The sequence below is a fragment of the Phascolarctos cinereus genome, unplaced genomic scaffold, assembly GCF_003287225.1.
Source record: "Phascolarctos cinereus isolate Bilbo 61053 unplaced genomic scaffold, phaCin_HiC Scaffold_1;HRSCAF=81, whole genome shotgun sequence".
NCBI classification, from domain to species: Eukaryota; Metazoa; Chordata; class Mammalia; order Diprotodontia; family Phascolarctidae; genus Phascolarctos; species Phascolarctos cinereus.
In genome coordinates, this window is record NW_027555514.1 from 257,516,261 (window position 1) to 257,660,439 (window position 144,179).

Here is a 144,179-nt window from a genome sequence, read left to right on the forward strand (position 1 = left end):
CACCCTGAATATCCCTGGTTCTTTTAACCAGCGCTCAAACGACATGGCCTCAGGTCCTGTCTCAGACAGGTAGGGTGTGCAGTGAATGGGGTGCAGTTATCCCTTCCACATTACAACTCTCCCTATCGCAGGTTTCCAGATATGGCAGGTCAGCATGAAAAATTAAATGAGAATTTGGGGGGAGTTTTATGGCAGCCTCAGATGATATGTGAAGGCCAGCAAAGAACATAGAGCCTATGATCAAAGACAACCCAAATTTTACAATAGGGTACTGTAAACACCCCACAAAAGAAAAAGAAAAAAATAAGACTTCTTCAATAGGATGAAGAGAGGGACAAAAAATTTTACACGGATTTTCCAGATCTGAAGGGTGCCGTATCTCTAACCCTGTGATGTGAAAGGAATAATTGTACTTTGTAAATGCTTCATGAATTGAAATCAAGTACAACTGGGCAGGTCAGAGGCTAGAGTGCCGGTTGATTAAACTCAACAAATATTTATTGACATAGTATATGTAAGGCACTGGAACAGGGGGAGTCAGGAAGAGCTGAGTTTAAATCCAGCCTCAGGCATGCATTAACTGTGTGACCCTAGGTAAGTCACTTAACTTCTGTTTCCTTTAGCTGCCTCAACTGTGAAATGGAAATAATAACAGCACCCTTGCAGAGTTGTTTGAGGAACAAATGAGATAATATTTGTCATGCACTTGGCAAACCTTAAAGAGCTGTGTAAATGCTAGCTGATATCACCATCATCCGCTTGGCTACTCTCTTCAGGACAAGTTCCAACTTTTCTTTATTTTCCCTAAAATGTGGTGCCAAAAACTGACCTGCCCAGGGCAGACAACAACACAATTATTGCCTCTTTCATTCCAGCCTGTTATTATTGAGTCCTTTCTGACTCTTTATGATTCCATTTGAGGTTTTCTTGGCAAAGATACCAGAGTAGTTTTCCATTTCCTTCTTCAGCTCATTTTACAGATGAGGAAAGCTGAGGCAAACAGGTTTAAATGATTTGCCCAGGGTCACACAACTAGGAAGTGTCCAAGGCCAGATTTGAATTCACAAAGAAGAATCTTCCTGATTCCAGTCCAGGCCTCTACCCAGTGCACCACCTAGCTTTCCCTTCTAATTCAACCAAGGACAACATTATTATTTGGGGCCGCTATGTCACACAGAGGATTCATGCTGAGCTTACAGCCCACTGAAGGCCCTAGAGTATATATGTGTGCATGTGTATATCTATCTATCTATATAGAGAGAGATATAGATATATAGATATAGATATACACATACACATACACACACACATATATAGACATACACACATATATATACACACATATATGTATGTATACACACATGTGTGTATGTATATATGTATACACACATACACATATATGAATGTGTATGTGTGTGTGTGTGTGTGTGTGTATACATATATATAAACTTTTATCTCTGCCCCATTCTGTACTGTTGGAGTTGATTTTTTTAAAAATCCAAATAGAGATCCTTGTTATCTCTGCTAAATTTCATATTAATAGAGGCAGTGTGGGGTAATGGATAGAGAGCTATTCTTACATATGGGCTGTGTGACCCTAGGCAAGTCACTTAACATCTGAGTGCACCCTAAGAGTATAAATTACAGAGCGAGTTCTCATCTACATGGATAGAAGAAACCCCTCACTAGGAGATTTCTATACCAGCGCAATCACAGGTTTGGTTTTGAAAATTTATTTTCAATTCAGTTTACTGGCCTGTTTATATCTTTCTAGATCCAGATTTTTCCAAAGTTTATCCAAAGCTGGCTCTTCCTCCAAGCTACTGTCATTGATAAATTTGACAAGAATGCCATCTAGGCCTCTCTCTTCTTTCATCCTCAATTTTCACACAAGTAAAATGGGCATAATAATAACATCTACCTCCCAGAGTTGTTGTGAGGATCCTAGGGCAATTTAAGGATATATTTTAGGCCTTTGATTGGATTCCCTCAGGGGTTTGACTGCTTCAAAGGTTAAGCTCCATTTAGGGAGCCATGAGGTTTACCCAGTATTAAGGCAGGGCACCAAGGTAAGCCATCTCAGTTTACATCTTGCCTCTGAGTTTTGAGTATTTCCCAGGGGCAAGTATTCATCTTCATGGAATGACTGACATCTAGGGATGGTGACTGATAATCAGCCAGCCCTGAAGATGAAAGATATCTGAATATTCCATTCTGATCCCCCAGGAGTCTCTCTCCAGGAGAAGAGAATTCTCTGGGGGCAACAGGAGTTGCCAGAGCCAGAGCATCAGAGTTAAAGGAGATGTGTTTTATCACCTCCCTCTCTTCCCCAAGTTCCCTTGGCCTATCAGAGCTTCCATCTTTAGATACTGATGTGGGTTTGCAAATCGAACACCTTTAAGTGAGGGATGTAGAGGTTATCAGGCACTCTTACTTCAGTGTATATTCATTTAGTGATATTGTTTCAAGAGAAGAAATTCATTAGGAGAGAATTTTGGAAATTGTGATATTATGGGGGAAGACATAAGGAGCAAGGACAAAGTAGGGTAACTTTGAGTAATAGCCAGGTAGCAAAATAGAGATTAGTTGACTTTTAGAAAGTGAGAGAGAGGGGCCATCATTTTTCTTACTTCACAGTTTTGCCTTAGGCTGAGTTCTTCTTTGTCCTTCCTCCCAGAGGTCAAGTATAGCTACCATATCAGTCATAATATCCTACCCAAGGGATTTCTAATGCATGGGTTGTGATAAAAGGATGTCTCCCCACTGCAAAAACTGGTAATCCAGATTCATCTGTGGTCCCATATGCCCTAGCTACATGGACCATTGCAAGCCACTGTGGTCTTCAGCATGTCCTCAATTTCTTCTAGCCTCAATTCCTCCATCTGTAAAATGGAGGCAATGATGCTTGCTCTGCCTGCCTCATAGAGATGTTGTGAGACCCAAATGAATTCATATGTGAAAAGTACCTTGCAAACTGTAACACTGGATACAGCCGTAGCTCTGATTATGTAAGCAATAACAGTATCTGCCTTGCCTGTCTCATAGGGTTGTTGTGAGAACCCAATGAGATCATAGATAGGAAGGATTTGAGATTTAGAGCTGGAAGAGTCTTTAGAAAATTCTTTATAAAATGCAAAGTCTAAGCCATTATTAAAGGAAGTATAAGTACATAAAATGTCAGCTAATATTAGAGGAAGGCTTTTTGGAGCCATAGACTCAGGTACAACACTTTATCTTTTTATTTATTTATTTTTTTTGGATTGAGTCAAACATCTGGTTATCTTGGAGGATTAAATAAAAAATGAATTAGGCCGTTCAAGAGTAAGTTCTGAATTCAATCATTTAAAACAAACAATAACAACAGCTTGTGTGTACAGACATGGAGGGCCATAATGACTGGGGAAAGATGGTGTCACTCAAGTGAGACTTTATTTCTGTGGTCATGCCTCAGTGCTCACCTTCAAAAGACCCACTGAGCCATATTGGGACTGCTTTTAAGAGCTCCCACACTTGAAAGAGTACTTTGGAATGTTTGTTTCTCTTATAATAACCTCCCTTGATTAACAGCCTTATTTCTGTGTTAATAGCATGGTGGCCAAGGCTGGGATATTGCTTGACTTGTCCACCACTCTTGCCAATGAAGAATTTCTTTTCACTTTTCACTGTGAAGCTCATCGTTGTAGGATCCATTTGGGAAGACTAAAACCTCGCGAGGAAGACCTAGGAACTTTATCTTTGTGGACTGTAATGCCTTGCCGTGGTGTCTATCAAGAGATTCAAGTAGAATTTGGGGTTAAATCTGATGCTTGGCAATCCTCTGCTTATTGCATATGCTGATAGAGTGGTAACCTCTTAGCCCTCTAGAAGGAAAGGAGTTTATTCTTGGAGGAGTTAATGTCAAATGTTACAGAGGTCAAGAAGGCTGTTCCCTAAAAACAAAGCTCTGGACTTGGGCAATCAGGAGGTCACTGATGACCTCTCAGAGGTCATCTCAGAGAGCAGTTTGGGGAACATGGGCAGCAGAGTAGAAAATAGATTGTGTGAGAGAGAGTGAGTAATGAGGATAATTTTATGGGAAGAGAGACCTTGGAGTTCTATAGGATGGAAATCTCAATGAAATGGACAAAAAAAAAAAGTCAATGTGATCTTAAGCTATGTACAGGGACAAAGAGTTTGCCTTAGCAGTAAGAATTCAGAACAAAGCCACTAGTTGCATTCTATTCCCCTCCAGTGTTGCTAAGTGACTCCTTAAGACTCTTGAAGCTTTCATATACAGCCCTGGCACCAGGTGCCAGAGACTTGAAAACAAGTTCATTCTTCCTAACCAGTTCCTAGGCACTACCTATGGGGAAGAGGAGAATGGGAAGGAAAAGAGCAAGTGAATTGTTGTTGTTTTTAAGCTGACAGTTACTCCCAAAGGTCCTTTTTATAGGGATAGGTGTAGCATTACCAAGGAAAGAGCAGAAAGAATGTTGACCAGCCCCCAGGCATGTTGGCAGGGAGTCTCTGTCTGTCTGTCTGTCTGTCTCTCTCTCTCTCTCTTTCTCTGTCTTTCTCTGTGTCTCTCCCTCTCTTTGTATCTCTCTCTGTCTCTCTGTCTCTGTATCTCTCTCCCTCTCGGTCTCTTTCTCTGTCTGCCTCTCTCTCTCTCTCTCTCTCTCTCTCTCTCTCTCTCTCTCTCACACACACACACACACACACACACACACACACCGCTAACACACACACACAGAGACATACACACACCTCTACTATAACTCTCTTTGAGAAAAAAAAAAAAGAAGCCCAAGAGGCAGATGACAATTCTAACATATAGCAGCAGCAGTGACTCAGCAGTTATGCCAGAACTTCCTATAGAAGAAAGGACAAACAGATTTGGTAATAGTATGGAGTAGCAGTGAGGTCATGTTAATCTCTTGGAGATGGAGTCCACAGAGATAGCCCAGCCATGACAATCAATCAATCATTCGATATCCCAGGCATTGTGCTAAGCCATGACAGAACTCTAGGAGGAGGAGCTACATAAGGAATGGCTCTTCCACCACACACAAGGGAATCTGTGGAGTTAGGGTCCTTCTATATATGGAGGGGAGTGGTGAGGGGTGTGGAGAATGCATTTATGACTTGATCTTTCCTCATTTATTTTGCTAGTCTGTCCTAACTAAGAGCTTTGATATTTGGTTCCTATCCAATTTTTTTTTTAGCAGAGAATGCACCAGACGGGGGTTTGAGCCTTATTTGTGTAGCTATAACCAGCCAAAACACCTCACACTGAACCTGTGGTTGCAAGGAGTTTCAAAGTCAAGGGGGACCTATGTTATAGCTGCATCAAAGGAAGCCCAGTGTCCAGAATGAGAGATTGATACATCTGCTATGGACTTCCCCAGTCAGAACACTAATAATGCTACTCTGGGCAAGAATTTCTGGCTACAAGTGAGACCCCCTTCCCAGCTAGCAACAACTCTTGAGATCATCATCAATGATTAATAGGATGCTGTAGTGGGCTGCATTCCACTTCATGGTGCAGCAGAAAGAGAGCTACATTTCGAAGGAGAAAATCTGGGTTCAGATGCTGAGTCTCACTACATGTAAATTCAATCCTGGTGACACTTTCACACTTATATCTTCAAGTCCAATCCTGGTCACACTTACTACCTTGATCAAGTCATTTGCCTCCCTCAGCCTGAGTTTCCTCATCTCTCTAAGATGGGAGGGTAGGAACTGATGAACTCTAGGGTCATTTCCAACTCTAAATTTGTGACCCTCTGAACTCAGTAAACAGCAGAGACCTGTTTACAAAGAAAAGGGAGAGAAAGATAAGTTCCTGTTTACTGCCTTGCAAGGGAAGAGAACCAAAACTTCTTCTTCTAATGGGGTCACCAGAAAAGAGAAGCAGCTGACTGTTCTTTTGCCCAGCAGAAATCAAAAGACCAAAGATTTCATGCTGGAAGAGATTTTCTAAGTCATTAAATTCAAGCCCCCTCATTTTACCACAGAAATTGAGGCCCAAGGTAGTTAAGTTGATTTATCCATATTTACACAACTATTAGATATTTGAGGCAAGATTTGAGCTCAGGTCTTCCTTACTCCAAATCTATTTTCACCATGCCACCCAGAGCTGTGCTCTCTTTCTCTCTCTCTCTCTCTCTCTCTCTCTCCCTCTCTCTCTCTCTCTCTCTCTCTCTCTCTCTGTCTCTGTGTCTTCTCTCTCTTCTCTCTTCTCCTCTCTCCCTCTCTCTCTCTCTCTCTCCTCTCCTCTCTCTCTTTCTCTCTCTCTCTCTCTCTCTCTCCCTCTCCCTCTCTCTCTTCTCTCTCTCTCTCTCTCTCCTCTCTTCTCTCTCTCTCTCTCTCTCTCTCTCTCTCTCTCTCCCTCTCTTTCTTCTCTTCTCTCTCTCTCTTCTCCCCTCTCCTCTCCTCTCCCTCTCCCTCTCCTTCTCCTCTCTCTCCTCTCCCTCTCCCTCTCCTCTCTCTCTCTCTCTCCTCCCTCCTCCTTCTCTGTCTCTTTTCCTTTCTCTCTTTCACAGCCATCAATAGAAGATGCAAAATAGATCTGAAGCCACTTGAGTGTCCACTTGATGTCCTTGCCCCTATTTTCATTCTAGATGACTCCTTCTAGCATCTCTATGGCCTGTTCCCTACCCACCCTTGAGGACTGGAGACAAAAATGTAACTTTTCCCTTTGGAGTTCGGTGTCACATTGGAGCATTGCTGTGGAGTGATATCCCCTTTTAAGGGACAAATGACTTCTGAGCCAAAGAAGACTGTTGCTATTAACAACAGAAAGCCACCCCACAGCCTTGATTCAGTCACCTGATCTATTGTTATCCCCTTTGCTGATAACAGAGACAGGAAGGATGAAGAGAATGAGGAACTCAACGTAGAGATGCTCAGATAGTCAGAACAGACTTCCTCCTCCCAAATACCCCAACTTCACCTCTAGAAATGAAAACAGAAAACAGGATTAAGTACCCTCCCCTGCAGAGACCTGGGGCTTCAACAAGCAAAAAGATACATACAATCTACTAGGGCTTTATTTCACGTAGTCCGAACAGCTGACTAGCAGTTGCTTTCCATTCCGCTTTCAAAAACTTTTTAACGCACTGCACTAAAAATTGGCCGTGAGGAAGGGGAAAGAAATTCCTTGAGAGGAAGTATCTGGCAGTTGGCAGCGTCAGCGACATGATTAAGATGTACAAACATTCTGTGGAGCCCAGGAGTAAACAGGCTGGGCTTGTCTGAGGCTGCAAGATTCATAAGCTCGCACCCAGAGGGAAGCTGGATCTTGAAACATGCCCCCTGGGTTGACTCTGTCTTTACTGATTCAGTCACTATTCAGAAAGCAAATAATATCCAAGCATTTTTGTTAAGAGCCTACTGTGTGCGAGGCTTTTTTTTCCCCTGTAGTTTAGTTGTTCATAGTAACATCTGACTCTTCATGACCCCATTTGGGGTTTTCTTGGCAAAGATACTAGAGTGGTTCACCATTTTCTTCGCTAGCTCATGTTGGAAATAATCTCTGGTGCCCAAATAGGCACAATAAGTTAGACAGACTCAGGACAGTGAAGCAGTTGAAACCTTTAATATGGGGGTATGGAACACACACCCTACAGAAGAGACAGCTACTATTCCCATTATTCCTATTCCCTTCTACATGTCCCTCCTAGCTGTCTTTCATTGGTAGAAGTCAGCACAGGTCACAGACTTCCCAAAATGCCCACCACATGTTTCCCTTGGTATGTTTTCCCCCTTCTTCATACATGGCCTGTTTAGAAAATGGCATCATAACTCCGGCCAGAGGTGGAGGAGCTAGTATTCATGAGCCCATTATGCCTGCGCACTCTAAGTAAAGCTTAGCCTTTGTCCTACTTCCAGTCTCTTTAATCAAAAAACCAGTTTCACCCAATTTTAGCTGGTTTGTGAAGCTCCTGACCCAGAACTACCTTCCTCTCAATTTCCTTATATGAAAATATAATGGTTTCTTACTTCTCACACTCATTTTACAGATGAGGCACTGAGGCAAACAGGTTTAAGTAACTTGTACAGGGTCACACAGCTCACGTGTCTGAGGCCAGATTTGAATTTGGATTTTCCTGACTCCAAGCCTGGCCCTCTACCCACTGTACCACTTAGCTGCCTTGTTATTGTATTAGATACTGGTTAAAAAAAAAAAAAGGAAACAGTCCCTCCCTACCCTCATGGACTTTAACATTAATATCATAAGATTTGAGCTTGGAGGGACCTTACAGGTCCTTGAAATAGCTATCTGACCTTGCACAAATCACTTAACCACCGTGGACCTCAATTTCCCCATCTATAAAATAAGGTTACTGAATCCGGCCCCTTCATTTTATAGATGGGGAAACTGAGACCCATAGTGGTCAAATGACTTTTCCAAGATCATACAGCTATTACATCTTAGGAGTGGGATTTGAATACAGGTTTTCCTAACTTCAAGTCTCATCACATTGTTCTGACTTTTTCTAGCTCCAATTCCTCCTAACACCTTGGGAGGCCACTGGTGGTTCTTGTGGCCTAGCTGCCAGTATCTTCCTTCCTCACAGCTAAAGGTATTCTAGACTTTTTCTTTTTTTTGGAACTTTTTCTGGAACATTCCCAGCTCCTAACTGGGTCAGAGATAAAGAGATGGATGGGACCTCAGGGGGCCATCTAGTCCACAGGTGGGAAAAAAAATACAACGACTTGTCCAAGATCACACTGGTCATAAATGGCAGCCAGGATTTGAAGCCTGACTTTATACTGTAAATGGTAGTAGTAGTTGTTATTGTTTCTGTTTCTTAGCATAATGGGGAATCAATCTGCATACAACTATGTAAAAGCCTAAAACTAAATTCAGATGCACTGTATACAGGATAAATATATAGGAGCCACAGAGGGAAGCCCCTAACACTAAGGGGGATAAGGGAAGGCTTCTTACAGAAAGTGAGATTTTTAACTGACACTTAAAAGAAGCCAGCGAAGGAGGCGGTGGGTATGAAGAGGAAGAGTAAGTTCCAGGAATCTGGGAAGACAATGAAAATGCCCTGAGTCAGAGCGTCATGGTGCGAGGAGCAACTTATTCCCAGCGATGATAATGACTTTGTTCATTCAAGCAAATTCTTTGAATGTCCTTCAAATCAGGAAAGCATCATCAAGTACCTCTTCTATCTCCCTAGATGCCCTGCTGGCTGTGTCTCATCAGCATAATCTTTCACAAGTGTGACTCGTGTGTCTGTAACTTCATCTCAGACTGCTAGCAAGACTGATGATGGGACAAGGCCACTGGCCAGGCAGAGGGAGGGAGAGAATGGGGCTGAACTGACCATCACCATTCTACTAGTGCATATCTAAGCACGGCCTACAGATGGCAGCCTGGTCTCAGTTGTTAGGAGAAAAGCGACTCATTTCTGTTCCTGAAAGCTTGGAAATGGCTCACTTACTCCCTTTCTCTCCTGAGAAAATGGATATTTTGGACAAACCTTGGACTCTAAAACTATAAATAAGAAAGTTAGTGATTTCCTCCCAGAAATCATTCTCTCCAAGTATGCCTTATCTGTATGTGTATATACAGATAGGTATATATAGATATATACACACATATGTATATATCTATACTTTGTATTCTCTTGATATTCTGAATATATTCTATATGTGTTGTGTGTGCGCATATGTATGTGTATCTATATCTACATGTTGTTGTTCAGTGATTTCACTCATGTCTGACTCTCAGTGACCCCATTTGAGGTTCTTTTGGCAAAGAGCCTGGAGTGGGTTGCTATTTCTTTCTCCAGCTCATTTTTACAGATGAGGAAACTGAGACTAACAGGGTTACAGCTAGTAAATGTCTGACGCCAGATCTGAACTCAGGAAAATGAGGCTTCTTGACTGGCACTCTATCCACTGCATCACCTATCTGTATATCTAGAGATAGAGATATACAGATATAGGTATTCGTATATATATATATATATATATAGAGAGAGAGAGAGAGAGAGAGAGACATGGATATATATACATATATACACACAAATACACATGTATGCATTGTGTATGTATGTGTATGCATATATGTATATGTATAAACAGGAGGTGTGTGTATATATATTTTTATTTATTTATATGTATATATTTATATATTATATTGTTATTTTATATTATATATTTTATATTTTGATTATATATTATTTATTATATATTATTTAATAATATGCATTATATATATATATATACACATACACACCTTGTGTTTATTCTCTTTATAGTCTGAATATTCTTACATATATACTTCATAGAATCATAGATTTAGGGATAGTTCTTCTTAGAGACCATCTAACCCAGTGGGGTCAAACTCAAATAGAACTGGATCCCTGTGGCCTTCATACTGACTTCGAAAATGACAAAATAACGTTATCTATGTTGTATTATATTTTTATTGATTTTGTTTAAAATCTCCCAATTTCATCTTAATCTGGGTCAGGCTTAATCTGAGTAGGTTTGGGGGCCCCAAGAAGCAATGAATTTGACACCTCTGATAGTCCAGTTTTCTTGTTTTACATATGAGGCAACTAGGCCCAGAGAGGTTAAGTCAGAGAGATTGTCGTGCATCTTTATCGCTTATTGTCTCCTCCACCAGACTGTGAACTCCTTGAGCTCAAAGATTATCTTTTACCTCTTTTTGTATCCTAAGTGGCACTTAGTAGGCACTTAATAAATATTTATTGACTAACTGAACTCAAAGTGCTTTTCACACACACACACATACACACACACACACACACATAAACATATACCAAAAAACTGACCTGTGTGTATGCATATTGACCCATGTGTACATATATACATGTATGTACACAATTGCATAAATATATTTACATTGTGTAAACATGCATGTGTGCATAAACACAAATACACACACACACAGGGTTTCCAAAAGTCTTAATGTAGTTCTGTTTTAATAGCTTAAAACTGCACTAAGACTTTTGGAACATCTTATGTGTGTATATATACCTGCATTTTATATGCACATAAATATATATACGTGTGTGCACGTGCATGTGAGTGTACATGCCTGTCTTACGTGCATGCATCTATATACATACATATGTGCCAGAGTATGTGTGTGTGTTTTTTGGAAGAATACTGGAGTAGATACTTCCATATATATAATCATGTTCAGAGAGGAGATTTTTAAAAAATTATTATTTCTTTGGTTAAAAACATAGAATTACTAGAAATTGGACATGCACACATGCATGCACACACATATGTGTCTATATATATAAAATGTGTGGCTTGTGTGTGTGTGTGTATAATCATATATTGTCCAATGTTCTCTTCCATTCACTTTTATTCCCCTGAATCAAATGCAGATCTTCATAAGCTTGGCCCAAAAGCAGAGCTCCCAGAAGACATTGCCCTTCCTTTGCAGAGGTGGGAGGCACTGCATAAACATCAGATTTTTTTTGATATGTTGCTTGGTTTTCCTGAATTTTTTTTCATTTCTTCCTCTTTGGTTTTTAAATTTGTTGTTACTATAATTCTCTGGTAAAGGAGAGGAAGAGCAATGTGGAGAAATGTAAGTAAGTGATAGAAAAGCAAAAGATATCAATAAAATTATTTTTTAAAACATGTATCATCTTCCTTAATTGATCAACTACAAACTTTCATTAAGTGCTTCCTACATGCCAGGCACTGTGCTAAGTACTGGAGATACAAAGAGAAAAAAAGACTCTCTCCATAAGGCACTTACATTCTAATGCAGGAGACAGCAAGCGTGTGAATCAGCACACACAAGACACATAGAGCCTAGCTGGAAGCCGTATGTTTGGAAGTCTTCCATATGAGTAGAACATCTCGACAGATCTTGCTATCCAAGGAATGTAGAAGTGAATTATCATCCGGAGAGTAAATTTCTAAAAATTATCGGAAAGTTCCCAGAGAAGATGACAGTTCAACCAGGACTTTGCCATTGGCTGGTCACTAGGGGGCACTCTCTTAACATACTATTAGATTAGCCCTCACTCTTCCGTATGGAAATCTACCTGCCTGCAGAGGTCACAGTGACTTGAGAACATGGAGGCTGCTTTGGAAATAACAAATTATGCAGCTTTGCCCCAAAGGTTAACTTGCCCTGAGATGTTTCTGCAGACAGATTTGAACTTCATGACACTAGGTTTAAATATGTGAACTCAGCATCTCCCTCCCCCTGTTGATTTTTACCAAGTTCAGGTTCATCCAACAGGCCTGGGAAATGAGAACACGTTCTTTTCAGTGAGGAAAAGTAAGGGCTCATTGCAAGTTTGACTTTGGGCTCTCAAGAAATAAATTCATTTTACCCAGATAATAGATTGGGTTCTGCTAGCTACATAAGGCCAGAAATAGTCATCAACTAAACTTAAAAAACAAGCCAAAAAAAAAAACCCACCTTCATCCAACCAGTAATTTGACAACTCATAATCACAGCTATAATTGGCTCATTTCCTTTCTTTCATTTCCTTTACCCCTCCTGTCATTGCACACAGAAGGAAGAGAAATAAAGACAGAGGGACAAAAAACAGTTTACATGAAGGGAAGCAGCTCCTCTTTCTGTAGCTTGTTCTATTATCAAGTGATAATAGCTAGCATTTGTACACCTTAAGTTTTATGAAACACTTTACAGATATTATTTCATCTGATGCTTGCCATAACCTTGTGAGGTGGGTGCTATTACTGTCTTCATTTTACATGTAACTGGAGAATCAAAACCCATTGGTATGGGACTCTCCATATTGGTGGAAACTAATGCCCCTTCCAATAGACTTTGGGGTTTCAGGTAACATACAGAAAAAGAAATGAGGGTGTAGTAACTTGCCCTGGTAATGTAGGTAAAACATTTAAAAATATTAAGTCATCATATAAAAGTGAGATTGTAACTATTGTTATCTCATTAAGTGGGAAACAGGATAGTACATTGAAAAGAGAAGTAATTCTGGATTTAAGGGACCGGCAATTCAAATCCTGCCTCTGCTACTTGTTACCTATATAACTATGGTCAATTCATCCTTAGTCTCCAAACTAGATGGACTCTGAGGTCCCTTCCAACTTCAGATCAATTTTCCCCTGTTTTTTTCAGATGAGTGGGTTTTACATAGAAATAGTTCTGAAACAAGTCATTTTCCTGCTATTATTCTTTTATACTTAATGTCCTATGGATTATTGTACAGGTACTGTTTTCTACAATTCAATAAAAATATTAGAATACAAATCCATCTTCTTGTAGTCTTATTGAAAACTCCTTGGTTCAGTTCTAGTAGTAGACAGGCCAACCTACCTACCTATCTCTTCCTTTTCCCACATGATTTTGATCTCCTCTGGCGGATCTCTGTATTTTGAAGCTTTTTCATTCTATGCAGCTTGGAGATTATGAGTATTTGGGATAGAGACGTTTATTAAAGTTTTTGTTCTTAAGTTCCTATTAATGTTATGTCAAGGCATTGTGACATGACATTGTGAGCAGCAATTTGGCCTGTGATAATGTTCCATGACGGTGTTCAAGTACAGATGTTGACTGAATTCTTTAGAATGTTTTTAGATCTGTATCCATGGTATAAGGATTTCTCAAGATAATGAGTTTCTGATGTATAATTCTAGCCACAAGTTCATATCTTGTTAAGTTTCAGTAGGTTCTAAATCTTAATAGATGACAATGAATTGTGACAAGGTTTCTACTATAGCACAGAGTGTGGTTACCTCTCCAGTGTAGCCCACAGGGCAGAGCTATTGATTTCCCCTCTCTTCAACTCTCTAGCTACACATCCCATTCATCTCACCTCTGCTCATCTTGGAAAGTCAGAGCTATTCCCCAGGGGGGCTGCCGTTAAGTTAAAACTCACTCTCATGTTCCTAGGAGTAGTTTTAGTGCTGGGGAAAGATAGAAGAACATTTTGCTTTCTCCAGTCAGCAACTACTATCAGAGTTATCCTCCATTCAGATCAGTTCCCTGCATCAACTGCTGGTATAATAATGATAATAACAGCAATGATATAATAATATATGGTATAATGATGATAATAACTAACACTTTAAGGATTGCAAAGTGCTTTATTTTTTCCTCACTACAATCCTCAGAGATAAGTGCCATTATTTTCCCCATTTTACAGATGAGGAAACTGGGGCCGATGGTAATTAAGTGTCGTGCCTGAGGTTACACACTCAGGTCTTCCTGACCCCAGGTCCAGCACTCTATCTAGTGCATCACCTAGCTGCTTTTCTCTAGTCAGCTGATCTCTGCTGACTTCTCATTTCCTTTGGCTTTTATGTTCTGGCTTCTCATGTCTTGATTTCTGCAAGCAGCTTCTCTTATCAGTTTGTACCTTCTAATTCCTCTGCTTCTCATGTCTCTCCTGCCTCAAACCAGGGCATCCTTGCGTACAGTGACCCAGCTCTACCTTAGGTTGAAAACGCCAAATCATATTTCTGTCAAGTATGACACAAACATTCAATATACACTTGTCCCATAGTTCCTAAATACTTCTTTGATTCAGAATGTATCAGCTAGAAACATCAAAGTCCTAAAAACAGATATAAGTTAGGTCCTTTCTCTTGGGTCCTGTATTTGTTTTTTTCCTTTTCAAACTTATTTCCTTGGTTTTTCTCATACAGATGTCCTTTTCCTGCCCCTTTCAGTAAACAGAGTGTCCACATGAGAAAGGATCAGGAACTTATACTACTATTTCTTTTTATACTCCACATCAATAACTGAGTCTATGTTTTGTCAGGAAAACCCTTCTAAAATTTCCGGCAGCAATGATCTAGCTCTGAATTACTATCATCAAGCCTGTTTCCACAAACAAATCTGTATGACTCAGGCATTTGTTCAATGCTTTGTCAACATATTATTGGCTGAGTTCACGTTGATGTTGTCCATGAAGGAGTCGCTGTTGTTTTCATCTTTTGATGGTAAATATGCGATGCCTTCTATTAAGAAAGGTGGGATCGGGATCAGGCTTATGTCTCGGAAGAAACTGGTGAAGTGCCAATAATTCATGCAGCCCTACCATTTTCCAGTTTCAGAGAGGACCTGGAAGGCTAGTCGCTTTCCTTGACATAATTATCTGTCATTGTTTATATTAATGGTGCATAAGCTTTCTGTTTCTCACTGGATCCTGCTTGTATTTTTGTGGTGCTGTATTTTTTGTGACTATAGAGGTGACCAGAAATTTTCCACCTTTAATGGCTCTCTGTTTTCTCTGAATCCATTGCTTCTCAAGCCCCTGTGATAAAATTTTTGATGGGCGGTGAGTTATTTATTTGTTTTTGTGTGTGTTGCTTTAATTCCTATCACTTTAACTTTTTAACTTTTGCTTCCTGTTGCAGGATGAAGCTCTTGCCTGTGATTGGTGAGGCGTCTATCCAATCTGATTACTTGACAGTATTCCTATCTTCTGTCTATTTCATGTATACTTGTGGTTTGCCCACTTTGGTGGTCACTGTCATCTGTACTGAGACAATTCTAACAAGCGAGGTATTGCGGTTTCCGATTTGTTCCCATGCATCTTGCCTTCTCACAGTACCAGAATATCACTGCTGTCACTGCTTTGCTGTCTTTTGCGTCTGGCTGATTATCATGGTTCTGAGTAGGATCAGCCAGCAATCCTGTCGATTTCGGAGACTCAGTGGCCAGGATACAAAAACAATCAGCAACACCACCAGTCTGCTAGCATTGTGGGGTTCCTGCCACCAGCCCTTCACAGTTGCCATAGCATCCTCCAGACACCCTAAGTCCCCAGTATACATTTCCTTGGCTGGAATTCCTTTACATTGCCATTGCACCCTCACTCTTGTTGACGTGGATGATGGATTGGGCTTTGAGGAGGGTTGCTGTTACTACTGCTGCTACTACAAGAGGTAAGTTTTATTCTCTCCATCAAAGTCCTATCACCTCATCAGGGTATGGAGATGATCCCACCCATGAACACAAATTTTTGCAATACCCCACCAAGCCAAAAAGGTTTTAAGTCCAAGCTGAGCAAGGGGCTTTTTGCATATAACAATCAAGTTATCTGTGTTCAGAAAGAGTCAGTAGCTTTCTGACTCTGTCTCTGTTTCTCTGCCTATGTCTCTCTCTATTTCTCTGTCTGTGTATGTCTTTCCCATTGCTCTGTCTCTCTCTTCATCATCCTCTGTCTCTGTGTTTCTGTCTCGGTCTACCTCTCCCTCTCTGCTTCTATCTCTGCCTCTATATATCTCTGCCTCTGTATCTATAGCTACCTCCATCTCTGCCTGTCTCTGTGTCTGTCTCTCCCCATTCTCCCCCCCCTTTTCCTCTCCCTCTCCTTCTCCCTCCCCACAGCAATTCCTAAAGTCTACCTACTAATGAGAGGAAGGATGATGTTTTCATCAGTAGAGGGAGTACCCACACTGGAAAAATCATTCTTCACTGAATTATTCATTCCTTAGAAAAGAAAGTTCTCTACAAAAACAAGGCAGCAAATGCTGGCTCCCCAGTTTACATGAATATTTTGAGTAACAGAACCTACTCTAAACTTCTGATACATCTATCAGTGGCCTATAAGAGTATATATAACGTGCTAAACACCTACTTTCCCCCCCAAAGCTAGATATTCTCCCTATTATGGCATGAAGTATGACAAAGGCTTAGATTAATGCATGGGAGGCAATGGTACTATCAAAGTCAAGTGTATTTCTTGCCAAACTGCAATGCTAGCAAGATTGCAATGTGGGAAGGGACCTACAAATGTAATAGTCTATCACCTTGTCTTCCAAAGAAAATCTGAACCATTCCATACAAGGAACAAACTTCTCTGAAATAGGTAGGCAGGGTTTTATTTTGGTTGGTTTATTTGCTTGCTTATTTGTTTTTACTGTTGGAGAAGGCCTCCTTTAGGAATCTTCCCAACACCGGATAAATTTACCTTTGTCTATCCTCCAGCCCCCATTCACCCAGTGTATCCTATTGTCCTTGATGTTGAAGGATTCTTCCATTGCCAAGACCACAGACAATCAACAAGAGGCTTCAGAACTGGAGAGCTTGCAGAAAATGTTTCAGGAGGAAAACCCAAATTCAAGACTACAGCAATGTTTAACAATGGGGACATCTTATAAATGCTCAATAATCCAGTATTTATTGACCACCTAGTCACCATAACATATTGATCCCTGAGTTAGAATGACATCATCAAGACCTGTGCTTTAGGATAGTCCTTTTGGCAATTGTGTAGAAAATAGATTGAATTGATCCAACCACTCTGGAGAGCAATTTGGAACTATGCCTAAAGGGCTATAAAATGTGCATGCCCTTTGACCCAGCAATAGCACTTCTAGAGCTGTATTCCAAAGAGATCATACAAATGGGAAAAGGACCCACATGCACAAAAATATTTGTAGCAGCTCTTTTTGTGGTGGCAAAGAATTGGAAACTGAGGGGATGCCCATCAGTTGGGGAATGGCTGAGCAAGTTGTGGTATATGAATGTAATGGAATACTATTGTGCTATAAGAAATGATGAGTAAGAAGACTTCAGAAAAACCTGGAAAGACTTGGATGAACTGATGCTGAGTGAAGTGAGCAGAACCAGGAGAAAATTGTACACAATAACAACCTAAATGTGCAATGACTAATTTTGATAGGCTTATCTCTTCTTAGCAATGCAAGGATCCAAGACAATGCCAAAGGACTCACGATGGAAAATGCTGTTCACATTCAGAAAAAGAACTACAGAGTCAATGCAGATCAAAGAATATTATTTGATCTCTCTCTTTTTTTTTCCTTTTTCTTGTTCATTTCTTCTTTCTCATGGTTTCTCCCATTGTTTCTAATTCTTCTTTACATGACTTAAATGTGAAAATAAGTTCAATATGAATGTATATGTACAGCCAATATCAAATTGCATGTCATCTTGGTGGTGGGGGAGACAGATGGGGAGAAAATTTGGAATTCAAAATCTTATGAAAGTGAATGTTGAAAACTAAAAATAAATTAAAAAAAAAAAGAAGATGGATTGACAAGGGCAAAGATATAAGACATGGAGACCAATTAAGAGACTATTGCACTAGTATAGGTAAAGATGATAAAGTACTAACCTAGTATGGTGATTGTGTGAGTAGAGAAAAGTTGATCAGTGCAAGAGATGTTGGGGGTAGGGGGGGAAATGACAACATTTAACATCTGATGTTGACTCCCTACTGGAAAAATCATTCCTCCTTGAAGTATTTATTCCTTAGAAAAGAAAGTTCTCTACAAAAATAAGGCAGCAAACGCCTACTCACCAGTTTATATGAATGTTTTGAATAATAGAACCTACTCTAAACCTCTCTTATATTAGTGGCCTACAAGAGTATATTTAACATGCTAAACACCTAATTTTCCCCAAGAGCTAGGTATTCTCAGTGGTATTTCATGAAAGATGAGTATGGAGGGGGTAGAGAGTTGGGGATGATTCAAAAGTTATGAACTTTGGTGACTGGGGATGGGGTGGGGAGGGTCTGTGGTACCTTTAATAGAAAAGGGAACTTAAGAAAAGAGTGAGTTTAAGTAGAAAGATGTGTTCTACTTTGGAGAAATTGAGTTTGAGATGCCTATGGCTATATAAGAAGAGATATCCAGCAGATATTTGGGACTGGAGCACAAAAGAAACTATGGCTAGATATATAGATTTGGGAGTCATCTGCATAGCAAAGATAACTGAACCCATAAATGCTGATGAGATCACTGAAAGAGAATGTAGAGAAAGAAGGAAAGAAAGAGGCCTCATGACAGAGTGCTGGCATGCCCCATATAGAGAATACAGAATGGGTGATACTATCATTGCTGTTGTTTGCCTTCATTTTTTAAGAGGATCAATGACATCATGGGGTGACATCTTGATCTGTGAGTGAATTGGATTTAATTGAGGCAGAGCCTCATTCTTGCTTCCAGAGTCACTGAAGTCCAGTGACAAGACAAAAGTCACGGATGAAGTGGATGACCTTGGCATCTTTGATGTCTGACCAAGCTCTAAGCATGCCACAGTGCCTGCTCCAGCTGCCTTCATGGCTGTTGGGACAAATTGCTCTTACCTGTCCATCCTGCCAAGGGAAGTCTTCACATGCTTAGGTAGACATCTCCCTAATTCACCTTTGGGTCTGAGGCCTGTAGTTACCCTCAACTTAATTTATCCTCTCTGCTGAGATGGTTTTACTTGGGTGCACATACTACAGCTTCTTGGAACCACAGGTGAGAGTTGGGTGAGAGATGCTGAGTTGGATAATGATATAGCAAAGGAGACTGAGAAGTAGAAATCACATATGTATCAAGGCATACTGTCCAGAAAGTGGAGGTGATACTCCCATGCTCCCCTGCCATTGTCAGAACACAATTGCATTTTGTTTAATTCAGGACACCACATTTAAGAAGTCAGTTGAGATACTAGCAAATATCCAAATGAGGATGTCTAGAATGGGAGAAAATCAGAAATGATGTGAGGATTATTTGAAAGAATTAGATATGTTTACCTTGGAGAAGATACTTAGTGAGGACAAGATAGCTCTCCTCAAGTATTTGAACAAATAACACGGAAAAGAAGAATTAGATTTGTTCTGCGTGACCCCTGAGGGCAGAACTGGGAGAAAAAGATAGACATTTCAGAAAGGCAAACTTCATAAAGTCACAAAATCTCCAAATTAGAAAAGTCCTTCAGAAGCCATCTTGTTCAACTTCCCGGTTACCAAGGTCCACAAATTTGTAATCAGTCTTGGCTCCTCTCTCCCCCTCACCCTACCCTCATATCTTCTCAGTTGCCAAATCTTGCCAATTCTCCATCCGCAATAGCTCGTGCATGTCTCCTTTCTTTATCAACACAATTACTATCCCATATCCAACCTTTATTGCCTCTCAAGTAGACCACTGCAGTCACCTCCTAAATGGCATCCCTACACGTCTTAATCTTTCCCCTTGCCAGTCCATCCTCTACACAACTACCAAAATGACATTCCCAAAGTACATGTCATTCCTCTGCCCAATTAGCTTCAGTATTCTTATTCTTATGAATAAGAAACCCTTTTACAAAATTCCTGACAAATAGTCACCCAAGCTCTCCATGAAGACCTCCATTAAGGAGAATTTACTAAGCAGAGGGGTGGCCTGTTCCATTTCTGAATAGCTCAAATGGTTAGGAAGTTTTTCATGGCACCAAGCTGAAAGCTGTCTCTGCAAGACTTCTAACAACCATTCCTTTTTCTACCCTCTGGAGCCAGATAGAACAAGTTTAATATCTCTTACACATGATAGCCTTTTATATACCAAAGACAACTAACACATTCCTACTGAGTCCTTTATTTTCCAGGCCAAACATTCCTAATTACCCAACTGATCTTCTAATGGCACATCCTCACGTCCCTTCCCAATCCCAGTCACCATTTTCCAAATGCACGTCAGATTGTGGATTTCCACTCTAAAAATTAAAATTTAAAAAAAAATCTAAGAATTGGAAAGCCCCCTAATCCAATTCCTACCTGAATGAGAATCTGCTCTACAACATCAAAGACAAGTAGTCATCCAGGTTCAAGGATGAACTAGTGTCACCATAGAAATTCCTACCAATTCAGGGCAGCTAGGTGGTAATGTGGAAAGAACACAGGACTGGGAATCAGGAAAATATGAGTTTGAATTTTACTTTGAACACTTACTACCTGTGTAACCCTGGGCAGGTCATTTAAGATTGTTTGTCTCAGTTTCCTTATCTGTAAAATGGAGATAATAATAGCACCTTCTTCCCTGGATTATCGTGAGAATCAAATGAGTTAACATGTAAAGCACTTTCAACTCTTAAAGTGCTATATAAATGCTAGTTATTGTTATTATTCTTTCTACTTTACTAATCAATTATTCCTTTTAGATCTAGAATCAGGTCCAGAATGAGTATTTCTTCTTATTACTTCCTCCATCTTTAGAGGAATGAAATGATTGTTAAGGCAGCTTGAGAATTCTTCAGCTGCTGTAGGCTGGGCAAAGAAAGCATGCCTTATGTCTTTTCCTCTCAGTTAACCGTCTTAGTTTAGGGACCTCATATATCAGGGACCAGAGAGCCAGAGCTGGAAAAGACCTTACAGACTGCATTGTTCATTCACCTCATTTTACATGTGAAGAAACTAAGTCCTAGAAAGGTTAGGGACTTGCCCAAAGTGACAGAGCTGAGACTCAAACCCAGGTACTCTAACTCAAAATCCAACACACTGTTCATTGCACCACAATACCCTCCACCCTATGTCCATAGCCACCTTCTCTGAATATGTTTCAATTTGTCAGTGTCCTTCCTAAAATATGATACCCAGAACCAAACACAACACTCCAAATGTGGACTGACCAGGGCCAAGCAGAAGACTAGTATCCTTGCCCTCCTTACTGGACACTCTTTAGAAACCCTGGTTGTACAGATAGGAGCTTAATCAGCATCAAGAGATATGATTTCTTCTCCTTCCTACCCCATACACATGGCAAATGGATAGACAACTAACAAATAAGCCTGTTTCCATATTTCGTAGAAGTTTTTAGTCATATGTTCTTATTTTGATCTCCTAGACTTCTCCCTGAGTTTCTGAGGATCTTGCTACAGGTAATGATGACAGGTAAATCTCCTGAAAGGCATGAAGAACAATTCTAATTTTGCAAGATGATAGGTTAATGAGTTGAGAGTCTAATGTAAAACAATTTCCATGTCACAGTCAATATGATCAGGTGATAGACGGTACCAGCTGAAACTTTGATCAGAAGCTGGGGGCTGGGTAATTTGGTAAATAAGACCTTCACGTTCCCAGGAACATTGTAATGAGCATTTCCACGGCACGAAGCACTCAGTTATCTCATATTGTGGTCTGTGTCACATTGGATTAGTTTCTCCCGCTCTATCTCTTGCTATCTGTCACTGAGTAAAGATTATGCCATCCCGTGGGACAAGCTTCATTGTTGACTATGGACCTCCTACTCCCAGTGGCTCTTCTAACTTTGGATTAAACTTTAGAAAAAAGTCATCCAGGGAACTCCAATACTCAATAAACTTCGGCGGCTCCCTCTTGCCACTACGATAAAATATAATTTTCTTTGTTTGGCTTTTAAAGACCTTTACAACTGGGTCCCAGCCAATCTTTCCAAATCCTATCTGTTCAAAGCCATTGTGATGGGGGTAGCAATACTAACAACACAATCATTATACATTGTACACTACTCTTCTTCCTGTACTTTATGGTAATGAAAAATTGGACTCTCTGGTCCATACATGGTACTACATGTTCCATCCAGGCCTGGAATCCTCACCTCTGCTTCATAGAAAAGATGTCCCATCTTCCACATGACGCCTTTTGTGATCCTACTCCATCCCTCCAACAGCCAGTGACCTCCTTTACCAACTACCTTATATTTATTCTGCATATGTTTGTTCTGTATATACTTATACATGCACGTATTATCTTCCCTGATAAAATATAAACTCCATGAGAGCAAGGATTGTTTCTTTTTTATTTTTTTGTCTTTGCATCTTCAGCACCCAGAACAGCACCTATCCAGGGGTGGAGAACCTGCAGCCTGGAGGCCACATATGGCCCTTCTATCCTCAAGTACAGCGCTTTGACTAAATCCAAACTTCACAGATCAAATCCCCTTAATAAAAAGATGTGTTCTATAAAACTTGGACTCACTCAAAAGGCCACACCCAAGGACCTATAAGGCCACAAGTGGCCTCGAGGCCGCAGGTTCCCCAACCCCAGTAAGCACCTAATGAATGTTTATTCTTCAGTAGCAGCAATACAGTATGATGATCAACTGCGAATGACTTAGCTCTTCTCAGCAGCGCAACAATCCAAGACAATTCCAAAGGACTCATGATAAAAAATGTTACCCACCTCCAAAGAAAGAACTGATGGAGTCTGAATGCAGATCGAAGCATACTATTTTTCACTTTATTTTTTCATGGGTTTTTTTTTGGTCTGTGCTTTCTTTCACAACATGACTAATATGGAAATGTTTTTGCATGATTGCACATGTATAACCTATATCAAATTGCTTAATATCTCAGGGAGGGGGAAGGGGAAGGAAGGAGAGAATTTGGAATTTAAAATTTTTAAAACGAATGTTAAAAAATTTTTTACATGTAGCTAGGAATAAATAAAATATCATACAAAAAAATTAATGAATGCTTGCGCTTGATTATATTTTTCAGTTCTTCCAATCTGTAAGCATCACTCTGGTCTCACTTTCCTCCTCGTCCAATTACGGGAGCTATGATCCCTGTATTCCTTTAACTCTTGACATTTCATGGTTTCTACCATACTAGCCCTCAACTCCAGGCAACCTCTACCATCTGCCTTCTCTACTTCTACTACCAAGCTTTTAAAATATTCTTGGAGGAAATCACAAAATTGTGCTAATGCCATTAAGACACCACCAAAGTGGGGTAACAAACCTGGGCATAGGAGAGCTAGTCTAACACCTCTATCCTCCTTCTGAGCTCTACGGTTCCTAATTCAAGAAATAAGAGCATAATCAGCCTCATCAATTGATTACTGGATCAACTGGATTGACCATTTGGATCAACCGATCTCCAAGCATTTATTATTCTTCTATTAAGTGGCAGGCACAAGGAGTACAGATACAGAAAATTAAGCCATCCCTCCTCTCAAAGAGCTTACATTCTGCCATGTTCCATCGGCATATCAAACTCAACATGTCAAAACAAAACCAACTATATTTTCCCCAAAACTCATCTTTCCCTTTTACTTCCCTATTTCTCTCTCTCCTATTTCTTCCTTGACATTTACTTTATGGTGCTGACATTTTGTCCCCTAATTCAATTTCTGTGTGATGTGGCAGAAGGATTGCTTTTAGGGAATTGTACAGCTCTTTAATAACCTCTGGCTTCCCATGGAAACAAAGACTCATTTTTTTTCTGATACCAGCATTTCACTGATGTTGGTACATGGGTATAAGACATGGGACATATCAGTCTTTGAAGAATTGAAAATGAGTATCATGCAGAGGGCAGTGTAGAATGGCATGGTGGGTGAGCAGCCCACAGCACATAACCAATGAAAAGCTTTAAAGAAGAACAAAAATCAAAGCTGTCATTGGGGAAAGATACTATGGGAAGAGAAGAAGTGTGATAAAGGCTCAAGAGGAGGATGCTGGGGGACAAGAGGGCTAGACAAACTTCTTGGCCTACTGGCATCCTTCTGACATCTGCAGAAAGCAGGTCTGCAATCTGTACCATGCTGGGGGTAAGGGGAGGGTGATGGATGGGGTGATCCATATTAACAAGACCACAGATCTATTTGAGTATTTAAGAAGAATGAACTTCTAGTCAGAAGACCAAGGTCTCAGTTCCAGCTCTGCCACTTTACCTTGCTTAACTTTTCAAAACCTCAGTTTCTTCATCTGTGACATGGAGTTAATAAAAGATATACTACATACATCTCAGGGCTTCTGTGAGGATCCAATAATATAGTGATTATAAAGTTCTATATAATCATAATCTTTTAAAAATCCCAGATTTTCCTTTCCTAAGCATTTTTTTGGTAGAGGGATTTCATATTTTTCTTTTTTTGGGGGGGAGGGGCGCAGTTTGCAAGGCAATTAGGGTTAAGTGACTGGCCCAGGGTTAGTAACTAGTGTCAAGTGTCTGAGGCTGGATTTGAACTCAGGTCCTCCTGATTCCAGGGCCAGTACTCCATCCACTGTGCCGCCTAGCTGTCCATGGGATTTCATGCTTTTCAAAGCATATCTACAAAATGACCTTTTTGGGGAGGAGGAAGCAGGAGAAAAGAGTAGTCTACATCTGAGATTTCATCAGTGTGGGGAACCTTCAGTATAGAGACTCCTTCTATGGATGGAAGAAGTCCATCCGTAGCAACTCACCAGCAACTCTATCCCAGAGAGCTGCCTGAGGCAGAGTTGTCAAACTCCTCTGCAGGCCAAAGGCAGCCTGAAAATTCCCAGAGCCCAAACCGGATTAAAATATAACTGGTGAATGTTTAGCAAAATAAATAAAAATGCAGTACAACACAGATAATTCTAGGTGGTACAGTAGAGAGAGCGCTGTCAGACACTTACTAGCTGTGTGACCCTAGGCAAGTCACGTAACTTCTGTTTGCGTCCATTTCCTCATCACAAAATAGGGATAATAAAGTTATTGCAAGGCCCAAATGATTGCAATAGTGTTTAGTTGTAAAGTGTTTAACACAGTACCTGACACATAGTATATGCTGTTGTTCAGTCGTGTCCAAGTCTTAATGACCCTGTGGGCCCTAACACACCAGTATTGTCAACAGGGCTTTCTTGGCAAAGATACTGGAATGATTTGCCATTTCCTTTTCCATCTCATTTTACAGATGAGGAAACTGAGGCACACAGGAAATCCTATAAAAGATGATGATGATGATGATGTTAATATGTGGCCCACAGGGATCTGTTTCTATTTGAGTTCAGTACTAGTAGCCTAAAGCACTAGAGACCAAGTGACTTACCCACGGTCTCACAGTTAGTATACCTCAGAGGCAGGCCTCCAACCCAGGTCATCTCACTCCAAGGCTAACCTTCCATCCATTCTTCCACACTGTCTCCCCACATAATTACCTTATTTGATACAAAATTCAACCCCACAAGGGTAAGAGTGGAATTATCATGATTCCTACTTTATAAGTAAAAAAAAAAATCAGGGGTTACATCATAGATTTTAAAATTAGAAGAGAGCTTAGAGGTAACAGAATCTAATACCCTCATTTTGCTGAGGAGCAAGCTAAGATCTGAGGTCACACAAGGAGAAGCTGTCAGAGGCAGGCTCAAAGTCTCAGTTGTTGTGGTTCAGAAGTTCCAATTGGTTCTGACTCTTCATGACCCCATTTGGGGCTTTCTTGGCAAAGATACTGGAGTGGTTTGCCATTTTCTTCTCCAGCTCATTTTATGGATGAGGAAGCTAAGGCAAACAGGGTTAAATGACTTGCCCAGGGTCACTCATCCAGTAAGTATCTGAGGCTGAATTTGAACTCAGGAAGATGAGTTGGGCACTCTATCCACTGTGCCATCTAGCTGCCCAGGAACCTTCTATAGTAGATGAAAAATACAACACACGTACAGAAATGACCACCTGACACTTAAATACCTGCCCCTTCTTATGAATATGCCTAACTAGCATCAACACTTTCAGTTGGCTTGCCAGAAGGGCCTCTCTCCAGGGGATGACTCCCCTCTCAAACAGGCATAAATCCAGGGTAGGCGAGGAGAGACGATGTGTCCCTCCACACCGATATCTCCCACCTTCTGGAGACGTCTTTTCTAGTGACTCCCTGTCTCTCCTGTACTCACAGTGCAGTAGGGGGCTGTGCGAAGTAGAAGTATTTGATTCTGGTTTTTGGTGCTTCTGCCTGTGGGAACAGGGCAAAGATAAACATAGACCTCCCTGAACTTTGACCAGAGAAGTGTCCCCTGTATCCAAATCGGTTTTATTTTGCAATGTTTCCATGTGACAGATCCCAAATTGCTACAGTGCCCACACTGGGTGATGGGCAAATTCATTTTCATCCCCATTTGAAAATACAGAAGTGCCTGACACTCTTGATTACAGATCTAATTATGAAAGTAGTTTCCGTGACGCAGCACGAACATCTATTTGGCATCTAATAAATCAGATTGCTTGGACAAAAATAACAAGATTGCCAGATACAGCAATGACTATAAAGTGTTTTACAAATGGAGGCTATTATCATTTAATTTTATTTTCATAATCCCTATTTACATATGGCTTTCATACTTTTCATAGGAGCAGCTTAGTGTTGGAGTAGATAGAGTGTCAGGCCTGAAGTCACAGCTGCATGAGTTCAAATCTGGACTCAGATACTTACTAGCTGTGTGATCCTGGGCAAGTCTCTTAACTCTGTTTGCCTCAGTTTCCTCATCTGTAAAATGAATTGGACAAGGAAATGGCAAACCACTCTAGTATCTTTGCAAAAAAACAAAACAAAACAAACCCAAATAGGGTCATAAAGAGTTGGACACAATTGAAAAATGACTTACTTTTCATATCACGTGATAGAGCCATAATGGATTATTAAATGGACATTAGGATTATCCAGGTTACACCAATGACCTTTGATGATGACATCATGGGATCCAATTATTCCACACTCCCTGAGACTTCAGAAATAGAATTCTGGCCTGGATGGATGAATGCTCTCATCTAGACTACTGTGACATTTGGCCTCCCTTGACTCTTGTCTCACCCTGTCTCCAACCTATCCACGATGTAGTTCCAAGGTGCTATTATGAAAGCAATCCCTTGCTCAAGAAACTCCCGTAGCTCCCTATTGCTTCTAAAAAAAGATACAAACTCTTCTGTTTAGCATTTAAAATCTTTCAAAACCTCACTCAATCCTATCTTTCCAAGCTTTTTATACTTACTCCCCTTCATGTACTCTATATCCTAGCCAAACTGCCATACTTTCTGTTTCTTATATACAATATTCCATCTCCTGCCTCTGCAACTTTGCCCAGGCTGTTCCCCATGCCAGGAATGCCCTCCCTTCTCACTTCCACATATTAGGATCCCTAACTCTGTTAGTTCTGCTCAAGTGTTACCTTCTACATGAGATATTTCCTGCATCCTTCCAAAGTGATTTCTATTTACCTCAAATAGACTTGTGCACACATGTGTTGTTTCCCTCTAGAACATAGGCTCCTCGAGGACAAGGCCTGATTTGTTTGGACTTCATATCCCTGGTGGCTGGCACACAACACTGACTAAAGAATGGTTGGTAGATGTATAAAGCAGCCCATATTCCTCCATTGCAGTCAAACTGACCTATTCACTGCTCCTTACATTCAGCAAGCTATTGCCTACAGCTTTACTTTATACAGGCTGTCTATGTGTATGAAGTGACTTCCTTCAAAGCATAGTTCAGATGTCACCTCCTCTTAGATAGCTTTCCTGTTCCACTTAGTTATTAGTTTCTCCCCTCTGTCTCTCTCTCTCCGTCTGTCTGTCTGTCTCCTCTCTCTGTCTCTTGTCTATGTGTGTGCCTCCGTCTGTCTGTCTCTCCCTCTCTCTCTTTCTTTCTCTCCTATCTGTGTGTCTCTTTCTGTCTCTCGTTCTCTCTCCTCTCTGTCTCTCTGTCCATACACACACACACACACACACACACACACACACACACACACATATACATAAATACATAAAATCTCTGATGGAATGTAGGTTCCTTGAGAACTGAGATCATTTAGTTTTTGGCTTTGTATCCCTGGCACCTAGCACAATGCCTGACAAATAGTAGGTCCTTAAAAAATGATTATTAATTGATTTTTGATTGTCTAAACTGAACCACATACGTTTTAACTGCCTCTATTATCTCCCTGGGTTTCTAAGTTCAGCTGTCCCCTAACTTGTCATCAGGAACCCATTTTAATTTTTTGGTCTTTTCATACCCTCTTGAATGAGATAAATCTGCCCAGGGCTCTTAAATAGAAAAGGGATTGAGAGACACTGAGGAAAAGAAACCATTCTAACCTCACCCTAGTAGATGGTCTGTCTGTTCTATATGTAATGATGGCTACGTAGGCTGGAGAATTCTGAAAGACTATTGATCTTTGTCTACTCCCTAAAGCAATATAATCTCTTTCTGTGACCACTCTGTGTTGTTGGGCATGGGATTAGACCTGTCTGCTATGTTGTTTCTTTTGCATTTCCCATCTTTCTTCTGCTTTTCTGTCCTTTCCCTCAATAATCCTTATATTCCTCTTTTATCAACCTGGCCCTTTTACATATGACAATAAAATACATATGGGGCTGTCTCCCCTCTCTCTCTTCAGCTCATCTAGTCTCCCTCACAATTCTGCTCTGTCCTAGTTAGACAACATCTGAAGTCTTCATTATATTCTGAGTCCATAGTTCATAGTTCCAGAGTTACAAGAGAGCTCAGAGACCAAGATAGTGTAACCCCCTTTATTTTATATATGGTGGAACCTAGAGAGGTTAAGTGATTTATCCAGTCACATAAGTAAAGGTTAGCTTGGGGATGAGAAGAGGAAGGTGGTGGAAACAGGGGGATATGAACAAACTTAGCCTTCTGACTATGAAGTGAAGGATCTACACAGTATGACACTTTAGAGGGGAAAAAGATGACAAGCTAGAGTTTGTCCAGAGGGGACTAACTCCTACCTTCCCCAGAACACACACACATACACATGCATACATATACAGTTACATGAAACAAGTGGCTTTTTGAATCACGAAAATAATAATAGATCAAAGAAGAGTTGATTATGGGATGCTTTCTGTTTTAGGATTAAGGATTTAAAAATGGATGAAACCTAAGCTGTCTCTGGTCTTCTCTCTTTGACTTAAAGATTAAGAAACTGAGACCCTGAAAAGTTCAATGATTTGCCTATGGTCACAAAGGTTGTAAATAGCAAAATCAAGATACAAACCTTATGGAAGCTGAATAGAAAGAATCCTAACTCGGGAATGAAGAACTAGAAAATCAAAAGAAGTGATATTTTTTAAAGGATGAGAAGAAATTTCAGAATAAATCAGATGACTGAAAAAAGAGTTATCATTCACATGGACTGAGAACCTTAGAATATAAAAAGCATTCTCTTTACAACCATACTTAGAAGGTAAATAACACAAATGTTATAATTCCCATTTTACAGTTGAGTAAATTGAGGCTCAGAATGTCAAAACCAGGACCTCAAAGGAGATTGCAAATCTAGCATGCTTTCTGCTATGGAAAGCTACCTTGTTAGTAAGAGCTCCACAAAGAAGAATTGTTTTGTTTTGTTTAGGGAAGAGGGAGAATAGAAGAAAAGAATCTGACCTGCGATGTCCCGGGTTCTGGGAACTTCCAGGAAAGAAATCCCTTCTCTCAAAGCAGGTCTACCTCTACTTTCTAATTGTTAGGCTTACAGCGTAGCCCAGAAGCACTCAAAGATGAAGTAACTCATCCAGAATTACACAACCAGAATATATCAGAAGGAAGATTCGAACACAGGTCTTTCTGACTCCAAGGTCAGTTCTTTAGCCACTGTATCATCCTGCCTCACAAAAGGAGGCATTGAGAGTTTGTGTTTACTTAGTGCCTCATTTACAAAGCTAATTTCTTACAGCAGTCTTTGCATATTGTTATATACGTTTCACAGAACAGGAAATTGAGGCAAAAAGAGGCTATGGTGGCTTACCCAGGCTTACACAGCTAGTAATTGTCTGAGACAGGATTCGAACTCAGGTCTTCCCGACCACCTAATAAAAACACATATGTGCTTCTGCCCCATAATGCAGCTCACCCCACTTTGGGGCAGCTCTACTTCTTAGGAAGCTTTTGCTAACATCAAGGAATCCTTCGTGAAGAGTTTCCCTCCCTGATTGAGTAGGTGGAAACGCCAGCTCCTTCTCCCACATGGAAGGACAAAAATATGTTCATTAAAAAGAAAATGAGCAGATGAGTCAAATCGCTGCATTGTGAGGCAGGAAAACCGTGACCCATCTGTTCATGGCACCACCCTCCTGGATGTCTGTTAGGCAGGGGGCTATGCTTGCAATGGATCCTGGATGAAATCGGGTTCCTTCTACCTTTAATCGCTTATTGAGATGGAAACATGAATATGCAACGAGATGCATGCCTCCCCCGTCACTTGGCACTGAGCTTTTCATCAGAACTCTAGTGGGCGGATGTCAGACAAGGTGAAAGCCCCAAGTGCTGAACTGAGCTGAACTCAGCTGAGCTGGGCTGAATGCCACGTGAGCTATGCCCTCGTCCCTGGGATCCTGTGACCTTCCCATCCTCTGGGGGTATTTCCCAACTGATGAGAGACATTTACTCAATAAGTTCGATACCTCTGCAGCACAGCTCTACCCAATGATCCATCACTGCCAGCGACTAAGCTGCTTAAATTGGACACAACAATTAGATGGGCTTTTCTGACATTTGTAATCTGTTTTCCCTCTAGTCCTGCAGTTCCTAAGCTTTTTAGTACGTCCTGGATCCCTCAGTAGTCTGGTGAAGACCACAGACTTATCTCAGAATCATGCTTTTAAATATTTGAAGCAAATGGTAAATTACAGCTAGAGGTTAGTGAAAAGAAAGATGCATGGTCTTTTTCCTCATCCAAGTTCACAGACCCTCAAATATCTACCTGTGGACCCCTTGGGGAACCCCAGGCTAAAACTTGTGCTCTAGATGAAGACTAACCACAGAATCTTCACTAGCAAAATTTTTTTTAAAACCCCAGAGCCCCAAACAGGCTGCCTTATGAGGCATTACGGTACAGTGGGTTAGAGCACTGATTTTGGAATCCATAGTTCAGTCATTTTTCAGTCATGTCCAAAAAGCTTAGGTTTTTCTTGGCAAAGATACTTGTTTGCCATTTCTTTCTCCAGCTCATTTTACAGATGAAGAAACTGAGGCCAACAGAGTTAAACAATTTGCCTAGGGTCACACAACTACTAAGTGTCTGAGGCCAGATTTGAATTCAGGAAGATCAGTCTTCCTGACTCCAAGCCCAATATTCTATCCACTGCACCACCTCACTGCCCCTTGGGATCAGAGGATATGGCTTTAAATTCCAGCTGTGCAGTTTGGAACTATGTCCAAAGGGCTATAAAACTGTGTATACCCTTTGACAAAGCAATACCACTTCTAGGTCTGTACCCCAAAGAGATCATAAAAATGAGAAAAGGACCCACATGTACAAAAACATTTATAGCAGCTCTTTTTGTGGTAGTCAAGAATTGGAAATTGAGGGGATGCCCGTCAACTGGGGAAAAGTTGAACAAGTTGTGGTATATGAATGTAATAGAATACTACTGTTCCATGAGAAATGATGAGCACACGGACTTCAGAAAAACCTTTTAGAAAGACTTACATGAACTGATGCTGAGTGAAGTGAGCCCAACATTGTACACAGTAATGGCAACTTTATGCAATGACCAACTTTGACATACTTAGCTCTTCTCAGCGATATAACAGTCTAAGATAACTCCAAAAGATTCATGATGGAAAATGCTGTCCACGTCCAGAGAAAGAGCCATGGAGTCTGAATGCAGATTGAAGCATACTATTTGCCCTGTCTCTTTGTTTTTGTTTGTTTCTTCTTTTTTGTGGTTCTTCTTCTTGATTCTAATTCTTTTTTACAACATGACTGATGCAAAAATATGTTTAATATGAATGTATATGCAAAGCCTACATCAGAGTGTATGCCATCTCAAAGAGTGGGGAGGGAATGTGGGAGAAAATTTAGAACTCAAAATCTTATGGAAGTGAATGTTGAAAACTAAAAATAAGTTAATTAATTTTCTATAACTAAATAAATAAATTAGTAAATTCCAGCTCTGTTTCCTTACTACTGGTGTCACTGCAGATAAGTCATTTCATCTCTCTAGATCTCCATTTCCTCATCTATAAAATAAGGGAGTGGGACTAGAGGCCTCTGAGTTCCTTTCCAGTTTTTAAATCTATGACCCTCTGATCTGAATGAAATAAAGAAATAAATATGCTTCTCAGAGATTTTCAACTGAGATACTCAGCCAGGAATCAATCAATCAATCTCTCTCTCTCTCTCTCTCTCTCTCTCTCTCTCTCTCTCTCTCTCTCTCTCTCTCTCTCTCTCTCTCTTTCTCTCTCTCTCATTTCATCCCTCCCATCTTCCTTCATTCTCTATCTGTCTCTGTCTTTATCTCTCTGTCCTCTGTGTCTCTGTTTCTCTCTGGGTATCTCTGTCTGTTTCTTTCTCTCTGTGTCTGTCTCTCTTTCTTCTTCTCCTCCTCCCTCCCTCCCTCTCTGTCTCTTTGTCTCTCTGTGTCTGTCTATATCTCTGTCCTCTGTATCTCTGTTTCTCTCTGTGTGTCTCTGTCTCTCTCTGTGTCTCTGTGTCTGTTTTTATCTGTCTCTCCTTCCTCTTTTTCTTTTTCTTCTTCTTCTTCTTTTTCTTCTTCTTCTTCTTCTTCTTCTTCTTCTTCTTCTTCTTCTTCTTCTTCTTCTTCTTCTTCTTCTTCTCCTTCTTCTTTTCCCACCCTCCACTCTTCCTTCTCTTTCTTTGTCTCTTTGTCTGTCTGTCTGTCTGTCTCTGTCTCTACTTCTGTCTGTTTCTCTCACATGAAGTTTCACAGACTCAGCAGGGTCAGCACTTCCAATCTTGTTTCCAATGGGAAGGAAGGAGGCAAGCTGTATCTTAAGGGCCCTATGGGGAAAACACCTGGTCCCTTGGTAGTCAGAATTTAAATCCAGGTACCATAAGCCAGTGTACCCCCATGCTCTGAACAATTCTTATTAGCAAGAATGTACCAGTGGGGAAAGAGGTAATTGTGCAAGCAGTTAGTATGGAATCAGCACTCTGTACTGCATGGCTCATGATTGCACTCAGCTACTTCCAAATGCCAGGCAGTGCACTCAGCAGTGAGCAGGTAGTCCGAGTCAGCTGAAGAGTAAAAGAAGCATATCAGGCTTTGGGTGGCCTATTTGAATTAGTTCATAGGCCTCCTTCACTGACACAAGTAACCAGGTCAGTCCAGGTAGCCTGATTTGACAAATATTTTTAAGAATTGTGTCTGGATTTGCCCAATGCTTAGATACTGTCTTAAAAAGCCATGTAAGAGAGGAAATTGTCTTTTGTCTCTGCTAACCTCAGGATGGTTTGCAATGCCTGAGATGAGACAACAGAACAGCATGGGATCCAGGACATTTCCAGAATGAAAAAGAGAGGAAAAAGAGAAGATGTGAAACTTCTACTGATCCAATAAACTGGTTAGTCAACGAGGATTTATTCAAGGCTTATCATGTGTCAGGTGATAGAGAGATTATAGGAAGGAGAAGGGGCGAGGAGAGACGCAGTTAGACCTCCACTTTAGAAAGTCCACCCGGCAGCTGGTTGAGGACAGTCTGAGACTAGAAGCAGCAAGATGAGTTAGAGATGAAGGCAAGAGGCTAGGTTCTAAAATGTGGTTGTGGTTATGAGACTGAAGAGAAGACATTCATGACAGATGTTGAGAAGGTAGAAATGACGAGATTTGGCAACAGACTGCCTTGGAAATACACATATGGAACATAGTAATGTGGGTGTAGAGCTAGAAAAGGTCATAGGGATCAAGTCCTCTCTCCTCATTTTTAAAAAAATATTTATTGATGTGTTTTTCTTTGTATGCCTATCATCCCCAAGGGCATGCTAGAGCCAGATCGAACCAGCTAGCAAGAGCCCATTGTTAAATTTTCAGCATGATTATTTACGCCTTGGAAACCAGCAAATTTTGAAAATCAGAGATTGATTTTATTGTTTTCTTGATTGTTTAGACATATGAAAATGATGGGGAAAATATTAATAATCCAGATTAAACTCAAAAGTGTCATGATGATGTTTTTTATTTGTGCTTTCAGAAAACCATTTGTGAAAACATTTAACAGCCCTTTTTACTGTTGTTATTGTCATTCAGTCTTGTCCAACCCTTGGTGAAACTATTTGGACTTTTCTTGGCCAAGATGCTGGAGTGATTTGCCATTTCCTTCTCCAACTCATTTTATACATGAGGAAACTGAGGCAAACAGAGTTAAGTTACTTAGCTAGGATCACATAGCTAGTAAGTACCTGAGGTGAGATTTGAACTCAGGAAGATGAGTCTTCGTGACTTCAGGCCTGGAGTTCTATCTACCACACCACTTAGCTGCCCCATTTACCAGCACACTCCTGGCCCCACCCAAAAGGAATCTTCCATTACAACAGATAAAAGCAATTAAGTAAAGCCACTCAATACTGAAATATTTTCTGACAAAGTTCTGTCCTAACATCCCCCCATTTTCTCTGCTTTGAGATAGGATGAGTTTTTCCAGCCCCTCCTCCATACAGTTGCAATAGTTTGGATTTGAGCATATCAGTCCCCTACTCACCAAATTCCAAGTAGTTACACCTGACCTATCTTTCCAGTCTTGTTACACAACACTTCCCTCCATTCAGTTTAGCATCCAGCCATACTGTCCTATTTTGTTATTTCTTAAACACTGCATTCCACAAACTCTTCCCATTTCTCTGCCCTTGTACTGGCTGACCCCATTTGCAGAATGATTTCCCTCTTCATGGGTTCCCTTTATGGGTCTCTGTAGCCTCCAACTCATTATCATTAGTTCTAAACAGAACTGTATATGGCTTCCACATTAAAGAGTTGCACCAAAACACATTATTAATCACTTGCCGTACATGGATGATAAGTTATCTTGTTCCACAGAAAAACACATTAAACAGCTTCACCTAATAGGATCTTTCTCCCTTGAAATCAAAATTTTGACCCAGTAAATATAAAATTATTAACCTATGCCAAGGAAAGATAGAGAATGAAGGCTTTCAAACTGGAATTTAGGGGCCAAATTGCCCCAATAGACAAAGGGGGTTCTTATGAATACCTTGGTGTCCTCTAGGCAATTCACACAAAGCATAAATACTTTAAGCAAGAGAAAGCTGACTGTGTTTGTTAAGAATCTTATTAATACTAAATTTCAATGGGAAGGACTTATTTAAGGCAATTAAAACTAACCCAATTCCAGTCTCAATGTACATTTGGTGAACTACAAAATCTATCATAACCAGACTGGGAAAGCCTTCCAACAAAAATCCACAGACCATTAATGAAATGCAGGGCTGATCACCCTAAGGCAGCTATAGGAAGATTAATATTTCCTTGTCAAAAAGGAAGAACGGGATTAATAAACATTCTCTGGAAACTTAGTTGAAAACTTACAGATCTGGTTCTGCAATTGCCTTTATCAAACAATCTTACATACTGGCAATAGATGCACACCATTCCATTTGTCTACTGTAAGTAAAAGCGATTTAACTCTGGATGGCGCCTATAGATAGGCTAAGATATAAGAGTAGAATCAAAGCATTCTAAGGGCAGCATTCATATGAAGTTGGCCAATGACAAGTTGAGAAAGAAGAGTTAAACAAATGATTTTACAATGTTGTCCATGGTGACTGACTCAGGGTGTAATCTCTTGAGTGATCTACCCCCCTTTGCCTCTCTCTAACTAGTAAAGAAAAAACCTAAAGGCCTGTGATGCAAAGCTGACCAGCCCTCATGTAGATAACTAAATTGGCTTGTGAGAGATTTATTCTAAGGCAAAGGTCCCATTTCCACATGGCTTGTTTCCTCAACAAAATTTAAAAAAAGAAAAAAAACAACTACACACACGAAATGCAAATAAAATTCTTACAACATATCCCGCCCCCAGTAGGTCAATCAATGAGTATTTTTTAAACACATACTATCTGCCAGGCATTGTACTAGGCATTGGGGATACAAAGAAAGGTGAAAGTCCCTGCTCTCAAAAGAGTCCCAGTCTAACAGAAGGGATAAGATAAAAACAGTAAAGTGGATACAAGATATAGTGAGGACACATTGGAAATAATCAGCAGAGGGAAGATACTAGCAGTAAGTGTGTTTAAGAAAGGCTTCTCATTGAAGTTTGGCTTTTAGCTGAGACCTGAAGGAAGGCAGGAGGCAGAGATGAGAAGGGAGAGCATTTCTGGCATGGCAGACAATGAAAATGCCGAGTTGAGTGATGGAGTATTTTGTGAGAGGAACAGCAAGGAGGCTATTGTCCTTGGATTGCATAATATGTGGGGAATATAAAGGAGTAAGACGTTAGATGGTTAGAAAGGTAGGAGGGGGCCAGACTAGGAAAGGCTTTGAAAGTCAGCTTTTGGATTTGTTAGTTTGTTTTGCTGTTTCTTTGTTTAGTTTGGTTTGGTGTGGGGTTTTGATCCTGGAATCAATAGGAAATCACTAGAGTTTATTTGAATGGGGGTGGAGTGGGGAAGGGAGGGTGACATGTTCAGATCAGATTTGTGGTGTATAAAGATCAATATGACAACTGAGTAGAAGGTGGACTGGTGTAGGGAGAGGATTGAGGCACAATCAAAAGGATATTGCAATAGTCCAGTTGTGAGTAATGAGGGTCCGGTAAATGCAGTGTCACAAGAGGGAAGCGGGTAAATAGGAAGAGATGTTACAAAAGTGGAATTGACAGAACTTGGCAACAGATTGGATAGCAGGGTGAGAAACAGTGAGGAGTCAAGGATAATGCCTATGTTGAGCCTTGGAGACTGGGTTTTGAGACCCCCGGGTAATCTGCTGGGATGGTGACTTCCCAACCAGTTGAATTTAGCCCAAATATCCACAGGATTCCTTTTCCTCTCTCAGACTCACTATAGCAAAAACTCAAATTAAGAATACACTTAAAATCACCTATTGTTTATTTATAAACCATTGCTAATATAATAATAATAACAACCAAATAACCAGTAGTCAAGCATTTAAATATTAAAATTATAGTGATTAACTTTGTAATTAACTTTGCAGCCCATTCCTCTAAGCACTGAAGCAAAAGGGAGGATGGAGAGTGGAAAAGATTCCCATTTTTACAGCAGTTTCTATGAGAAGCTAAAATTCAATCACTCTTTGCTGGATTGTCTTAATAAACTGAACTATGGACCAGGAAAAGGAAAAATCTCTATAAGTGGCCAGGCAACTTCCTCTGCCACTGCTGCCACAAGAGTCAGGGTCTTCTGACCAATATTTCTCCTTAACCAGATGACTTCCCCAACCCATCTGTCTTCACATAGGCTGCGATTCTGCTAAGTTTGAATTGGGCAAGTGGAAGTTAATGACTCTATAAGACATTAAGAATCAATCAAACAAATTCAAACCATACACCCAGGTATACTCCCCTTTCTCATCCCTTAATTATTTTTTTTTGGTCATTCCTTCAAATTCAGCTTATACTCGTACCTTCTGACTATGTATATTCCTTCTAGCTATTAGTGGTATAGTTTTTAAGAATTACAAGGATCATCTTCCCATGTAGGGATATAAACAGTTCAGCTCCATTGAATCCCTTATGTTTTCTTTTCTGTTTTTCCCTTTTTTGGCTTCCCTTGGGTCTTGATGTTGGAGACCAACTTTTTTTTTGTTCAATTCTGGTCTTCTTATGAAAGCTTGAAATCCTTCTATTTCATTGAATGACCATTTTTTTCCCTTGAAGTATTAAGTTTAATTTTGCCAGGTAGGTGATTCTTGGTTGTAGTGCTAGCTCCTTTACCTCCCAGAATATCATGTTCCATGATCTCCAATCCTTTGATGTTGTAGCTACTAAGTCCTGTGTAATCCTGATTGTGGCTCCCTGATATTTGGGTGGCTTCTTTCTGGTCACTTGCAGTATTTTTTCCTTGATCTGACAGTTCTATAATTTGACTATAATATTCCCTGGAGTTTTTATTTTGGGATCTCTTTCCTGAGGTGATTGGTAGATTTTTTTGGGGGGTCTATTTTGCCTTCTGCTTCCAGAATATCAGGGCAGTTTTTTCCACTTCCTTTTTTTTTTTATGCTTTTTTCTTTTGATCTGTTCCTTCTTTTACAACTGTGACTAATATGGAAATATGTTTTATATGATAGCACATGTATAACATATCAAATTACCATTTTAGGAAGAGTGGACATGGGAAGGGAAGAAGAAAAAAATTGGAACTCAAAATCTGGTAAAAATGCCAAAAACTGTCTTGAGATGTAATTGGGGGGGAAATAAAATACTATTTAAAAAATAAAATAAATAAAAATAAATGATCTTATGCCCATTTTCCACCTGTGGGATGATAAAATGGAACCAGAGATAAATTGGGAGGGAACATTCTCAGAACTCATGATCCACAGGCAAAAGGCAAAAGCACAAGGACATGAACTTAATATATTTGATACAGAAAAGCCAGACAAAAAGGAGATTCAACCAGAAAATCAGGCTTACATGAACTTTCAAATCCCTAAGGCTTAAAAAAAATTATTGTGAGACATGAGACAACACTGTATCCTGAGTGGTAAACTAGTTGGAGGATAGAAAATAAAGAATAATCTAATACAACAAGGAAAGAGATTAATAGCAAGGGTCTCAAGAAGCCTAGATCTAGCTTTGATTCATATTGATTAAAGGTTTGGCAGGACAGTCACGGAGACCTGTAACGCTGTTCCTTCCTAAGGGGAAAAGCACCTGAATTACAAGAACTGGAAAAAACCAAGGGAGGTTAGGAGGATGAGTGAAAGGATGAGATACAGAAGAAAATGAAGCCATTATTAAAAGAAATTATGGGAAGACATGGAAATGTGGTATGAAAATGAAACAAATTTGGAGAAAGGAATGGGTGAAAAAAAAAAGAAAAAAAGAGAAAGGAATAGGTCAAGGAGTCGGACATCTTCTAACATTTGTCCTCTCTCTTCTCCCATTCATAGGATCATAGATTTAGAAATGGAAGGGACCTATGAAGTCATCAAGTCCAATCTCTCACATTTTATAGGTGAGAAACTGAGGCCCAGAAAGAAGAATTGATAATGTGCAAAGTTATAAAGGGAATAAGGAGAATAAGTTACAGAGTTGGGATTTGGGTCCTGTTCCTCTGACTAACTCCATTGTTCTTTCCACAACACTCTGAGATTTCATCTTCCTTTAGGTGATATTTCTTGGCATAGTAAACCTTCTGATACCCCAGGAGGCAACACAAAATTTGTCCTGGGTAATCAGGGCCAAAGCCACCTGAAAACTCTTAAAAGGGGTGGGGAGATTTCAGTCTTCAGGGCTCAACGCCCCTGTTGGGAAGAGATCCCAGGACGTAGTCCACAACTGAGAAGGTGACCTACAGGAGAAGAAACAAGGCAGTCCTGGGAAGGGGAAGAACTTATCTGAGGTGCTTATTGAAGGCAGGAAGCTACAATCCGGTAATTCCGTCTTTCAATGAATTCTTCTTGCTAATTCCAAGGGTAACATTCATATTCATTCAACTTAGCCAGCAATCTGCTGAGAAAGAAGCACTAAACAAATAACGATTCATAAAGATTTCTTTGTGGTGTTGCCCATGGTGGCAACACTAAGTTCAATAAATCAATCAATCAACAAACATTTATTAAGTGCCTACTATGTGTATGGCATTGTGCTAAGTTCTAGGAATACACACAGGCGGAAGACAATCCCTGCCCTCAATAAGCTTACAATCTTTTTTTAAATTTAATATTTTATTTTTCTAAATTACATGGTAAAAACAATTTTAACATTCTTTTATTTTTTCAGGCTTTAACTTCCAAATTCTCTCCTTCCCTCTCCTCCCTCCTCATTGAGAAGGCAAGCAACTCAACATAGGTTATACATGTGAGTTCCATGTAAGTCATGCAGTGAAAGAAAATACAGCCAAAAAAGAAAGTAAAAAAAAGTATCTTTGATCTGCATTCCAGCTCTACCAGTTCTTTTCTCTGGAGATGAACAGCACCTTTCGTCATAAGTCCTTCAAAACTGTCTTGGATCATTGTATTGCTGAGAATAGCTAAGTTATTCATACTAGATCATCACACGATATTGCTGTTACTGTGTACAATTTTCTCCTGGTTCTGCTCATTTCAATTCGTATCAGTTCATGTAAGTCTTTTCATGTTGTTCTGAGAATATCCTGCTCTTCATTTCTTAAAGCACAATAGTATTCCATCAAAATCATATACAACTTGTTCAGCCATTCTTTGCCACCACTAAAAGAGCTACCATAAATAATTTTGTACACATAGGTCCTTTCCCTTTTTGTCTTTTTTATCTTTGGAGGCTACAGACTAGTAGAGATATTGCTTGGTAAAAGCGTATGCATGGTTTTATAATCCTTTGGACATAGTTCCAAATTACAATGCAATGGATCAGACAACATGCAAGCAAATATGAATAAATAAGCTATATACCGGATAAATAAGAAATGGTTAACGAAGGGAAGGCACTGGAATTATGTGAGACTATGGAAAGCCTCCTATAGAAGGCGAGATGTTAGTTGGGACATATAGGAAGCCAGGAAAGTCAGTAGTTGGAGTGGAGGATAGAGAGCATTTCATCATGGGAGACAGCTGGAAAGAATGCCAGGAGCTGACAGATGCAGTGTCTTGTTCATGGAACAGCCAGGAGGCCAGTGTCATTGGACTGAAGAGTGTCAGGGAGTAAAATGACAGGAAGATTGGCAAGTAGTAGAGAGCTAGGTAATGAAGGGTTTTGAATGCCTAATAGAGTATTTTGTATTTGATCTTAGAGGTGAAAGGGAGACCCACTGGGATTTATTGAGTGACAATAGGAGGCTGGTATGGTCAGATCTACATTTTAGAAAAATCATTTTAGTAGCTTAATGGAGGATAGACTGGAATGGGGAGACTTGAGTTAGGCAGATCCATCAGCAAGGGAGGGGATGAGGACCTGCACCAGGCTAATGGCAATATCAGAGGAAGTTCTCTTGTTCTCTTGCTTATTCTTGCTGAAGAAATACAAATGCTGTTTTCTCCTCCTAAATTTCAGTGTCCTGTGGGAAAGCCCTATCCTCATCAAACTCTGCTTCACGGTCCATCAATATATCCTCCAATGTTTATAAAAAGTAACGCTGCATTTTATTTTTTGTGATTACATGAAATCATGTAACTTAAGCATGATGATACCCCAAAGGTCACCCAATTCAATCTATGGGCCACATTTTTTAATCTCACTATCACCCACAAGTGTTTCATTTACATGATCAAGAATGTTTTCCTTTTTTTTTTTAAAGTATTTTCATGTATTTCTCATACAACCATCATCAACAAACTCAAACATTCTAATATATAAAGAAAGTTATATATGAAATTGTAAAGTTATATATAAAGTTATATACAGTTCGACCTTCTTATTTTACAGATAACCAAACTGAGTTCCGTAGAGATTAAATGATTTGTCAAAAGCCATATGAGTAGTAAGCAGCAAGGCAATAATCTAAATCCTGATCCTTTGACTCCAAACTCATTGCATCACATTGACTTTCAAGGGAAAGACTCTTGTAGAATCATAGGTCTTAGGGCTAGAATGAATTTCATGGAACCACCATAGTCCAAAGTTATCTCCAGGCCAGTGGGGGTATTACCCCCATTTCACAGATAAGGAAACAATCTCTGAGAGACTGAGTTGCCTGGGATCAAATAGAGGTTAAAAGGGGAGAGTTGCATATCACAAAGGGTGGACGAGAAGCAGTGATTCATTTGACACAAAAGTCAGGGTTCCTGAGAACATCTCTACCCAGTGAGAAGCTGTGAAAGAGGAAACATTCCGGTAAAAATTCAAACTCTTTTTTCACTTGCCACTTCCTCTCAGTGTCACCCATTCAAAGCAGTTTGACAAGGAGAAAAATATCAGGCAAACACAGGTCAAAAGACTATAGAGTTAGATTTAGAAAGAATCTTAGGGACCATCTAATCCAACCCCCTCATTTTGCAGATGAGGAAACTGAGGCTCAGAGCAAGTACATTGACTTACCCCAAGTCATATGTATGTATGTATGTATGTATATACATGTGTATATATATACACGTATGTATGTGTGTGTATATATGTGTGTGTGTGTGTGTGTATAGATAGATACACTAAGGCTAAAAGGAAGATTTTGAACTCTGACTCCAAATCCAATGCTCTGTCTAATTACTATTCTACATCCACTCCCACCCCCAAATACACACCCTCAATGCAAGGTCCTTCCCACAACTGGTTCTCAATAAATGTTTGTGGAATAGAAAGACAAAAACCAAGATCAGTTTTATATTTGAATATTCAGCAATGGAAAGCTAGGTGACATAGGAGAGAGCACAGGGCCTGGAGTCAGGAAGACCTGAGTTCAAATTTAACCTCAAACACTTACTAGGGCAAGTCACTTAACCCTGTTTGCCTCAGTTTCTTCATCTGTAAAATGAGCTGGAGAAGGATTTGGCAAATTATACAGTATCTTTGCCAATAACAAACAAACAAACAAAAAAAACAAATAGGGTCACAAGGAGTCAAACACAACTGAAACCACTAAATAACAACAGTCATCATCATCATCCAGACCCACCAGCTCAAATCCACCAGGGCTGTGTAGACTTGTTCTATGTAGAGTCTTATCTCTCCCCTGCCTAAATGCCAGAGTGAACAGGACCCTATCCTGACCTCTACGAAAACCTACCCAGATATCTAAGATTTTCTCAGAGCCCTCTTTGAATGTCCTGCTCTTGGCTATTACAATATTCCATGAAACCACTAGGGGGTATAGAAACGCTACCTGTCTAGAACCACTGGGTGGCAATTTTCAGTAAGCTACTTTAATACACGAATAGAAAACTTCACAGAAGTAGACATTCCCTCCACCCATGCCAACCTACCCTATGGACTGTTGCCTGTATCCTCCTAAAACTTTGCTATCCAAACTCTTCTAACAGCAAGTATAGAATTCATTGGACATTCATAGGTTACCTCTCATTTTCACAGTATGACTGTTCTGTCCTTCTTTCGTGGCCATACATTCCTTGGGTGCCATCTTTTATAGAACTTCCCCTATGCTGTTATTTGTAATGTATTGTAGAATGCTCATATCTGCCATGTTCTGATCAACCAACAAGTTGTTATTAAACGCCTACTGCAAATGTAAAATGGAGACCCTGGAGAAGGAAGTGGCAGACCACTCCAGTATTTTGCCAAGAAAATCCCAAATGGGGTCATGAAGAGTCAGACACCACTAAACGACTTAACAACAACAATATATTCCAGGTACGAGGCTAGGCGTCAGGGGTACAAAAACAAAGATGGAAACTGCCCCTGCTGTCAAAGATTATATTCTGAGGGGAGAAAGAACAAGTACATGGAAGTACATCTAGACCGAGTGTAGAAGAGCAATCACAAATAAAGAAGAGGTGGTTAGGTAGGGAGAGGACCCACTTTGGGTAGAGGGGAAGTCAGTAAGACATGCTTTAATGAAATACACAATTATTCATCTCTACGTGAGTGAAGATAGTTCAGATGTACATTTATTAAATCCGCATAAGAAGAGATAAATATGAATAATCTATTTGAATTAGCCATACTCAAAAATTCTAATGCAGCGATGCCTAGCAATACCTAAAATGACGTTATGTGCTGAATAGGTTTCCCAAACAGTTACCGATTTTGTTGTTGTTCCAGACCTGTGATTTCTTTTTCTTTGGTGTAGAGAAATCCCAAGGAGGGAGCTCCCTCTACCAATGCAGATGAGCAACTGTTCTATAACTCTTAGTCTTAAAGGCTTGTCTAGGGGCATGGGCATGTTAAGTGATTTGCCAAGGGTCACACAAACCAAAATGTTTCAAAGGTATGACTTGAACCCAGGGCCTCTTGATTCAGAGTCCAGTTCTCCATCCACCTTGCCAAGCTGTCTTTCTTGCTGATGACTATCCAATTTAATTAAACAAACATGTTTGAATGCCTGCTGTTTGAACGTGGCCATCTCCTACCTCTCCAGTCTTCTTACACCTTACTCTCAACCACACTAATTTCTTGCTATTCTTCAGACAAGACACTCTCCCAGCTCCAAGCATTTTCACTAGCTGTCCCTCCCCCATGCCTGGAATTCTCTCCCTCTTCAGTCCCATCTTTTTGCTTCCCTGGATTCCTTCAAGTCCCAGCTAAAATCCCACCTTCTAGAAGAAGCCTTTTCATGGCTCTTAATGCCGGTCCCTTTCTTCAGTTGATCACCAATAGTTGTTCTCAGAACCTAGTCTGGCCCAAATTGAAATTTCATTCACTTGTAGAGCCTGGTTATGAATAGGGGTTCCTCTGTATCATCATTAAGGACTTCAATAGGTACTTTGATGGCAAGTATGTGAAAAAAAATCCAATTTGGAAGATACATCCAAGAGAAACCTGAGGGAATCGAAATTATTTTGTTTGAAGAAGAAAAGACTAACAGACATGAGGGGTGAGAAATATATTCAGAAAGGAAGATGACATAAAAACAAAAAAAAATCAATGAATGTATATTTTTAATCCACCCAAGAAAAAAGGGTAGCAGAGTGCCCACATAGATAGGCATCACTATTCCATCACTCTAGAGGGAATTTTTGAATCATCCTACAAGTACCTTTAAGAGTTAGCACAACTTCAGGGCTGATTCATATACCATTTTCTTCCTGCCAAGTTAAAAAAAAAAAGACAAATGTTCATGCAATCTATTTCTAGGGCCTTACAGATCATTTGGGGAGGGAGCATGCCATAGTGGACATCCCACTATGTCCTGTACCTGGGTTCAAATCTCTCCTCAGCAATTGACAATTTGTATGAACCAAATTAGATATTTACTTCAAACACACAGACAGTAAGCATCAGGACTGAATTTAAATTCAGCGTCTCTGACTCTAAACCCAGGGGTCTTTCCACTGCAGTATAATAGAGGAAATATTGTCTGGTGAGGAAATTAAAAAAAAAATTCAAGGGATGAAGGAATACATTGCAGCAGGAAGTGAGCACCAAATGGGGGCATCTTTGCCCTTGAGTCCATTTCATTAGGTCAAGCCTATTACTGACTAACACCATGATGATAAGACCTCTGTGTCCAGAAGACTCAAGGGCTGCCACAAATTGAACTTCAACCAGTCTCATTTAAATCAGAAGGAAATCTTTATTTGGAGAGCTCAACCCTTGGGTGTGAAAGGTCAGCCTGTAAGAGGCTAAATACATAAAAATGTAATTCCATCAAGGAAGACCTCATTTTGAATCAAGGTATTCCTGCATAACCTATGACACATTTGTCCATCTATCACACAGCTTTCCCCTATGACATCAAAACCGAGTGGTGAAAATGCTAGTTAGAGGGATGTGCTAAATTAGAATTGGGCACAAAGGAATTCTACACCCCCCCCCAAGATTTCCTTCCCTGGAAATCTAAGGGTTTTTCCAAGCTGCTGTATCTATCTCAAGCTGGAAAATATCTTAAAATGTCTCTGCAAAAGCAAATCTTCCAATGAGTTAAAAATAATATATAGTAGGAGCTGTGGTTTTGACTCAGCTACTAGGTTGTTGGTTTTTTTTAAAATTTGATTCTTTTCAAAATAAAAATATTCCTAATTATCTAGACAGAAAGGATGTGTTTTTGTAACTTAACTGTATGTTCACCTCGACTCAACAAATAAAGAAAGCTTTCTTGGAGTAAGATCAGAATCCAAGCCTCACCTCAAATATATATTATGTGAGCCAAGGGCAAGTCACATTACATTTTAGTGTCCCAGTTGACTATTAAGACTAGACCCCATCAAATCCGGCCTCAGACATATAACACTTACTAGCTGTGTGACCCTAGGCAAGTCACTTAACCCCACTGCCTAGCCAAAAAAAAAAAAAAAGACTAGACCCCAGAGCATCCACTTGTATTGGTGGGGAAAAGTACCATAAACCAATGAAATTACTGGTCTGGTCTCTTTCTTATTATTCCTGCATGCAATGTTATAGAACAAATGGGTCTAAGCATGCAACCTGCTCCCTTCCAGCAGACTCCACACTCTGAGTCTTCAAGACTGTTCCACTTGGACAGATCCATGATCTCATTAGAGCATCCAGTGGTGCAAATGGCAACCATCCTGACCATCCTATTTGTGTTTGTATTTGTATTTGTATCTCATCTATGTCTTCCCATAAATCTATTACAGGGGTCCACCCAATGCTATCTAAGAGGAAGTGGCCTTCCTCTAGATCTTTTAATGCTACATAAATACCATAGTGCATGTAGGTTGTATATCAATTATCCCTTGGTCTTACTATGCGAGCTATTCATCTTTGTTTTTTGTCATATATTCTATTTTTGTTATTAATATTTAAGTCAATTTTGTTGTTTTTAGTTACCAAAAAAAATCTGTTTTCTCTCCTTCCCATATCTATCTCCCTGCCCCTTAGGGAGGAAAACCTTTTTCAAAAAGAAAAACAAAACCCCTGTAACAAACATGTATAGTCAAGCAAAGCAAATTCACACAGTGACTAGGTTCTATATCTGTATCTATATCCATATTTATAGTTACACATGTAGACAGAGATAGATAGATTGACATATCTATCAACATTAAAATAAATTGATGGAGAGATTGATCTCTGTATGTCTGTCTATCTACCTACCTACCTATCCCAATCTGCCCCCTGAGTACATCACCTCTCTTTTAGAAGGTGGGCACATATTTCATCATTATAATCACTATCATTCATTGCATTGATTGGAGTTTTGAAGTCTAAGTCATTTGTCTTTACAACGTTGTTTTTAGTATAAACATTATTCTCCTTGTTCTATTCATTTCTTTTTTGTATCAGTTCACACAAGTCTTTCTGGGTTTTTCTAGAACCATCCCCTTCATCTACAATAGCATTCCATTATATTCATGTACTACAGTTTGTTCGGCCGTTCCCAAATTAATAGACATCAGTTCTTTGCTGCCACAAGAAGACCAGCTATAAATATTTTTGTACATATTGACCCTTTTCCTCTTTCTTTAATCTTTTTGGGATATAGAACTATTCATAGTTTTGCTGGATCAAAGGTATGTATGGTTTACTAACTCTCATGCCTATTTTCCCACGGTCTCACCAACATTTGTCATTTTCCATTTTTATCTACTTTTCCAATCTGGTAGGTGTGAATTACTTTACCTTGCATTTCTCTTGTTATTAGTGATTTGGAGGATTTTCATGTCACTATTGATAACTCTAATTTCTTTCTTAGAAAACTGCCTATTCATATCTTTTCCTGGTCATATCTTTCCATGATTTAAGCAACTTCTGTGTCATTTATCTTTTGTAATATTTTATAGCATGCTCATACCCATCCAGTTCTCTCCTATTGCCCTTAGTATCATGATGAATTCTATTTCTTGGCTGATTCATGAAATTCCATGACTTACAGACCTACAAAATATAAAACAGTATAAGATAGCATGTTATATTATATGTTATTTGGGTGGGACTAGGCCTATGATTTAATCAGTGTAGGGAGCTCTAGACAAGGAACTTCTTTGACTAATAGAAGCTTACCACCTTCTCTGCAAATTATAGCCTTAGCTGCCTAGAGTACTGAGATGTTAAGTTACTTGTCTAGGGTCACACTCTCAGAATGTGTCAGAGAAGAGACCCAGGACTTCCTGATTCTCCAATCACTTCCTCTTTTATAGCATATACTATATTATACCATATTGTATTATATTAGAATGTATTATATTATAAAATATTAGTTTTATGTTGTTACATATCATATTATATTACACTATACTATACTATACTATACTACTATACTATACTATACTAATTAGACTAGACTAGACTAGACTAGACTAGACTAGACTAGACTAGACTAGACTATAATATACTATAACATAGTAGTGCTAAATGAGAAGTCAAACGAATAAACAGATAGTAAAGTATTCTGGAGAACTTTGTGTTGTCCTTTATTTTCTATTTACTGTAAAATGAGGCAAGCATCTTTCACCATGACCAATCGCAGTTCATGACAATTCTTAATGAATGAATGAGTGATGAGAAAAAGTACTTCCTGGCCAGCTAGCAGTCAGCTCCATTCATATTAATTGTGTGATTGGATTGGAAATTACTTAGCAACCACTTGAGTAAATGATGGGGAAGACACAACAGAGTGGCTTCATAATTATAATGAAGCAAACATCATTAGAGCCCGTCTCCTGACCATACTTCCTGAGCTCTGCTTATCTGTGAGTTATCGAATAAATAGGTCCAATTAAGGAGAACAGTACACTGACCCACTCTTGGGATCTGTAGATACCATGGGCTTTCTTAGTCCTTAGGAAATTGTGTGGAACTTGCAAAGAACCAAATTTAGTCTAGATATACGGAAAAATTTTCTAACAATTAGAAGTAATCCATAGTAGGAGTTACCTCAGATGATGTTGGGTTACCCATCTTTGGAGGAGTTTAAGTAAAGGTTGACTGACCACTTCTCTTTGGAGTAGAAAGGATGCAGGTAAAGATTAAGCCAGATGATCTCAGAAATCCCTTGTAAATCTGAAATTCTGGGGTGAATGGGTAGATGAAGTATATACTGGTCTTTGCTAAGATGTATGTAGTATTCATGACAGAATGGTATAAATTATAGAAGTTTACTAGGCTTAGTTACTAGCTAACATGTAGGTGGCCCAGTGGAAAGAGTGCCCAGCCTGGAATCAGGAAGACTCATCTTACTGAATTCAAATCTGGCCTCATATACACACCAGTTGTGTGTCCCTGGACAAGTCACTTAAGCCCCTTTGCTTCAGTTTCCTCATTTGTAAAATGATCTCTAGAAGGAAATGGCAGACCACTCCAGTCTCTTTGCCAAGAAAAATCCCATATGGGGTCAACAAAGAGACAGACACAGCTAAAAACCACTAAACAACAATGAAGTATCTACTACACGTCAGAAACTATGCTGAGCACTTTACAAATAGTTCTCATTTTATCTTCATGACAACTCTGGGAGGTAGGCTATTATTATCCCCATTTTACAGATGAAGACATTGATGCAGAGGTTAAGTGACTTGCTCCGGATCACGTAGCTTAAGTGGCTGAGGCTGGATTTAAACTCAGGTCTTCCTGACTCCAAGGCCCATCACTCTATCCATTATACTACCTAGCTACCCAGGTTTAAGATTTATATTCCTCTGCAGTATCTACAACCTAAGCTTGGCACCTTCCTGCCACTATGAAGCTGGGGTAAGGCCTGCCTCAGACAGAAAACCTTATGTAGAATAGAATGTAAGTTCCTTGAGGACAGGATGGTTTCATTTTGTTTTTGTATTCCCAACTCTTAGCATAGTGCCTGTGGCACACACTAAGCCCTCAGTAAACGATCAATGAGTTAAGTTGTAAGTTGGCCTTCAAAATCTCCCAGTCAGTTGCCATTAACCTGTTGGCCATGTCTGGTTTTTGTGAATAACAGACCTTGACTTGCCATTGAAAGAGCCTTGGATTCAGACTCTTGAGACTGGGGTTCAAATTCTAGCTCAGGTACTTAATAGCTGTCTGACCCATGGCAAACACGTCATCTCTCTGAGTCTCTATCTGCAAAATCAGGATAAGAAGTCTTTGTTCTGCCCATCCCCAGGGGGTTGCTCTGGAGAGATTATTTGTCAAGGTTAAGTCCCAGTCCAAGGGTTCACTTTTCAGTAATTTCAATCATATCCCCACTCTTCATGACCCCATTTTGGGTTTTCTTGGCAAAGACACTGGAGTGGTTTGCCATTTCCTTCTCTAGCCAATTTTACAGATGAGGAAACTGAGGCAAGCAGGGTAAAGTGACTTGCCTGGGATCACAAGAGTAGTAAATGTCCCACGATAGATTTGAACTCAGGAAAGTGAGTCTTCCAGACTCCAGGCTCTGTGCATTATGGTGTCATCCAGCTGCCCTAGAAGCCACCTAGTTCATCATTTTTTAAAAAAATTATCATGGACCCCTTGGGCATTCTGTTAAAGCCAAAGAACCCATCTCCGAATAATGTTTTTAATGCATAAAATAAAATATATGATTACAAAAGAAGTCAATCATATAGAAATTAAAGTGTAATCTATTTCGCCATTCAAGTTCCCAGACATCCCTCCCCAAAAAAGATCCACTGACCCTAGTTTAAGAACCTTTGCCCTAGATAATAAGTTTGTAAATCTAGATCTGGAAGGAAGCTCAGAGGTCATCTAAACCGACCTCGTCATTTTACAAAAGAGGAAAATGAAGCCCAAAGCCATACAGGTAATAAGTTGGCTGAAGGAAAAGTGAATTCATTCGACTAGAAAGTCACTGATCTTCCTACCGACCCACACTGCCTCCCCTGTTGTTACATATTTTTTATGGAAAAAAAAAATTTGAAAATTAAAACAAGCACAACCCAACAGATGTTCTCAGTCCTCCCCTTCTCCCCTCCGACAGCATTCACAGGAAGCGCATGCCTCTGTTGTAGTCTGTCCAGTTCCTAATTATCACGTTTCAGTCGCACATTTGCATGGAGGATAGGGAGGATTTCAAAGGGATTCCTCGCTTTTAAGTTGAGACAGCTGGTACTAATTACCAAGCAGGAAAGAATGTGCAAGCAGATAATTGAGGAGTCATCAGCAGTGGGGCAAGAGACAAAAGGGACTTTTTTGGGGGGGGGGTAGGATTGGAAACCTCACCCTTCACCTAACATCCTGCAGTGGGAAAAAGCTCAAATACTATACAAATCTACCTTCCCACAGGAAAGTAATCGACAGATTTTGTGAGCCTCTGGTGATGGAAATGTGTGGGAATGCAGACTGTGAACACTAGCTGGCAGGTCATCTCCCAACGCACACAGGATTTCGCAGAGATTCAATCAGAGTTCCCAGAATAGTTTCCATTGCTATCCGTGTGAAAGATGCGAAAGTCGGCCCTAAGCAAAAGCTGAGCGCGTCTCCCGGCACACTCAGCAAATCCAGGAATAAGTGAGTGCTGACTGCACTCTGGGGGCTCAGTTACCTTATACAAGTGCAACGGTGCAGCAAAGGAAGAAGAGATTTGAACTGCCGGTCGCCAGGCCAGAGTGTCCTAGCTCTATCTAGCAATACATCACTAACCATTTATTAAGCACCTATTATATACTGCGCAAAGCACTAGGTGTCCAACAGCAAAAAGTCCCTGCCCTCAAAAAAAATTTTTTTTTTTTACTGGCAGAGACAAAATGCATACAAATAAGTATAAAGACTAGATCCATGACTTCGCTGGATTAGGGAACTCCAGGCTTAAGAAAATTCCCTCTAACAATGCAGTTTGTCAGATAGATAGTTTATTGGATAGAAACCTAGACCTGGAGTCGAAAAAGACCGAAATTCAGATCCTATCTCAGATGCTTTACTAGGTGTATGACCCTGGGCAAGTCACTTACCCCTGATTGCCTCAGTTTCCTCATCTGTAAAATGGGGATAAATAACAGCACCTACCTCACTGGCTTGGTGTGAGGCAATATAGGTGAAGTGTTTTCCAAATCTTAGAGCATTATATGAATGTTAGCAATTTTTATTTTCTGCAACATATAGTCTTTGAGAGTTGCATAGAGCACTGAGAAAGAAAGAAAGGGGGGAGAGGGAGGGGAGAGAGAGAGAGAGAGAGAGAGAGAGAGAGAGAGAGAGAGAGAGAGAGAGAGAGAGAGAGAGAGAGAGAGAGAGAAAAGGAAGGAAGGAAGGAAGGAAGGAAGGAAGGAAGGAAGGAAGGAAGGAAGGAAGGAAGGAAGGAAGGAAGGAAGGAAGGAAGGAAGGAAGGAAGGAAGGAGGGAGGGAGGAGGGAGGGAGGGAGGGAGGGAAGGAAGGAAGGAAGGAAGGAGGGAGGGAGGGAGGGAGGGAAGAAAGAAAAAAGGAATTTGACAAGATCTAAGGAAAATGTTTGTCAGGCATCACTGAGGGGTGGCCTGCACTGCTCCAGTAGGGGTCATGTTAAAGAGCACTCTAAAAATTTCTTAGTGGAAGGAAATGCTGAAATTCAGGAAATCAGCATGCAAAGAGGAATTAGGTCAATTCTTCTTGGCCCCAGGGGATAGAACTAGTAAGAGTAGGTGGAAGTTACGGGAACGGATATTTCAGTTTAATAAAAAGGAAAACTTCTGAAAAATTGAAGCTACCCAAGTCAGAAAATTAAGACTAAAATTTTGTTGTTGTTGTTGTTTGGTTGTTTGTTTTTTCTTGCTGATGGTATTGGAACAAGGGGTGGATGGCCACTTGTTGGGAATGTTGTGATGATTCGTCATTCTTCTTGTAGGTTATAAAATTGATGATCAGAGGAAGAGGCCTTTGGGATAATCCTTTATTTTGCATATTAAGAAACTGAGGCACCAACGAGTTAGGACATAATTAACATTGCACAGATAGCAAGTAGCAGAAATGGGATTCCAGGTTCTCTATCTCCAAATCAGGGCTTTTACCGCTACACCATCTCTTTTAAACTGAATCATGTCTGATTCCTGTGCCTTTGCTCTGGCTGACCCTTCTATTTGGAATCCTCTCCCTCCTGGATTACGTGGTCTTTTTCAAGGTCAACTCAAGCATCACTTCCCTTAGGGTTTTTATGGGACTCGTCAGCAGTCTAGGGAAGCCTGTGGACTCCTCAGAATAATGTTTGCTGCCTAATCCATAATGGAAGGAAATGCTTAGTTATTAGTTAATGAAAATAAAGATGCAATTTTTTTCACATCCTAGTTCACAGACCTCCTGAAATCTATCACTGGATTCCTTGGGAGAAGGGGGAGGGATGGTTCATGGACCTCAGGTTAAGAACCCCTGTTGTTGAGTTAGTTCAGTCATATCCTGATTCTTTGTGACCCTATTTGGGGTTTTCTTGCCAAAGATACTGGAGTGATTTGCCATTTCCTTCTCCAGCTCATTTTATAGATGAGAAAACCGAGGCAAACAAGGTTAAGTGATTTGGGCAGGTTCACACAGCTAGCAAGTGTCTGAGGCCAAATTTGAACTCAGGTCTTCCTGACCCAGGCTTGGCACTCTATCCACTGAGCCACCTAGTTGATTCCTCCCCACTTCCACCACAACGCCCTCCGTCCCAAACTACCTGAAATTTATATAGACATAGATATATGAAAAAGACATGAACTTTTTGTCTACAGATATTTATATATAAACATAGATTCTATATGTATATATGTGTATGTGTATACATGTACATATATACACATATGTGTATGTGTGTGTGTGTGTTTGGTATAGTAAAGAGAAAACTCTTCTTGAAACTACAAAGGCTTGGGTTCAAGCCTCACCTCTGGCATATACTGGCTGTGTGAACTCAGGCAAGTCATGTAACTGCTCAGTATTCTGGACAACTCTCTAAGACTACAAGATGCAGAAGTGTTGACTTACCTTAGTAAAGAGAATTACCTCACCTGGGATTTCCCTATATCAGTAAAATCCCAATTCTAGCCCACTCTCCTATATACTTATATATGTATATATGTAGCTTAGAATGTAAGCTACTTGGGGGCAGGGATTATTTCCCTTTTGTCTTTGTATCCTAGCATTTAATACAATGCCAGACACAAGCTAGGCACTTAATAAATGTTTGCTAAATGATTGAGTAGTCATATCACCATGCTCATTAATTCAACAAACACTTATTAAGTACCAACTGTATGTGATGCATTATGTTGGGGGCTGGGGACTTCAAATGAAAAACAAGGTCTCTGTGTGAAGGAGATTACAATGTGGGGATAATAGAAATGGACACACAAAAAAGAAGGATACAAGGCAGTATGTGTTAGAGACAATAATGAGCTAAAATAGTCTAAGGAAATGTGAAAAAGCAGAGGTTTCTTCCAGCAGGAGAGATCAGGGAAAGCTTCATGGAGAAGGGGGTAACACATGAGCTGAACCCTAAAGGAAGAAATGTATTTCAACGCAGATAAATCAGGCATGTGTGCCAAGCATAGGATCAACCTTCTGGAAGGGAGAGATCAGTGGACTCTCAATCAGTTACCAAGCATTTGTTAAATGTCTGCTATGTGCCAGACACTGGGATAAGTCCTAGTGACCCAGTTTGACTGAAACCTAGGGCTCAAGTAGGGAGTAGAGTGACATTTGACTGGGGTAGTCAAATAGTAGAGGACCTTAAATATCCCGCCAAGGTGTTTGGATTTTATCCTATAGTCAAAAGGACAGTATTGAAAACTTCTGAGCAGAAGAGTCAGACCTGTGCCCTTGGAAGATTAATTTGGCAGCTGGGTGAAAGATGGGCTGGAGAGAGAGAAGAGATTAGGAGCACAAAACCTGGTTAGAATGTTATTACAATAGCCAAACAAAAGATGATAAGGGACTAACTCAAAGTTTCAGGGTGTCATAGCAGTTAGTGAAGAGGAAGGGATGGGTATTAGAGATGTGGTAAAGTTAGAATTGATAGGATATGGGGTAACTAATAGGATATTTGCAATTGATTGGGTATTGGGTTGGGAGAGAGGCATGTAAGAGAAAGAAGGAAAAGCCAAAGATGATTATTAAGTTTTAAGCCTAACACTCTAAGAGGATGGGAGTGTTTTTAACATTCCTGGCACATTAGACTATAAGAAATTGAGAGGAATTAATTGAATTTATTATTCATTGAATTATTATTCAACCAAATAATATAATTTGGTCATTATCAGGGGTGGAGAACCTGTGGCCTCAAGGCCACATGTGGTTCTCTAGGTCCTGAAGTGCGGCCCTTTGACTGAGTCCAATAGATCCCCTTAATAAAATGATTTGTTCTGTAAAACTTGGACTCAGTCAAAAGACCACACCCATGGACCAAGAAGGCCACATGTGGCCTCCAAGACCACAGATTCCCCACCCCTGGAAGTGAGCTCTTTGTTATAAAGACATTCTTGGGGTACAGTAAGGCACTGAGCTATGAACTATAAAAGAGTATACAACATTCCACTTGTGTATGGGGCAAGGAAGACTAAGCACCTCTGGTGTGAGGGCTGCTGAACCTTTCTCAGGGCTGCTCATCCACCTTCGGTGTCTACCTGGCACTCAACTCTCATCTGTGGCTTCAAGAAGTTGTAGCATGCACAGGAGCACAGGAACCATCTTGGCTAAACCAGGTTGAGGATAATCAATAGGCTTCAAACCTGTTAGTGAGTTGGGGAGAGGCAGGGAGGTGTCTACCCTGAGCATGTGAAGACTTACCCTGGTGGAACGGGTGGATGAGAACAATTTACTCCAAAGACCATGAAGGCAGCTGAAGTAGGTGCTATGGAGTACTTAGAGCTAGGTGAGACATCAATATCACCCACTATATCCTGGGCCATCACCAATAGTCTTGACTTTTGTCCTGACATGAACTTCCATGACTCTGGAAGAAAGAGTGAGGCCAACAGCTTTGTGTAACTCTGCCGCACTTAAATCTAATTTACCCATGAGTCAAGGCATCACACCGGGATGTCATTGGTCCTCTTCCGAAATAAAGGATAAACAAAGACAACAATAAGTCAATTCCCCCCAGGCTTTCCACAGAGCAAATCAGTTTGCCTGCCTTGGTGTTATAGCTCATTTGGGCCTTGCCATAACCTCAGAAATGGTTCTTTTTATTCTTACTCTCACAATTGAACAAAATGTCTTCAATGATGATAGAAATGATCAAGTAGAAAAATAAACATCCTTCTACTTCAATATTTCAGCAGCACTAGGACCTTGTCAATATGGCTATTCCTTCCAAGCATACAGATTATAACTTATCCATGCCTACCAAGCCTGTGAAACTCTTGCCCATATCTTCCCATAGGTCAACCGTGGGGAATCTACCATACATGCTGATGACCTTCCTTTCATTCTCTTGATGTTACATGGGCACCGGTGAAGCACACAGTCCATCCATTAGTTATCTATCACTGAGTTGCTATTATTGGATAATCAATAACCTAATACCAGCACTGCCTTTGAAAAAAAGGCAATATTGTCCATTCCAAACATTTTCCTATACGAGAAAAATTTTGATTAAAGAAAATGGCAAGATATAATCAAATCACCAAATCTCAATAAAAAACAAATTTTAGTTGTGAATGTGTGATAAAAAAAATCATTGTATAAATAAGTGTATATGTCTATGACTGTGTTTGTGAGTGTGGATACCAGAGAAAAGAGAGAAAACTAGGGTAATTGACAGATAGCAGGTCTTAAAAGCCCAGAGCACCTGGGTTTAAGTGCTGCTATGACTCATATTGCATGACTTTGGACATTTTCCTGAGTGTCTTTTTTTTTTCTTCAGGGAAATACAATACTAGGGGATATTTACATAATGCTTTCAGGTTTGGAAAGCCTTTTCTGCATATAATCTCATTTGAGCCTGACAACCATCCTATAAGGGAAAATGTTGTAGGTTTGTTAGGTTTGCTCTTGAAAAGGAGGGAAGTAAAGCTCAGAGAATTAACTGACTTGCTCATGGTAACAGCTAGCAAGTGTCAGAGGAAAGATTCAGACCCTGATGTCTCCTGATTTGAGGTCTAGCACTCCTCTCAATATGCCGGACTCTCTCCCTTCACTGTGTTGTTCTTAAAGTTAACATGCTTTTATGAAGAGGCCCTAGCTTTTAGGAGGGACTCAACAAATATTTGTAGATTAATTTTTGACAAGCAGTATGTGATTGATGACACCTGCTTTGCACCCATTTGGAAACGTAGCATGCCATCTGCCACAGCTAATCTGAAACCTCTGGAGACACACCTGGAAGGTAATTAGCAAACAGCTGGCAACAATAACAGCAGATTAGTGTAAGGGCAGCTGTAAGAAGATAGATGGGGAAATGACGGGACACTGTCATAAGCACTGCAGCAAATTTGAAAAGGTGGGAATAGAGAGAGCCAGAAACATAGTGGTCCCCCAAATGAGTCTGGGGTCATTTTACTAAGTCATTTCAGCTACAAACACTCCATAGGTCATGCCACTTTGTGTTAGCTTCAGAAAGAGTAAGAAGAGAAAACAGAGTAGAATGCTACATATAACTTAAACCTACTTTCTCTATAGCCCCAGCACTGAACATGGTGCCTGCCAAATAGTATGCACTTAATAAATGTTTATTGTATGTTGACTTTCCAACAAGAAAGCTTTCAAAATATATTTTTCCTGGTGTAAGAATCAGACAATAGTAAAGAGATTGACTGGCTAATTTTCGATTTGGGGGAGTGCCAGTTCCCGTTGATTTGATGAGTATCCTACCAGGATCAACCAGACTACTAATAAATCCTGTGTCTCATTAATCTCAAATGATGCTCACAACAACAACGACAGAGGAGGACGATGGCAGTGGTGATGATGATGATGATGATGATGATGATGATGATGATGATGATGATGATGATAGTGGTGCTAATGATACTAATAGCAACAATAACTAATAATAATAATACACAAAGTCTGGGTTTGGTTACATTATATCAACTTATATATAGCTAAGAAACAATGTGAGGCAGAGGAAAAGAACATTGCCTTTGAATTCCAGTTCTCCATTTAATGCCTGTGGGATAGGAGGGCAGTCACTTAATGACTCTTTTGCTGCTGATCTATGAAATGAGAGGATTAGATTAGATGACCTCCAAGGTCTCTTCCAGTTCTAAATCTAAATCTAAACAAACCTGCTTTCTTCTCTCTTCTGCCAAGGAGAGAGAATTAAAGTTGACTAATGAGCTCATTTACTCACCTTCACTGATTTCCCCCCTCATGCCAGCTCAGCCATGGGCATCTAGATCCAATTCCATGACTTTATTCACATTCTGTCCTTCTACCTAAAATGCCTGCCTCCAGCTTCCCAATAATTCAGATGTGGTACACTTTTTAGAACTCAGTTTAAAAAATGCAACTGAATCAGAGCAGAAAGGTGATTTTAAAAAATATGGTCAATGAGGGAATTTGTTTTTACTTAACTATAAATATTTGTTAAAAAGGGTCTTTTGTTTTCTTTCTTCTTTTCCCCAATGGGAAAAATAAGTGAAAAAAAAGAGAAAAAGTAGATTTGTATTAATAAAAAAAATAAATTTAAAAAGATTACAAAGCATTAAAAAACCTGAATCAGGATATCATATGAGTATTGATTGAATGAATTGGGGATGCTCCACCTTGAGTAAATAAGATTTGGTAATGGAAAACATGGTAACTGTCTTCAAGTGGAAGAGAAATTAACCTGATTCCACTTGACCCCAGAGAACAGAATAAGAGTTGTATTAATAAAAAAAATAAATTTAAAAAGATTACAAAGCATTAAAAAACCTGAATCAGGATATCATATGAGTATTGATTGAATGAATTGGGGATGCTCCACCTTGAGTAAATAAGATTTGGTAATGGAAAACATGGTAACTGTCTTCAAGTGGAAGAGAAATTAACCTGATTCCACTTGACCCCAGAGAACAGAATAAGAGTCAATGAGGGGAAGCTATACAGAGGCACATTTCAATTTCCTCATTCCAAGAGTGGAAGAGGCAGCCTTAAGAGTTAGTGAGTGTCTCTTCACTGGAACCCTTCAAGCGACAGCTAGATGACCACTTGGTCAAGCATAGGTTGACTTAGACAACCTCTAAGGTTCCTTCTAACTCAGGGATTCTCTGATTCTGTAGACTTTGTCCCTATTGCCCACAATTCTTTGTGCTGCTGCAAATAGACATAGAATCAATAAAAACTTTATTCTATTGATGTTCTTTACTCACCACCCAGTATGATGGTAATTATACCGGCAATGATAACTAGCAGTTCATCTTTATTTATTGCTTTACTTCAGCTATCTCCTTTGACCCTTACAAAAACCCTGTGAGTTATGTATGACAAAGATGAATCATACCCCTATTACTCTTTTTTAAATTGTAGTCAGTTCATTTTAAATTTATGGACTAAAACAAACATTTCCATAACATAGTATAATAAAAAAAAAGATGATTACACATAAGACTTCAAATCTATTATGTACAGCTTGCTATTCCTTTTAAATATATAATAACTATCATGTAAATTTCTTTTTTCCTTTTTTTCTCCTCACCCTAGTGATAACTACCATTAGACACAAATATGTATACATAATCATTTAATTTCTCTGAGCCTCAATTTCTTCACCTGTAAAATGGGAACAATAATAGCACATACCTCACACAATTGTTGTTGACTTAGCCTTTCTCAGCCTTAGTTTCCTCATCTGTAAAATGAGGGCGGTAATAGAGCCTACCACATAGGGTTGTTGCAAAGATCAAAGAAGATATGCAAGATGCTTCACAAACCTTAAAATACTATATAAATATTAGCTCTTGTTGTTATTATTATTTCAAAGTGAGATAATAGATACAAAGTACTTTGCAAGCCTTAAAACACCTTTTCAATGTCAGCCAGAAGCAGTTAGGTAGCTCAACTGTTGGTAGCCTGGTTATTCAGTGGATAGAGTGCTGAACTTGAGGTCAGCAAAACAACTTCAAATTCTGTCTCAGGTACCACCTGTGTGACCTTAAATAAATCACTCAAAGACTCTTAGCGTCAGTTTCCTTATCTATAAAATGGGGGCAATAATAGTACCTACCACTCAGAGTTGTTTTCAGGATCAAATAAGACAATACATGCAAAGTGCTTTGCAAATCTCAAAGCGCTATGTAAATTGCATTGATGATGATGGTTATGATGATGATGATGATGATGATGATGATGATGGCATATTGGAGGGCTGACCTTGTAGTTGGGAAGGCCTGGGTTCAAATCTTGCCACTGATACCTACTGGCTATGTGACACTGGACAACTCACTTATCCTCTCAGTCCTTTTGGTGCACCAGGGCTGTCAACCTCAGGCCACATATTGACTTAGAAAACCACAAATTAACATTATCCACATTATATTGTATTTTTATTTATTTTGTTAAGAATTTCTCAATTACATTTTAATCTGGTTCTGGGCACACTCAGGAGTGGCCACAAGTTTGACACCTCTGATAAGCCACTTTCTAAGACTAAATTGCAGAGAAAGTGTCATCAGGCATTGGTAGAGGGAGTTTTCTCACTGGAGAGTTTCCTAAGCCAAGAAAATCACAAGTCCAGTGTCTATCCCCATTAATTTAACTGCAACTGTACGTTTGAGTTGGTCCTCATAAGGACAAATGCCACCAGCCAAGACAAACAGTCCTGGACCAGTCCCAACTGGTTGTGGTATTTTCCTTGTCCTTTTCTTCCATCTAGTGCTGGATTTGAATTTGTAATCACCCCACTCTTTCCCCTCCAATCCTGATGACATTTAGCTTCACCCTTATGAGACCTGTCAAGTAGCTCAGAAGAGAACCCAGGACTCCTGTCCTATGTTGCTAAGCCTGTGTTCACTCCTCAGATCCAATATCATTGGTCATGAAGTTTGGCAAGAGAATGTGCGTGAGCAGAAACTAGTGACCCAAGGAAACTTTAAAGTGCTTTGTCCTCTGACCTCCCACTTGGCATCCCTCCATCACAGAGAACTGTGTTCATCTTTTTTGACATGCCGTGTTGGAGAGAGGTGAGTCGGGGAAATGACTTCTCCGGGCATGCAATTTGTGGGATCATCCACAGCGTGGTTGGCAGAGCATACGTTGCCAACACAGGCTGGGCATTGTCTTCCTTCCTGCAGCCTTACATTTTCTCCACCATGGGTAATGATGCTATTTTCAGCTACATGGTGAGCCGATAACAATGTAAAGCTGGGCTGCATGACCAGCGTGCCAGGTGTCTGCTTTAGCAACTCCAAATTTTATTACTTTATTAACAAACAGCAGAGGTGAGGAGGGGGGATTTAAAACAAGCAAGTACTTCCCATTGTCCAACAGAGGATGCGTGACTTGATTCAGTTTGGGTTAAGCAAGTTCTCCTTAATCTTTCCTATGATCTACAGAACAATTTAGCAATTCCTGCTATTGACCATACCATAGATAGCTGAACAGTCATTTAACAACATCTGGAAATGGGGCTAGTTCTCATTAAGAAGTGGGGAAGGGGTGAGGATTGGGGTGAAGATTAAGCTGATTTCCATGCTTATAATAAAACTTAAATTAAAAGTCCAGGAAACCGGTGCCTTCTATTGATTCACAGATTAATTTTGTCACTGGATCATGATATGTGGAGTGCTATGATTTTAGCAGATCCATTTAACCTCACCCTGATCCTGGAGGAGTCATCTTCTTTCTCAGTATCTAGTGGAGAAGAAGATTTCAGAGACTCAAGATAAAATGCCAAACACAGGAAAAGGTGAACCAATGGCCAACGTTTCATGGGATCACACTAATGCTAGAAGGAACTAGAGGCCATCTATTCCAACCACTTCATTTCCCTGAGTGAGGGGTACTAAGAGTCAGAGAGATGGAAAACTCCCAAGGGTCAAATAGTCAATGTCAGCAAATATCTTTAACTGGTCACATCCCCCAACACAAAGCCCCAATATCAGCATGCATCAAAAGTTGGTGGAAGACACAAGAGGATGGACTCGAGAGCAATCTTCATCAATAAGAGTCATGGAAAGTAACTAGTAGGAGCCATATTGCTTGTATATTTAGAATCCCTGTCTTCAGTGTCTCCCTTAATTCTTCAGTAGCTTCCGGGACAATCCTCCTCCCATAAGGATTCTACAATCATTATTTCTGAATCACCACCCAAAATCAAGAATCTATGTGAGCAACCAAGAGCTCTTTGAAATAGTTTTCAACTTTATTTAGAATGAGGACCCCTTTTCAATGTCAGGAAAATGTCTTGAAATCTCACATGATAGCAGATGTATTCGTAGTATCCATTAAGAAAATACATAATAGCTGGAAGCTATCATGAATTCAGTAAAAAAAAAAAATTTTGGTTAAAAAAAGTTAAAGATTAATTGGTATGTTTCATTTATACATCTCCTTTCTTTCCTAAAATATCCCTTCCCCACTTCCCTTCTCAGAGACCCTTCCTTTGTACAGGGGATGTGGGGTGTGTGCTGCCTTATACGCATAAGTTACGTGTGTCCTCTCGGGTCTGTCTAGCTGCACCTCACAGGAAGGCATAAAAAGGCATCTCTTCCTCTCTCAAGCTCTTACCAATTCTGCCCCTCTCATGGGCTTAGAGCACTGAGTAATCAGTCTCAACCAATGAGAAGAGTTTCATGCAAATGGACCTTGAGTTAAGAGTTACATTTGTAACAAAGAATAAAAAGGAGGAAAAAAAATAAGAAGAAAAACTAACATACCAACTGAGTTTGACAAGAGAGGTAATAATCCATGCCCATAGACCCCTCGTCTCTGTAAAGAAAAGAGGCAAGTACATCTTCTCATCTCTCCTTTGATTGTTATATTAATTTTGATCTTTATAATCATACAGCATTCAGGTTTGTTCCATCTGTTTTTTTTCTCTTACATTAAAATCATTATAGTCATTGTGTATAGTCATTGTGTAAAAAAAATTACATTGATATGATTAGTTTTTTTATCATCTTCATTGATGAATGTATTCTCACTCTTCCTTGCCTATTGAGTCATCCCTTATTATAAAGAATAAAGGCAGGGGTGGCTAAGTGGTTCAGTGGATAGAGCACCGGCCCTGAAGTCAGGAGGACCTGAGTTCAAATCTGGCCTCAGACCAAACACTTGACACTAGCTGTGTGACCCTGGGCAAGTCACTTAACCCCAATTGCCCCCAAAAAAATAAATAAATAAAGGAGGGGAAGCAGTTCAGAAAAACTGACCATGAAATATTTTACAACCATTGTGCCCCACCTCTGCAAAGCAGGAAGAGAGGTTCATTGTTGTTGAGTCATTTCAGTCATATCCAACCCTTCATGGCCCCATTTGGGGCTTTCTTGGCAGAGATACTGGAGTGGTTTGCCATTTCCTTTTCCAGCTCATTTTACAGATGAGGAAACTGAAGCAAACAGGGTTAAGTGACTTGCCCAAGGTCATATAGCTAGTAGGTGTCTGAGGCCAGATTGGAACTCAGGAAAATGAGTCTTCCTGACTCCAGGCCCAGCACTCTGTGCACAGTACCATCTAGGTGCTCAAGGAAGGTTTGGCAGAACTTTTCAATGAATTTGTGTTTTGTTAATAATTGCATCTGCTTACATTTGAAAAATAGTCATATGTATATGAATGAGACAGATTGTTAATTATGCCTACAGGAATATGTTTTCTTATTCATCATACTGAGTCAGTATACATATTTTCTTGGAGCACAAAAGAAAAGACAGAATGGTCATTCTTAGTGGACAAATAAAATCTTTAACTCTTGTGATCACTACAAAGTTTGAGGTCCACATTTCGGAAGCCATAAGCACCCTCTATCAGATCTAAAATACTGAAACCAGAGCCTCCATCAACTTCTTTTCCCATTGCCTGTAGTTCTCTAACCTGTCTGCTCAACACAACCTTTCTTTTAGCTATGCCCATCCTGATAACACAACGCCCTACCCACTATCCAATGAAGTCATGTTTTCCCAAGATCTCTTGAGAAATTCAACCATTTCCTATTAGTAGCAACGGAAAAACAAAAGGAAAGAAAAGAGAAAAAATACCTACATCAATGACTGAACAGTGTCAAATTTTCATTAGTTGGGTATCGTGGTGTTCACAGGAAGGATAATGGGGAAAACTGATATAATAACAACAACAACAACAACAACAACAATAATAATAATAATAATAATATCTGGCATTTACATACAACTTTAAATTTTGCAGACTGCTTTACATGTATCAATTCATTGGATCCCCACAACAGTCTTGTGCCATAGATGCTGTAACCCCTATTTTAGAGATGAGAAAACCGAGGCTGACAGAAATAAAGTAATTTTCCCACACAGCTTGTAAGTATCTGAGGTAGGATTTGAACTCAGGTCTTCCTGGCCCCAAGTCTTTTTACTTTCTTTGTATCTTAGCATTTACCACAACATCTAGCACACAGTAAGTGCTTAATAAATGCTTATTTACTAACTCTATCCATTAAGCAAAGTTGCCTCCCTGAGGTATTGAAAAATATTTAGCAAATTTTAAAAATGCTAATAATTATTCAAGAAGTCAGAACCATCTGATAATGGGCAGATCAAGTGAGAGAAAGCTACCATACATGCAAACCTGCCCAACCACATAGAAAATGCCAATTGTCGTGCAAACCAATTTCAATAAAATAAAAGATGAAGTACTAAATGTATGACCTCATGTGGTACCCATAAAGTTCCTTTCCTCCTCTCAGTATTGGCGTTTGGATTTTCTTGATGCCACAGCTGTGTGTAAGTAACCAGATCCTTGGGGAAGGAAGGAGGGGGGCTGTTCATTTGCATCACTGGGCAGTGTGCAGAGCCAACAGGAAGCTCAGAAATTCAGATAACTTACTTTAGTTGAAATCCATATGGACGCAAGCAGAGCTGTTCAGCACTGGGAATGCCACCCCACTGATGGAATATTCTCAGGTGTCCAGCCAGTTCTAGCCATTAACAGCTGACTTCAACAGTGACTCACAGCCCTTCCCCAGGCAAAGGATTCTGGAGAGCAGTGCAGAGCTCTTGGTGAGGAAAACCAGTTCAGATGGAGTATCTTCAGAAAAACACCGTGGTTCTCTCTCTGTTAGCCATTTTGGCCATTCTCCATTTTGCTTCAGGGCTTGGGTCTTCCCAAAAGGGATTAATAGGATCCTTTCTGGAAAGGTACTCAAAGTGATGTAGCAAAGAGAGTGATTGCTTTTGAGTTAGAAGAACTGGATTTGAGTCACTTACTAATTACATGGCCTTGGACAAGTCACTTTTCCTTTGGAGGAGTTAGGGAGTTCAGCACCTTCATCTTTAAATGGGGTTGATGCTACTTCCTAAGTGGTGAGGATCAAATAATATAATATAGGTAACATGTTTTATAAAGGAGTGCTGTGTAGAGGTAAATAGAGTGTTAGGATTGAAGACAGGAAGGGTCAGGTTCAAATCTTGCCCTTGAGATCTGTTGACTGGGTGGTCACAGGCAACTCACTTAACCTCTGACTACTTAACCTCGGGCAACTTCCTAAGATTTATAAATCAAAGAAGTCGGCTGGTCTACCTTAGCAAACCTCCACCAAGGCTAAAGAACTAGGGAGGGGCCTCATAGGCCATCCAAGTCAACACCACCATCAGTAAACTGAGACTCAGATTAAATGACTTGTAATCATACTGGCAGTGTTAGAGGCAGGATTTACACCCAAGTCCTCTGACTCCAGAGGCCGGTGCCCTTTCCACTCTACCGTGTTGCCTTCACACATCCTCCTAATAGTAGTAGTGGTGGTCATAGTATGAATGAAAGCTATTGATTATTTTTAATATAAAGGAAGGAAGGAAGGAAAAACCCCAGTTATTAAGCACCTACTGTGTGCCAGGCACTGTGCTAAGCTCTTTACAAATATTTTCTCATTTGATCCTCACAACAATGATGGGAGGGAAGTACTATTATTATCTGCATTTTACAGTTGAGGGAACTGAAACAGAGATTAAGTGACTTGCTCAGGGTCACACACCTAGTAATAATAATAATAATAATAATAATTATAATAATAATAATATAATAAATAGCTAACATGTATATGGGGCAACCAGGTGGTACAGTAGATAAAGTGCCAGGCCTGCAGTCAGGAAGACTTATCTTCCTGAGTTCCAATCTGGCCTCAGACATTTACTAGCTGTGTAATCCTGGGCAGGTCACTTAATCCTGTTTGCCCCAGTTTCCTCATCTGTAAAATGAGCTGGAGAAGGAAATGGCAAACTACTCCAGTATCTTTGCCAAGAAAACCCCAAATGGTCATTATCCTCATTTTACAGTAGAGGTTAAGTGACTTGCCCAGGGTCATATGGTTATTAAGTGACTGAGGCAGGTTTTGAATTCAGGTCTTCCTGACTTCCCTAGCGACCTATTCAATGTACCACCTAGTCAACTCTAAAGGAATGATGACACATGTTACTCCTTCTTCTGTCACTTCTGATTAAAAAGGAGAAGTCCCCATGATATAGTGGAAAGGACACTAGGTTTAGAGTCAAGAACCTGGGTTTCAACTCTACTTATTTACTGGTGGTGTAACTTCTCTCTATGTCTCAGTTTACTCATCTATGAAATGGAGAAACCATATATCTAGATGAAATGGACCCCAAAGGTCTTCAAGTCCAAACTCCTAATTTCACAAATGGGGACACTGATGCCTAGAGGGCAAGGACCACACAGCTAGTAAGTATATGAGGTGGTAATTGAACGCAGATCTTTGTCACCCCAAGTATAACAGTCTATGCACTACACCATCCTGTATTTGATGACCTCTGAGCTCTTTTCTGACTCTTTATTTGTGACCTTCTGCCCTTCTTTGGTCCATGGTTTCTTCATTTTTAAAATAAAGGGTTTGGACTAATGAATGACCTCTGAGCTCCCTTCCAAATATAGATCTCTAATGCTATGACCACAAACAGATGACTGGCCTCCCTGTCTTCCTCCACCTCTGGCTATGGAGTGAAGGGTCAGTCAGTCTGAGAGCCTTGTGGAGCAATGTAGAGAGGGCCACATTTAAAGTCAAGAAGTTGTTGAGGTTTTTCAGTTGTTTTTAAGTCTTGTCCAACTCTTCATGACCCCATTTAGGGGTTTTCTAGGCAAAGACACTGGAGTGGTTTCCCATTTCTTTCTACAACTCATTTTATAGATGAGAAAACTAAGGCAAATGGGGTTGAGTGACTTGCCCAGGGTCACACAGTAAATAAGTGTCAGAGGTCAGTCTTTCTGATTCCAGGTGTGGCATTCTATCCACTAGTTGCCCTAGGCAAAGTCAGGAAGACCTGGGTTCAAATCCTGCCTTAGATATTTATCATCAGTTTGACCTTGAACAAGTCACAACCTCTCTGACTCATCTGTAAAATGAAGGGGTTGGCAAGATTAGGAGGGAAGCAGAAAACTGAGATAGAATTTTCACAACCAGTGTCTCTGATAAGGGCCTCACTTCTAAAATATATAGAGACTGAGTCAAATTTGTAAGAATACAAGTCATTCCCCAATTGATAAATGGTCAAAGGATATGAACAGGCAGTTTTCAGATGAAGAAATTAAAGCTATCTATAGTCATATGAAAAAATGTTCTAAATCACTACAGAGAAGTGCAAATTAAAACAACTCTGAGGTACCACAACACACCTATCAGATTGGCTAACATGACAAAACAGGAAAATGATAAACATTGGAGATGTGGGAAAATTGGAACATTAATGCATTGTTGGTGGAGTTATGAAATGATCCAACTATATTGGAGAGCAATTCGGAACTGTGCCCAAAGGGCAAGAAAAATGTGCATACCCTTTGACCCAGCAATAACACTTCAAGGGCTGTATCCCAAAAAGACCGTACAAGTGGGGAAAGAACCCACATGTACAAAAACAACTTATAGCAGCTCTTTCTGTGATGGCAAAGAATTGGAAATAGAGGGGATGCCCACCAATCGGTGAATGGCTGAACAAGTTATGGTATATGAATGTAATGGAATACTATTGTTCCATAAGAAATGATGAGCAGCCAGACTTCAGAAAAACCTGGAAAGACTTGTATGGACAGACACTGAGTGAAGTGAGCAGAATAAGGAGAACGTTGTACACGGCAACAGCCACATTGTGCAGTGACTAACTTTGATAGACTTGGCCCTTCTCAGCAATGCAAGGCTGATCTAAGACATCTCCAAAAGTCTCATGCTGGAAAATGCTATCCACATCCAGAGAAAGAACGATGGAGTTTGAATACAGATTGAAGCATACTATTTGCTCTGTTTTTCTTCTGTTTTGTTTTGTTTCTTCTTTCTTGTGGTTCCTCCTATTGGTTCTAATTCTTCTTTACAACATGAGTAATGTGAAAATATGTTTAATAGGAATGTATATGTAGAGCCTATATCAGATTGCACACCATCTTGGGGAGGGAGGCACAGAATATGTAAAACTCAAAATTGTATGGAAGTGAATGTTGAAAACTAAAAATAAATTAATTAAGAAAAAAGTGAAGAGGTTGGGCTTTATGGCCTCTTAGGTCTCTCGCTGCTCCAATTTTGTGATTCTAGGAAAATCACTTTAATCACAGAAACTCCAAACTTGTGATATCTCTCAGGATCATAGAATTATGTCTGGAAGGAATCTCACATGTCATGTAGTCCAGAACTTCCTAAAATGGGTGCTCAACATGGAGTCAGAGGTCCTGGGTTCCAATGTTGGCTCTGCCACCTATTTACTATTTGTGACTTGAGGCAAATCACCAGAATTTCATCATCTACAAAATGAAGTCCTCAATCTCAATGATTTCTAAGTTTCCTTAGCACTCTAAACTTACAGTTGAGGAATCTGAAGTCCAGATAATTTTAGTGACTGCCCAAAGGTTACATACAGAGCAAGCAGCAGAGCTGGTCTTTGAAACTAATCTTCTGAGCCCACTTCCAATGGCCTTTTCACCATATTTTGATGCCTCTCACAATAGCCTCTCTAAATCTTGCTTTGTTCTAAATGTTAAAATGTTAAAAATGAAAGTAATCATAGGGAGAATTGTATTTCCAAGCAATGAAAATATTCCAAAATCTTCCATTTTCTCCAAGAAGTAAGATTAGTCGCCTCATCCAAATGAAGTCAGGCAAAAAAAAGAAGAAAAAAACTACCAACTTTTAAAATTACCATCTAAGTAACTTTAATGTTCATTTAGTTTTATTTGCTTGCTGCTTTGAAGTTTAGAGAAGTATAGGAATAAGAATGTACCTGACCTTCTCTAACCTTGACCAGAGGTCCTTTGAATAAAATCTTAAATGTGAAGTTCCTTCTTGATCTGCTTGACTATTTAATATCCTATGACATAAGGTATAGAGAAGAGTGAAGATTCGACTTTGTTAATACACTCTAGAGTCTTTGCCAAGAAAACCCCAAATGGGGTCACAAAGAGTCGAACACCACCGAAAAATGACTGAACAACCTTTTTTCCTGAACTTTGAGCGTCTTGCTGGGGTTTTTCCACCTAGTTTTGCCCTCTGTTCAAGATTGGCTGCCTAGGGGGGAAGTCTAGCATATCTTTAACTGAAATAGTTTCTCAACAAAGTCCTGAGTCAGTTTGTTTGACTCTGATTTTTAAGATAAAAATACAGCACAAAGGGGGCTCAAATCTGATATACAGGAAGTCCCATAATTACCATGTTGGTACATGCAGATAAAAGACACCTGAACAAATTAAAATGGTGCCCGTAGCAATAATCGGGGAACCGCTCTGCTCTAATGTATGGAAGTACTTCCCAAGGAGCTGAGCATGCTCTCTCTCCCCTTTTAATGGCCCCATGATAGAGACATTCCCAATATTAAGTGTACCCTGGCCACATGCTAAAGGGTGTACTTGAACACAGGCTCCTAGTTGGTCCCATGAACCCCCTGATGAGGGGCAAGGTGATAGAAAAGAGTATTGGGCACTAAATAGGAAGAGTTGCCCACTCAATAGACTTTAAAATTAGAGACAACTTCTGCTATCTGTCTCTCTCCTGTCTGTCCTCCATGTTAGGAATCTGAGCTTCCATGAATACAGGAAGAAAATTCTTCCCACCCCAGAAGTGGAGGAAGAGAAGGAGGTAAGCCAAGCCATGCCCTGGATTTCCAGAAGATGACCTTGAGTGATGTCCCGAGAATGTAGAGCCAAGGCAAAGACAAAATGCCTGTTTAGCAGGCCCATGATGTGTTTCATGTTTTTATGTTTTAAGTATCAACCTCCTGGGAGAGTATAATAGTAGTTAGGGATTACTGTTTTTTGTTCAAGTATTTGTCAATGCTTATGAGTCTTTAACATTTTAAGCATCGTGTGGCCTGTGGCGTGATGAAGTAAAGAAATAGCTGTCCTATACCTGATAGATTTTGTACATTGAGTACGTTTCTAGAAGAGATCCTGTTAGAGCTTTTGGGGGAGACATGAGATATGAGCCATTCCTCCATAAGCTTTATTTTAGAGATCTTCCTCAAATCCTTTTGGGTTAGGGAATAATGAGCTGAGAATGTGAAAAAACTCTGAACTCTCTTTAGGGTCAAATTCTCCCAAATGACTTCAGAGCTAAGGCCTCTTTGGGAGCAAAGTTAATGCCTAATTACTTCCCACACACCCAAACAATAGGTCTTTATGCTGCCGGTGATAGTATATCCCTAACCCAATCTACCCCTAATTGACAATCCACCTTGTAATAGGCTAAATCTAATGAATATTTGGTCACTCCCCTTCTAAGCCCTGCAGGCCAAGCCAGGAAGTTCACTTCTAATATCCAAGCAGCCCAAAGATTGCCATATTCAGAAATAATGGCTCCAAGGTATCGAATTGGCACCTCGTGAAGAAGGCTTAGTGACAAGTATGGCTTAACCACTCTTCAAGGCACATAAACTATATGCAGTCCAGGACCCATTGGTTCTCAGAGTGGGCATAAGCCCTTCCTGTTCAGACTGGTTAGAGTTGCCTTCATGGGGTGTCAGAGAGAATAGAGAGTTGCCTCTAATACCTGAACCCTGAAATGATTTCTGCATCCTTTCTTGCCCCTAAATAGACTTATCTTTGGCTTTATGTTTCTGGGTCTGTATATTTCATTTCCATGAATCTCAAGGCTTAGTTTCCAGCTTTAGACATTCCTGTACCACTAGACTGGCGAAGTCACCTAGACACCTGGTTGAGAACTGTTCTATCAGGTTCAAATTCCTTAGAGGCTACTTTCATCATTTCACTCTTCTGCTCAAGAGAATCCAGTAATTCTGTATTTCCAGTTGTGCTAAAATGTAAACTTCTCTGATAAGCATTTAGGACTTTCCATAATCTGACCCCATGCTACTATAAAAATATGCCACATATGGATATTTATTTCCCTAAAACTCAGTATGGCCTTAGTCTTGGAAACTGGTTATAGGAAAGGATATACTATTGCCCTGAATATTTTGTGTAAGACCTGTGGACGCATCATAATCTAAACTTGCCTTCCAAAGCAAGATGTCCCAGATTGCTCATTTTCTGGTTTTACCCAATAATCAGCATTCCAGAAGCAAGGTATACTTAACATCCATGAACACTTTTTTTGGTTACTTATTAAGAATAATTGGCATTTTGCATGGAGCGTCGAAGTTCACACAGCATTTCACATATATCATCTCATTTAATCCCTTCCCCCATGAATCTTCCCTAAAAATCTTTTTAGCTGAGTTCTGAAGGCGTTATCATTTTTATTTTATGGGTAAATAAACCAAAACTTTAAAAAGATAAGTGACTAAGCTAGCATGTATCATTGGTGAGATCTGAATTCATGTCTTCCTGACTCCAAGTTCAGCACTCTCACTATTGTGCCATGCTGCCTTCTAATAAATGCATGCTTTAAAAACCAACAGAAAAAATAAAAATATAAGTCAAATTAGTGCCCTAGCTTTTGATCACAATGTACCATACAATTTTTATTTGGGGGTCTACAGGCCTGTGATTTCATCTGCATGGGGAACTCTTACTACAGAAACTTTTCCTCTAATGCAGATCAGCAACTCCCTGGCAACTTAGAGATTTAGGAAGCCATCTAGGGCCCAGAGTTATGTAGCCAATATTTGTCAAAGAGAGGACTTGAACTCAAGTCTTCCTGACTCCAAGACTAGCCCTCTATCCACTATACAAAGCTGCTTCTCACATCATCTCAAACTGGTGCTCAATAAGGGGCTGGGGATTGTTTTTAGAGAAACAATCCAATGAAGAGTCATTGCCCTAATTGTACATCTATGTACATGAAAGCTACCTGAGCTCTGGTTGTAAAAATGAGAGGTAGGAATTCAAGCAGAACTTCATTGGCAAGTGACCAGCACCTGCCGAGGTGGTCTCTCCCCCAAATGATTTCAATTCAATAAATATTTATTAAGTACCTACTATATGCCGGGCACAGTGCTAAGTTCTGGGGCTACAAATAAGAAAAAGAAAGACTGTCTCTGCCCTCCAAGAGTTGACAATCTAATGAAGATAAGAGATCTTCCTTAAAACAAACCAAAGCTTTTCAAAGATAATACAAACATAAACAGTAAAACAGACCCAATGAATTAACATACTGCCAGTATTCAGTCACTCTCAGTGAGTCAGTAAAAAGTTGAAAGAGCACTAACTCTAGAGTCAGAGATGTGGGTTCAGATCCCACTTCTGACGCTTACAACCTGTGGGACCTTGGACAGTGTGCTCATCCATAAAATGAGGAGCTGGACCAGTCTCTGAGGTCCCTTCCTACTCTAGATCTAGGACGGTTTATCTTTAGAGAGAACTTCCCGAATAGTAGGGCACCTTACTGTGATCTCAACTGATCTTCCCAACAACCATATGAAATAGATGGTACAATTGCCCCCATTTTACAGATGCGGATAGAGAGTCTCTAAAAAGTGAAATGGTTTTCCCCGAGGTCATATGGTCACTAAGTGTCAGAGACAGGATTCAGATGCAAGTCTTCTGCCTCCAAGTCCAAGGTTCTTTCCTTTCCGCAGCATTGTATTTACCATTTAAGGATCAGAGCAGGTTTCCAATGGTTTTGTTGTTGCTGTTGTTATTGTTTATTGCTGTGTTAGCCTCTTTCAACAATAACCAACATAAAGTGTTGTGACTCCTTAGGGTCATTTAATATATTACTTGTAATATTCTTCATGGTTAATTATTGCTGAAGGAACCACTAAGAAATTTTTAGCATAAACCCCTTGGACTACTGTCAATAACTCCGAAGGGATTTGCGAACTACTAGATGGAAACTATTGGATACTGATACCTACTGACTATAAATATAGAGCTGACCAATTATTTAACAATAATAATGATATTATGGATAATAATATTATCCACTATCATATTACTCTGATACTATACTGTGGCAAAAGCTATGGCAGCAGAGGGCAAGCTTGGGCAGGTGGGCAAGCTAAGCAACTGGGTTACCCCAAGGAACAGCCTAGTTAAGTTCAAAGAGTCATATCCAGGAAAGAATGTCACCATGGTGATACATTTTTTTTCTATCCACAGGAGCACCTAGCACATAGTAGGGACTTAATCGTTATCTATTGAGATGGAGGAGTTGCAATCAGCATCCATGAAAACAGTATCCTCCCAATGAAATCAATCATTCACCAAACAAATGGGACAACGTGTAAAATGCTTCACAAACCTTAAAACACTGCATAAAGGCTAGTGAAGAGGACAATGATTTAGCACCTTCTATATGACAGACACTATGCTAGGCACTGGAGGTATAAAGATAAAAATAAGTCTGATATCTGGAAGTAGTGAAGTATAGAACATAGTCTGCTTCAAGCAGAGAGAGACAGAAAGACAGAGAGAGAGAGAGAGAGAGAGAGAGAGAGAGAGAGAGAGAGAGAGAGAGAGAGAGAGAGAGAGAGAGATCAGGGTTCTAGGTCCAGCTCTTTTCTTAACTACAGAATCAATTTCTCAAATGGCAACTTGAATGAATTAATATTAAAAACTATTTATTATGCATTTACTATGTGTCAAACACTATGCTAATTGCTGAAGATACAAAAATAAAAATGAAACAGTCCCTGGCCTTAAGGAGCTTACATTCTAACATAGGAGAGAAATGCATTTGGGATTGAGTACTGGAAAATAGGGGTGGAAGGGGAAGATGAAGGGTCCCAGGGATGAGACTCTAAGTTCTAATTGGAAGCAAAGGTAGACTAGAAGTCAGGCAGCATGATTTAGGTATGTTCCAGAAATGTCGTGATGGCCTGGTTCCAGGAAAGGTGAGGTGAAAGCTTTACTATCAGAGGACCTACGAAGGAACATGTTATCTGCATCTAGAGAAAGAACTAATAAATAGAAGTATGTATAGAATGATTTTACACACACACACACACACACACACACACACACACACACATATATATTGGTGTCTAATAGCTATTTCTAGGGTAGGGGGGGAAAGAAGGGAGGAAAAAATGGGAAGAAAAGAAAATTGCATGATAATTTTATTATAATTGAAAAGGAATAGCAAGTTGTACATAATAGATTTGCAGTTTCATGTGCAATCATTTTTTTAAAAAAATTCTACTGTTATGAAAATGCTTGTTTTATTTCTTAAGTTAAAATATTTTTTTTTAAGTCCAGGATCCCAGGCCCCTCATCTACAAAATAGAGTTAAATCAACATATGTATCAGAATCACAGTCCCAGAGTTAAAAGGGATCCCATAAGTCACCCAGTCTAACCTACATCTAAGGAAGAATCCCCTCTGCCATAAATGGTCCCCATTCAATCTCTACTTGAAGACCTATTATGAGGAGCTTCCTCTATTTCCTGAAGAACCTGTTCAATTTTTAGACAGCATTAATTATTGTGAAGTTTTTTCTTGGCATCAAGCCAATGTCTGCAACTTCTACTCACTGTTCCAGATCAAATCTGTTCAATTTAGTATTAGGTACCCACTACTATGGTAATGAATTATAGTGTCGTTGTGGTTGTTATTTGTGATGAGTTGTGGTAGGGGCTGGGGATACAACGATTTTTTTAAACAGCCCCTAGCTTCAAGAATCTTATACTCTACTAGACTCATAAGCTATAAGCAAAACAGAATAAACTAATCCCTTCAGCAAGCATTTATCAAATATCTACTATGTTCCAGGCACTGAACTAGGCCCTGGGGATACAGAAATGAAGCAGTTCCTGCCCTTAATCAGCTTACAGTCTATCAGAGGAAATACGTTCACTTGTAAGTAAATTGGGATTCAGGAGAGGTCTTATGTAGGAGGAGACATTGGAGCTGGGGACTCTGAAAGGTGGTTCTGAGGAGCGTGTGAATTCCAGGAATGACAGAAAGACCGCCTGAAGGTATATAAATTGCAGGTGGAATGTTGTCTGCTAGGAAAGGGTTAAGATAGGCTGAAGCAAACACTGTGTGAAAGGGAGAGATATGTAATAAGCCTGGAAAGGATGGCTGGAACTAGATCACGAAGACCTTTAAATGACAGAGGAATTTGAATTTTTTTTTTTATTTAATACTAAAGATAATAGGGATCTACTGGGGATTACTGAGTAGAGAGTGGAAAGTTCAGACCTGTGCCTCAGGAATTTCTGCTTGTGGCTACAAATGAATGGATAGGAAAAGGAAGTAACAGAAGGCAGGGAGATCATTGAAGTTGGGGAGGGTGGGACTGCAATAGTGCAGGAGAGACCCAAAGAAGGATGGAACCCATGTGAGTAGCAAGAAGGGGATGAACGTAAGAGATGTTGTAGAGACAGAATTAGCAAGAATTGGTGACTGATTAGCTATGAAAGATGAGAGAGAGTGAAGAATCAAGGACAACTCTAAAGTTTTGAACACAGGTGACTAGAAGGACAATGGAACTCAACACAAAACTAGGAAAGTTAGGAAGAGAATTAGGTTTGGGAGTAAAGTGAGGCAGTACTCATAGTGTAATAGATAGAATAGGCTTTTGGTTCAAAGAAAGCATAGGCTCATATCCTGTTATTGACATCTACCAAATAAATAAATAAACAAACAAACAAATAAAGGGGCAGTTAGGTGGCACAGTGTATAGAGCACCAGCCCTGAAGTCAGGAGGACCTGAGTTCAAATCCGGCCTCAGACCAAACACTTGATGGTACTAGCTGTGTGACCTTGGCAAGTCATTTAACCCCAATTGCCTCACTAAAAAATGAAAAATAAATAAATAAATAGACGCCTACCAATTGTGTGACCCTAGACAAATCAGCCTCTCTGTGCCTCCATTTCCTCATCTGAAAAATGGTACTAATCCCTGTAATACTTACCTCACAGGGCTGTTGTAAGGAACAATTGAAATAATGCATGTAAAGTGATATGTAAAACTTTTAATTGCAATATAAATATTTTAGACATGTTAAGTTTGAGAAGTCTCCTGGATAGCCACTGGGAGACGCTTAATAGGCAATCAGTTATGTTGTGTTAGAGCTCAAGCAAGAGACTAGGCTTGACTAATCTAATCTGTCTTCTTTATGACATTCCTTTAGATAGTTGAAAACAGCTGTCATATCCCTGCTAAGTCTTCTTTCCTCTCCAGTTCTTTCAAGAACTCTCCTGTGTTCTCCTGTCCCCGCATCATCCCTTGTCACTCCAGTTGGCCAATTTCTTTCCTCTAATGTGGCCAGAACTGAACACTATCCTCTAGATGTTCTCTGACCCAGGCTTACCTGTCTGACAGGGTTGTCTTGAGGATAAAATGAGAAGGCAGATGGAAAGCACTTAGAAATGAAACTAAAGCCCCAAACGAATACAGGATAGCCTCAGTGGTAGTCTCTGGGGCCATCTTGACAGGTCCCAGAGAAGAAACATGTTTTCAGAATGTCAATGGTACTGAATTCCTAGTAACCTCCTTTGAATGTAACAGAGCATTCCTTCAAGGAGTCTGTTGGGATTTTTCTGGGTGGGTCTGGATACTTCTGTGGGGTCCAATCCAAGAGAAATGACTTAGTGATTACAAAGCAATGAATCCAAAGCAGGATTTTCGCACTTTCATCAAGTCAGAGTCCTTAGCATCCTCCCCCCTCCTCAGTGCATCACAAAGCCTACAGATGGTAGCATTCTCACCCCATAAGGCACAATTAAAAGCTCTAAGTTAGTGGTAATTAAAACGAAGCCCAGAAATGGTCGTGAACAGAGTTATTTTCATAATAAAGGTGGCATTTTATTCATTGATTTATTTTAATATTTGAATGCCAAGAAGAGAAAAAAGAGGCTTATTTCTTGGGGAAAAAAAGCAAAACAATTGAAACCGAATGTTTCAAAATTATAATGATTAAGCTTGACCTCAAAGATGAGATATGAGAAGGCATCTCACACACACACACACTTTTTATAGAGGTGGGGGATTATGAGTTTAGGACATTGCATATACTATCCAAATTTTTTAATATTTTGACATAAGATGCTGCTCTCTGGAAGAAAGAATAAGGAGAAATACTTTGGGAAATGCAGGTAATATAAAAAAATAAAAATCAATAAATATATTTTTTAAAAAACCAACAACACTAAAAAAAAACACTTGTCTTAAATGTACCATTTTCTACAGAGTTTAACAATAGTACTTTATTACTGTTCTAAGTAGTGCTTTTCCAGAGACTTGGAACTGGAGATTTAAAAGTATTTATATAGCAAAGCTGTGTGGTTAATTAGTAATTAGCTGCATGCATCCATTTTCCTCCAGGTCAGCACTGGTCATCAAGAATTATCATCTGCATTTTACTGGACTGTGTGAAATGAGTGGGTGGTCTTGACTCAGTTGCTGCTGGGGCTCTTGCTGAGAGTCTCAGCAGAGAAGCCGGAGTTTATCCAGGCAGAGTACAGATGGCTCCCTTGCCCCTGTAGGCAGCCACTAATGCCTAAGTTGGAAAGGAAGGCCATGGAAAACTCAAGGATACAGTGACTTCCTGCAAATATGAAGGATTTAGGCACTGATGCCTAAAAGGTTATTATTCTCTGAAAAGACTGAAGTCACTAAAAGAAAGTTGTGTAATTTTCCAATTCCTTTGTCGTTTGTCAGTATATGTGAAAGGACCTTGGACTAGGTCAGGCTAACCCTGAACAAGGAGGATCATTTGTCTAATGGAATGTACAGAAACCTTCAGGATTTGTACTTTGCTGGTGGGGAGGAAGGAAGTGGAAGTAACTTTTCACTCCCTGGGAGCTTTCAAAAACTGGTCTAATATTATTAAGCAACCAAAAAAACCCAACAACAACAACCATGTTTTAAGTCCCTACTATATGATAGGTATTAAGATAGATACTGGAGATAAACACACAAAAATTGAGAACTTTTGCCTTCAAAGAGCTTATATCCTACCATGGGAAAGTCAAGTTACAAGTTCAAAGAGAAGTAAATTTATAAAACAAACTTGTATATAAATATATTAAAATGATGTAGATGTATATAAATATGAATAATATATAATAAAAATTCAATTTCTATATAAATATAAATGATTATGGGTATATTATATATAATAAATATGTGCATATTTAAAAAATAAATACAAAGTGGATCTTTTGGTGGGGGGTGGCATTAACAATTAGGGGAAATAGGAAGAGTTTCTAGAAGGTAGTTGCACTTGGGCTAAGCCTTGAAGAAAGCTAGAGTTTCCAAGAGTTAGCGGTGAAGAGGGAAAACATTCAAGGCTGGGGCTACAGCCTATGTAAGCCATAGTATAGCAAGAAGATGGAACATTATATAGAGGGGATAGCAAGAAGGTCACTTTAGCGACAGTAGTTAGTTCAAGTAATGTCCAACTCTCCATGACCCCATTTGGGGTTTTCTTGGCAAAGATACTGGAGTAGTTTGCCATTTCCTTCTCCTGTTCACTTTACAGATGAAGAAACTGAGGCAAACAGAGATTAAGTGACTTGCCCAGGGTCACACAGCTAGTAAGTATCTTCAGCTGGATTTTAATTCAGGTCTTACTGACTCCAGGCTCAGTGCTCTGTCCGCCTAGCTGCCATTGGCTAGAGTGCAGAGCAGCTGAGAGGGGAATAAAGTGTAATGAGCCTGGAGTCAGATTGGGAGGGATTCTAAAGAACCTGCCAAAGGATTTATATATTATCATAGAGGTAAGAGGAAGACCCTAAAGAAAATTCTTGATCAAGGAAGTAACATGATGAGACCTGACTTATAGGAGTATAAATTTGAGTGTGACAGTTTTTGGTCCACAATGCTTTGTGACATCTAGGGTACTCTGATCTTACAGTTTTAACTACCAGTGGATATACAGTCTTGATAATTATAAACCCCATTCTTGGGTTCCAAAGAAAAGTTGGAGCATGATTCAGGAAGAGATTTGTGTGTGAGAAGCCCACAGGATCAACTTCACACACACACACACACACACACACACACACACACACACACACATACACACACACACACACACACGATAGATACAGGGTTAAACATGCATTTTAAGGTACATCCTTTTCTACATGATAAGATTGAAAAGGGCATCCATCACCTCTCTTGCCCAATAAAACCCCCGAAAACTTCCCACATACCTTTTGAAATCCTTAACTTCCCATAGTCGTATTGTCTAAAATTCAACCAATAGTGATTCTTTTAGGTTACTCTTTTTTCAAGATGCGGTGTAAGCACCACCTTCTACATAAAGCCTTTCCTGATGCCCCCAAATGCTAATACACTCCTTCCCAAACTACTTTGTATTTATTCCCTTTATATTTATTCTGAATATATTCCTATCTGTCTACTTGTCTCCTCCTGTTAGAATAATAGCAGGTGTGTGTGTGTGTGTGTGTGTGTGTGTGTGTTGCTTTAAGATTTCCAAAATACTTCACACGCATTATCTTACTGGATCCTCATAACAACAGGTAGGTACCATTATTATTCCCATTTTACAGATGAGGGAATGGAGGCCAATAATGGTTAAGTGACTTGCCCACTTTCACACAGCTATTAAGTGTCTGAGTCAGGATTTTAACTCAGATGTAACTGATTCCAAATCCAGCACTCTACCCACCACGGTACTGAAGGGTACTCTATGGTACCGTTTCATTCTTTTTGTATGTGTCCTCAATGTCTAGCACAGTTCTGGGCACATAACAGAGACTTAAGAAATACTTGGTGATTGAGTGAGTCTTCCAAAATGTAAATACTCTCAGGTCGGCTAGTCAGATTACTTTTCTCCTATTGCTTGGCTATTGCCATATTAACCAGTCAGTTTCTAGTCCAGCAGAGAAACCAACAACCCTTGGGGATAAGAGGATGACTGACATAAGGGATTAGACCCCATGCTATACCAGTGTGTTAGTGAGGAGCAGAGTCAGGATGTAGGGGGGCAAAAAAGGCAAATTTGGTTGCTTCATTTTGTAGATGGCTGGTACTAACTAGATTAAAATATTTTATAATAATAGCACATTATAATATAATAGTAGCACCTACTATGGGCTGAATGCTATGGTAAATGCTTTACAAATATTATCTCATTTATTCAGATTCTAAACTCCACATAGGCCTCAATCACATCCACTTGATGAGGACTGTAAAACGTCTTATCGTGCTGATTGTGACATTCAGCTTGATGAGCAACTCATAAAGGTAACCTACCTATTTAACTATCTATCTGCCTGACTGTCTGTTTGTCTGTCTATCCATCTGTTTATCTATCTTCATATATACAGAGACTATATATGTTCCTATCAATATATGTGGCATGTGTGTGTGTGTGTGTGTGTGTGTGTGTGTGTGACATTTCCTTAGGGAATGCACCTGGGGCATTTTTTTCATTGAACATTTATTGAATACTTAATTATGAAAGACATTCTTTTTTACTCATCAAACTAAAGAAATCAAAACTAAGCTTCTTTTGATCAAGAACTAAATTTTACTTTAAAAACAAACTTAAACAGTGAGACTTAAAATACCAAATTTTTCTTTAACACATTAAGGTATACCCAGCATGCCATTACACATCCTATGATATATGTCTTAGGCAGAAAATGCAAATGGTCAATGAGCCAAGAGAGGAATTAAAGAGGAAAAAGAGACCAGGCTAGATAACATTTTGGCAAGCAAATAGTACTTTCTATAACACTAAGCTGTCTCAAATACAAAAGTCCACTTAAAAAAAATCACCAGCATTGTTTTGGTGATGCCTAGGTAGAGAAAGATAAGGAATTCTGCAGTTTCCACAGGATCAAAACTTCAAGTCTTCCAGAGGGCAACGGAGAAATGCATGGTGAATGTTAGTGGACTGCAGTATATTTCCAAGGCTCATCTGAATGCAAGAAGTGGCTTAAAAGGTATCCTCAAGTGAATATCTGATTAGAAGAAGTCCAATAGTGTAGCAAAGGTGAGGTGGAACAGATGAATAGATTACGTAGTCAACTGATGCCAGTGGAATGCTAAAAGAGGTAAGGCAAGCTCTAGTGGATTAAGGTAGATTCTCCTGTAAGGATCTGTGAGAGGGTAAGGACAAAAATCATAAGGGATGAGAAGGCAAGCAATCAACATTGACTGAGGAGAACACTCACTCAAAGAGGTTCACAGACCCATGTCCGGTTCAGCGCAATGTAGCTATGGATAGATTCAGAATAAACATTTGGGGCTATTCCATAAGAAATGATGGATATGAATGATGTAAGAAAAGCCTGGGAATACTTCAATGAACTGAGAAAGAGTGGATGATGGGGAGCAGGAAAACAACATAATGACAATTTAAATGCAAAAGAAAATTAACAAAAAGAAACCAAATGTGTGTGATTATAATGACAAAGCTTGGTTCCAAAGAAAAGGGAGAAAATGCATCTCACTGTATTCTTTGATTGAGGTTAGAGTGGGGTACTATGGGAATAAAACATTGCATATAGTGCTTGACCCTTAGTTGATATATTAGTTTTGCTAAATTGCCTGAAGTTTCCTAAAAGTCTTGGTCATGTTTTACACACACACACACACACACACACACACACACACACACACACACACACACACACCAAAAATGCCAAGCTAGACAGAACTCTGTCAGTATGAGCACTGAATTAGTAATCAGAAGACCTGTGTTCAAATTCTACCTATATAATTTTACTAGGTGTGTAAGTTTGGGCAATTCACTTAACTTCTCTTTGCCTCAGTTTTCTCAACTGTAAAGAGAAGGGGAAGGGGGAGCAGAAGGGGAGCCATCAAATCATACACCCAAAGATAGAAGTGATCTCAGAAGCCCTCTAGTACAACCGTCTCTTTTTACAGATGAAGAAACTGAGACCAAGGGTGGTTAAAGGACTTGTCCAAGGTCCCATAAATAGTAATCACAAGAGGCAAGATTTGAATCTATGTCCTCTAATCCTAGAGCCAATGAACCTTCCACTGTATCATGGCACTTGAGTGTCTACAAAAGGAGCAAGGAAAGGGTCCATAGACATTTCCAAGAACATAGAACTACAAGGAAAAGACATTGGGAAAAGCGCAACACTATCATATGGAACACTAGAGGGAACAGAGCCAGAAGGACTGTATTCAAGAGCTGGTCCTTCAGTTAGTAGAGGTGTGACCCCTGGTCAAGGCACTTAAAACTTCTCTGGCTCTCAGTTTCCCAACATGTCAAAATATTGTTAGTACTATCTAGCCCTACAGGGTTGTTGTGAGGATAGTGGCTTTTACCTGTTAGTTTTTATTATTGAAGCATTTAGTAAAGTTTTGCTTAGGAGTCTAAAATTTTAAAACATACAATATTGTAATAAAGTCATAGCTGTGTCAGTTTACTCCATAGTTAAGCAACATGAAAGTCATCTTTTTGGGGTATCCTAAAAGACAATGAATAAATTGTTCTCCTCCTACTCTGACAATCAGCAGCCCTAGACTAGCCCACAGCTCAGATCACCACAATTAAACACAAATTTCTCAGTCTGAGATTCATTAACTCAAGAATCTGTCTCTGCCCCTTTCAGACTACAATGGAAATGCTGTGAATAGTGCTAGGTATCATATAAGGGAAAATATGTTGATCAGCCCAAGCACAGAGTGGGGCTACAAGGTTGATGAAGGGTATTTAAAACTAAACCCTAAGAAAACTTGTTGAAAGAATTAAGGATGTTCAGTGTGGAGAGGGAAGACTTGGGAAAGGAAAGAACATTAGCCATTTTGAGGATCATAAGACTATAGATTTAGAGTTGGAAGGTACATCAGAGGTCATCTAGTTCAGCCTCCTCATTTTAAAGGTGAGGAAACTGAGATCCAAGGAAGTTAAGTTACTTGCCCAAAGACACATGGGTAGTAAGAGAGAGACTGGATTTGAACTTAAGTCTGCTTATTCCAAATCCAAAATCTGATTCTATCCTACTCTTTCCACTCCACCATACTGCCTCCCGACTCCAGGCAGCTGAAGAGCTATCACATGGAAGAACAATTAAACTTGTGGTTGAGCCAAGAGGGCAAAACCAGAAGCTGTAGGTGGAAATTGTAGGGAGGCAGATTTAATTTCAATAAAAGGAAATTTTTCCTAACATCCATTAAAGCTGTCCCAAAATAGGATAGACTAAGACTAAGTTTCCTGTCCCATAAAAACTCTTCACATGAAGCCCAGATACATTAGAAAGGCTTCACACTTAGGATATGGATTCAAAATTCCCTTCCAGTTGTTGGATTCTAATATTCTAAGAGAATTCTAAGTCAAATGGCAAATTCTGCCTTTTAACACCTATATAGTGCTAGTCATATATTCACTGGCTTCTTCCTCTGTCCCTAAAATAGCTTGATTAATCTCTTTTGTCTGTACACACTTAAGATATAATTTCCAAATTAAAAAAAAAAAGATTGCATTAGCAGTACAGTGAGTCATCCTATCCATTGTACCCTGAATAAATGTGAGATACATCTGTTGACATGGAATCTGTGGGCTCTTTTTAATGGGCTGCATGTCTCCAAGGACAGAATGGAGGTGGGAAGCCATCCAGCTGCTAGAACTGCCCTTCTTTTGCCTTTGGAAGTATTATCTAAAACTGAGTGCCTATACTCTCCCTTGGGAAAAGATGAACAAAGCTGTGTTAAAACAATGATTATTTTAAGGCTATGGTCTCTATTTTCCCCTTCCCCTTTTTCCACAAGTCCATAGAGAAGGGATGGCAAGTGTAGATTCCAACATATGGTAAAATCCCCGGGTGATCTAATAAAGCTGGAGTTCACTAGGTAGCCTCTGAGGTTTCTTCCAATTCTCAGATTCAGTGATTACCCAGGGATTTAACCAGCTATTAGAATCTATACTTGCCACTCTGTCTCTGGGGACTTGGGAAAAAATTAAGGAGAAAATAAATATCTTGAATATCTCCAAAAAATGGTCAAGCATCCCCCTCTTAAAGACCACCACGCACAGGAAACTCAACACTTTCTCCTTTCAGGGCATCCTATTCTACTTTGAAAGAGCTCCCAGTTATTAGGAAATGATTTTTCATATGTTCCTCTGCTATTAGGTCTCTATGTCCAAGCAAAACCAGCCTGATCTCTCTCATGACAGCCCTTCAAATACTTAAAGGGTATTTGAATCAAGTATCCTGACTGATTCTTCTATTCCCCATTAGATTTTCCAATGGTTTTCAGACATTTTCTGAAACAATTCAGCTGCACAAAACCATAAAGAACACCATTCTCTACTCCTCTTCCTGTTTAATATCAAGAAAAGAAAAACCCATCAGAAAATGAATAGAAAAGTGGTACATTGCTTTTGACAAAATCAATAATAAAGGCATAGTTAAGTCAATTCATTCATTCATTCAACTTAGAGGCAGTATTATGTAGTGAAAAGTACAGGGAAGTGATCCTAGAGTGAGAGGACCTTGGTTCAAATCCTACTCTAATGCTTCCTACTGTGTGAACGTGGATAAATCACATATCATTGGCCCCCAGTTTCCTCACCTACAAAATGAAAGGGAGTAGCATGTTTCAGAGATCCTTCAAGCTCTAAGTCTAAAATCACATAAGCAATTAAAAGAAACATGAGAAGGCTTGTATGAACTGATGAAGAGTAAAGAAAGAAGAACCAGAAAAGGAATATGCAAAATGAGTACAAAATGCAAATGAAGATAATACTAAAAGGCATCAAAATTAAGGTTGAATACAAGGGACCATGTTTGGTTCCAGACTACTGGGGCTAGAACACTATCCAATACTAAATAAATTAACTATAATATTGGAAAATTAGTAATCATTATATTAGAAAGTTTTATTTAACTGTGCTTTCATATACTATCTCAGTTGATCCCCATAAATATATGATGGTTATTATAATAATATGATGCAACAATATGAAGGGATAGCCAAAAAAACAAACAATTAATGTAATTTAGGTGCAGTGCCTGGCACACAGTAGGCACTTTATTAATGAATTCTTGTTGACAAATTGATTGATAGGAATTATACTTTTTTTTTCTGTTTGGCCTCAGTAGGTAGCAGGAAAAACTAGGACCAATGGGTAGATATAACAGAGAAGCAAATTTCAGTTAAATATTTTTCAATATTGAAAATTCAAAAATTAAAAAAAAATTCAATTTAAACTTTCCCAAAACAGTTCCTAACAATTAGAACAGTACATGAATGGAATGCGGTGCCTTGGCTGTCAGTGAGTTCCTCATCACCAGAGGCTTCAAGTGAAGTTTGGATTAACCACTCATTAGAAATGTCATTGAAAGAATTTCTGCTCAGGCAAAGACTGGACTAGGTACCTCTGAACTCTTTCTAGTTCTGAATTTTAAAAGCTCTTAAAAGTCAAAATACCATTTTTGCACAAACAAAACCAATGCAACCAACATTAGAAGGAAAGCAGGAAACTGGAGGGGGAAGGATGGGGAGGAAATGTACAGCCAGTTTCTCTGATAAAGGCTTCATGTCTCAAATATATAGAGAACTGAGCCAACTTTATGAAAATATGAGCCATTCCCCAATTGGTAAATAGTCAAGGATATAAACAGGCAGTTTTCAGAAGAAGAAATCAAAACTATCAATAGTTACATGAAAAATGTTAGAAGTTATTATTGATTAGATAAATGGAAATAAAACAACTCTGAGATACCACCTCACACCTATCAGACTGGGCTAACATGAAAGAAAGGAAAATGACAAATGCTGAAAGAGATGTGGAAAAATCAGGACACTAATGCATTGTTGGTGCAGTTGTGAACTCATCCAACTATTCTGGGGAACTATTTGAAACTATGACCAAAGGGTTATAAAACTGTGCATACCCTTTCTCTGAGCAATACTGCTATTAAGTCTGTATCCCAAAGGATTTATATGTATAAAAAATATTTATAGCAGCTCTTTTTATGGTGGCAAAGAATTGGAAATTGAGGGATGCTCATTGATTGAGGAATGGCTGAACAAGTTGTGTATGTGATTGTGATGGTATACTATTGTGCTATAAGAAATGCTGAGCAGGCAGACTTCAGAAAAACCTGGAAAGACTTATATGAACTGATGCTGAGTGAAGTGAGAAGAACCAGGAGAATGTTGTACATGGTAACAGCCACGTCGTACAGTGACTAACTTTGAAAGACTTGGCCCTTCTCCACCTCCAGAGAGAAAACCGATGAACTCTAAGTGCAAATTAAAGCATATTTTTTCACTTTTTTTGCAGCATAACTAATATGGAAATATGTTTTACATGATTTCACATATATAATTGATGCCATTTTGCTTGCCTTGTCAATGAGAAGGGAAGAGGCTGGAGGGAAGAAGAGAATTTGGAATTCAAAATGTAAAAAAAATTAATTTTAAAAATGAATAAATACTAAAAAAATGAGAATGCCTGGATTCTAGTCCTGGTTCTAACACCTACTAGCTTTGTATTGGGCAATGCCTTAGTTTCCTCACTTATTAAATAGAAATCATAAAATCTCAGAGTAGGAAGTGATGGTGATTGCTATGTAGTCCAATGCATAACTAAACAAGAATCCTCTATACCTGAATAATAGTCATCTATCTTCCATTTTAAGGTCCCTAATGATGAGAGAGTCATGACTTCCCAAAGCTGGCCATTCCATTTTTTTCTTAGATTATTAGGAAGATTTTTGTTTTCTCATGTCAAGCCAAAATCTCTGTCTCTTTAATTTCCACCCATTTCTCCAAGTTCCATCCTCTTTGGCCAAGCAAATCAAATCCAGTCCTTCTTCTACCTGAGGTCCCTTCAGATGCTTAAGGATAGCTATATCTCCCCTTCCCCCAGCAAATCTCATTTCTTCAGGTTAAACACACACAAACATTCTTTCAATCAATCCCCATTATTGACATGGCTTCTAATCCCCTAACTTTTCTGTCCTCCCTTCTCTGGAGGTTAAGAATCACATCACTGGAGTAGTGCCCACACTGATGAGATCACACAAGTGGAGGAGAAACAGTCTATCCATTGATGTCCTACTATGATTCTTCCACATACCATGGAAGTGTCTGTGAGTTCTCAAAGATTCTAACAACAGAACAAACTTTGGCAGCCTCTACCAAGGGAGAAAGGCATTGAGTATAGACCCAGGAAGGAACTAGGTTTCTATTATTCTTAGGACCAGTTGAGCTCAAAGAGAAGAGTTTTATTACCAGATAAGATAATGATTCCTTCTCTCCCACTCCCTCTTCCCTTCCCCTCCTTCTGTAGAATCATAGATTTGGACATAGAAGTAATCTGAGGAGTTATCAGGTCCAATGAGGAAACAGAAGCCCAAAGAGATTAAATTGCATCCCTATCCACTGTGCCTCCTAGCTACCCATGTGACCCTGGGCAAGTTATTTAACCTGTTTACTCATCTGTGTGTGGGGATAATAATTGCACCTACCTTCTAGGGTTGTTGTGAGGATCAAGTGTGATATTTGTAGAAGTGCTTAGCATAATGCCTGGCACACAGTAGGCACTATACAAATGATCATTTCCTTTCTTTCCTAGAAGCTCACAGAGCCATCCACTAAGCTCTAGTGGGTCTGTGTTAGTGGATTACCTGATCCTTAACAATAAAATCATGAATGATAAAAACACTAAAGAACCAGTAATTCTGCCTAAAAGAAAGAGACTGGAGTATACTATGCCTCTAAGTCTTTTTCAGGTTTTCTGATCATATACTTTATATCATCTCCAACAAAAACAATCAGAGGAATATCCCATCAAGGCCTTTCATGTATATTTTGTGTCAAAAAGTTCTTAAACGTTGTTTTGCCCTGTAGAGTGTCAGCTCTTTGTGGGCAGGGGTTTTTTTTGTTGTTGTTGTTTGTTTGGGTTTTTTTGTTTTTGTAGTTTTCCTCTTCCATGCTTTGCTCAGGATCTGCCACATGGCAGCTATAATAAATGTGTGCTGATTGATTGGACAGAAATGGTAATAATTTACTTGAAAAGAGGAAACAAGGGAAGTGAATGGAACAGATGGGTGGGGTTTCTCAGCTCTTTTTTCACTGGCAAGTTGAAGAATCAGGGTCTTTTCCTGAAGCAGGTGCAGGAAGGTTCAGGTATCCCAAGGGGGTGGAGAGGAAGGTCAGATGGTTGCAAAGAAGCTAATTGAAATACAGAAGAGAAAGTCAGCTGAGGATTCAGCAGGCAAGAGACACTTAAGGGAGAGATGATATAATCAGAAAAATGGAAGACAGTATTTATGGTGAAGAAAAGGCAGCTGAGGAAAGCCCGGTTTATTTCCAGTGCTCCCATGTTTCTAACATACATTCTTTCAAAGTCCTTTTATCCCAGAATTATCCCCTACCACTTCCCACTGGGCCTCCCAGAACATTCGGATTCACATCCGAAAAATCAGCCGAAACAGGACTGAACATCTGTGGTCTTCATCTTCCACTTCGAACAGCCTTTCACAGGCCATTACATCATTTGTGACCACAAGCCAGTGCAGGCTGTAAAAGATGTAAACAGCTGTAAGGAAGGCATGTATAATGAGGCTGGCTTGTCCAGCTTTGTGTATACAGCTCATGTTGGAAAATAGATGCTTCACAATGGCATCACATACACCACATTATGCTTTTTGTCCTTATTTCACATTCACCCAGGGCCACAAAATATACCCTTGAAATCAACTTTGAAAAATACAAGCAGCTCTCACAATCAATATAATGAGACTATGGATGATTGTAATCCACAAACTCTGTTTTTAGCCAATAATTTTGGCTTGCACTGCTTCTTCCAAACCTTTTATTTACCCAGTGACAGGAGTAAAATTGACTTATTTGAGTCTCACCTCCTTTCTATGGCCTCTTTCAGGCTGCCATCAGGCACTGAAATAGCCAGTGGGCAAGCAAGAAGAGGTTGGAAAAGAAGAGGCAGTAAAAGGCCTGAGTCATCTGTAATGGCAAACTTACTGAGAGCCAACCATGGATCTTCCTTGTGCCTAACCTGAGTAGGGACAAGAAGTTGTTGATTTACTTACAAAATTAAAATTGAATTAAAATGGCCTTGGTTATCCAAAGGGGGAAAAATCCAATAAGCCAGGCAGAGGCTGTAGTTACAATTCCAAGGCCTTGAAAGCAAGCAACCCACCCATTCGGAAGTGGTCCAGACAGGCCATTGTTTTGTTACTGCAACATATAAGCTTCCTGAAGGTCACTGTGTCTCCCGCCCCCACAATCATCCAGAAGGCCCAAGCTCCCCTATCAGTCATCATCTCACATCTCCCAAAGGAGGTCCCCTGCTCTTTCCCCTTCAAAAAACTCCAGTGGAGATGATGGAAAACAGGAGGAAGGGGCGGACACTCAGGAGGGCCCACTGCCTTGTGGAAAATCACTTGATCCCATGTTTTTTTTTCCTTCTTTCGTTTCTCCTAGATTTATTCCACATTCACAATGCCTAAGAGCATAATCAGGAGGCTCTATTGAATTAAAAACAACACACACACACACACACACACACACACCACACAGATTTCCAACAGGATGGAGGGTTGTTGTTGAAACTTGATTTGTGAGGCCAGGCTTAAATGCCGAACCAGCCCACAGAAGATGGGAGCCTTGGGGAAAGAAGTGATTTGGCACTCACTTTCCCCCACTCCCCTCCATCTCCAATGGTGTAAGCTCAACAGCCCACACTGTTCCCTTATTTCTTCCTCCAAATAGGAAGAAACATTTCTGTTGAGACATCTGTTTTAGTTCCCAGATGCCCTCAGAAAGTGAAGCACTGGCTGGGGCCTATTCCACACTATGGCTGGGGGGAGGGGAGGGGAAGGGGAGATGGACCTGGGAATAATCAAGAAGACAGGCTGGGTGGTCAGCCCAAGGGCACCTGGCCTAGGAAGCTGGGAAAGCTACCCCCATGGTATATTGATTTGGACATGGTCTGGTTCTTCTGAGCATTGGCCCTATCTTTTCCATAGCTCTGGAGTTGAAGGAAATGTAAGGTGATGGAATCATTGATATGCAAATCTCAATCTCATTCTAATTCTTCCACATGGAAAGTCTCTAGATAGAACAATTGAATAGGCCCATATAGCAGCCACAGAGCCCATCATGACATTTTTTGACCACTGAAAACAGAAATAACCTGTTTTTCTTCATATACACACATACATATACATACTATGTTTATATGTGTATATATATACACATGTATTGTGTATATATGTACACACATGTGTCCAAATTAGTACAAATAATGAATCCCAAGAAGTAGGACCGCTATGCAAATTCATAAGCACTGGCTTGGAACTAATTATCTTATTTTACATAATTATAACTTTCAGTAGAGCAAACGGTATGAGCATTCAGTTTAAATCCTGACTGAAATATGTTCATTAGATTGTAGACTCCTTGAGAGCAGGAACTGCCTTTTGTCTTTCTTTTTATCTACAGCAATTAGCCCAGTGTGTAGAACATCTGTTACTCAGTTGTTCAGTTGTGTCCAACTCTTTGTGACCCCCTGGACCAACTGTCCACGCCTGGAACATAATGGTCACGTAATAAATGCTATTTGATTGACATGCACTAGTGGCATGGCTGAGGTCAACTCATTTTCATCATAGAACCTCAGTTTCTTCTATAAAAGGGAGGTAATAATACTAGTACTGCCTAAGTCACAGGGTTACATGAGAGAAATACTTAGGAAGTCTTCAAATGCTATAGAAATGTTCTTTCTTCCTTGGAAGCTATGTCAAATTTTGAGAAAACATTATTTATTATGTAATCTGAACAACTCTTAAGCACTCTATCTCTTCTTTCATACTATTTCTGCTATTTTTAATCAATCAAGGCAGCCTCTGGACTGTATTGAAACAATTTTTCTATACTGATCCTCTGGACCTTTCCTTTCAGTAAGGGAAGAAACACCTACATAGAGCAGTTTGATGGAACAATACAGCCCCTAAATGGGATTCCAAAGGGATTGCCTGAGAGAAGTACAATAGAAAGTCACCAAATCATTTTGTTTTTCTTAAATTGAGCAATAGATCCTCATGGAGATATTTGTCTGAGTTCAAAAATGTACGTTTACAAACTCCTCAACCTAGTATTTTCTGCCTTTCCAAAACCTGGCACAAGCCAAGTCCAACCTTATTTCCCACTCCTGCCAGTTAGGACCCTTGAGCTCAAGTCAGGCTTATGTGTTATGTTCATTCCCATCTGACGCCTTTGCTAGTGGTGCTCTCCCAATATCCGCCCCTCTTCTCTGACTGTTCATATCTAACCTATTCTTTAAAAACCAGTTCAACTCCAACCCTCATTATAAAATTGTCTTTGGTGACTCCAACTCAATTGAGCTCTCCATTTCCTGAGTGACATTGGACTTATGCTAATGATACTGCACAATCATAATCATAATAATATTGATACCAGCATTGACATAGTACTTTAAGGTTTACAAAAGGTTTTCTCATTTGCTCCTCACAACAACAACCCAATGAGGTAGGCTGATTAATAATTAGATAGTTAACCCTTATTAAAGTTTACAAAGTACTTCAAATGTGTTACCTCACTTTGTCCTCATAATAATAACTGTGAGGTAGGTTTGTTAATAATTAGATAGCTAACGTTCACTAAGGTTTACAAAGTGCTTTAAATGTGTTATCTCATTTGGTCCTCACAATAAAAACTGTGACGTAGGAGATATATGAATAACTGTCCACACAGTATATTTGGAGAAACTGAGGCTGAGAGAGGTTGTGAGAGATTCAGTTGATTTCTTGGAGAGAATGTTGGATCTGGAATAAAGAAAACTGAGGTTCAATTCTCTTCTCTGATGCAACCTGTGTAGTTATGCTTAAGTCAGGTAATCTCTAAGAGCCTCAGCTTCTTTAGCTGCAAAATGAGATAACAAGGAAGAGGAAGTATAGCTTAATGGACAGAGGGTCATTCTTGAAATCAGGAAGAGCAAGGTTCAGGTCCTATTTCTGACCCATATTGACTAGATGCCCATGGGCTGGTCATTTGACCTTTCGGTGTCCTAGACAACTCTCAATGATTATAAGTTACAGATGTGTTAACAATATGCATCATTAGAAGGATTTTCCACTTCAGACATTCTTCAAACAGATAAAATCATGGGTCCAGACAGCTTTTTCCCTTCCCACCCAAAAAAAGGAACCCAAATTAGGGTTGTTCTGAGGCTCAAATGAGATAATGTATATAAATTATATCCAGATTTTTATGTGTTATATAAAGGTTTGTGAATATTAGTAAGCATGAATAATAATAATAACCAGCATTTATATTTTGCTGTTCAGTCATGTCCAATTCTTTGTGACCCTATTTGGGGTTTTCTTGGCAAAAACATTGGGATGGTTTGCCATTTCCTTCTCCAGATCATTTTACAGATGAAGAAACTGAGGCAAACAGGGTTAAGTGACTTGCCTAGGGTCATGAGGCTAATAAGTGTCTGAGGCCAGATTTGAACTCAGGAAGATGAGTCTTCCTGACTCAGGCTCTATACACCTAGCTGCCCAGCATTTATATAGCACTTCAAAATTTGTGAAACACTTTATACATTTGTCATCTCACTTAATCTTCACAACAACCCTGTGAGGAGGTGCTGTTATTATCCCCTTTCTACAAATGGAGAAACTGATGTTAAGAGAGATTAAGTGACTTTCCATGATAGCACAGCTAATAAGCGTCATGAGGCTTGATTTGAACTCAGGTCTTCCTGACTTCAAGTCCAGCCCCTAGCCACTTCACAAGCTCTCTGCCTGGTATAAAAGGTGAGATTGAACCCGCATTATCTCTTGATAGCACTTCTTACATAATTTCCACTATATCATGCTATCTCATTGTGTGTTTTGTTCTCTGATTTTGTGTTGTGCATTTTAATAATTTATTACATGTAATCTTGTTCTCTAACTAATCACGTAATGTACTTTTTCTTACCACATAAATGATAAGCTCCTTGTGAATAGGAAATGGATATATTTCATTCTTTTAATTCTTTTAATGATAAGTACACTGGAGTAAGCATTCAATGTGTAATTGCTAATTGTTGAAAAAGTAAAAAGTCAAATAGTATAGTATTCAAAGGCCTTTTACACACTGGATTAGTGGGATTTTAGAGAAAATGTAATTTAAGTCATAGAAAAGTCATCTCTGAGAAAGAATAGTCATCGCCCTCAACAACAACAATTTCACCCAGTTTTCAACAACAGAGTGAATAGATATTGGGAGGAGCCAGTGAAGATGGTCAGATCAAGCAGGGGATTTATATGGATGGTTGAGACATGGGTATGTTTGTAGGCACCAGGGATTCAGCCAGTAGATAGAGACTGAAGATTTGTGAGAGAGTAGGGATGATAGAAGGGCAATCTGTCAGGAAAGACAGAATAGAATGGGATTAAGGGTCCTTGCAAGACTGGAATGAGAAGGGTCATCTCTTCAGGTGAGACAGAGACAATAGTGAGGGAAGACATCTGAGTGAAGTGAAATGAAGAAGGAAAGGGGAGCTCTTGGCAAATAATCTCAGGGTTTTTTTTTTTCAGGGAACATGTGTAAAAGGCACGTATAAATGGTGTATGTATGGCCTGGGTACATACATGGAGGGTACACATATAAGGACACGGCAGAGGCAACTGATACTTCTGTTTGATGTTATCATGTTGCTCTCTGCCAGGCATTAGAACTCTGTTGGACATTGTATCTCCTCAGTATTGCATCATCTCTGTTGAATCTCTCTGCTGGTCTCTGATTGCATTAATCATGGAGTGTGTCTCTTCTGCTATCTCCTGGCCCTCTTTAAGCCATCTGCTGCTCTCTGCTGTGTTCTGCTGGGGTAACCCTGCTGGCCAGCCTTCCCCTTAACATGAAAGGTTAAATTATTTCAGTGTGCACATTCCTGAAACTTAGCCCTAGTGTTATGACAGCTGTATTCAGCTGAAGTCAGAAGAAACCCTCAGGCCAGGGTTAAGCATCTTCTTCTGACTGCCTCCACAATACCCACTGAAAGTCCCTGGCCTCAGCCAACTATCTGATTTGGGGTTAGAAAATTCCTTTAAGTCCTGTCACATTAAAATCCTGACTCCTCTCAAACCATTTCAGAGATTCTACCCAACAAAATCTGGAAGGAACAGAATGGGCTAGAACCTATCAGCTCCCAACATTTGCCATAGTTCTTTGTTAATGTGTAAATAAAGCTATTAGACTCCATTTGATGCTTTGTCTTTATTCCAGTTTTTATTATGCATGCCTGTCAGCAATTAAATTCCTGTTCTTTATCATTCCTTCCAGTGACAAAATTTTATATTCTCTTTACCTTCCAGAGGCAACTGAAAGGAACTACAAAAGGTGATTTAGCATAATCTTCTTAATATCCAAGGTCCTTTTTTCAATCCTTACAGTCTATTGATTGCAGTCAACATTGTTAATCACTCCCCCTTTCCCCACACTTTTCTTTATTCTTCCTTTTTCTTTAATTTCCATGACTCGGCTCCCTTCCTGGTTATAATACAGACAGTTAACAGTTGATTTTTTTAAAAGAAATTGGTAACTATGCAAATCAGGTGACTAAAATGTCCATATACTTTGACCCAGAGATTGCACTGCTAAGATTCCCTGGCATATACAGCCATAAAGAGGTCATTGATAAAAGGAAAAGCTCCATATTAAACAAAATATTTATAGAAGCACTTGTTGGGAATAGCATAGATTTGGAAACAAAGCTGATGTTCATTGATTGGGGCATGGCTAAGGAAATGGTGACACATAAATTCAATGGAGCATCACCATGTAGTAAGAAACAGTGAATAAGATGAATGGAAATGACTTATATGAATGAATGGAAAGGGAAACAAGTCCAGTCAGGAAAATAATGCAAGCAATAACAATAATGTGAATGGAAGGAATGACAGGCAAAAAAAAAAAAATCAAAATTGAATGCTATGAAAAAAACAAACTTGGCCTCACAGGAGAGATGAGAGGACAAAACAGGCCTGCCCCAACCCCCACCCATTCTACATACACACACACATACACACACACACACACACACACACACACACGCACAGAAGTGGAGCCCTATAGGTGTGGAGCACTGCATATAATGCTAGACTTTTTTAATGTGTTTATTAGTTCTGATTAATTTGGTTTTCTCTCCCTTTTTTTTTTGTTTTTCTGCATTATTATAAGAGATGGCTTTCTGAGAGGGGGAGGGATACAGAAGGAAATGTAGGCTATTTCAAAACAAAATACATGAATTTAAATATAAAATCTATTATAAAAACAATTAACTCCCTAGTAATTAGCTTTTTTTTCATTTGTAAAATGGTTATAATAATAGCAACTACCTCTCTTATCATTCCTCCATTGTTATGGGAATAAAATGACTATTGTCCTATATTTCTTCTTCCTTTTTTAACTAAACTCCTAGAAAAGGTACAGCAGTAAAAGGTACCCCACTTTCTTTCTTGTGCCTCTCTTCTTAACCCCTTACAATCTGGCTTCAGATATTGTGTGGGACAGAGACCACTTCCTCAAAAATAAAAAGCAAAGACTTAGATACCTTGAAAGTAGAAAGAAGTTTATTGCTTTCTCATGAGAAAGGGTACTACTGCTGGTTGCCATTGCTGGCCAGGACAGTACGAGTTCCTTACAGAAGTAAAGGCTTATTTATACCCTAACTCGAGCTCCTCCTCCCTAACCCCCTTCCCCTTATCCCATTAGCTGGGCTTTCAGGGGGTACAATCTATTCATGGAGACACAAGTTTGCCCAGAGACAAGAAAAGGTGGGAAGCTTTTCAAGGGCAAGCAGTTCAGGTTGGGGGCAGGGCTATTCTTTCTGCTAAGTACTTAAAAACAGGGTCTGAGAGGGGGAGGGTTTTGAAAGCAACAATCAAGAACCATTAACAAGAACCATTGATCCCCTGAGGAGGCTTCACCTCTGAGAGATCATCTCTCACAATATTATGCCACTAAAACTACTCTCTCCAAAGTTACTGATCATCTCTTTGTTGCCAAATACTTTTCTTAATCCTCGATTTCCTTGACCTATGCAACTTTTGATACCCTTGATCCTCCTGGATATTTGCTTCTCTTTATGGACACAATTCTCTTATTGGTCTTCCTCTTACCTATCTGACCACTCCTTCTCTGTCTCCTTTGCTGGACCCACCTCCAGCTCATGGCCTCAAAAAATAGATATCCCTAGCATTCAATGCTGGGCCTTCTTCTCTTCTCCCTCTGTACTACTTCACTTGGTTAATTCATCAGCTACCGTGGATTTAATTTCCATCTTCATGCTAATGGATCCTCAAATCTACCTTTCTCTCTGCTGACCTCCAATCTAACATCTCCAATTGCCTTTCAAACATCTTGAACTAAATGTCCAGTAGAAATCTGAAATTCAGTATGTCCATAACAACTCATTATCTTTCCCTCTAAATGCTGACCCCTCCTACCTTCCCTATTACTGTAGAAGGCAACAACGTCCTCCCAGTACCAGTGCCTCAGGATTCATCCTGAGTCTTCACTATCTCTCAGCCCCCATATCCAATCTGTTGCCAAGGCTTATTGATTTCACCTTTACAACATCTCTTCACAATATAATGTTCCATGCCCTTTGGTCTTTTAATGTCAACACCATTCAATCTTGTGTTATCCTGACTGTAGCCCCACAGTATTTAAACTGGTTTTTTTCTAGTTGCTTGTGCATTTTCTCCTTGACCTGGGAGCTTTGAAACCTAGCTATGATATTCCTATGAGTTTTCATCTTGGAATCTCTTTCAAGTGTTGATCAATGGATTTTTTCTATTTCCATTTTGCCCTCTCATTCTAAAACTTCAGGGCAATTTTCCTTAATAATCTATGTCTAGACTCTTTTTAAAAAATTTTGGTGAGATAATTGGGATTAAGTGACTTGCCCAGTCTCACACAGGTAGTGAGTGTTATATTTCTGAGTCTGGATTTGAACTCAGGTCCTCCTGACTCTAGGGCCAGTGCTTTGTCCACTGTGCCACCTAGCTGCCCTTAGACTCTTCTTTTTTTTTTAATCATAACTTTCCAGTAGTCCAGTAATTTTTATAACTGTCTCTCCTCAATCTGTTCTCTAGGTCAGTTGTTTTTCTAGTGAGATGTTTCACATTTTCTTCTACTTTTCATTCCTTTGATTTTGTTTAATTTTTTAGTTGCTTATGAAGTCTTTAGCTTCCTCTTGTCCAATTCTAATTTTTAAGGAGCTATTTTTCCATAAGTTTTTTGTATCTTTTTTTCCATCTTTGACTCTCTTTTCATAATTTTCTTGATTTTCTTGCATTACTTTTATTTTTTTTTCTAATTTTTCCTCAACCTCTTTTATTTGATTTGTAAAGTCCTTTTTAAGCTCTTCCAAAAGCTTTTTGGGGGCTTGTGACCATTTTACTTTTTACTTTGAGATAAAAATAGCTGTTTTGACTTCACTATGTTCTTCTGTGTTTGAATCCAGATCTTCTCTATTGCCATAGTAGCTATCTATGACTGTTCTTTCTCTTTTGCTTGTAAAAATGAATACTAAAAATGTTCTTGACAAGTAACTGGGGAAAAACAAAATACTATTAAAAAAATTATCCCTTCCTCTCTACTTACATGAACATCACTCTAGGTCAACTCCTCACCTCCCAGTTGGACTGTTATAACAGTCTCCTTATTGATCTCCCTTCTTCAAAGACTCCCTGTTCTGTAATACATTGTCTACACAACTACCAAAGTGATATTCCTAAACCACAGGTCTAATCATATCACTTCCCATTCAATAAATTTCAGTGACTCCCTATTACTTATGAATTAAATTAAATTACATAAATACTACCCTAAGTGGCACGTAGAGCCCTTCATAATTTAAGATCCAGCCAGCTTTCCAAATTTATTATACCTTATTCTCTTTCACCCACTCTACAGGCTTGGTACATAGATTTTCTTACTGGTCTTCACACACAACATTCCATCTTTCTCTGTATCTTTGTACAGGCTTTCCCCTATGTTTTAACTGTATTTACTTTTGCCTCTTAGAATCCCTAACTTCTTTCATATTTCATCCCCAGTACCATCTCCTATGTAAAGTCTTACCTTATCCACCTAAATGTTACCTTTCCCCAAATTACCCTGTATTTATATTAAATATACTTCGCATCTATTTATATTGCACATGTTTCTCAAATAGAATGTAAGTTCTCTGAGGGCAGTGATTATTTCTTTTTTTTTTTTTGTCTTGGTATCCCTAGCATCAAGCACAATTTCTAATTAGTAACAGAAACTAAATGAATGCTTATCATACACTGGAGTCAGGGAAATGGATTGGAAGTACCCCCAACAGTCCAGGAGAGAGGAAATAAAGATCTGAATTTGGATAGTGGTTGTGGGAAAGAGGCTGTGGAAAACATTATAAAAATGAAGTTGACGAAAATTCTATATCTGATTCAATGTGGGCAGCTAGGTAGAGATTATAAAGTAAAACCTGACTTCCCGGTTTTAAGTAAAGGTGGCCAAGAGATTCATTTTACTATTAATAGAAATGAGAAAATTGAGAGAATGTGAGAAAGGTTCACCTTGAATATGCTGAGTTTGAGGTCCCAGTAATCCATGCAGGAGAGGATATCCGATAGGGAATTGAAGGTTTAGAACTGCTGCTAAGATGAAAGCATAGGGCTGGAGATAGCAGATTTGAGTATCATAAACAAGAAATGATCATTAAAGTCCTGAAGACTTAATGAGCTAATCAGAAGCCATAAAATATAGAAAGAAAAAAAAAGCAATGGGGAGGGAGGGCAAGGGCAAATCCTTGAAAAATACCTGAAGGGGATAGAGGAAGTAAGAAGTGCCAGCAAAACAGAGAGATTAAAAAGTAGTTAAGGAGGAAGGAAAGAGGAAGAACCATGACAGTTCAGTCATGGAAGCTGAGAGAGGAGAGGCCAAGAAGGATAAAGGGATGGTCATAAGTGTTTACTATTTTAGATATAAGGATAAGGACTGAGAAAAAAAAACAATTTTGGATTAAAAGATTAGAAAGGCTTTTTTTGGCCACCATACTCTGAGAAAAGTATCAATAAGGCAGAAAGTATGGAAACTAAGTTGGAGGAATTTGAGCAGTAGTTGGTGAAGAAGTGGAGATGGAGAATAGAGAGGACTCTTTCAACAAGTTTGAGAGGGAAAAGGAAAAGAGTGGTGGGATGAAGTCATCCAGACCAGGAAGTGATGTGTTTTAAGGGGAAGTTTACATGTAAACAGGAGGTAACAAAGCCGATGGAAAGAGACAAAAATTTGAAGAGAGAGAATAATAGCTAACATTTCTATAGAGCTTTAAAGTTTGTAAAAACATTTTACACATATTTTAACCTTATTTGATCTTCACAAAAACCTTGTGAGGTCGGTGCTATTATTTGTCCCTATTTCACAGATGAGGAAATGGAAATTACCAGAAGTGAAGTGGCTTGCCCCAAATCATACAGCTAATAAATGTCTGGGTCAGAATTTGAACTTAAGTCTTTACTACTCCATGTTCAGTATTCTATTCAGTATTCTACCTAATTGCCACTCAAAGGTCATTGATGGAGCAAATCAGAGATAGGAGACTTTGGAATCAATGATATATTTGGAACGAACGGCTAGGGGTGGGAAGAGAACCTCTTTTTTGTTTGAAAAGAGGAATAAAGGAGAAGTGAATGGGTGAAGATACTAAGAAATGTTGAGGTGAGGAAGAAGAAAGTTGGCAGAGATCAGATCAGATGACCTGCACCTTCTCAGAAAACGTGTGTTGAGGTTATCTGACTTTAAGAGAGAGGAGGATGGGAATAAGTTAGGGGCTTCAGGAGATAAAAGTTTTGACTGACTACTTTGGAGAATGTGAGAGTAAGTCAATAAGATATTAAGAGAGTACTAAACAGTAGTAAAGATTAGCTGAGGTCAATTAGCTTGACTTTATGATAGATCCTATCAACACAATTTGTTCATATCCTCTAGCAGCATTTGGCCTTAATGAATGGGAAGGAATAAAAATGATGGTGGTGGGTGCCATGCAGAGTTGGAGACTGGCAAGACAGAAGTGGTAAAATCAAGGGAAGGAGAGAGCAAGCATTTGTTAAGCACTGGCACTGTGCTGATTGACAAATATTATCTCATCTGAACTTCACAATAATCCTGGAAGGTATATGTCTATCCAGTGATAGACCTTAATGCCTCAGGAGAGTGAATAAACAATATCCTTTAGGCCAATGTCACTGGATGAAAATGTACATGTAAGAGAGTGAGGTGAAAGAAGACTGGAAAGGTGGGAGGAGGCTAGGTTATGAATGGCCTTGAAGACCAAACCAATCATTTTGTGTTGACTCCTGGAGGCAATAGGGAATCATTGGAGTTTATCAAGTTGGAGGTTTCCATAATCAGAGCTGCATTTTAGGAAAATCACTTTAGTGGCTGCATGGAGAATGGATAATTGTGAAGTCTTTTATATGGGCACAAAAATCTGTCCCACAAATTTTAAATGGGGGAGATATAGCTCCACAACAGTTACTCTGAAAAAGATGTAATGGTTTGGGGCAGCTAGGTGGTACAGTGGATAGAGCACCAGCCCAGAAGTCAGGAAGACCTGTGTTCAAATCCAGCCTCAGATCAAACACTTGACACTTACTAGCTGTATGACCCTGGGCAAGTCACTTAACCCCAATTGCCCCCCCCAAAAAAAGATATAAGAGTTTGAATGAACTGTAAGCTTAAGTCATGCGTGTGACACAAAAGCTAGAAAAAAACTAATGTGCTCTTGGATTGCATTAAGAGGGTCATAGCTTCCAGGAATAGGGAGGGAATAGTCTCACTGTATTCTGCCCTTGTCAGAAGTCACCTAGAATATGGTATTCAGTCCTGGATGTCAAGGATTAATTAGGACGTTGACAAAGTGGTAAATGTCTAGAAGAAGGCAACCAAGATGATGAAGACCTTTAAGTCAATGACATATGAGGACTGATTGAAGAAACTAGATGTGTTTCATCTTGGGAAAAAAAGGTGATTATAGGGAAATTATAGCTGCCTTCAAGTATTTGGAGGGCTGTTCTGTGTGGCTGTAGAGGGCTGAACCAAGCACAATGGATAAAAGTGGAAAAGAAGAAATTTTAGGCTTGATTTCAGGGGAAAAAAACCTTTCTAATTATCAGAGTTGTCCAAAAGTGAAATGATCGGCCTCCAAATGTATCGGGTTTCTCTTCCTTGGAGGTCTTTTGACAAGGCTGGATAATGACTTGCTGGGTGTATTATAATAGGAACTTCTTTTGTCATGTATTGTACTACAAATCTGTTGCCATGCCTTCCAATCCTCACATTCTGTGGTCCTGTGAGTTATGAATGTGGAAACAGAGAGAAGGCCAGTTTGGCTGGATCAGAGCCCAGGATGGAGAGTAACACACAGTGAAGCTGAAAGATAGGTTGGGACGAGATTGTGAAGGTCTTTGAAAGCTAAACTGAGGAGCTCATATTTGATCTTTGAGGAAAAAAGAAGTTATATTTGTTGAATTAAAGGAGTGATATGGTCATATCTGACCTTAGGAAAAATCACTTTGACAGTCTTTCAGGGCATAGATTAGAATGGGAAAATGTTTGAGACTCAGAGCTCAATTAGGAAACCATTACAATCATTTAGATAAGAGGTGATAAGGCCTCAATGAAAGTGATAGCTGTATGAGTAGACAGAAGATCAGCTACAAAAGATGTAGAGGCAGATTTGGCATCTGATTGGATATATGGTAGGATGAAGTGTGAGGAGCCAAGGATGATACCAAGGTTACAAATCTGGGAGACTCTAAGAATGGTGGTACCTTTAATAGAAATAGGGAAGTGTGGGAAATGAATGGGTTTGGGGGCAGGGGAGGAGAGAAGATAATAAGTTCTGTTTTTAATGTGTTGGGTGTGAGAGGTCTCTGGGACATCCAATTTGGATTCCAAAGGCAATTGGTGATGTGGGTTAAAACTCAGAGTAGAGAGTAAGGTTGGATATACAGACCTGGGAGTTTTTTAGTTAGATATAATTAAACCCATGAGAAATGATGAGGTCATCAAGGAAGGGATTGTAGAGAGAAGAGTAGGGAATTGAGGGAATTGGGGAACACCCACATTTAGACAGCATGATATACATGATAATGCTGCAAAGGAGACCAAGATGGAGCAGAAGTAAAAAGAACAAAAACAAAAACAAGCAAACAAACAAAAAAACAAGGGAATTAGCAATGAGTAGCATCATGAAATCCTAGGGAAGAAATGATATCTGGGAGGACAGGGTAGTCAACAGTATGAAATGAATCAGATAGGTCTGAAAAAAAAAAGACCATCAAATTTTGCAATTAAGAGATCATTGATAATTTTGGAGACAGCAGTTTTAGCCAAGCAATGAGGCCAAAAGCTAGTGTAGATAGCTATTTCCTAGGATGCCTGACCTGTGATAGAGCCTTCCAAGCTTGCACTGGTCTGATCAGCCAGTCAGACTATACCTTGACCCCAACATAGTGATGTCATTTTAGTGTTCTTCAAGAATGAAGGACAACTAAATAACCAACCTTGGAGTTTGACTAAGCAAGGGAAGAATATAGGATGCTAGCTTGAGGGAATGATGGAGTCTGGTGCAGGGTTTTTAATGCTGGGGGGTGGGGTGGGGAATTGAGCATGTGTGACGGCATTTGGGAAAGAACCAGTAGAGAGGAAAAAACTGAAGAATAGAGGGAGAAGGGGGATGATTGAGGGTGCAATCTCTGCAGAAAGCAGTAAGTGCCACTGAAGATTTCTGAGAATACTTAACCCGATTAGATCTATGCATTAAAAGGAGTCTTCTGGCAGATTTAGGGAAGTGGTAAGACCTATGAAGAGGGTATTGCAATAGGCAGTTAGGTGATACTAAGGACCTGAATTTAGGTCATAGCATTAGGAAAAGAATGAAGAGACAGATGAGAGAAATATGGCAGACAGGGAATCAGAAAGACCACCCCGAGTCATGTTTTGGATGGGACAAGCAATGACCATAGCATCAATGACTTAGCTCTGAAAGGGATGTTAGAGGCCAACTAGTCTCAGCTTCTAAATAAAGAATTTATGCCCAGAGGTTACCTGACTCACCCAAGGTCATAGAGGTGAGAAGCTATTGCACCCCAAATTCAGTACTGCCAATGAGGGCACAGTCAAACCTCTTTTAATGTCTGTACTCTACTTAACATGGAAACAACCCATACACATTAAAGTGTATCATAAATTCATAGAACTAGAGCTGGAAGAAGCTTTAAATGTCATGAAATCAAAACCCATTATTTTTATAGATGAGGGAACTGGGATCGGGAGAAATGCAATGACTTATTCAAGATCACACAGTTAGGTGGCAGAGACAGTACTGGACCCCAGTTTGATGTGTGTGTGTGTGTGTGTGTGTGTCCTATGTGTTAGGAACTACCACAGAACAAGTACTTAGGGAATTCCTGCTTGTTTACTGACAGTGAATGAGGAATTGAAGACATTTTGCCTAAAGAAAAGAAAACATTGGGGGTTAGGGTGGAGATATAATAATTCCCTTGAAGTATTTGTAAAGTTATTGGTAAAAGTTACATAGAAGGAGCTTTCACCTCAATATCAGGAAGGAAGCAGGTATTTATATAAATGCTTACTATATTGCTAGGCATTGTGCTAAGAACTTTACAAATATTATCTCATTTCATCTTCACAACAACCTGAAGAGGCAGATGCTATTATTATCTCCATTTTACAACTGAAGAGACAGAGGCTGAGATTAAAGGTGAAAGGGACCTTAAAAGCCACCTAATCTAATCCTTTCATTTTACATATATGTGGAAACTGAGGTTCAAAAAAAGAAAAAATAAAATGACTTGTCCAAGATCACACACGTAATCAATGGAAGAGCTGGGTTTCAACCCAGATTCCTTGATTCCAAAGCCTTCCCACTTTTCCTGCACCACGCTGCCTCCTCAAATTTTCTCTTTCTGCTCATTGCCATATTATTTGCCCTAGATGATATATTAACATTTTACAATCTATAACCCCTCCCATAAATATTTCTTAAATTAAAACCCCATGTAATTGCATTTCAGGAATGGTCTCTAGTGAAAGCTTTATTTGACCTAATACATAATTTATCTCCTTCCTGGAAAAACTGCTCTTTCTTAAATAGGAAGAGAAATAAAGGGATGTCTGTCTTGCCAACCACCCCCTTCCTCCTCATCACAAATGCACATGCATCCCTGCAAGAGAAAGAAAAATCTATGGCAAGAAGCTGCTTCTGAATGGAACAATAAATCACAAGCTAGTCGGCTTTGTCCTTAGCCACTCTGTATGCAGGGCAGGATTTGGAGAAAGGTTTAAGCACAAAGCCTTTGCTCCTCTTCTCCCCCCCCCCCACCCCTCGCCCTTGTGCACAGGAAGACAATCCAACAGTATCTGATATTCACAGACAGTTGGACAGCAGCTGAGGTTTCATTAAGAATCCCGAGTATGGCCATGAGCAGTGTATACCTCCATGTCCCCAAGAGCCGCAGGCGGGTGGAACAGATGGTAGAAATCATCCACACACAGTCATCAGGGGAACCTCAGGCCACGTGCTTGGATTCTTCTCAATGAACCGCACCAGAGAGTGAGGGGAGCATTTGATCCATATGATTGCAGCTGCTCAGTCCTCAGGGTAAGGGAGAGACCTTTGATTGAGGGGACTACTCAGGTTATTAATGGGTCATGTTGTGACATGAGTAGGCCGGAAACATCCTCTCTCCCAGGGGAAAGGAAATGGAAAGAGAGAAAGAGAAAGGAAGGAAGGAAGGAAGGAAGGAAGGAAGGAAGGAAGGAAGGAAGGAAGGAAGGAAGGAAGGAAGAGAGAGAGAAAGAGAAAAGAGAAGAAAAGAAAGAAAGAAGAAAGAAAGAAAGAAAGAAAGAAAGAAAGAAAAAAGAAAGAAAGAAGAAAGAAAGAAAAGAAGAAAGAAAGAAAGAAAGAAAGAAAGAAAAAGAAAGAAAGAAAGAAAGAAAGAAAGAAAGAAAGAAAGAGAAGAAAGAAAGAGGAAGGAAGGAAAGAAAGAGGAAGGAAGGAAAGAAAGAGGAAGGAAGGAAGAAAGGAAGGAAGGAAGGAAGAAAGAAGGAGAGAGAGAGGGAGGAAGGGAAAGAGAAAAAAGAGAGAGGAGAGAGGAAGGGAAGGAGAGAGGGAGGGAGAAAGGAAGAAAGAAAGAAGGCAAGAGAGAAGGAAGGAAAAAGGGAGAGAGAGAAGAGGAGAGGAGGACACACTTCATAATCTAGACAGTTCCATTTTTATAAATCACAGTGGAACATAATCTGCTTGGCAACAGCAGAGGCCCAATGAGACATATAGCTTTCTGATTATTTTTTTCTCTTTCCATGAAGAATGACAAGGGACTTCTACAGTTAGCTTCCTCCTCCACCCTCAGAGGAAAGACACTGTAGCTTCCTTATTCCTTAATACTCTCCCTACACAAGAGAACCCAAGAGCCCAGCTTTCCTCATACAAGCATCAGGAACAAAAAAATAAATAAAGACTCTTTCCTCTTTTGTGCTTTTTGGGCACTGTCCTCATCTGTGCCCAGTTCTGCCCTTTGAGCAGCACAGATACCCAATCCAGATTTTTTGTTTCTTGTTTGTCAAAGAAACCAATGAGGTGGGAATGAGTGGGTGTGACTAAATTTACTCCTTTTACCTGTTTGCTATTATTCTCCTAGAAAATTTTCTTAGGCTGTTTCAAATATCATGAGGCAAAGAAAAAAAAATCACTACATTCCCAAACCACAGTGTGAAGAAGTTGATGCATCTGTCCAATCCTGCCCCACCCCACCCCTTACCTTCTTATCCAGAAGAATCATCTCTTCATTAATGGGGGGTGGGTGAGGGGAGAGGAGATGAGACGAACAACATGAAAATAATAACAAGAGCTGACATTTCTATAGCATATGAAGGTATGTAACACATCTGCCACCTCATTTGAGTCTTACAACATGCCTATGAAGTACATGTTATTATTACCACCACTCCCATTTTTCAAAGTGGAAAAGTGAGACCTAGAGCTGTTAGGTGATTTACACAGCTAGTAAGTGTCTGAGGTGGGATTCTAATCCAGTTCTTTGTGTCTCTAACTCTGGTTCCCAATGAATTCTACCACAATGCCTCTGAGAAAAATAGCTGTAAAAGGTAACTAGTTCTAAAAGTAGATGGAGGGGTAAGGGTCAGGAGTAAGAGAAACTGTTCTTTGAAGGGCTGTGACGCCATCATTTTCTAGGAAGAGCTGTACCTCCTAGATCTAAATGTATTCATTTGCAGCTAAGTGGTTTGAAAGAAATAAATTGAACTCCTGGAAATAATTAAAACCAAGGAGGATGAATACATTTCCTCCCTGTTTTGGTCTCTTGGGAATGACTTTGACCTTTGCTTCCTCTGTAACCACACTCCTCCTACCTGTCACATGATTCACTGAATTTTCTTTGAAAAATCAATGGGAAGGGAGCAGCCAGGCTTTCCCTTCACCCTTTAACTCACCTGCATTCTAAGCAGCCTGTATACCCAGCTCTCATCCCCAAAGCTACACTGCCTGTCCTACCTTGCTCCCTTTTTCCCTCTCCTTTTTCTTCTCCCCTGTCCTCTCTCCCCACCTCCTTCTCCCTTCTCTGTCTCCTGTCCTCTCTGTCTCTCTGTTTCTGTCTCCTCCCTCCTGATTTTTCTCTTCTCCTCCTCTACTTCTGTCTCTTTTCCACTTCTCTCTGTCTCTCTCTCTGTCTCTCTCTCTCTCTGTCTCTCTCTCTGTCTCTCTCTCTCTGTCTCTCTCTCTCTCTCTCCTCTCTCTCTCTCTCTTCACACACACACACACACACACACACACACACACACACACACACACACACATTCACTTTCTCTGCTTCCTTTTGTAACACTCCTCCTCCATGCTATGGAATCAGAGAATCTCAGAATTGGAAGGGACCCACAGGCTTCATCTAATCCAATCCCTACTGTGCCATGAATACCATCTACAATATCCTTGACAAGTGGACGGAGCCTAATACCTAGACTAAGTACAATAATATATCACCAGGAGTCTTTCCCCTCTGTTCCCTGTTCATCTCTCTAAGAAGCTCTGGGTATTTATTTAGACTCATAAGAATTTTTGTTTGTCTAGCCTAAGAGCTTCCATCAGTCCAATTCTAAGGTTTCAATTTGTTACCTCAGTGAGTTTGGGCTTAACCAAGAACCACAGAATTCAGCCCATTCCATTAAACATTTCATCCAATTAAAATGAGATGTGGCAACTTTAACATCTACGCCACTGGACAGTGTCAACTTTAGCTGATACAAAGCCTTTTTTTTTTTTAACCAGACCTATGATTGAATTGCTATAGAGAATTTCCAGTGAGTCAGCTCCCTCTATCAATTCCATTCACCCACTGGTCTGCAACTTAAGAGTTTTAGAGGATTATGTGACAAAATTATATGGCTTTGTTTTTGTTCAGTTGTATTTGATTCTTCATGACCCCATTTGGGGTTTTCTTAGCAAAGATACTGGAATGGTTTGCCATTTCCTTCTCCAACTCACTTTACAGATGAGGAAACTGAGGCAAACAATGTCAATTGACTTGTCCAGCATCACTCAGCTAGTGAATGTTTGAGGCCAGATTTGAACTCAGGAAGATAGTCTTTCTGACTTCAGGCCTGGCACTCTATTCACTGCTCTATATCTGATAAATTACAAAACCAGCTTTCGGCCCTTTCTGGTTTTGTAATTTATCAGATATAGAGCTAAGTGGGACCCTAGAAGCCAACTAATCCAACCCCTTAATTTTACAAATGAGGAAACTGAGGCAAACAGGGTTTGTAATGAGAATCATATGGGGCAGCTAGGTGGCAAAATGCATAGAGCACTGGCCCTGGAATCAGGAGGACCTGAGTTCAAATCTAGCCTCAGACACATAACACTTGCTAGCTGTATGACCTTAGGCAAGTCACTTAACCCCAATTGCCTCACCAAAAAAAAAAAATTTTAAAAAGTAATGAGAATCACATTAAATAATATGTATAATGTATATATATACACATGTATGTATATACAATATATGTGTAATATATAATGTAAGTAAATATATATACATGTATATATACATTTAATTAAATGTAATTCTATTAAAATTAATATAAAATTAGTTTCATTAAAATAATTTATGTTTAATTTAACTTTATTAAATTATATAAAGTGTATAATACATATAAATGTAAGTAAGCAATGACAGCTGTTAGTAACAAGTCTAAGACAACCCTCCTAAAAAAATATGTGCTATCTCTGGGGATACAAAGTTGGAAAACAACAGTCAGGCCCTGTGTCAATCAGGCAATAAGCATTTATTAAGCACCTACTATGTGCCAGGCACTATGCTAAGGGCTGGGGATGCCAAGAAAAGCAAAAGATAGTCCCTGCCCTCAAGGAGCTTGTGATCTGATGGAAGAGACAATAAGCAAACAACCAGGGACAAACCAACTATTTACAGGATAAATGGGAAATAATTCAGAGAGGAAAGGCATTCGTATTAAGAAGGGTTGGGGAAAACATCCTGTAGAAGGTGGGAATTTAGGTGAAACTGGAAGGAAGCCAGGGAGGACCGTTCAGCAGAGATGAGGAGGGAGCGCATTCCAGGCCTGGAAGAGAGCCAGAGAAAATGCCCAGGGCCAGGAGATGGAACGTCTTGTCCACAGGACAGCCGGGAGGCCAGTGCTGCCTTCCACAAAGTGGAATGATAGGAATAAAGATAGACAAAGCACCCTAGGAAAAACGTGCAGGGAAAGGACACTTCCGGCTGGCTAGACAATACTAATAGGTAGCATTTGCATAGCACTTTACGCTTTTCAAAGCACTTTACAAATAAATATTCTTTCATTTAATCCTTACAATAACTACGTGGGGTTGATGCTATTATCACGCCCATCTTACAGATGAAGAAACTAAGCCTGAGAGAAGTTAAGTGACTCCTCCAGGGTGATCGATTTAGTAAGTTCTAAGACAATATTTGAACTCAGGGTTTCCTGGTTCTAGGTCCAAAACTCTTGTCTACCACATTGGCTAGATGTGTCAGTGGATAGAGAGCTAGGCCTAAAGTCAGGAAGAACTGAGTTCAAATCCTGCCTCAGATATTAGAAACTGTGTGATCCTCTTAACTTCTGTCTACCTCAGTTTCTTCATCTGTAAAAGGAGGATAATAACTACCCCCACCTCTCTGGGTTGTTGTGAGGATAAAATGAGATATTTGTAAAATACTTTGCAAACTTTAAATCATAATTCAAATGCCAGCTATTTATTATTATTTTTCTTATCATTATTGTTATCATTATTATTATATAAATCAGCTTTACTGTTTCCCAGTACTTAAGATTTGCATCCCACTGTATAACCTGGAGCTAGCTTTTCTTCACTCTTCAGTCACAACAAATGTCATTTAATGAAAACGCAATAATTGAACAAGTTTAAAAACACATATGATCTCTTTGGGTAAATGCAGTCACACCTTTCTCTCCATGTAACATTCATTCTCTATAACAATTTTTGGTTTGGTGGTCACTAGTGTGCTGTAACTGTAATAAGAAGCAGTGTGAGATTTTCCAAACAAAATTTGGCCAATTCTGTAAGAGATGAGCGTCTGGCAAGGTCTGGAAAACAGTGGCTTATCACAGGATCTCAAAGTTAGAAGGGATCTCAGAAGTCATCCAGGACAACTCTACTTGAACAGGAATCCTCACTTCCCCTATAACAACTTCCCCTACAAGTGGTTCCATGCTCTCCTCTGCAGGAAGACTTCCAGGAGGCATCTCTTTCCCCATATGATTGGACAGTTCTTCTTGTCAGTCAGGGAGTGTTTCCTTACTTTGATCTAAAATCAGCCTCTCAGTAGCTTCCACCCAGGGCCATTAGGTGGTGCAATGGATAAAGTATTGGGCCTGGAGTCAGGAAGACTCATTTTCATGAGTTCAAATCTGGCCTCACACACTTACTAGCTCTTTGACCCTGAGCAAGCCACTTAACCCTGTTTGCCTGTTTCCTCACCTTTAAAATGAGCTGGAGAAATAAATGTCAAACCACTCTAGTATTTTTGCCAAGAAAGCCCAAATGGGGTCACAAAGGGTTGGTTACAACAGAAACAACTCGACATAAACAAGGTTCCACCCTTGACTCTTCATGCTGACCTCTGACACCAAAACAACAAGGCAGCTTGGTGAATTTTAAAAACCAACGGCTCTGAAGTCACTTGACCTGGGTTCAACTGCTTCCTTGGATGCCTCCTACCTGAATGACCTTGGACAAGGCATTTAACATCTCTAGACCTCAGTTCCTTACCTAAAAAAGGACAAGAGTCACACTAGATGGTTTCTGAGGTCTCTTTTGGCTCTAGATTTAAACTCCTAGATGTGAACTTGGGAAAGTCCTAAAACCACCCCATCTGTAAAATGGTTATATGTAAGGGGAAGTTGGGCTGGCTGACCTCCAATATCCTTTCCAATTCTAGGTATGTTATTCTCTTCCACAGGTTACATATCAAATGCTTGAAAATAGCGATCATGCCTCTCCCAACCCCACAAGTTGCCATTTTCTCTTCTCCAGGCTACACATTCTCAGTTTCGGTTACCTGCCATCTACTCTATACCTGTCTTGTACCTGTGTGTTTATATGTTCTCTCTTCTATTAAAATGTAAGCTCCCCAAGGACAGGAACTGCTTTGTATCCCCAGTGCTTAGCATGGAGTCTGGTATATAATATGCTCTTAATAAATGCACGTTGATTGATTGATAGGAGTTAGGAAATCAGGATTCTAATCCTGACTCAACCATTAATTCATTCTGTGACCCTGAACAATGTACCCCCAACCTCAGACTCCACATCTGCAAAATAAGGAGGGAAGGAACAGATAAAAATAAATAAACTCAAAGCTACTTTGCAGATCTAACATTCTATTCCTTTAAAACACTAGTTCTTGTAACTGGCATGCCCAGGCAAGAAGCCCACCTACAAAAGGTTTACCATCTGGAAAAGACATATACCAAAGATCAGCATGAGGCCAGGACACTGGCTTTTCAGGAAGTAATACATAACAGAAAAGAAGCATAATCGGAGTCTAGACCTGCCTTCAAGCCCAGTTCTACCTCCCACCAATGACGAGCAAGCCCTGAGAAGTGACAGACCATCTGATGAGTCACAATAGGAAAATGTAAAGACACAGGATTGGAGGTCCCTGTCATAATAGAGTAATGAGTAAGAAAAAGCAAGGGGGAGGGGCCCCAAGTCCCGAGTCCTCTGGCTGACTAGATATTGATCCATCAAGGAGCTTAATCATAAGCAGAGCAGCCTTTGGAGATGCCTATTAGCTCTGATTGATTTATTGATTAATTTTAAGAGTCACTGAGGATGAGATCTAAATCTAACCACCAGAACTGTGTTCTGGATTTGGGGGCACGCTTATAGGTTGGTTTGAAGCTATGTGGCTCTATAAAAAAACATAAACATCTAGTTCTTGCGGTAGCTATTTTTAACATATATTGAGTCCCCTTTTCTTTCTATGGTTATGGGAAGGCAAGCCACATGTCTGTGACTGATTACGTTATGCCATATTTGCATGTGACCAAAGCTCAGGAGGGAAGGAAAAGAGAGTAGTATTTTCCAAGGGAGTGAGGGCATAAGAGCCATGAGATAAAATCCACACATACCGCACCCCCAGAATAACAACATGAACATAGGCATACATGAAAGGGGCAGAGCCAGGGGACTGATGTAATGAGATGCCTGAGAGCCATAGAGAATTTGGCATTACCACGAACTGACCTCTTGTAAAGGGTGGAGTACAAGAACGCAAAATCACTGAGGCAAGCATGGCACTGCCATTACTGATCCTTATCACAAAATGGGGTCAGACACTTGGACTCCAGTGCTAGAAAACTTACAAGATCAAAGAATCATAGATTTAGAGCTGAGAGGGAGTTTAGAGGCCTCATTATGCAGACGAGGCCACTGAAGCTCAGCATGGATGAGAGGCTTGCCCATGGTCAAATTTGAATGTGTAAAAAGGCAAGTCTTCCTCATTCCAAGCCTAGCCTTCTATCCATTAAGATACACTGACTCTACCCTTACCCTAGTACCGGTTAAGTCTGATGTTGATGCTGACATGACAATTGTAATATTTATTCTGTTTTCTGTTACTGGGTGATGGCCACTTTTACCATTTTCCAAATCAAGATTTACTTAGCCTTCTATTTCCACTAAGAGCCTAGTGTGTGGTCTTAGACCACTTTCCCTTATATTCCATCCATCTTCTTGTGCTCAAAAGAATTTAGCTTTCCTTACAGGATACCTCCACACAGTCTCCATTAATGGTTATCACACATACACACACACACACACACACACACACACACACACACACACACACACACCCCTTGAATCAGGAGAAGTAAGCTTATCCCTTCCTTCCCACTGCTACTTCTAGATCTTCCTTTGTAGTTATCATTCAGGCATCTCTCCTCCTTTAAGGATCATTCCATCTCTCTCTATCATACTTTTGAGATCCATGTTGCTCTTTTCTACTCACTTATAGGTCATCACTCTGCTTCCTTTATCAATCATTCAGTACCTGGCTCACAATCTAGCTCCCTACCTCAATCTCTGTCTTCCTTGGAGACTTGAATATGTATATTTGCAAACCTCAAAGCATTTGGCTTCCCAGTTCAATACTCTCCTCAATTTCCATGATCTACATCTCCATTCTATCTAAAGCACCTCTGGGGTTGTCATACCCTACATCTCACCAGCATCCAAAACTACTTCACCTATATAACACTTAACTCTGGTCATACTTTCCATTTCCCTCTCTGCCTTATTTCTCCTAAGCCTGTTTTTCAATCACTATGAGCCTCTAGTCACTCTACCTCTTCCTCTACTCCTAGGTCTGTTTCCAGTTTCTCAGTCTTGAATCAATACTACTTTCTGTTCCTGACTTTCTTGCCATCCACCATTCAGGCCTGTGCCTATCTTCTCAAACTGATGAACTCTTCTAGGGATCTGTCCTGGGATCTCACTGATCCATGGATATTCTTTTATTCTCCTCTTATTCATTCTTTGGTTCTTGTAATCATGGTTCCAAACAGTGGTATGCTGGTAAATATTTAAGAACTAGATTTTTTTTTGGGGGGGGAATTCTAATAGCTAGTATTGATACAGTCCTTTAAGATCTTCAAAGCTCTTTATGAATATTGTCTCATTTTATCCTCATAATAACCTTTGGAGGAAGGTGCTATTATTATTCCCATTTTGCAGATGAGGAAATTGAGGAATATAGAGGTTAGGTGACTTGCCAAGGGTTGCAAGGCTCATCAGGGTGGAATTGAATTCCAGTCTTCCTCACTCCAGACCCAATCTCTATTGACCACACTACCTAGCTTCCTTAAAAGGGTGCTTTTAAGTTTAATCTGTATTATTACCATTTCCCCACCACTTTTTTTCTTTTTGCTAGGCAATTGGGGTTAAGTGACTTGCCCAGGATCACACAGCTAGTAAATATCATGTGTCTGAGGCCGGATTTGAACTCAGGTCCTCCTGACTTCAAGGCTGGAGCTCTATCCATTACACCACCTAGCTGCCCCTACCATTTTCTTAAATTTAGAAAATCAGTAAGATAACAAATCAAGTCCTGATCTGTAGCATTGGCAGAATTCTGAGGTATGTGTTCTCATTGAAAATTTAACAATCAGCATTCATGCTGCTTCAAGCTGGCACCAGAACAGCACTGGTTCCAAACTTTGTTCTCTCTCCTCCAGCCTCCAATGCCACCCCTACTTCTATCTCTAACGACCAATAAGCTTACCTACTGCTTCACTGAGAAAATTGGTCCCTTGTATTTCCTACTCATCTGTACAAAATATTCTTTATCATCAACATCCTTTCCTGTGGTCTTCAAAGAAGAGGGGACCTTTTTCCTTTGACAAGGTTAACCTCTCTGCTTCCGCCTGTGATTCTCTAGGAAACTTAAGGCAGGGAGATCAATTAAATGGCTATCATAATAGTCCAGGCAAGAAAAGATAAGGCTTGAATGAGGTGGGTGGTTGTGTGAATAGAGAATAGAGGAAAACGTATATGAAAGATGCTGACAAGAGGTGAACCCAAGTGAGCAGTCGAGGATGATACCAAGGTTATGGGCCTGGATGTCTAGGGAAAATGGTAGTGCCATCATCAGTAATAAGGAAGTGAAGAAGACGGGAAGGCTTAGGTAAGAATATGATGAATTCTCTTTTTAACTTGTTGAATTTGAAAAGCTTAAAGGACCTCCAGTTTAAGATGTCCAAAAAAGTAGATGATGTGGGACTGCGTCTCAGGAAAGAGGCTAGGTAGGGCTGGATATATAGATCTGGGAATCATCTGCATAGGGATGATAGTTGACTCCATGGGAACTGATGGGATCAGAGTGAAAAGAGAAGATGGTCCAGGACACAGCCTTGAAGGATACTTATAATTAGTGGGAACAACCTGGATGAAGATTCAACAAAAAAGCCTGAGGAGTGACAAGAGAGGCAATAGGAGAACCAGGAAAGAGCAAGGTTATAAAAAGCTAGAAAGGAGAGAGATCCCAGAAGAAAAAGGATTTTGACAGTGTCAAAGGCCACAGAGAAGTCAAGAAGGATGTGAATTGAGAAAATAACAGCGGATTTAACAATTAAGAGATCACTTAATGACTTTGAAGAGAAGACTTACCATTGAATGATGAAGTAAAAAGCCAGAAGGGGAAGAAGAAATACAAGACGATAGCTAACAAGAACAATTGGATTAAGTGAGGACTCCTTAATCCTTTGGGAGAGACACGGATGTATTTTTAAGTAGCAAGGAAAGAGCCAGTCAATGGATCGAAGATTATAGATAGGGGATTAATAAAGGTAATCTTCTGGAGAAGATGTGAAGGGATGGAATCAAGATAGTATGCAGAGAGGTTTCACTTGACAAGAAGAAAGGATATCTCTATGAAAGTCAGAGGTAAAAATAAAATGGGGGGAGGATACTAGTGGGAGGAAATGTCTGATCAATGGGAGAAGAAAAGGAGAATGAGGGAGCTATTATCACCCATTTTATAAATGAAGAAACTGAGGCTGATAAGCCTATCAATGATAAGCCTATCAGTGGATTTACCCAGTTACATTATGAGTAAGAATATATCAGAATTCAAACTCATGTCTTCCAGACTCCAAGTCTAATCTTCTAAGCTTCCTCTAAGGAGAAAACACACACACACACACACACACATATTCCTCTGGAATTCTAAGTTCTGATTAGCTTTTAGAACTCTTAGTCCAGTTGGCCTTAGGATTTGGACACTTAGATTTATTCTTCCAAACAAAGTGACCTTCATTGTAAAGAACAACTAATTAACTAAAGCCAGGTCTCTGGAGATGCATTGTTCTTTTATAAATGTTAAGTACCATTAGCATCCATTTGGCATTTTCAACAGCTTCTCAAAAACCCACAAAATCCTTTTCTAACCCCATTTTTATCTGTTGACTGGGACCACTATAACCTTAGGAAAAGTCCTGATAAATGAGAAAAGATCCTTTAACTGCTAACATGACAAAATGCCAAGGAAAGGGATGTGAGTAGATGAAATAAAATTAGGTAAAGAATGAGAAGGCAACATAATAAAGGGGAAAAATATAAGAAGAGAAAAAGGAAGATAGAAAAAGGAGGAGGAAAAATAAGAACTCATAAGCAAAGAACTCAAAGGTTATTTTCAAGTACTTGGGAGAAACAAGAGCTAATGAAGTGGATATGATATAACATTGAGTCTCACGGACTCAGAGAATGCTTGGACTGGGAGAGTCCTTCTGGATGCAGACATAATGGAATTCAATGTAAAATTGTACGTAGGCAAGTTAACAAGCATTTATTAAATGCCTACTCTGTGCCAGGTACTGTGCTAAGCACTGGGGGTACAAATACAAGCAGAAAGAAACATAGTCCCTGCCCTCAAGGGGTTTACATTCTAAAGGGGGAAAACAATGCATAAAAAGGAGAGCTCAAGTTGGGTGGGGAGGTACTTTTAGACAGGCAAGATGGCAAAGTATGGAGTGTCAGAAGCACAGTCAGGAGGGAATGAAGGTGGATGATCTGGGCCCTTCCCAAAAATGGAGGCCCTGTGAGGAACTCATCACTGGGAGATAGAGCCTGGAATGGCAGGGGAACATTCCAAAGTGAGAGGACTCCAGGTTTTGAGGGAAATTTCAGGGTCAGAAGGTGGATTACATTTGGAATCCAAGAACCTGACTTCGAATCCCAACTTTGTCATTACCTGTGTGACCTTGGGCAAATCATTTCATTTCTGTGGTCCTCATTTTTATCATCTACCAAATGAGGCATGATCCTAGATTATCTAACTAAACTCTTTCATTCGAAAGATAAGGAAAATGAGGACTAAGGTGAAGGACTTGCCCAAGGTCACACATTTAATTTGTGGCAGATTCAGGACTAGGATTCAGGTCTCCAAAGAATGCTGCCCAGACATTTGGAGATTGAGGAAGTCATTGCCTTCATTCAAGTATTACAGTGTTGTTCAGGAATAAACATAATCAGTGTTTAAACATAAATTTCCATTTTCTGATAATTTATGTGTCTCTATCCTTTTATCCATTTTTATTGCTATCCTTTTATTCATTTTTTTTATTACTACAACTCTATTAGTAATTATTATTACTACTTTCCAACACTCTATTACTTCTCCACATTCTACTCTGGCTATTTTCTTGCCATCACCCTGGCTGTCACTGTACCTTCTGAGCCACCCAACCTTGCCATCCTCACTGCAGCAGCATTCTCTTGACCAGGGACTATGCTCCAGAGACCTTAACTCTCTCAGCTTTGGCCATTTCCTACTATAATTAGCCAGCTCCAGCTAAGCTTCGTGTTCCACCCCAGCCATTTTCTTGCCATCTTCCATGTTGATGTAGCATACTTCTTACTTTAGCTTTCCATTTCTGAAACCATAATCATATCACTATTGCTATTGTTACTGGAATAAGCAGTTCAATCATTTCCTCTAGGGTTCCACTCACCATCGTTGTGACCAAAATATCCTCCTCTGCTGACCACTACCCTCTACGCATTGTCCCTTTTTATTAGAAAGAAGCAAAAAATATTGTGAGGTTGGTTTTTTTTTTCCAGTATCTCCCATGTATATGCTAAGATCAGACGAAATTTCTTAATAGATGTTACCATGTAGAAAACCATTAAGTGCATCAACACCTTGTGCCAAGTAGCAACTTCAAACATGGAGATATATGCTCATCAAGGGTCAAAGTCATAGAAATAATCCTTGTCCATAATCAAATAAATGAAGTATTCCCTCTAGATGATGAGGTTTTATAGATTTTCTTATTTGCAGATAACATTGTCTTGTCTGTCTTGAAAGAAAAGATCTCCTTGATGAGATCTATCAAGTTACTAAAAAGTGTATTTTTGTATGTATCCGCACAAGAAAACCAAAGTTGATAAGAATTCCCAGATTCTGATAAGCACTAGGATAGGGAACCTGTTGAGTTAGTCCATCAGTAACATATATCCTGAGCAGGAGCAAGAGATGGGCAATGAGATGGACCCAGAATTAGATAGAATGGTATCAGGCTAGATCACATTTGGGAAAATGCAAAATGCTTTTAATAATCACACCATCATTATATTATATTATATTGATATATTATATTGTATATTGCATTATGTATTTTATCATATTGAATCATATCATATATTACATTGCATCCCATGTTATAATGTTTTGTGCTGTATCGCATTGTATCGTGATATACTATATTGTATGGTATTGTAATATGATGTAATATTACCACAAAAGTCACTCCTGTTAATATCAACACCTTTCTGATGGTGCTGGAACACTGTGACCTCAAAAGAACCAAAGTTATAACTGACCCAAAGGACAGTGGTGGGTATGAATATACACAGAATATTGTTAGCCTTGTCTAGTATGCAAGGAATAACATAAAAATATCATTTAGGATGTGTTGGGACAAAAAAGGCGGCAAGTCAGTCACATAGTGATCAGCAGTTGGAAACCCCAAGTATTGCCTGGAATCCACAAAATATTAAAAGGAACAGAAGACATAGTACCTCTAGCCAGGATTTGTGGACCAGAATGGTACAGAACGAGAAGGGAACCTGCCATCTACACTAGCAGAGAAAGTATTCACACTGACGAGATCACGGACACATTGAAGTCTTGGGAACCAAAAAAGAAACCTCCCTGAGCCTTAATATCCTCTTACATGTTATCCATTTGTGGGTTTTGAACATTGAGTGTATATTTGCATGTATTTGTGTGTTTCTAGAACAGTATAGTTTGGGATTCCCTTTTTCTCCACTCCAAAACATATATGGTAAAGGGCTGTGGTCTTTGAAACAAATCTTAGATGTCATTAGATCTCCTTTCTAATTAAGATAATAGGGACCAGTTGTTATGATTTACTGCCCTCCTGTGCACCTGAGAGAATTATTTTTATGAAGACAGTCGTCAGCATTATAGTCTTTATAAAACAAAAACTAGTATTTGGTTGCTGTTTCACCCCAAACCCTTCACCTGCAGTAATTAAGACTGACACGGTAAATCAGTGTCCAAATATTAGCTTGTACACATTTTGGTGCCAAAACGGAACAGCCTTATTTGTTTCCCATGCCAAACCAGATGTTCTTGTTCGGGATAATCCACATGTTTTTCCCCTAAATTCCTTTGGTGTCTGAGCATTATCCCTGACTCTCCCCAAAGGCCCTTTCCTTTCAGCTACTTACATATGGTTATCCTTTGAATTAACTTAATTATAGGAGGAGATGGGGAAAGACCACAGGGGCCCAACAACATATCTGAAGTCATGAAACAACATTAAGGAATCTCTGCTGATGTCGATAGCAATGAAGAATGAGTCCCAGGAGCCGGGCAACGGCAACAGGCTACTGTGTCTCCTTGTCAGTCAAAGGTTTTCAGTAAACATGTTGGAATGGGATGCATCACTGGCAACTGCTGGGAGGAAAACCACCTTTCAGCCTGTCAGATTAGATGTTCAGCCTTAAATCAGGAGGATTAAGCTAAATGCATTCTGCTAAGATTGGGAGGTAGGAAAGAATTTCCGGCTATTTAGTGGAAGGCAAAAGAGAGAGAGGAGATCCGGGAGAAGATGGTGAAGGAGGGGAGAGTGGGAGACAAAAAGAAAGAGTACTCTTCTAATACTTAATTTTTTGTATGTGCAGCATGGTATATGAGTCAAAACGGTGTCGTGGATGGAGAGCCAGGAACCAGGAAAACTTGGGTTCAAGTCCCCCTAATCCCTACTGGCGATGAGACCCTGGACAAACCACTCAAAACTCTCAGGGCCCTAGAAAATTCTCTAAGACTATAAATTGAAGAGGTGTTAACCCATATTGGTGGAAGGAGTTTCCTCACCTGGGAGTTCCCTATACCAATGAGTCACAGCTCTGGTCCATATCACCATATGCATGTCTTATCTCCTGGATTATAAACCTCATGAGGGAAAGACTTTGTCTATTTTTCTTTAATCCCCCACAATGTGTGACAGAATGTACATACAGCATGATCTTGGACTCCCCTCTTCTCTTCAAGACATAAATAGTCAAGGTACTTAGTACCTCAGTGGATATGGGATCTCATCAACATAGATGCTTCCACCAATGGTGCAGGTTGCAATCCATCTAGTCAATCAGTCAGTGAATACGCATTTGTTAAACTCTTATTATATACCAAACACTGTGCTAAGGGCTGGGGATGCAAAGAAGGGGTTGCAAAATATAGTCCCTGCCCTCAAGGAAAGGAACTCACAATTTAATGGGGGAGACATGTAAACAAATATATACAACCAAATTATGTATAGGATAAAACAGGAAATAACCAACAGAGGAAAGGAACTAGAATTAAGAGGGATCAGTAAAGGTTTCCTGCGGGTGGAGTTTTAGCTGAGTGAGACTTGTTCACAACCTCCAAAATGAGTCTGGGTCCACCCAACATTCTGGGGCTCTTCAGGGGTTCTTACCCTGGAGCCAATGAACTTTTTAAATAATGGATGGCTGTATTTCAATATGATTGGTTTACTCTGTAATCCAATCTATTTTATTCTATGCGTTTAAAAAACACGATTCTGCAAAGGAGTTCATAGATTCTGTTGGGTTACCAAAGGGGTCTATGACTCAAAAACATGTTAAGAGCTCCTGACCTAGGTTGCCCTTGACTTTGGGTGTCTCACAGGTTGGTCAGAGGAGTTTTCTAATCAACCTAATTAGCTTTAAGGTGGTGAGCCTTTGTTTGAGACTTTATTTCTCATAATTTGAGATGGTCAGCTCAGACCATTATGAGCTGGGATCATTCCTTTGTACTTAGACCATAAAAGGAGATCAGTTGCAGTTTCTTCAGCTCTTCCTCCCTGCCATTTTTTGGAGGAGAAACAAGAAAACAGCAGGGCTGGGTCTGAGAAACATAGCTACCTCTCTCCACTGCCATTCTGGAAGTCACTACTAGCTGCTTTGAGACAGTGGCGTATGGAAGTTGCATGTGCTTGCGACCGTATGGGCTGAAAAGAGAGACCTTTCTACCTTCTCCGCTCCCCTGCATCCTCCCCAGCATTTTTGTGTCTCCTCTTCTTTCGGCTAGCTTGACAACTGATCCCTTTGTACCCTCAAACTGGTGTCATTATCAGCATAGACTTCTTCTATGTATTGTAGAATTGGTCTAATTCAAGCCAGTCTGATGCTTCAGGTTAAGAACTGGAAGGAATGCAATACTCATAGACCATCTAATAGGTAACAAAAGAAGGTTTTCTTAGTTATAGCATTGAAACGATACTCAGCAAGGATATCATTCATTCACTTCCGCAGAGTTTCTCAGCTTGATGTTGGCCATATTGACATGACAGTCAAGCCCGAGGGAGAAGCCTTCTCCCCTCTGAACTGGTGGACTTTTGTACTTAGGTTACTGGGAAGCTATACCAGCAGCCCAAGCCAATAATGATGTTATGAAGGTTTTAATGTCTTTTAAGAAAACCTAGCCTAGACTGTATAGCAGATATTTTACTTCTACCAAATTTGGTCTAGTCTAGCTGTTTGTCTAGTCTTCATTTGTAGTGCCATTTCCACTTATGTAGCACATGGGACACCGAGATAGTTAGAGTCTAAATGTGGTGGCTCCCCTGTCATTGATGAAGAATTTGTTGTAAACACCTTTACGGATCTTTTCCAATTTTCTTCTATTTGTCGTCATTCTTCCATTTTCGCATTTCAACCAACTCAAGATGATCCGTCTTATTTGGGTTTCTCACCAAGTTTATTGCTATTTTATTAGGCAAATTTCTCATGATTTTCCACCATCCTTCTCTGTAAGACTTTACAAAGAAGTTGATGTTCTAAACCAGTATTGCCCTTGGCTGTGATGTTTCTCCACTGGAAAAGAAAATCAAGTGTCTTCTAGCTGAGACAATTTCAAGGTTCTTATTGGAGTGATTGGTTTACATAGTAAACTTTGTTAACAAATATAGATCTCTATTATCTTCTACATTTCCCATTTTTTACCATTGACAAATTGTTTGTATGTTCAGATTAAAGTTACCCCAAGCGAATTCCATTTCTGCTTATTTTAGATAAATAGACAAAACATTTTTTTAAGGGCTCACTAGTACCTGGCAAAATAATCTCTACCCTCAAGGAGCTTACATTCTAATGGGGGAAAACAACATATAAAGGAGAATTAAAAATGGATGGGAGGGGATGTTTTCCTGTTAGAGTACAAAGAAGCTGGCAAGTTGGAAGAGCCGTCCAGAGAGTGAGTCACAGGTTCTCCTCCTGAAATAGTGGTCCTGGCAAGAGAATCGTCAATCAGAAAAGCAGGACCTCAGACAGGAAGTTTCTCCAAGGTGGGAAGGCAGCTACTAAAGAGAACTCAGGAAACAAAGATTTGAGATCTAGATCTGGAGGTAATTGGTGCTAGATAACTACAAAGATTTAAATATTCTATCTTTCTTTAATGAAATATAATTCTATCCTGAATTACCTTTCATTGCACAAGCAACCTGATTATGTAATCCTGCCACAATCTGAAAAATAGGAAGAAAATCCCAGGTTGTCATTTCATATGTGAGCACAGGAGACTTTAATCAGCTCAGCCCTTTTTGATAATTAATGAACATTGATAAGATTTATCACATTAATCAAAACAGAATTGTTTATTTTCCACAGCACGAACTTGAGAGGAATTCATAATTGTGTTTTTCCATGGTGACTTTTTTGATCTAGTATAATAATGATTTGGTGAAACTGAAAATGGAAGTTAAGTTGTTACATATTCATTCATTCATTCATTCATCCATCCATCCATCCAGATGGATTCCTTCAGATATTACTCATTTAATCAAGTATTTATTAAGTACCTACTGTGTGCAGAGCATTGGACAATCAGTAACATATAAAATGTAGTTAAAGCAAAATATCTCTCCTCATGGAGTCTGTAGTCTAGAAAAGGGACAAGATGGAAGGGCTTCCAGAGAAGACACTCTACTATTTCTGGGTCTCACAAAGCACTCTTGCAGATTCCATATGTATTGTTTTTCCAATACCCCAAGAAAAAGCAGGCACAAAGCCCTTCTGCTTGCTGTAGAGACTGACTCAGATCAACTGATTGATTCTGTTCTTCCCTAAGTCTTCTGTTGATCTGAAGAAGAGGTTCAAGCAAAGAGGAGAATCAGGGAGAGATGCTGTTGAAAGGAGGAAGCAACTGTCACTTCTGTGGCCAGGAAAAGTGAAAGGAGAAACAAAGTTCATATCTTTCAAATTAAAAACTTAACAATTGTCAAAAAAAAAGCCATATACAAGATAAGGAAGAAAAGCTCCATAAAATTCTTAGCATTTAACAAAGGAGAACCAAGTGAAGTGAACTAAGAACCAACAAACAAATAAAAAAAAAGGTTTTGTTCTATATCCTCTTCTAGGTTTGGCTGAAATTCTGCTACTGCTTTCCTGCCTGCCTGCCTGCCTGCCTGCCTTCCTTCCTTCCTCCCTCCTTCCCTCCCTCCCTCCCTCCCTCCCTTCCTTCTTTCTTTCCTTCCTTCCTTCCTTCTTCCTTCCTTCCTTCCTTCTTCCTTCCTTCCTTCTCTCCCTCCGTCCTGTCCTTCTTCCTCTCCTCCTTCTTCCTTCCTCCTTCCTCCTTCCTTTCCTTCCTTCCTTCCTTCCTTCCTTCCTCCCTCCGTCCTGTCCTTCCTTCCTTCCTTCCTTCCTCCCTCCCTTCCTTCCTCCCTTCCTTCCTCCCTTCCTTCCTCCCTCCCTCCCTCCCTTCCTTCTTTCCTTCCTTCCTTCCTTCCTTCCTTCCTTCCTTCCTTCCTTCCTTCCTTCCTTCCTTCTTCCTTCCTCCCTCCCTCCCTTCCTTCCTCCCTCCGTCCTGTCCTTCCTTCCTTCTTCCTTCCTTCCTTCCTTCCTTCCTTCCTCCCTCCTCCCTCCTTCCTCCCTTCCTTCCTCCTTCCTTCCTTCCTTCCTTCCTTCCTTCCTTCCTTCCTCCTTCCTTTCTTTCTTCCTCCCTCCTCTCTTCTTTCCTTCCGTTCTAGAATGTGAGGCTCTTTGGAGTAGAGGTTGTTCACTTTCTGTATCTGTATCTCCAGCACAGAGATAGATACATACTGTTGATTGATTGATTGACTGGTTCTTTCCTTCCTGTCATATAGCTATAGTTAGGATATAGCTGCCCTTTTCCTGCCAATTTTTCCTTGCATCACTTTGTAGGGGTCTTTCCATATGTCCCTGTATGTCTCATATTTGTCACTTTTATGGCACCAAAATAGTACACAACATTAACACATCATAATGTATTTAGCCTTTCTCCGATCAATGGGCATTTAGGTTTAGGTTTCCAAATCTGTTTTTGCTATTACAAACAGAGCATTTATGAACACTTCTGTATACAGAGGTCCTTTTTTCCATTGTAGTTAAAGTTCCATTTCTACTTTCAGTGAAAATTCTAGCAGTGAAACCGCAGGTTCAGAAGGCATTTCAGTTTTGTGGCTTTTATTGAATAGCCCCATGTTATTATCAAAAATGTTTTACACCAGTCTGCAATCCAACAAAAAATATATTAGTGCCCATTTCCCCACAGCCCTGCCACCATTGGATTTTATCATTTCTTTTGCTCCTTTTGTCATCTCTGCCTATGAGTATAAGGCAGTATCTTAAGGTTGCCTTCATTTGTTTGCATTTCTCTGATCATTAGGGAATTTGAGTTTTTTCTTGCAGTTAGTTTATATTAGGTCTTATATTGCTCTCCGCCCCCCTCCCCCAACACAGCAGTTCAAAGTAGCAATTGATGGTTTGACTAAAAAGAGTAACAAACACAGGTTTGAGCTAACAGCATTTTTTTTAAAATCCTATCCATTTTCACATGTGCTTGGGGCAGCACATCCATTCACACTCCCAAACTCTTTTCATTTAGCTGACTTTTGTCATTAGAAGCAAGAAGGTTTACCTGTGGAAGGGGAACTTTGAAGCTATGTATTGGAGGCTCCTCATTTTACAGATGAGGAAACTGAGACCCAAGGATGAATAATAAGCCCAAGGTCACCCATCTAATTAGAAGCTTGCCAGAGAGCACACAGCTAGTTCTCAGCAGAAGGAGAAGACTAACTCAGGCTTCCCCAATAGTTAGTGGCTCTTTGATGTGACACATACTTATAAAGGGAAAGGAAGGAATAAGCATTCATTAAACACCCATGATGTGCCACATGGAAGGGAAGGGAAGGGAAGGGGAGGGGAGGGGAGGGGAGGGGAGGAAAGGGAAGGAGGAATAAACATTTATTAAGTACCTACTATGTGCCAGGTGCTATGCTAAGTGCTTTACAAATATTATCTCAGTTGATCCTCACAACAACCCTGGAAGGTAGGTACTATTATAATCCCTATTTTACAGTTGAGGAAACTGAGGTTAAGTCACTTGCCTAGGGTCACACAGCTAGTATATGTCTAAGGCTGGATTTGAACTCCTGATTCCAGGCCCAGCACACTATCCACTGTGCCATCTAGCTGCCATCTATGAGGAAGTGAGCAGATTTGCCCAATGGTCCAAATTTTATCCTGGTTTGTGCTCAAAGCAAGCTTAACACACTGAGTTTTCCTAATGGGTGACACTGCTGTATTTCCAACTTGACTATGATTCAAAATGGGGAGGGGGGTAGGGTGACAATTCTTTCTCAAACTTGGGTTTGAACAAGAACAGAATGAGTTATAACAGCAAGTATGGAGGAGGCTGGCCCTTTTTTTTGGCCCCCAGAACCGCAATTTAAAATTGTCAATGACGAACTCAAGCAAAATTAGGCAAAGAGACATGAATCCTTTGTGATAAGGTTGACAACTATTCCCCCCAGGGAAGGAAAGCAAACACTAGGCTTCATTCTTCTCTAGTTCTAGACCACTCAAGACAAAATGAAATGATTCTGGCCCCAGGAACACTGGCTCCCCTTCTTAAGACTTTGCCCAGAAAAGTGAACCTCGGGCGATGAGTGAAGCTCCCCCTGCCCACCCCCTACTCCCTCTCACACACATAGTCATTGAGAAGAGAAAAGGGCAAACTACCCTTCTTCATAGTTGCAAACTGACCCAGCACTGGGAGCCCATTCATCAGCAAGGTTGACGCTAAGCCCCTAGGTATTCTTGGCATGCTATTTGTCAGAAGCAAGTCATTCTTCCTTTGTAGGTCCCAGTTGTGGTTAAGCCCAATCATTTTGCCCAGTGATTGAACCAGACAAAATCCCAGGATTTCCTGAGGCTCCCGCACATGAATTTTTCAAATGGATGCTTTGTCACTTTTTATCAGATAAAAAAGCTCCGCTTTTAGCATTCACCCAATTTCTGAGCCTCGCTCTTAGGCCAGCTTGACAGCTTTACCATATATAAAGCTAAAGCGGGGGCTGAGAGGAATGTGCACAGGCCTCTAGTCCCCTCCCATTGTTTTGGGTGGGGGGAGGAAAAGAGGATTAGGACACTTGGAAGGGAATGGCACCCATAAATGATTTCAGGTTTAATGCCTTGAGCTGGGGCATTAGAATCTTACAAAAGAAATAAGACTATTTCTTCCATTTAAATAAAGTAATAATAGAAATAATCAGCAGAGCCCCCTCCCTAGTTTCCTGACACTGTAGTGCCTTTCATGGAGCCGGGCATGTGTCCTGGTTTGGTGAGAATGGACATGTGCTCTGGCTACATGATCCGAGGTGAGGAACCAGTCCATTATTGGTCTCTTTGACCAGGGGTGTGTATTGAAAATTATTGGCAACAGAGCCAGGAAGAGCCACCCCCTCAGCAGGTTATATAAAGAATGAGGATAAATGGCTTCTGGGCCCTTTGGGGCCATGTCTGGTTTGGGACTCATCCCTTTCTTGGACTTCCAGTTGGGGGCAGTGGGGGATTCCTTTCTTCTTCCTACTCAAAACAGCTCAAGCCCATGCCAACGGTGATCCACATATGTTCACCTAGGTGAGTTGAGTGTGAGAGTGGACCTCAAGGCCCTGGCTATCTCTTCTGGGGTGTGTGTGTGTGTGTGTGTGTGTGTGTGTGTGTGTGTGTGTGTGTGTGTGTGTGTCTGTCTGTCTGTCTGTCTGTGTGACCAGCAACCAACAATCTTGAGAAGGGGATATATTCTTAGCCTACAAAGTGATCTCATGAGTTAGAGAGTTGCTGGGTTTCTGAATGAGGGCCAGTGGCCCAGCAGCATTTCTCAAAGAAGATAACTATTAACAGTGGGGATAATGTAGTTGAAGAAACAGGGAAAGTCCAACCTCTGCCCAAAGCTGGCTGTCAGGGAAATGGGGATCTTGAGAGTTTCTCAAAAAAGCAGGTGTGAGATGAAAGTCAATGACTGGCTCCAAAGTCCCACAAAATTGTCTTACTTCCTAAGTAGAAGCAACACTGTAAGAGAAACTTGCTATCAATTTATGTTGGAAGGGTCTGGCAGTGAGCACTTCTGAGTCAGAAGGTTATATGAGCATAGATTTAGAGCTGGAAGAGACCTTAAAGGACATCTAGTCTAGCCCCTCATTTTACAGATAGGAACACTGAGGCCAAGAGGAGGGGAATGATTTCCCTGCCTCTGGTCCCACAAGGTGGTTAGTGACCAAGCTGCCATTTTGGCACAAGTCCTCTGACTCCAAAGCCAATCCTTTTCCTGTGACACCATGCTAAGTCTTCTGTGTTTTAAGCATTTCTTTTGTAATAGAGGATGCAGACAGCTGTTTTATACCTCATATAGGAGCCTCCTATTCCTCACTATTTGACACTCTATCCCCAGACTGAGTATTTTCACTGGCTGTTCCCATGCCTGAAACTCTGTCCGTCCTCATTTCTAACTTCTGGCTTCCCTCAAGTCTCAGCTAACATACCCTCTTCTATGAGAAATCCTTTCCAACTGTGCTCAATCTTAATGCCTTTCCTGGGAGATGATGCCCAATTTATCCTGTGTGTGGCTTGTTTGTACAAGCTTGTTTGCGTGTTGTTTCCCCTGTTAGACTGTGGGATTCCTGAAGGCAGGGACTGTTTTGTTTGTTTGTTTTCGCTTTTGCTTTTCTTTGTACTCCCAGCACATAGAACAGTACCTGGCACATAGTAGGCATTTAATAATGCATACTGACTAAATGATATCTGTTCGTACATTGAACATGTTTTCCAGAAAGGATCCTCTTTGTGGGGGCTAGTGGAAGAGAGAGAACATGCTGCATGGATAGAGTGGCATCCCACCATCCTAGGACCGAGGCCTGCTTTTAGCTCTCCTCTTCCCACTTTCCCCCAAAGATGGAAAAAGTTGGGGGGGGGAATGAGTCAGCACTGCATCTGACTTCTTTGCCCCTCAGTGAGATAAAAGTCACATGCTTAGCTGAATGGAAAATGCTGTAGTCTGTCCAGGGTGCCAAGCATGTTTGATTTGGCCTCTTGTATGATCAGAAGTTCTAAGTAATGTTTTATTCCACCCCTACACACACACACACACACACACACACACACACACACACACACACGCACACACACACCAGTCCCTGATCTCAAGGAGTTTAAGGGGGTAGGGAAAGAAGAAGAGGAGGAGAAAGAGGAGGAGGAGGAGGAGAAGAAGATGAAGAAGAAGAAGAAGAGGAGGAGAAGGAGGAGGAAGAAGAAAAGGAGGAGGAGGAGGAGAAGAACAAGAAAGAAGGAGAGGAGAGGAGAGGGAGGGAAGGGAAGAAAGAAGGAAGAGAGGGGAAGGGGAAAGGGGAGAGGGAGGATGAGGGGAGGGGAGAGGAGGGAAGCAGTTTCAAGATTCATAGAATTAGAACTCGAAAAGACCTTGGAAGTCATTCTAATTCAAACCTCTCCTTTCATAGCTGAGGAAACCATTTTTCAAAGAACCAAATGAGTTGCCTCCATTGGTGTGAGCTCCTTGTCATTTGCTTCTTTTTGTATCCCTAGCACTTAGCACTGCACCTGGCACAGAATGCTGATTGTCTGATTGACTGTCTGAAATCTGACATCATTTCGAAACTTAAGGACTTTTTCTTCATTAATACCTCTCAGTCACTTTCCCAACTCTTAGATTTTCCAGGGATGTGCTGGAGCCAGCTCAGAGGCTAGGCAAAAGCCCATTGGTAAATTTTCAGTGAGAGCATTTACACCTAGAAAATCAGTACAAACCAAGGTTTGATTTATTGTTTTATTGATTTCTGGCGTTAAAAAAGTAATAGAAAAATGTTAGGAATACATATCAAACTTAAAAGTATGTCCTGCTATCCAGGAAAGCTGGTTGCTAAATATTTACCAGCACACCCTCAACTCTTTAACCGTGATCTGGGTCTTTCTACCAGGAGAGGTAATGAAGAGAGGAAGATGAAACAAAGGAGAAAAGGTAGGAGATTTTCATGAGAAGCTGAAAGAAAATGAAGAAGAAAATTAAAAGAGCATATACTTGGAGGAAAAGGTTGCCTGATATGAAGAGGGGGCATAGTATTGGCAATCCTTTTAGGGGTGAGTAAGAAGGTTGGTAGGAAAGAGATATTCAGTGGGACTTTTTTCACTTGAGAAGTACATTAGGTTGCAGGTCTGGTCCAGGAGTGAGCGTGGTGGATGGGGGTTGGAGGGGAGGGGAGGAAGGTAGGGAGAGAGCAGAAAAGGAAGGAGGGAGGGGAAGGAGAATACTCAGGCTGACTGAGAGAAGGTGACATTTCGTGGAATTAGTCATCTGAATGTAGAAGTCTGGGTGTAGGGAGGGTGTTTGCAGCTCAGGGAATACCTGTACCTCTTAATCATTGGAAGAAACTCAGCATCATAATACCCTGTTATCAGTCAGGGGTAGCATGTGGCAAAGTAGCAATTCCAAGGAGCAAAAACTTTCAAAATCACTAGTTCAATTTGCCATCTGTACATAATTGCCCAGGTAACCAGGAAAAGTTTTGCTGAGCTCTCTTCTGCTGCAGAATATGCAACACATAACAACATCATCTCAAGATGGAAGGTGATGATTAAAAAAAATTAAGTTACCAAGATCTGTATTGCACAGGAGATAAAACATTATGCTTAAAGAGGGATGTGTTATGCATAATGAGTCCTGCTCCCCAGGGAGTAATTAGGGATTTGGCCAGTCTTTTGCTGGTGCTATTTCTGCTTGCCTGCCAGAGGCTTTTGATAAAAGGTTTGTTGTTTTGATTGCAAAATTTTGTTGAAGACAGATACTATATGAGAGGAGGACATGTAGAGACAAACAGAGTCCAATGTGGAGCAACTATTATTTGGTATACCCGCTTTGTGTCTGTACCTGGGATTTTTTTTTGATAGGTTTATTTTTCAGAAGCCTATTTAAAAATATTTAAAATTTTAAGATGGGCTTTTTCTCTGCCAGGAAAAAAAATGCATTTGTGTTCTCAGTGCTAAAGAAAGGATTTGCTAAAAAAGGTTATTGTAAGTTTCATTCCCCAAATACATATATTCCACAGGCAGACAGGCTTTTTTATCCACAAGTAGTCAGACAGAGAGGGGAGGGAAACCTTGTAAGATCTCGTGAGAAGGTACTTGTGAGGTGTTCCTTTTGATGAACTCCATAACACAACAGAATTTTAGATGTTGTAAAGGACCTCAAAGGTCAATTATTCCAAGACCTACCTAAAGCATGAAGCTCATTTATAATATCCGGGCAAATGGTCATTTAGCCTCCTTGAAGATGTCTAGTGACAGAGAACTAGCTATTCCTAGAGCAAGAATCCTTAACCTTTTTTGTGTCACGGACCCAACTGATGTACTGGTGAAGCTAAGTCTACTTCTTGGAATCATTATTTTAAACGCACAGAACAAAATGCATGGAATTACAAAGATACAGAGATAGGATTTGAACCTACATTAAGCTGGCTGATAATGGGGAAGGGGAGGAGAAAGAAGCAATCATCAGTCTCCAACTGGGTAAATCTAAAGTCTAAATGAATAATCCCAGGGGTTTTATAGAGGTCTTCACTGATCTGTAACACAAACAGGCAAAGTTCTACATATGGGACAGAATGTATACATCTGAATTGTGTGCAAGATCATGGTCCCAATATTACCACAAGTGGCTTCTTTAAGAAGAGAACACAAACAGGCAAAGTTCTACATATGGGACAGAATGTATACATCTGAATTGTGTGCAAGATCATGGTCCCAATATTACCACAAGTGGCTTCTTTAAGAAGAGAACTGAAGCAAATGTAATCCTCAAATCTTTCCTACTACTCTTGTAGCAGGAAAATCAAGGTGTAGCGGGCCTCTAGTCAATTCATTTTATAGGATAACAACCTATAAAGCCCTGAAAAACAAAATTAATATTTCAGACCCCTAAGCTGGAGAGGAGGATATTATGCTAATATTGAACATTGCTTTATACAGATCACCCATACTGCCTTTATCCATAGAGCTCCAAAGTTATCAACAGTGTCTTTTATCACTTCACTTTTTTTTTTCATGAAACAAGGCTTTAAGACATGTATAGCCATGAATGTTGTAATGCTGCACCTGCAAGGTTTATGCTACTGACGACTTGTGAGAATGAACATGCTCTCGTGGAAGATGTAGATAAAAGGTTTTCGTCATGGCAGGAATAATTTTATATTGCCAATTAATACCAGATATCTGCATTATTAAAAATAAAAGCAAGCTCTGGATTATTAAATTCCAGCTCCAAATTAAGTTAATGTGCTCATTTCTGAGTTGCCCTTATTACCGATGATTTTCATTGACCTACCTGGAGCACAGGGGGAGACAATCCCTGCAGGTGCCTGGCTTCAGGCATAGTTACGCTTTAAGACAGCAAGGCGATATATCACGCCTCCCACCTGCAGTACCTGATCACAGAAAAGCCAGGAAATGATCCCATGGAGAGAACAATAAAACCTCATTGATGAGTCTTTTCTCTCCTCAGTAGTCTGTTTCTTTGTTGGACTGATCTATCCACACTCTGATCCTAGTCTAGGTATTTTAATCTACATGGAGCAGGTGGTTTTTATTTTAGTTCTATATTATGCCTGCCATTGAATCAGGGCTGTCTGATTTGGCATTCTGCTTTGGTGATGATATTCGAATGACGCAGAACAGAAGATAGTATGGAAAGTGCTTATGCCACAGATGTTCCACAGGGAAACAAAGCCAGGAATGGGATGCCCTACAGCAGAGGCTTTTAACTCAGGGTGAACTTGTATTTTTTAATTGGTTTCCTTTGTAATCCTATATACTTTACACATTTAAAAGTATTATTCTAAAAAGAGGCACAGGGGGCAGCTAGGTGGCGCAATGGATAGAGCACTGGCCCTGAAGTCAGGAGGACCCGAGTTCAAATCCAGCCTCAGACCAAACACTTGGCACTTACTAGCTGTGTGACTCTGGGCAAGTCACTTAACCCCAATTGCCAAAAAAAAAAAAAGAGGCCCATATGTTTCACTAGGCAGCCCTAGTGCATGGTGCATGACCCAAAAAAGGTTAAGAGTTTCTGCCCTAAAGAGTTTGTTTTCATCATGCTTATCCATCATTTTTGTTACAATCTCTCCATTCCCAGATAAGTCTATGCCACCACTGAAAATCAGTTCAACATCAGCCCATTTCCAAGAGGGTAGCTCTAACCTAGTACGTCCATACTATCCATACTTTTTCAGAAGGGCATGATATTTGTGCAGAGGCTAACATAATTCTATAAGCTCCTTGAGGGCAGGAACTGTTTCATTTTTGTCTTTATATCACCAACACTAGCACAGTGCCTTACACATAGTAGATACTTTAAAAATGCTTGACTGATAGATGGGTTTATTGGAAGCCCATTGTTGGATGGGTTAAGTAGTCTCATGCAGCCCACCTTTCACTACCAAGGTTGTCATATAGCTGATTCTATAATGCTAGCAACATACAACTCACTTCCTAAGATCCTATTTTAAAATTGTAGATTCAATCATACACAAATGCAAACATTCAAATACATAAACACGATTTCAAAAAAGAAACTTGTACAGGAAATTCAACCCCATTGTTTTGTTTTATTTTGTTTTAAAATGTATCTTTACATTCTAACAATGTGGTAACAAAAACTTCCTGTTTGTGTCTGTGTCCTTTTCTGAAACAGGCTTGTACTGTATATTTTTTTTCCAGATTGTTCTGTTTCTGCCACTATTGTTTTTCATGATTGTAGTCATGAGATAGAAAAGCTTATTTCAGAGTCATGGAGACCTTGGTTCAAATCTTGCCTCTGACACACAGGTAGCCTTTGTGACAGCAGGAAAGTGCTAATGTCCTTGTGCCCTCAGGCAACTTCCTTTGAGGATGACTTGCAGAAAAGTTGGAAGTCTTCCTTGACAGAGAGCATCTCCTCATTAGAAACTCCCTATATCAATGAAACCACAGGTCCTGACCAAAAAGAAAAAGTTATAGTCCATCTAGGTAATTTGATCCTGATTTTGCTGTCTTCACTCTGTATTACTTCATATGTATTCCCATATGTCACCTATTATTGATATTTTTTATTGTTCTCCTAAGGTCTGGTAGACTCAAATTTGCTTGAGGAAGGAAAGAAAGAAACAAGCATTTATTAAATATCGATCTACCAGGCATTTATTGTGTCTTACAAATATTATCTCGTTTGATCTTTACAACAACCCGAAAAAGTAGGTGCTATTATCATCCTCATTTTATAAATGAGGAAACTGAGGCACAGAGAGCTTAAGGGACTTGCCCAGGGTTTCCCAGCTAGTCAGTGTCTGAGTCTGGATTCAAACTCAGGTCTTCCTGACTCCAGTTCCAGCGCTCCATTCAGTGATTGCCTTAAGCTCCAGAAAGATCCTTAAGGACTTTCTTGGTCTGATGTGGTCAGTCAAAAAGCATTTACTACACTAAATTTTGACTCTTTGCCAGGCACTGTGCTAAGAATTGGAGCTACAGAGAAAGGTAGAAACGGGCTTTGCCTTCAAAGAGCTTACAGTCTAATGGAGGAGACAACATGTAGATAACTAGGCACATGTAAAATATATGCATAATAAATGGAAAAGAGAAACATGAAGGAAGATATAAAAACAAATGGATGTAAGAATAAAAAAGGTTATAGTAGATAGTTTAATTGCTAAGAGAAGAAAGGAAGAAAGAATGAAAGAGAAACAGAAAGAAAGAGAGAGAAGGAAAGAAGGAAGGGAGGACAAAAGGAAGGAAGGAAAGAAGGAAGGAAAAGAAAAGAAAAAAGAAAGGAAATTGTTAAAGATTGGTTTAAGGTAGCATAGTGGAGTGGAGAAACAATTGGGTTTTAAGTCAAGGATATGGGTCAAAATCCCTGCTTTGCTACTTATTACCGATGTAATCTTGGGCAAATCATTCAACATCTCTAGGCCTCAGTTCCTCACTGTAAAATAATGGGGTGAGTATAAAATGACTCTAAGGTACCTTTCAGCTCTAAATCCATGATATGCCATCCTTTCAAATATATGAGATATATAATCACACATAAGATGATGGCTTTAAGGAGTCCACTCATGGGTCTGACACAAGGAATCACCACTAGGCCCAAAGGGGCCCAAAGATGCTACACTGATTCCCTCTCCTTTTGCTTTGGAGCCATACAAGTAGTCTATACTGAGTACAAGCCTAAGGAGGCCTGGCCTCTATGAGAGGAATTTAGCGTCCTTTTCTCATACTCTTTGGCTCATTACTTCTCTTGTTGATGAAATTTTTTTCAAGGCTTAGGTTTTGGTTTATGTCTAGAGGCTCCCCAAAGCGGGTAGTAAAAATACATACTCACTGTACAATACAAATCATTATGGAACAGGCATTTATTTCTTATACACATAAGAAATGCAAAAGGACACAAAAGATAGCATACACTGGGAGAAGTTCTAGAGATGAAAAAAACTCCTTCTACCAATGTAGAATATGCTCCTCAGTAAATTATGTATTTTTAGAGCTAGGTTAAGTAACTTGCCCAAGGTCACATATCCATTATGTATCAGAGGTAGACTTGAACCCAGGGCTATCTGGCTTGGAGGTTAGTCCTTTATCTACTACGCCCTCCTGATTTTGCTTAATGATAAATGAAGTGAGAGTCTATTTACTGTTCTCACTTTGAATTCTTCACCCTGTTCTTTGCCAGATTCTATGGCCATTCATCAACAGATCTTGTTTGCCAAAGTGACTATGAAAAGCTAAACATTTTTTTTTGAGGCAATCAGGGTTAAGTGACTTGCCAAGGATCACACAGCTAGTATGCATCTGAGTCTGGATTTGAACTCAGGTCCCCTGACTCTAGCTCTCCCACAGTTAATCTTAAAGTCTATAATTGTCCCTTCATGGGAGCTGGGATCATTAAAAACTCAAGTAAATATGGCAGGCTTTAGAATTGTACTTCAATAACCATTCTTTCTTCCCATATTAGAAGCCATTCCCAGAACAGCTTGGTTGTCTTCTGTGGATATAAATTCAAGGAAAGCGTTTGCTTTCTAAATGGATCTGACTCTCTCAGAGCACTTAGTTTCTAGTCATGGTCCTGTCACTTATTAGATATGGGCCTCAGTTTCTTCACCTGTAAAAGGAGGTTGTTGAGCTCAATGACTTCTAAGGCTCCTTCCTAATCCCATGATTCTAAGAAGTTGAGAGGAGGAGGAAGTATATTTTAGGCCTGGGGAACATAGCCTGAGCAAAGGCAAGAGATGAAAATACCACTTTTGGCAACAGTTAATAGAACAATTTCCCTGAAACATAGCATATGTTGTTATTATTTTGTTTCAGTCATGTCTGACTGTCCTTACACCATTTGGGGTTTTCTTGGCAAGTATACTGGAGTGATTTGCCATATCCCTCTCCAGCTCATTTTACAGATGAGGAAACTGAGGCAAACAAGGTTAAGAGACTTGCCCAGGGTGACACAGCTAGTGAGTGTCTGAGGCCTGATTCAAACCCATAAAAATGAGTCTTCCTGATTTCAAGCCCAGTGCGGTATTCACTGTGCCACCTAGCTGCCTATAATATGGGAAGAGGGTAAATGCCAGACTGGATTGTTCATAACAGCCTCAAGGTGATAAGGAGCCACTGAGGAATTTGGAAACAGCATGGTCAGACCTATATCTTAGGAATTTTAATTTCTCAGCTGTGTGGAAGACAGAACATTTCCAAAACAATTGGTGAGACTACTACATCACAATGATGCCGAGGAAGTTCATGTATATTTGGACCCTATCTTTCAGGGTGCCCTTACTTGGACCTCATAAGATCGGAGGAATTCTATCCCAAAGGGATAATCAGTGTGCTCTTTCAATCCAACAGTATGATGGAAAACTGACCCAGAAACCAAGAAGCATTTGACCCATGAATGGAAAAATAAAAAGATCAGGTGCAAAGAAGTTATGTCATATCAAACTGCTAAAGAGACAGCTGTTGGTCTTGGAGTGCTGTGTTACTGCGGCTTGGGTGTGTGCAATGAAACAGAGCTATTGAAAAAGGCTGTAGTTTGTCCACAGCACGTGAAGAATAAAATTCTTTCCACCTTCACTTGACATACTGGCTTACCAGCACATGCCTGCCCCACCTATCAGCAGTTCTCCTGCCCTCGTAAATCCATGTGATCATAGGCTCTTGTCTGGCACCTGGGTCAACTCTGGCAGCGTTGACTGGAGGTCTAATGCTTCTTAGGGCTGCATGAACAAAGCTCAGGCTAGAAAATGCTTCTTACCGAGAGGTAACATCGTGGCACACAATGGCGGCTTCTGTTGGGTGAGCCGAGCATCAGAACTGATAGATGTGTGGCAAATATTTGGTGTGGACATTTCTCTGTGGTACACAATCTGTGTTCGAAGCACATACAAAAATTTTTCGTATTCTTTTTTTTCTCCTGCTTTATAATTTCTTTAGTACATGGGTGCTATTTATGGATTGTTAAGTGTGTATACTGTATGTAACTACAGACATATATAAACTAAATATATACATATGTGTATAAACATACATATATGCATAAGCATATACATACGTGTATGGTTTCTGGAGAATTGGTGCAGAGGGTTATATTCTAGGCAGGGAGAAGCAGTGTGCATGTATATATGTATATGTGCATACGCATACACTCATAATATATATACTAATGTATGCATACCACAAAATATCTATCTAATTTATGTAATCCTTTAAGGTTTCAAAAGTACTTTAAAAATATTATCTCATTTGATCCTCACAACAACCTTGGGAGGTTGGTGCTATTATTAACCCCTATTTTATAGATGAAGAAAGAAGTGATTTGCCCAGGCTCACACAGCTGGCAAGAGTCTGAGGCAGGATTTGAAACCAAATCTCCTGACTCCCAAGTCCAGCATTCTATCCACTTTATCACATACATACACACATACATAAAGCCAATGTTCTGATATATTTATATATTAGATATCATATATTTATATAATTAATAAATATATGTTTAATGCAACACAATACTATATATACCTATATAGACATATAGAGAGATGGTATAGATTATAGCTGTCTATATGGATATAGATAAAGATAATAGCTAACATTTATATGGAGCTTACTACTATGCTAAGTACTTTAAAAATATTATCTCATTTGATCCTCACAACTCTGGGAGGTAGGTGATATTATTATCTCCATTTTACAGATGAGGAAACTGAGGTAAATGGAGATTAAATGACTTGCCCAGGGTGACATGGCAAATAAGGGTGTAAGGGTGGATTTAGCTCAGGTCTTCTTGACTTCAGGTCCAGTGCTCTATCTATTCCACTACCTATCTATAGATATAAATGATAGAGATATAGGCATAGGTATAGATATATCTCTAGCTACAGCTGTAGCTATAGTCATAGATAGAGGTGGAGGTAGAGACAGTTTGTGGTTGATTTATGCGGTTTGTTTTTCCCCACCTAGATTAGTGTCTCTAAACCAGACCTCCAGATTCTGTGCCCTGGTCCCTGAGGAAGTTAATCTACTCAATTTTGGAACTCCCACCCCAGACCAGAGCCATCTTGATTGGCGACTGAACACAAACTCATTTAGCTCAATGAATCCAGCCAGCTCCCAGACCATGTCTCATATACCATCAAGCCATCCAGCCTACCACCATCTTGCCATCTGTCTTGCCTCAACATGAGTACCCTGAATCAAATGCTTGAGGAAAGTTGGTACTTGTGATGGGAGCAGAAGTGCATTCAGGAATAGAGGGTGGCTATTGCAAAGGCATAGAAAGGAGAGATAGAAGCATCATTGCCCATCAGATGGGCAACAGAGAGAAGGCCGATTTGATTGGACTTTAGAATGGGAGAAGGTTCATTTATCATCATCCCGGAGAGTCAGAATGGGGCCAGAATGTGAGGAGCTTTAAAAGCCAAAAAGAAAAGGAATTGTATTTGTTTCTTCTCATCAGTATGGATATTGTTTCCAATGGTTCAGATCACCACTTGTCCACAACTGTCCATTCCAAGTAAACCTCTCTTCCATGTCCTCCTATAAATCTGCTATAGAGGATGGAAACAACATCCTGGAGCCCTTCCTCAGTTTCTCCTGAAATATTTAGAATTTGTTTATTCTTGACTCTCAACAAATGAGCAGCAAATCTTCTTGGTGGCTTATCTTGTTCTTCATTACATCCTTGACTTCCCTTCTCTTACTTAACCTTTGTTTGTAATATGGCACAGTCTGCTCAAACCCACCATGTATCTCTCCATTGACCTTTGGGTGCTTTTTTATTTTACTGCTTCAGAGAATGTAGTGTTTCAGGGCTTGGAGGCATACGGTGCCAGGAGAATATTGTTGTTTTTAAATGGGTCTCATCAATTAGGAATGGCTAAACCAAATATGAAATGTAGGTACAATGATGTATTATTACTTCACCTTAAAAATGATTATTAGGAAGATTTCAGAGAATTGTGGAAAGGCTTGTATAAACTCATGCAGTTAGGTAAGCTGAACCAGAAAAAGGATGAATATATATACTATGACTGAATAAATGTAAATTAAGAGGATAAAAACAATAACAATGTAAATTAAGAGGATAAAAACAATAAACAAAAATGAAGTTAAATATTGTGTAATGATAAAACTTGGCCTTAAGGAAAAAAATGAGAAAATACACCCCTTTTCCTTCTTTACAAAGGTGCAGGACTCTGGGGATGGAGCATTGCATTTCCTATCAGATTCATCTGATGTGTCAGTTTTGCTAAACTTTTTTCTTCTCCTTTGTTTTTCATTCTTTCCTTTAAAAAAAAAAAGATGGCTCCCTGAAGAGAGATTTATGTGGGAAAAACTATATTAAAATAATTTTAATTATATACATACACACACACACACACCACTCTTTTTCAACAACCCGAAAGGAGACTCTACACCAGGACATCACCAGATAGTTAATATCAAAATTTGATTGATTATATATTTTGCCACCAAAGGTAGAGAAGCTCTATACAGTCAGTTCAAACAAGACCTGGAGCTGATTGATCTCCTTATTGCAAAATTTGGACTTAAATTAAAGAAAGTAGAGAAATCCATCAGACCAGGAGGAAAGGAGAAAGGAAGGAAACAAGCATTTGTCAAGTGTCTGCTATGTTTCAGGCACTGTGTTAAGCATTCTGCAAACATTATCTCATTAACCCTGGGAGGCAAGTGCTATTATGACACTCATTTTGCAGCCAAAAAAATGATGGAGAAAGAGATCAAGTGACTTGCTCAGACACACGGCCGGTAAGTATCTGAGGACAAATTTGAACCCAGGTCTTCCTGACTATGGCCTCAGCGTGCTACCCACTGCACCACCAGTTGCTTGTTTTAAAAAACTCCAGACTTCAATACTTCCATGATCTGATTGATCGGAGCACACTTTCCACCGTTTCAGATTGACAGCTATTCGTGTCTTCTTATCCTGTGTTCTTCTTATCCAAATCTCCCCATAAATCTTTGCACTAAAGGCTTACCTCTAAAACTCTTGAAATTATTTGGCCATAGTGAGGGAAACCAGAGCGGTCTGTACCATGACACATGCAATCCATTGACAAGTATTGTAGTTTCTATCTTCTCATCTTCTCTCTTATACATCCTCTTCTCCCCAATCGCATAGTTACCACCCGAATTCTCAACACTCTCAGCATTCATCTAGAGGGGTGCTGAAGCCTACTCCAATCAACTCTAGGGAACCAATTCTTAAATTTCCAGTATGAACATCTATGCCTCAGAAATCAACGAACTCTACAAATCAGGGCTTGATCGATTGTTTTGTTGTTTGTTTAGACCTAACATAGTGATGGAGAAAATGCTAATAAGGTGGATTAAACTTAAAAGTGGGTCATGCTGTATATCTAGGCATATGAGTACGTATATATGTTTATCTGATTATATCATACATATGAGGAGAGCTGGTGTTTAAATATTTTCTAGCACATCATTTTTGGGGTTGTTGTTCAGTTGTTTTTCAGTCGTCTCCGACTCTTCATGACCCCATTTAGGTTTTCTTGGCAGATACTGGAGTGGTTTGCCATTTCCTTCTCCATCTCATTTGACAGATGAGGAAACTGAGGCAAACAAGGTTAAGGGACTTGCTCAGGGTCATACAGCTAATCCATCTGAGACCAGATTTGAACTTAGGTTTGGTCTTCTTGACTCCAGGCCCAGCACTCTATCGCTGTGCCCTCTAGCTGCCTAGGACACCAGTAAGGGCTCATGAATTCTCACCTGATCTTTTGTACCAGCTTTTTTTTTTCTCTTAATGCTTCAGATATCTTCCTATTGCAAGCCATTCTCCACTCAGCTGTCAAGGTGATTTTCTTGTAAGTCTGACCATGTTACTCCTTCCTGCTCAATGAACTCCAATGGCTGATACCTCCAGGATCAACTATAAACTCCTCTGTTTAGCTCATCTTTATGCAGCCCCTTCCCACCTTTCCAGTCTTTTTACACTTTACTCATCTTCATGCACTCTATAATGAAGTCACACTGACCTATGTTCAATTCCTCCAACATAACAGTCCATATCCAATCTATGTGTCTCTGACCTATCTGTCCCCTACATTCCCTGGGCTCCTCACCTCTATCTTGAAGGCTTCTTTCAAGTCTCTTCCCATTCTACCTTATATAGAGGTCTTTCCAGGGCTATCCAGCTGTTAGCACCTTCCCCTTTCAGATTGCCTAACTACTCTGCATAGGTCGTGTATGTTTTTGCCTTTCTTTTTATCCCCAGTGCTTAGCACAGTGCCTGGTACAAAGTAAGGGCTTTATAAAGTAAATGGAAACAATTTTTAAAGACTGAAGGACTACTTTGATTAATACAATGACCTGTCAGGATCCCAGAAGATTGATGATGAATCATGCTTCCCACTTCCTATCAGACAAGTGATGGACCAGAACTTGAAGAATCAGACAAATTTTCAGACATGGCCAATGTGGTGGGTTTTTTTTTAGCTTAGTAAAGGGTATCACAGATATAGCTCACAAGAAAGAAAGAGAAGACATCTCTAGCGTCTCCTTCCCACGACCACCACCTCTCTCCAAGGGAGATTTTGATTCCTGCCAGAAAGTGAAGCATAAGGTTGGCACCAGAAGCTGACCATTCTGCTCTCCTCAGAGAGAAGGGGTACTAGATTAGAATTATATCTTTCTGTTTCCTTAAATAGTATTAGTCTAGGGGATGAAATTTTTAGGTTCAAGCTAACTTCCTGATTACTGCCCCATAATAGGGAAAGGGAGGACCCAAGCAATATATCTAAGACTTGACTCCATTCCCACCAAATACCAGTTGCACAATGTACACAGATATAAAAGTAACCCATTCATTCAAGTCTATAGCAAAACAGAAATCAAAGAAAGTATTTGTATATTATATGTGTGTTTACATTTATGTATGTTCACATACATGCATATATGTGTACCTATTTATATTTGTGTATGTGTGTCTTTTCAGACCATACAGATTGAAGGAACTTTCCTATTGACAATGGTAGAGAGGGAAAGAGGGAGAGAGAGAGAGAGAGAGAGAGAGAGAGAGAGAGAGAGAGAGAGAGAGAGAGAGAGAGAGAGAGAGAGAGATGGTCTGAGATGGTCTAAGATCTCACTCAAGGAAAAACAGAACAGTTAAATAACACATCCAGGGGTCACACAGGTAGTACGCATATAAAACAGAATTTGAGCACAGGTCTTCCTGACTCCAAGTCTAACACTCTATTCCTATGCCACCTAACTGTGTCTCTCTTACTGCATGACTGACTCATATCCATTTCTAGTCATCTGCTTTTTTATGATCTCTGTCACCTAAGTTTATAGAAATAGAAGAGTCTCATGAATTTGGCTTAGGCTATGTGGCTAGAAGGGAGTTTTAAAAAGGAGTTCTGAAGTCAGAAGAAGTGACAAAGAATGGTTAGCACTATCTCTTATTCTGGGTCTGGGTAAATCTGCTAAACATTTAGCTGATACAGTGTGATGTAAAGAACACTGAGGGTTAACATATCAGAAATGTGCTTATCCAACAAGGGAACTTTTCTTTCTTATTGATCACTTTGATGTTTATCCAAGAGGTACAAATGTTGGAGAATGGTTTGCTTGCTTCATGATATTATATACTTTGAAAATGTTTTGATCCCTTTCCCAAGTTTGGAAATTGAGTGTTTTGGGAACTAAGCCAGAATTTTAGGCACATAGTAATTACAGTTGCAAAACCCACAAAATTACTGCTCATGTCATTGTCGAACATTGTAACATTAAAAAAAAAAAGAGTTGGATTCTCTACCATATCATGGAAATTTCAGTTGCACAAAATTCCATCACCTATATGTACAGAGTAAAAAACAATGAAAAGGAGAGATGTTTTCTGGTCTACAGGACAGATGTAAACCCAGAGCTAATCAATCCATGAATGCTCTGAAGCTGACCATGTAAATATCCTTCAACTGCAGAGTAGGAAATTAATATGATCTGAACATGTAGAGCTGGGAGGGACCTCAAAGGTCATCTAGTCCAATTCTAAAGAATGAAAGAAGATGATAGGTAACATTTATATGGCACTATAAGGTTTGCAAAACGCTTTACAAATATTATCTTTATCCTCCCAACAACCCTGAGAGGTAGGTGCTATTATTTCTATTTTACAGATAAGAGAACTGAGTTCCTAGATGCTTCAGTGCCTAGAGAGACAGAAAATAGAATACTGATTCTGGAGTCAGAGGGCCTGCCACAAATCCTACCACTGATACTGCCTACGTCACTTTAAGTAAGTCGTGCAATTTCCCTGTACCTCTTTTCCTCATTTGAAAAATGGCTGGACTAGATGGACCCTAAGCTCTCTTTCAACCTTAAATCTATGATCCTATGATCCAAGGTCACAGAGGGAACAGATAGCAGAGCCAGGATTCAAACCCAAGTCCTCTGACTCAACATTCAATACTTTTTGCACTTTCGACCACTCCATAAACATTTACTAAACACCTACTACGTGCCAGGCACTGTGCTAAGTTCTGGGGATACAAAAAAAAAAGCAAAAGACATTCCCTGTCCTCAAGAAACTCACAATCTAATGCAAGAGCTTGCAATTATCGCAATGCCTTGACTTAGCAGACTTCATTTATTTAACTGCATGAAAAATTGTGAGAGATGTTAATTTTATTCTTCAAACAGGAATGGATTTATTTAACAACCTCCCCTCTCCTCCCAAAACAAAACCGCAAACCACAATGTATTTGTTATAACATTTTATAATGTCAATGTAGCACACAACAACACAATCTTTTGTTAACCTTATTCCCTTCAGTAACATAATATATACAAGGTCTTCCAAAAGTTTAAAATTACACTATGATCTTTGGGATTCCCTTTAAATAAATATATAGACACATGCACATATGTATGCACATATATGTATACATATGTGGATATACACTTATATATAATATACATTGCATATATGTGTATATATAGAGAGAGATTTATATAGAGATATAGATGTATATTTCTAGTGGCTTTCACTAATGGTATGTTTGTCTCAGTAGTGTACTGAATCTGGCTGGTACAAATTCACAATAGCCAATTATTAAATTTTCAGTGTGAGCATTTACATCTCGGAAACATTTTAATTTTCTATATGTATCACCAGCCTCTAACACAGTACCTGGTATTTATGAGGGACTTAAAAATGCCTGTTGGATTAGATTGGATGGCATTGGAGGCAGAGACACAAATGCACCTCCTTGAATTGAGTGATACTTAATTTCATCAAGACAAGTCTGGTTTTAGGAAGCTGGAAATACAGCATTGATGCAGATGTCACTTGGAGGAAGCAAGAGTTAGAGGAGAGGGGAAGCTTGAAAAGAACAAAGAAAGATGGAGCTGTAGGGACACGGGAAAGGGAAGCACAAGTGTAACATATGTCTCTTTCTACAGGCCCAAAGAGAATGAAGACAGCATTCCTGCCAAAGTCAAGTCATCCGCCTGGTCTGCAGCCAGCATTCATGGTATCATCTC